General features: G+C 43.5%; 1 protein-coding gene, 1 long non-coding RNA gene and 1 pseudogene across 2 annotated transcripts; 1 reads left to right on the top strand and 2 right to left on the bottom strand.

Moving 5' to 3' along the window:
• Positions 1-37,112: 37,112 nt before the first annotated feature.
• On the bottom strand, positions 37,113-93,391 carry LOC149434909 (diacylglycerol O-acyltransferase 2-like). Its single transcript, XM_089663219.1, has 8 exons — positions 93,270-93,391; positions 70,996-71,091; positions 68,416-68,523; positions 68,054-68,124; positions 60,653-60,857; positions 55,672-55,846; positions 49,079-49,281; positions 37,113-37,412 (listed from the first exon to the last, which is right to left on the bottom strand). Exons 2-8 carry the CDS (start codon positions 71,066-71,068, stop codon positions 37,258-37,260), a joined length of 990 nt encoding a protein of 329 aa, XP_089519345.1. The 5' UTR covers positions 71,069-71,091; positions 93,270-93,391; the 3' UTR covers positions 37,113-37,257.
• Positions 93,392-105,537: 12,146 nt separating this feature from the next.
• Positions 105,538-106,124, top strand: LOC149434908 (uncharacterized). Its single transcript, XR_016308597.1, has 2 exons — positions 105,538-105,737; positions 105,851-106,124. It is a non-coding gene; the product is annotated as an uncharacterized LOC149434908 (long non-coding RNA).
• Positions 106,125-122,696: 16,572 nt separating this feature from the next.
• LOC149434907 (U2 spliceosomal RNA) lies at positions 122,697-122,812 on the bottom strand (annotated as a pseudogene).
• Between the last annotated feature and the right edge of the window lie 21,367 nt (positions 122,813-144,179).

Raw genomic sequence — 144,179 nt, 5'->3', positions numbered from 1 at the left:
TGCCGCCCTAGGCAAATGCCTTGTTTGCCCTGTGGTAAATACACCCCTGGTGTAGGTGCCAGGAAACTGCTGCAGTAAACTGAAGCCTGGCAGCACGGGAGTCCTTCAAATAGTACTATGGAGCCTTGTTCAGCAGCAGCCAGGCAGACAGGTGCCGGGTCAGGATCAAGTTCAAGGTCTGTAACATGCTGGCAGCGAGGTACAAAGTCAGGATGCAGAGACGTGGTCAGGAATCCAAGCCGACGTCGGTAACACAAGCGGGCAGCAGACATTACAGGCAGGGGTGATCCAAGAGAGGTGTCAGACGAAGCCAGGTCAGGAACAAAGCAGACTTTCAAGAACCAGGAACACAGGAACTAGAACTGAAGTCAATCCAGCACTGAAGCCAGGCAAACGCTCAGTTTAAATAGGCTGCAAGGCACCACAATCTGTGGATGCATGCGCACGCCTATGTGTGCACTCACATACAGTATGTGCCAATGCTCATCCATGTGCACATTCTAGTCCTTGCTTGTCTTGTTAGGATTCTATGCACACATCCGCATAAGAATGAGTACCTGCTGCGCAGAAATAAGCATCTGCTGTACGAGATTCGTGACAGGTGGCAATGAGGCCAGAATGTCCAGGACGCAGGCAGTGCCTCCTCAGTGTTTGTTCAGTTGTGTAGCCGACAGTGTTCTAGCAACAAGTGACACTGTGTAGCTGAAAACATCTTAGTAACCAATGACACTGTATAGCTGACAACATCCTAGCAACCAGTGATGCAGTGTAGCTGACAACATCCTAGCATCTAATGACACTGTATAGTTGACAACGTCCTAGCAACCAGTGATGCAGTGTAGCTGACAACATCCTAGCATCTAATGACACTGTATAGCTGACAACGTTCTAGCAACCAGTGATACAGTGTACAGTTGCAAGAAAAAGTATGTGAACCCCTTGGGATTACGTGGAGTTTTGCATGAATTGGGCATAAAATGTGCTCTGAACGTCATCTAAGTCACAACAATAGAAGAACACAGTCTGCTGAACATAATACTACACAAACATTAGATGTTGCCATGGTTTAATTGCACATAACATGTAAACATTCACAGTGCAGGGAGGAAAAAGTATGTGAGGCCCGAGCTTAATGACTTCTCCCAGAGCTAATTGGAGCCAGGAGTGAGCCAACCTTGACTCCAATCAGTGTGATGATATTGGATGTGTTGCTGACAGCTGTCCTGCCCTTAAAAAACACACACCTGTTTTGGGTTTACTGGTTTCAAGAAGCACTGTCTGATGTGAACCATGCCTCGCAAAAAAGAGCTCTCAGAAGACCTACCATCAAGAATTGTTGACTTGCATGAAGCTGGAAAGGGTTACAAAAGTATCTCCAAAAGCCTTGATGTTCATGTGTCCACGGTAAGACAGACTGTCTACAAATGGAGAAAGTTTAGCACTGTTGCTACTCTCCCTAGGCGTGGTCGTCCTGTAAAAATGACTGCAAGAGCACAGCGCAGAATGCTGCATGAGGTAAAGAAGAATCCCAGAGTGTCAGCTAAAGACCTACAGAAATCTCTGGCACATGCTAACATTTTCGTTGACACATCTACAATAAGGAAAACATTAAACAAGAATGGAGTACATGGGAGGACACCACAGAGGAAGCCATTGCCGTCCAAAAAGAATGTTGCAGCACGTTTGAAGTTTGCAAAAGAGCACCTGGATGTTCCACAGCACTACTGGCAAAATATACTGTGGACAGATGAAACCAAGATTGAGTTGTTTGGGAAGAACACACAACACTATGTGTGGAGAAAAAAGGCACAGCACACCAACATCAAAACCTCATCCCCACTGTAAAACATGGCGGAGGGAGCAACATGGTTTGGGGCTGCTTTGCTGCCTCAGGCCCTGGACGGATTGTTGTCATTGATGGGAAAATGAATTCCAGAGTTTATCAAGACATTTTGCAGGAAAACGTACGAACATCTGTCCGCCAACTGAAGCTCCGCAGAGGATGGGTGATGCAACAGGACAATGACCCAAAGCATACAAGTAATTCAACAAAACAATGGCTGCAACAGCACAGAATACGCCTTCTGGAGTGGCCCAGTCAGAGTCCTGACCTCAACCCGATTGAAATGCTGTGGTATGACCTTAAGAGAGCGATTCACACCAGACATCCCAAGAATATTGCTACACTGAAACAGTTTTGTGAAGAGGAGTGGTCCAAAATGACTCCAGATCGTTGTGCAGGTCTGATCTGCAACTACAGGAAACGTTTGGTTGAGGTTATTGCTGCCAAAGGAGGGTCAACCAGTTATTAAGTCCAAAGGTTCACATACTTTTTCCTCCCTGCACTGTGAATGTTTACATGTTATGTGCAATTAGATGTGGCAACATCTAATGTTTGTGTAGTATTATGTTCAGCAGACTGTGTTCTTCTATTGTTGTGACTTAGATGACGTTCAGAGCACATTTTATGCCCAATTCATGCAAAACTCCACGTAATCCCAAGGGGTTCACATACTTTTTCTTGCAACTGTAGCTGACAACACCCTAGCAACTAATGTCACTGTATAGCTGACAATGTCCAAGCAAGCTCTGACACTGTGTATCCAACAGCATCCTAGCAACCAGTGACGCAGTCTAGCTGACTACATCCTAGCAATGAGTGGTGCCATGTGTGCCATGTGGCCAACAACGTTCTAGCAAGCAGTGACACTGTGTATCCAACAGCATCCTATCCACCAGTGACGCTGTTTAGCTGACAACATCCTAGCAACCAGTGGTGCCATGTGGCCAACAACATTCTAGCAACCAGTGACACTGTGTATCCAACAGCGTCCTAGCAACTAGTAATGCTGTGCAAGTAACAGTATCCTAGCAGCCAGTGATGCTGTGTAACTAACAATGTTCTAGCAACTAGTGATGCTGTGTTGCTGACAACAACAACATGTTATTGATAACAATAGCCAGGATATTTGGCAGTATTTTTCCAAAAGACTTACATTTGCCCACTCAAAACTTGCCCAGACGGTCCTATTCTTGTGGCACTTCCCTGAGCTTCCGGATTGGGAGAGCTCAGTGTTGCGTCAGGTGACATCCTTCAGACTGCATGTCCAATGATTTCTCCTGACCATCTTATAATATGCATGCATGACTACTCTACCAGTATCAGGTGACTTCCTTCTTTGGGAACTACATATCCCATGATTCCTTTCACCCAGCTCACAATGTGCATGCTTGCCCATACTAATAGGGCTTAAGTTGGTCCCTTCTCCCATACCTTCGCAGTCCCAGGTTTGAGTGCAACAATGTGAGCTTTTGGTCTGATACTTGAGCGATGCATGTATCATCATGGTCACATGCAGTGCCAGCCTAAAATTATTATATCCCATTATACCTAGTGCTTGCATTCTTGTATGTATGTGCTTTTGTGCCACTGACAGCCAACTGTGCTGTGGACAGCTCTCTTTGAGAAGCAAGTGGCTGCTATAATAGGAGGTGGCCTCATGTGTTAGCACTGGCTTCTTCAGCACGCACTTCTACTACAGCCTTTCACAGCCAGGTTTCTATGGAACCTTAGGGTTCCTACAGCGGTTGCTAGGGGTTCTTAGAGAAATTACCGATTTTTGCCTTTCAGATAAGTTCCTACTGACACCACTGATCTTTTTAGCTATCTGTATGGGAAGCATTTTCCCCACTGACCACCAATGTAAGGAGCATCCTTTCCTTTGACTATCAATGCAAGGAGCATTCTTCCCACTGACCACCAATGTGAGGAATATTCTTTTCACTGGCCACCAATATGAGGAACGTTCTCTCCACTGGCCATCAATGTAAGAAGCTTTCTTCCCACTGACCACCAACGTAAGGGGCATTCTTCCTACTGACCACCAATGTAAAGAGTGTTCTTCTCACTGACCACCAATATAAGGAGCATCCTTCCCTTTGACCATCAATGTGAGGAATGTTCTTTCCACTGGCCACCAATATGAGGAACGTTCTCTCCACTGGACACCAATGTAAGGAGCTTTCTTCCCACTGATCACCAACGTAAGGGGCATTCTTCCTACTGATCACCAATGTAAGGGGCATTCTTCCTACTGACCACCAATGTAAAGAGTATTCTTCCCACTGACCATCAATGCAAGGGGCATTCTTCCCACTGACCACCAATGTGAGGAATATTCTTTCTAGTGGCCACCCATATTAAAGGGACCCTTCTCTCACTGACTACCAATCTAGTGGATCCTGTCTCCATATGTATTTAAGGGAGGATTTAATTGATTGTTGATGAAAGAAGACACAACTCAACTATCTTACTGTTCAGGCCAAAGCTATGAATTACGATACAGTAATTATTAGCTGGGGTTCCGCAAGACCTTAAAGTTATTTGCAGGGTTGCTCCATGTTAAAAATGTTGAGTAAGGCTGGTCTACTGCAAGAATGTATTGATTAGGTTGGCTATGCTGGCTCTACAAGGGAGACCATTTTATTTGACATGATGGAATACTCATTGCAAAACGTATGTATAAGGGAAGGCAATGCAAGTTATATTGATTTGTTTTAGCTGTAGCTACACTTTATTATTCTGAAGAATCCATGTTTTTGTTCTCCTATTACTTGTTCTTTGAGCTATTGGGACAACATGTTGATTATGTCCATTCTTTAACTCATTCCTGCCTAGACCCAGGGGTAGTGACCTTGTCTTAACATCGTACTATGGGCACAAGGCACTGTACTACTTCCCCTTGCATTTGGTGGTACCTGCAGTTGAGAGGAGAGATGAGAGACCTTTAAGGCCCCTTTTACGTGGTATGGACTCTTGGTCCTCTTGGTCAGCAGGGGATCTGTTCACCGGACCATCTGTCCATTTACAACTGACTGCTATCCAGCCCAGTCTGGTCAGATGTGGGGGAACGGATCCCCATTCATCTGTTTTTAGCAGATCGAATCAGATTGGATTGGATGTATGTGGGTTGTAAACTGTCAGCCTGAAAAATGGACAGGTGGATTGGAATGTTTGTGTGAATGGGGCCCTATTCACAGTAGGGCTGTCAAAAATGCCTGCACCCTAAAAAGGTAAGATGTGAGTAGCCCCAAAAATGCATAAAGTCCTTCCCCCACTCCACCCTTCCCCCCTATGGGAAAGCTAAATGAACAAGGACCCATTGCCTAAATATTGATCTGGTTCGGCCAACCCAAAAAGAAAACCAGTAACCCCATTCCTCATGGCAACTTATTCAGGAAGCTCTCTGGTCTCCTTATATACCCTCACCTAGGGTGCCCCTCTCCTAGCAGGGGCGAGGCTGGCCTCTACTTCTGAGTCTACCCTGACTCCTTGCTATGGGGACATCTAGTGGCTAAAAAGTGATTCACAGCAGGCCAATGCTTGCCCTCTCCTATCTGCTTATCACGGCAGCCACTCCCACTGAAAGACTAATTTCAACTTTCAGAAAATTAATATGATAGAGGTACCAATGTATAAAAATAAAGCACTTGCAGTCAACACAGAAAACAAAGAGGTGACACTTGGGTGCAGTTTCTGTACATATTGAAAAACATCAGATACTAAGAATTACACCCGGCATACAGGACAGGAGAAGTGGGACTATGCAGAGTCCATACATACAGAATAAGAAAAAATACTGAGAATTACACCTGGCATACAGGGAAGGGAAGCGGTACTGTGCAAAAGTAAAGGCTCTCTGGAACATAATGGGAGTTTAATGGTAAGAACTGTTAATATCCAGCAGAGAAAAGTGTGATGAGGACAGAGAGAAAATATGGCGGGAGTACCAGGAAGAGGGACATATGAGGATGAGAGACCTTGGTGATGGTGTCGCTGATCATTTGCATATATATATATATTAATATACTGTATATATAATATATACATGTACATTATAGTGTACAGAGGGAAGAAGGGAAGAAGAGATGAAAAGAGTGGAGGGTGAGTGGGTGGCAGGGGTGAGTGACTCACATACAGTAGATTGGGGAAGACGTGCGGGGGTGCAAACTATAGGGCTCTGAACACAAGAATGTGACAAGTAGATTGAGAGAGAAATAAATAGCTACAAGGAGAAAAAAAAACAGAAAGAGGCAGAGACTCAGAGGAAGAACAAAATACATTAATCTGCATTACGTACTGTAGCTGGCATTGGTGGCAGCCATACATGGAAGAACAATGGACCCTATAATTACCATTGTCTTGGAGAAAATCATACATTACAAGGGCTCAAACATTCCAGAATCTGTCAATGGCTAGCCATATGTACAATCAATCATGTAAAGCTGACCATACACAATACAATCTGAATGTACAATATTTTTAAAGCTGTCCATACACTATATATTCAGATTATGCAATCTTTGTACAATTTAATAATGTAACAATTTGTAATATGAAGACACACCTAAACATTTTATTCAATTAATATCAAATCAGGCCCCTGCCCTACATAAGCCGGCCATAGATGGCTCGAAATTCAGCCGCTTCAGCAGGGGCCGACCAAATTTAGATCCATTTATGGATGTTGCCATTCATGAGAAGCCAATCTAACAATTAGAAAATTTCAGTTTGATCAGCACGATCTGATAGTTGAGGAGTACCATTGTCAGAATACAAAGGCACAGCAGGGAGGATTCCTTCAGCCACCTCAGGTGTGTGAATGGAAAAATCTGATGATTTTGTTTTTGATCAGCTGGCTGGCTATGGCAACCTATAGTTGAGGTAGAGCCAAAGGAGATGGTACAATCAGATTGCAGTCAGATTGCAGCAATCAGAGTGTATGGCCAGCATCAACTGTGTAGCTCTGTCTTTTTTATGCTAATTGAATAGATTGTTTAGGCTTGTCCTCATGTAACATAATGAATTTGTACAGAGATTGTACAATCAGATTGTATGGTCAGCTTAAAGTGGAGTTGAAGTATACCTGCCAGTTCCATAAAACCTGTAGCCTAGCTCTGAGATGGCTGTTTATATACTATAGGGCCAAACATTTGTGGACCCCCAACCATCACATCTCTATGAGCTTTGGCTATCTAGGTCCTAAACCGTGGCCATTAATATGACATTGCTCCTTCCTTTGTGGCTATCACAGCCTTCAGTACTGGGAAGGCTTTCACAGGATTTCAGGGAGTAGAAATTTGTGTCCATTCTATCAGGCTGGAAGTGCTCAAATCTTTGGCCATGTAATGTTCCTTCACACATCTTCACTTTGCCCTCTAGTCTCCTGAGAGAGCTCCTGAGACAATTGGCCTACTTGTCTAGTAGCTCCTAGGAGATTGTACACGTGGCCCACTAGTCTAGGAGCCCCTAGGAAATCCTACACTTGGCTTGCTGGTCTAGGAGCTCCTACACATTGCCTACTAGTCTTGGAGCTCCTAGGAGATCCTACACTTGTCCCACTAGTCTAGGTGCGCTTATGAGACCCTACACTTATTCTGCTAATCTAAAAGCTCCTAGGAGATCCTACTCTTAGCCTGTTAGTTTGGGAGCTTCTAGGAGAACCTAACTTACACTTGGTCCACTAGTCTAAGATGGCCTACACTTGTCATGCTGATCTAGGAGTTCCTTTGAGATCCTACATTTGTTCTGCTGGTCTAGGAGCACCTAAGAGATCTGACACTAGTTTAGGAGCTCATAGGATATCCTGCACATGGCCTGCAAGTCTAAGAGCTCCTACGAGTTCCTACACATGACCTGCTAGTCTGGGAACTCCTAGGAAATCCTGCATATGGCCCTCTGGTCGGGGAGCTCCTAGGAGAACCTACACTTGGTCCACTAGTCTAGGAGATCCTACATTTGTCCTGCTGATCCAGGTGTCTAAGAGCACCTAGGAAATCCACTTGTTCCATTAACCTAGGACATCCTGCACATGGCCTGCAGTCTAGGAGCTCATAGGTGATTCTGCACAAGACCCACTAGTCTGAAGACTCCTTGGAGATCCTACACTTGCCTGCTAGTCTTAAATTTTCTAGGTGATCCTACACGTGGCCTGCTAGTTTAGAAGCACCTAGCAGATCCTGCACTTGGCCTGCTAATCTAGGAGCTTTTAGGAAATCCTACACTTGGCCCACTAGCATGTGAGCTCCTAGGAGATGCTTTTGGGCTTGCTTTTTTCTTTTCAAAACAAAAATAATTAAATTAGTTAATATTTGCAAACCTCTGCTGTATTTGATTTAATGGATCCAGGACCAAATCTTCTATATAAAGTTAGCATTTTTTAAAAATTGCTTTCTTTTCCTGTTGCTTGTGTTTATTGGGAGTGAAAACATGTGTTCACCTGCTTTATTATAATTGCTCCATCCAGTCCTTGGAGTCACATGAATGGCTGTGGAAGTGTTGCATGAAGTGGAATGCTACTAGATGCAAAAAACATGTCCAATGACCGCTCTTCAGCAGTTGACTTTACATGCTGCTGTTATCTCTCATTCACAAAACAATTGCAGCCACTTGAGCAGAATGGAATTTGTCACATCCTTTTCCACACTGTCAGACTTCCAAACACTGTTTCAGCCCTCATGCCAACTGATGCTTGGAAAAGAGGATAAAAGGCTCTGGAACCCTCCAGATTCTTCATATGTTTATTTTATATTACTGTTGTCATCCAATAAATGTAGGGAATATGAATACTGGGCTGGCAGCCTCTGAACACTGTAGAGCTTCCACAATCGTCTTGTGCTGTGGTAGGGATGAGCAAATTTGAAACTACAGTGCCACGCTGTAATAATCAAGTCTACATACTAATACTTTTCAAAAATAGATTCATACCTCTCAACTGTCCTGGATTACATGGGACCAGGGGCAGACGGACAACTCATGGGGCCCCCGGGCAATAGGGGATCATGGGGCCCCTGTGTCCCAACTCAAACTCAAAAAAGCCTAAGAAAAAGGTACCAGGGGCATCTCATGGGGCCCCCTACTGACCCGAGTTTCCAAATGGTCAGTCTGCCCCTGCATGGGACCTTCCCGGAATTTCAACAAAATCCTGTGTAGATCCAGGTTGTAGTCCTGGAGCATCTCATATGACCTATTCCTGTCACAAAGGTATGCGTAAGAGCCAAGGAAAGCTTTCCTTAGGCTCCTCCTCGGCTCTGACGAGTATCATGCACAACAAGAGGAGGAGCCAGGGAGGAGGGACGTCCCCCTGCAGTGAGCCATGCTGTATCTGATGTCTGAAAATTGCACTAGGGGAACACAAAGGCCTAGGAGGTGGGGGTAGGGTGCAGATTATTAAGATTTGTGTTGATGGTCAGGGGCGGACTAACAACTCATGGGGCCCCCAGGCAATTGGGGAAAATGGGGCCCCTGTGTCCTTGCCCAAACTCAAAAAACCCTATGAAAAAGGTACCAGGGGCATCTCATGGGGCCCCCTACTGACCCCGGGCCCTCGGGCAGTGCCCGAGTTTCCAAATGGTCAGTCCACCCCTGCTGATGGTGTATTTATGCTGGGAGAGTAACTGGGGAAGGTGATAATTTGTGCCCTGGGGCAATTTAAGAGGCAAGAGCACTTGTGCTAGAAGGAAGGAGGGTTGGGGAGAAGATATGTGCTAGAAGGGGTAAAAGGATTTCTGTTGGGGTGGAATTTGTGCTAGAAGGGGGGATGTGCAGGCGGATTTGTGTTAGATGATGGAGAGGATTTGTGCTGGGAGGAGGGAATGGGGAGGGGGGATTTTTTGGAGGATCTGTGCTAGAAGAAGTAAAGGTATTGTGCTGGTAAGAATGATTGGGAGTTAAGGAGGGTGGAGAAGATTTGAGCTGGAAAGGGAAAAGGATTTGTGCTGGAAGGTGGGATTCAAGGAAAAATAGAATGTGTTCTAGAAGAAGGGAGAGGATTTTGTACTAAGAGGGAAGATTATGGAAGAAGGGACTTGTAGATGATGGAGGACTGGGAGGGGGATTGAACTAGAAGCTGCTAGAGAGGTTGTGCTGGGAGGAGGAATTTAGGGGTGGGAATTTGTGCTGGCAGGGGTAAAAGGTTGGAGGAGATTTGTTCTGGGAGGGAGAATTGGAGGGAAGGATGATTTGTGCTAGTGGAATCAAAGGAAAAGAGGATTCATACAAGAAGGGGGATTTGCAAAGGCAGAATTTGTGCTGGAAGGGGAAATGGAGGGAATTTGTGCTGAAGGAGTTATGCGGGGGGATTTGTACTTGGGGCAAATGTTTGCTTGAAGGGGGATAGGATTTTGTTGGTGAGGGGGGGGGGACATTAGTGTTGGATTACTTTGGAGAGGAGGGAGTAGTGAGTTCATTTGAATGGGCTGCCTAACATAAATTGTCCAAATTGTCCAAATCCACCTCTTTAAGTGAGCCAGGGCATGGTATGCTGAATTGTGGCCAAGGACGGTACTGAGGGATCAAACTTGTCAACTAAACTGGACTTTGGGGTGCATTGCAGTAATGTGCAGGTAACTGCAGCACATTAGCATCAAAGGTATGTATATAGACTGAATTAGTTATTTTGAAAAAACAGCATAAAGGAAAAATAGTGGTGAAAAAAAGCAATCATGTTTTGTGTAGTCATCCATTATGGACCACGTAACTTGGGACAAGGCAGGGGTGTGCCCTTTACCAATATACAGGTGAAACTCAAAAAATTAAAATATTGTGCAAAAGTTCATTTATTTCAGTGCAGCAACTTAAAAGGTGAAACTAATATATGAGATAGACTCATTACATGCAAAGCAAGATAGTTCAATCCATGATTTGTCATAATTGTGATGATTATGGCTTACAGCTCATGAAAACCCCAAATCCACAATCTCAGAAAATGAGAATATTGTGAAAAGGTGGAATATTCTCGGCTCAAAGTGTCCCACTCTAATCAGATAATTAAGCCATAACACCTGCAAAGGGTTCCTGAGCCTTTAAATGGTCTCTCAGTCTGGTTCAGTAGGAATCACAATCATGGGAAAGACTGCTGACCTGACAGTTGTGCAGAAAACCATCATTGACACCCTCCATAAGGAGGGAAAGCCTCAAAAGGTAATTGCAAAAGAAGTTGGATGTTCCCAAAGTGCTGTATCAAAGCACATTAATAGAAAGTTATGTAGAAGGGAAAAGTGTGGAAGAAAAAGGTGCACAAGCAGCAGGGATGACCGCAGCCTGGAGAGGATTGTCAGGAAAAGGCCATTCAAAAGTGTTGGGGACTTTCACAAGGAGTGGACTGAGGCTGGAGTCAGTGCATCAAGAGCCACAACACACAGACGGATCCTGGACATGGGCTTCAAATGTCGTATTCCTCTTGTCAAGCCGCTCCTGAACAACAAACAACGTCAGAAGCGTCTTACCTGGGCTAAAGAAAAACAGACCTGGTCTGTTGCTCAGTGGTCCAAAGTCCTCTTTTCTGATGAGAGCAACTTTTGCATCTCATTTGGAAACCAAGGACCCAGAGTATGGAGAAAGAATGGAGAGGCACACACTGCAAGATGCTTGAAGTCCAGTGTGATTTGGGGAGCCACAGTCTGTATTGATTTGGGGAGCCATGTCATCTGCTGGTGTTGGTCCACTGTGCTTCATTAAGTCCAGGGTCAACGCAGCCGTCTACCAGGAGATTTTGGAGCACTTCATGCTTCCTTCCACAGATGAGCTTTATGGGGATGCTGACTTCATTTTCCAGCAGGACCTGGCACCTGCCCACACTGCCAAAAGCACCTAAACCTGGTTCAATGACCATGGGATTACTGTGCTTGATTGGCCAGCAAACTCGCCTGACCTGAATCCCATAGAGAATCTATGGGGCATTGCCAAGAGAAAGATGAGAGACATGAGACCGAACAATGCAGAAGAGCTGAAGGCCGCTATTGAAGCATCCTGGTCTTCCATAACACCTCTGCAGTGCCACAGGCTGATAGCTTTCATGCCACGCCGCATTGAGGCAGTAATTGCTGCAAAAGGGGCCCAAACCAAGTACTGAGTACATATGCATGCTTCTGCTTTTCAGAGGTCCGATATTGTTCTATGTACAATCCTTGTTTTATTGATTGCATGTAATATTTTCATTTTCTGAGATTGTGGATTTTGGGTTTTCATGAGCTGTAAGCCATAATCATCACAATTATGACAAGTCACGGCTTGAACTATCTTGCTTTGCATGTAATGAGTCTATCTCATATATTAGTTTCACCTTTTAAGTTGCATTACTGAAATAAATGAACTTTTGCACAATATTCTAATTTTTCGAGTTTCACCTGTACTTTGTTCTAGAAGGTGTCCATCTTTGAGAAGTATGGGTATGTCTTTAACGGCCATCAGTGACTCAGTGTTTGTGCCTAGCTCTCACCGTGCCCTTTCTTGTCTCCTTGTTAGAATATGACACGTCTGTCGGCTGATTCACTTTCCGCTTTTCAATAATGGATTTGGAAAGTCAGTCTTATTAAAGAGTAATGTCACTCTCTTCACCTGGATGTACCCAGTGAACGCTGCATACATTGACCATAGTAGAAGAACCTGCCTGGGACTTATGTTTCAAGTGTACAGGTTACCACTTACAGCGATAAGCGAAGCTACAGTCCACAGCAATTCAAAGTTCATAAGATCTGCACATTTTTTAACAATGGATAGATTTCTTTTTGTATTTTAATGCCCAGCATCTGAATCACATCCCAACTTTTATTCTCCGGTTTGGCCTGCAGAAATGTATTTGACAGTGAAAAAACAACTGCTGTCTCTGAGCGATTTAGGCATCACTACAAGAGGTAACTTTATATCCATCCCTGAAATTCAACAGATGACAAGCCTCTTGATTTCTAGAGGGAGATACAATTAAGAAACGTCCTAATTCTCTGCAGCGCACACAGAGCTATGCTCTTCTTCTCCTACCACCGGAGGGCTATGTCTCACACTCTATCACCCAATGGGAGAAAAACTGGGAACCACCTTTACCAAGGACCAAATAGTCTACATCAGTGTTTCTCAACCTTTTTTGCAGTCAGGGCACCCTTGAAAAGTATTTTTAGTCCCAAGGCACCCCAGTCTAAGCCCTTGGTTCACATCTGTGGGGCTGCATTCTGTGTGTAGGACCACTGCATTCATTTCACAGGGATGCCTACCTGCAGAAATGCAGGGCAAAAAGTCCATAACCCTTTTCTAGGAATTTTGCTGCACCACAAATACCGTGCATTTGGCAATGTATGGGGTACTGAAAAATTAATGGCACCGCTGTGCATCTGCTAAAGAGCAGAGCATTTGTCTGCATGTCAGGAACAAACAAGATTTTGTGCATGCTTTTCCACCTCTCCTCACACTCCTGCATGTGTGTCCCCTACTACACCGACAGAAGATCGCCAACCAGCAGATACCAGGAACTGCTAGAGCACATCCCAGAAAGCTGTGCAGGCACCCAACTGGCTGGCCCTTAACAACCGATGACGTCCTCAGTTGGCAGGACGCGGTCAAGAGGCCCGCAGAGCTTTTTATGTGTCTGTGGCAGTGAGCTGTAAGTTTGAGACAGCAGACCAACACTGCTGTAATCAAGAAAGACTTAACTGGTGGCAAGAATAATGTTTTCCTAGATGCTTACTGTAGTTGTGGAATTTTTAGGTCATTTTGCCCCAGCACTCCTGTGGACTCTTGACGGCACCCCAGTTGAGAAACGCTGGTCTACATTGTATATTTTGTCCATAAAACCTCTGTAGCTAAAAAAAAAAAAAACGGGATATAAAATTTTCATTAGGTGGTGCTATGTCTCATCTAAATTGTTCAACCTTTTTCTTCACCCAGTTGCTGCAGATGTAACAGTTAGCAAGTGACCATGTTACACATTTGTTGGGCCTGGCCAGTCTTTGGCCTTTTTCAGGACAAGGTCAGGTAAGTTGTCAAAGTACTCCCAGACTATGACCTGGGCCAGGATCCATTCCAAGACAAGTGTAGGTAAGTCCAGTCAATTTCCTCAACTGAAAGTGGCGCTGAACCACAACGGAATTAGAAAGGGAGGAAGTCAAGAGGAACATGTTCCTCTATGGTTTCCTGGGCCACTGGGGGAGCAGTCTGGTTAGATGCTGCCTCCCCATGTGACTCTGGTGTCCATCTTGGGTCAGGCAGAGTCTATTCAAGAAATTGGCTCTTAGACTTGGTGCGCATTTTGCGAGTGGTAGTATAGAGATAGGTCACCTGTTTGTCAGGGACAGTGATTAACGGAAAGGAGAGGTTCCAGATGATTCTGGACAGGACAGGGATACGCCATCCTTCCTGGAATCCTCCCATTTGGGTACAGACTGGTCAGGCCACATTCCACCGTCTAAGAAAAATGCGGTTGGCACACCTGAGAGTTGCTCTGTTCTACATTGCAGTTACAACCTGTGAATGTTCCCGATTGGGTGCCTTCTTGCTGGGCTGTTTATAAAGTTTGGACTTTAAGTTTAATACAAATTCTGTTTTCTGCAACTGGACTCTGTGTATTTTCTGTGGCCTCACCACTCTGCACCTCCCCACATACTCACCATATACCTACTTAATGCAGCTAAGGCCCATTAGCTAATGTGGGGAAACAGACCCAACCACCAACTATCACCCTGGCTGACTAAAGTGATTAAGGTATGCCGCACGGAAGATCTGACCCTATCCTTACAGAATAGAGGAGAACAGTTCATGAAGGCCTGGTCTTGTTGGTTTATGTTCCCCACTTCAGAGGACTATGAGTCCCTTGCAACTGATAGCTGAGGAGCAATGAAAGAGGTGGAAGCATGCTCCTTCTCCCTCCCTCATCCCAAACGTGGCATCCCTGCAAGGAAGGATCATAAGGGGTGCTTTCGGTTGATGGACTCATTCCTCTCCTTGGTAGTAAGATGGGAAATCTTCCCCTCCCTCTCTTACTACCAAGGGAATTACTGGATTTGTCCATTTTTAACCATAGAATGTTTCGAGTCACATTAGTGGACATGTCAAATACTCTTGCTTTCTCACTTGACCAGTTTGAGTGTATCCTTGGTGAACCTGTGTGGTTGGCATGCATTATTATTATTATTTTTATTATTATTATCTGTATTCTCATAAACCCTGTTATGTGATTGAAATGTTGAAAATAAAGAATTAAAAAATACAATTTCTTTTTGTTAATGGGTGGAGAATTGAAGGGTGGGGATGCAACTGGAGTCCTTCACTGTTGTAGCTGCATATCTCACCCAGAAATCCAGAGCTGTGTGTATAATCTGGCTTGCAGCATGGTATGGTTTTTACATTATGCAGTAGCCATCCGCACAGTGTACATATTTTTTAGGGCTATTGTACTTAGCTAATATAGATTTTTTTATCCTGAAGTTCAGTTTTAAATAAAGCAAATTACAACAAACACATGTAAATGCATATAAAATTAAATATACAATGCTGTTTATAGACCTCAATAGCTCAAGTTAAAAGTTACATAAACAGGTTGGATGATTCATCACAATGACTCATCCATTAAAGTAGAACTAAACTGTATGCGAACACTACTAACTGAAAATACGATTTCCCTTATAATATTCTAAGCAAATACCCATTCATCTGAGTCTAATGCTTATAACAGTTTAAATGGTATAATCATTTTAAAATAAAAAGTAACTAAAATTGAATTGATACAGGACCATTGTAGTCATGTGTGATATTTAATGTAAAAAAAAGAAAACCATGACATTTTTAATGTAAACATGATAAATAAAAAATATTTTGAAAAATATAATATATTCACTTTATCCTGAGTGTTATGTACATAGACTGCATTTTGTACATAAAATGTATTGTACACTATTATTATGTTTTATTACCTCTGATGTAAATGAAGATTACAAATGGACTTAGTTCATGGAGAGTGCTTTTTTTAGGTCAAAGGTATCTTATCATCATGATATAGTCAGGGTAGTTAAATCACAGATTTGTGCCAGCTGGTTAATACTTAAAAAAATGGATTGTAGACTGTTTATGCCTAGGTGAGTAGGTCGTCTGTACTGCAGGATCTCTATGTCTGCTGTCACACTAAATCCGACTTTGAAATCATGCAACTTTACATGAATTTGCACGGTTTCAAAGTCGGATGTCAGTGCAACTTCAAGTGCGACTTGGAAGACATCTGTGTGACTTCGTGCAGTGATGTCTATGCAAGCCGTACCTCAACTTGTAAAAAGTAGTGCATGAAGTACTTTCAAAATTGGTGTCCAATGGAGTCGGAATCGCACTGATATGATGCTTCCATTGCGGACGAAAAGCTATCAAATCGCATGACAAGTCGCACCGGTGTTACAGTTTTTTAACTAAAGTTTGACTGGAGAGGACCACGTTTAGCAGTGTTCCAAAATAAAGGAATCAATTAAAATCAGAGTGGTTAAAATGGAAGAGGTTCTTTATTTTAGAATGACCAGGTCAAAGTCCAGAAAATTGGAGATGTTTTCTTTGGTGCCCAGTGATGCACCATCCTAAAGTTCCATTAACATAGTCACATGTCCATTGAATCGGCATTGTTCTACTGGACTCACCTCCCTAAAGTTCCATTAACATAGTCACATGTCCATTGAATCGGCATTGTCCTACTGGACTCACCTCCCTAAAGTTCCATTAACATAGTCGCATGTCCATTGAATCAGCATTGTCCTACTGGACTCACCTCCCTAAAGTTCCATTAACATAGTCACATGTCCATTGAATCGGCATTGTCCTACTGGACTCACCTCCCTAAAGTTCCATTAACATAGTCACATGTCCATTGAATCGGCATTGCTCTACCACACTCACCTCCTCTGCTGCCACATGTCTGGTCCCTCGTCCATCTTCTCTTCTACATCATCGGGAGCCAGCTGTTACTTTTGGATTCTTGAAGCCAGCGCCCGATGACATGACACCAGGTCCACCTTCCAGCCACAGTGGGTCCCTGCTCCTAAAGCCTCATGGGGTATAAAATAGAGATATCCTTGTAGGTTGAAGGAGCAGAAACATTCTCACCTAGGAGAGCATCAAAAAAAGTTATTTTTTTCATCTGGTGGAGGTTGGGGAGAGGCAATTGGACAAAATTTGTTTTTCTGAGTTAAGTTCTGTTTTAATTTCATGTAACCTTCCTGTGTAGATACTAGAAATGGCTACTTCTTTTGGGTCATTGAAGAAAGACATCCAAAAATATACACGGACTGAAGCAATTTTGTATACTGGGATAGGCAAGAACACATTCCTGCCCTTGGCTCAGGTGAGATCTCCAATGACGTAAAGTGCTTGGTTGAGGTTATTATAAATAGACCATTTTCACTAGTTACTAATTATAACGCATCACAAGCTGTTTCCATCAATGACCTTGCTTATCCCATTTATTACATAGCGATATTACTATGTAAAATGTTTTCAGTGTTTCTAGTTGATTTTTATTATCTTTTTAGTTGATTTATTATCAGATCACATGGAAATCCCAACTCTTGGCACAGCTGTTTTATTAATTTTAAAAAATTTTATTTCTGATATTATTCCTTTTATTTTATAATTATTTCAGGAGCTTTCTAAGCTGCTGAGAACTGCTGATTATGTACAATGGGGTGCCACACTTCATTGGAACAATGTCTAAAATAAGATTGGTAATGTGAGAAATAAAGATTTAAAAAATGACAGTGATAAAAAATAGCTTTGCCTGGAGTTGGGTTTTAACCCCTTCCCGCCCACCCCTGAATCCCTTTAACTAAGCTATTTTTCCCAGGGGGCAGCAAGGTATGCCTAATCACGTGACCACTGTGATTGGCTGTTACATTGGTCACATGATTGGGAGTCGGCCCCACTGGTTACTGATCATTAGTACAGACTGTCTTTGACAGCTCGGTCTCTGGAATAGTGCGCTCAACCCAGATTCCTCTGCCAGTCATAAACGCATATATGTAGGGCATGTGGATTTTAAAGCCCACTCGCTTTGCCACCAGGCATATGCGTTACCTGGGCAGCAAGAAATTAGGGTCCCATATACACTGATGCTCCTAAATGTGAGTTTAGGAGCTTTTACAGTAGCATTTTTTTTGCCAAAGCCCCTGAACTCAACTCCCTATAGGCCATAGATGGATCGAAAATCGGCCGATTTTCGGATCGTTTGTGGGCTATTTTTTCGGCCGTTTTTCGGTATTTTGGCCGTTTTTTTTAAATCGGGAAAGTTGGAAAAAAATCGGCCGATTTTGCCGATCGGCCGATTTTTGTGGCAATGATGGGCTAATCGGCCGATTTTTTGCCGATAAAAAATCTGCGCATGAGCAGTGACCTGCAAGAGGAAGACAAAAAGAAGAAGAGGAAGAAGAAGAGGATGAAGATGATGATGAAGAAGAAGAAGAAGAGGATGATGAAGAAGAAGTAGAAGAAGAAGAAGAAGAGGATGATGATGACAAAGAAGAAGAAGAGGATGATGATGATGAAGAAAAAAGAAGAAGAAGAGGAGGAGGATGATGAAGAAGAAGAAGTAGAAGAAGAAGAAGAGGATGATGATGATGAAGAAGTAGAAGCAGAAGAAGAGGATGATGATGAAGAAGTAGAAGAAGAAGAGGATGATGATGACGAAGAGGATGATGATGAAGAAAAAGAAGAAGAAGAAGAGGATGATGATGAAGAAGAAGTAGAAGAAGAAGAAGCAGAGGATGATGAAGAAGTAGAAGAAGAAGAAGAGGATGATGAAGAAGTAGAAGAAGAAGAGGATGATGATGAAGAAGAAGAAGAAGAAGAGGATGATGATGAAGAAGGAGAAGAAGAAGGATGAAAAATAAAAGGAATTCCAGTCCGGCAAAAAGTGTCTCTGCAGAGAGCTCTGCTATTTCTTTGACAGTTCCTTGACATTTATAGCGGTTGCAACATTGTATCTATTTGTTTCCGAATAAAAACATCTGTATCCGAAATGGAAACAAATAGATACAATGTTGCAACCTCTGTAAATGTCAAGGAACTGTCAGAGAACTGTCAGAAATAGCGGAGCTCTCTGCAAGGACATTTTTGCCGGCTGTAGACGGGATGAAAATCGGCCGATTTTTTTTACCATTGATGGTAACGTCGGCCGCTTGAACAACCGATTTTTCGTTTTTTAAAAGAAAAATCTGCCGATTTTCAACCCATCTATGGCCTGCATTAGTGTCCATGTACACATAGGCTTTCACCAGAGTTTAGGAGCAGCAGAGTTTGGGGGCAGGAGATGAACGTTTTGACCAAAAAAATGCCAAACGTGGCAAAACTGCATGTAGTAGCAGCTAAACGTTAGCCGCGTTAAGCGCTTGGGGGTTTATCCATGTCAATGGAAAATACTCTGGCCAATCAAATGAATAAACATCTAAGTGCTAACAGCGGCTAAACGCGGTACCACACTTGCACGTGTTTTTGCCACATTTGGAGAGTTTAATGACTAGGTGAGTTCATGTGTACATAGGGCCTAAGGAGTGCTTTATTTAGGAATCCTGAGGATGGCCTAAAGTGTATCTAAAGCATTTTTTTTGCTAATTTTGGATGAAGTAGTCAGGATTTAAACCTTAGAATGTTATTGCTCCCCCCATTCACTCTGCAGTTTTGCATGCACATTTGTATGCATTTGTATTTCATTTGAAGTTCATTTGGGGTGCATTTTTTGGCTTTACTGATTTTTTTTTTTTTTCATTTAATAAGTTGCATTTGCATGCCCTTGTGGTGCGTTGCATGCATTCTGTTACAGTTAAGTGAAAAAAAGTAAAGCATACTCTACCTTTTTTAATGCACATAAAAACATTGCAATGGTGTAAACTAGGCTCACTGAAATATATTTATTTATTTATTACAGAGTTATCACCAGAAAAGGAATGTAAGGGAAAATCTTCCAACTAGGACACTTGTTCCGGGGACAACTGCCCAAAGGGGATATCCCTTACCTTCTCAGTCTGTGATATTTGTACCTCAAGGAAATCATACATGACATATCACACAGTATCTCCCAGAAGTAAGTCCACCCCTCACATTTTTGGTAATATTTGATTCTATCTTTTCATATGACAACACTGAAGAAATGACACTTTGATACAATGTGACGTAGTGAGTGTACAGCTTGTATAACATGTAAATTTGCTGTCCCCTCAAAATAACTCATCACACCGCCATTAATGTCTAAACCGCTGGCAACAAAAGTGAGTCCACCCCTAAGTGACAATGTCCAAATTGGGCCCAAAGTGTCAATATTTTGTGTCCACCATTATTTTCCAGCACTGCCTTAACCCTCTTGGGCATGGAGGACACCAGAGCTTCACAGGTTGCCACTGGAGTCCTCTTCCACTCCTCCATGACGACATCACGGAGCTGGTGGATGTTAGAGACCTTGCGTTCCTCCACCTTCCGTTTGAGGATGCCCCACAGATGCTCAATAGGGTTTAGGTCTGGAGACATGCTTGGCCAGTCCATCACCTTTACCCTCAGCTTCTTTAACAAGGCAGTGGTCGTCATGGAGGTGTGTTTGGGGTTGTTATCATGTTGGAATACTGCCCTGCGGCCCAGTCTCTGAGGGAGAGGTGTTGAGAACCTGGAAGGAATGCAGGCAGGGTGTGTTACCTCCAAAAGGTTGGCCATTACATGACAAGGAGTATAGCCAGGCCTCCACTGGAGGTGTGTCAGTGTTCTGCCCTACTTATAAGTCTTTTTTCTGTGCTTTATTGAACTGCATCCAATTATTATTATTCAGTAGTATGTTGACTCCTCGTGGTGATTTTGGGTCACTACAACTTGTTTCCTATGTGATTTAGCTTCCCCCTCCTGTTTATTGCTAGTTAGTTCAGTCCTAGCTAGACTCCTTTTCCTCCTTTGCCATTTTTCCATGTTCCCTTAGTCAGTGTTAGTTCTTGGCAGATAACGGTCTTAGGAAAGTAATTGTCTTCTTGCACTTCTGGGGTCACTTCCTCTGTACTGCAGTTATCTGAAGTAATATTGCAAATATTGTTAATATTGTAAGTAATATTGCATTAGATTAAACTGTCTTATTGAAGATTTAAGCTGCCTATGGATGGTGCTAAGTCAGCAGGTGATCAAGCTATCTAGACAACCTGGGTCTACTGAGATACACTATATTGGCAAAAGTATTTGGCCAGCCCTGCAAACCATTGGATTCAGGTGTTCCAATCATCTCCATGGACACAGGTGTATACAATCAAGCACCTAGGCATGCAGACTGCTTCTACAAACATTTGTGAAAGAATGGGTCGCTCTCAGGAGCTCAGTGACTCCAAGCGTGGTCCCGTGATAGGTGGCCACCTGTGCAATAAGTCCATCCATGACATTTCCTGGCTACTAAATATTCCACAGTGAACTGTTAGTGGTATGATAACAAAGTGGAAGCAACTGGGAACAACAGCAACTCAGCCACCAAGTGGTAGGCCACGTCACATGACAGAGCGGGGTCAGCGCATGCTGAAGCGCACAGTGAGCAGTAGTGGCCAACTGTCTGCAGAGTCAATAGCTAAAGACCTCCAAACTTAGTGTGACCTTTAGATTAGCACAACAACAGTGCGTAGAGAGCTTCATGGAATGGGTTTCCATGGCTGAGCAGCTGCATCCAAGCCTTACATCACCAAGTGCAATGCAAAGCATTGGATGCAGTGGTGTAAAGCACGCTGCCACTGGACTCTAGAGCAGTGGAGATGTGTTCTCTGCAGTGACCAATCACGCTTCTCTGTTTGGCAATCCGAAGGACATCTCTGGGTTTGGCAGTTGCCAAACCGGTACTTTCCTGACTACATTGTGCCAAGTGTAAAGTATGGTGGAGGGGGGATTATGGTGTGGGGTTGTTTTTCAGAGGTTGGGCTTGGCCCCCTAGTTCCAGTGAATGGAACTCTTAAGGCATCAGCATACCATGACATTTTGGACAATTTCATGCTCCCAACTTTGTGGGAAATGTTTGGGGATGGCCCCTTCCTGTTCCAACATGACTGTGCAGCAGTGCACAAAGCAAGGTCCATAAAGACATGGATGAACGTGTTTGGGGTGGAGGAACTTGACTGGCCTGCACAGAGTCCTGACCTCAACCCCATAAAACACCTTTGGGATGAATTAGAGCAGAAACTGTGAGCCAGGCCTCCTCCGACATCAGTGCCTGACCTGACAAATGTGCTTCTGGAAGAATGGTCAAACCTTCCCATAGACACCCTCCTAAACCTTGTGGACGGCCTTCCCAGAAGAGTTGAAGCTGTTATAGCTGCAAAGGGCGGGGCCAACTCAATATTGAACCCTATGGACTAAGACTGGGATGCCATTAATGTTCATGTGCGTGTAAAGGCCGGCCGACCAATACTTTTGGCAATATAGTGTAAGTCAATCCATAAACTGGAATTTGAAAGACAGCAATTGGTAATTGGGGAGGACACGTAGAGTTATGCAGGCCATAGACGGGTCGAAAACTGGCCGTTTTTTAAAAAAAATGAAAAATTGGTTGTTCAATAGGCCGACGTTACCACCAATGGTAAAAAAAATCGGCCGATTTTCGTCCCATCTATGGCCAGCATTTAATTACTTCTGTCCCTGCAGAGAGCTCCGCTATTATATTTGACATGAAAAAGTATTGCGGTTGCAACAATTCATCCATTTGTATCCATTTCGGATACAGATGTTTTTATTCGGATATAAATAGATACATTGTTGCAACCACAATACTTTTTTCATGTCAAATATAATAGTGGACTGGAATTCTTCTTCTTTTTCTTCTTCTTTTCCTTCTTCTTGCAGGTCACGGCTCATACGCAGATTTTTTATCGGTAAAAAGATCGGCCGATTTGCCCATCATTGCTGGGAAAATCGGCCATTTGGCAAAATCCGCCGATTTTTTTCCAACTTCACCGGTAAAAACAAATGTGCCAAAATCCCGAAAAATGGCCAACCAATTAACCCACTAACAGTACGAAAATTGGCCGATTTTTTTTTCGGACAAAAAACCGTCCGATTTTCGACCCATCTATTATTATTATTATTATTATTATACAGTATTTATAAAGCGCCAATAGTTCGCTCAGCGCTGTACATTACAAAGGGGGACAGAACATGTGACAGAACAATACCAATACAATACAAAACATGAGGGGATCGAGGGCCCTGCTCTTTCGAGCTTACAATCTATGGCCTGCATTAGCTGTAAAAGCTGTGCAGGATGCACATTCTTTGAAACTGGAAGTACCTGAATCATAGACAACTGTGCTGTGTGAGTTGTGGTGGAGCCCTGAATCAAAACCCTATACCAGTGGTCGGCAAGCCGTGGCTCGCAAGCCACATGCGGCTCTTTACACGCTTTAATGCGGCTCTTGTGTGCCGGGCGCCCGCTCCCCTCCCTCCTCTCGGGCGGCAGGGACTCAGCAGCGTGATCCAAAAAAAAAACAGCCAGGGCAGTGCGCTCAAATGCAATGATTGGCCAGTCTCGCTGCCACTCACATCCTGATAGCCAGTGATTGGCTGTCAGGATGTGAGTAGGCGGGGCAGCGTGACGAATGTGAGAGGAGCTAGGCTCCTCTCACAGTCCGCCCTGAAGACCGGAACGGCGCGGGAACACGGCGAGAGGAACGCGCGGAGCAAAGGTAAGTGAATTGACACAGGGGGGACTTGGCTTACTACTTGCTACTTACTTACTACTACTATATGAGGGATGAATTAATATGGGGGATGAATTACTATAGGGGGGATGAATTACTATATGGGGGATGAATTACTATAGGGGGGATGAATTACTATGGGGGATGAATTACTATGGGGGATGAATTACTATATGGGGGATGAATTACTATAGGGGGGATGAATTACTATGGGGGATGAATTACTATAGGGGGAATGAATTACTGTGGGGGATGAATTACTATAGGGGGGATGAATTACTATGGGGGATGAATTACTATATGGGGGATGAATTACTATATGGGGGATGAATTACTATGGGGGATGAATTACTATATGGGGGATGAATTACTATATGGGGGATGAATAACTATGGGGGATGAATTACTATATGGGGGATGAATTACTATATGGGGGATTAATTACTATATGGGGGATGAATTACTATGGGGGATGAATTACTATGGGGGATGAATTACTATATGGGGGATGAATTACTATGGGGGATGAATTACTATATGGGGGATGAATTACTATATGGGGGATGAATTACTATAAAAACTTATTGAAACTAAAAACAGTGTACCATCCTATGTATTTTCAGTTTTAAAAATGTGGCTCTCAAAATAAATTTCAATCGTGGTTTTGGCGAGATTTGGCTCAGTTGAAAAAAAAGGTTGCCCACCACTCCCTATACTGTCAGGTGGGGTCATAATTAGACTCTCTTGGGCTATGATATGTGATGGTGGGACAATTGCTTACGTTCAGCTTGGTAAATGTGATCTACCTACCACCATCCATTTAAGCAGGTACTGAGCAAAGGCACTTTTGGGGGCTCCTCTTCAGATCAGAACATTTCCATTTATTTATGAACCCAACTAGAGTGAGAACATGAAGATATTTTGATATCAGTCTCTTGTAATCCCCTATAATCAGATTTGGGGTAAGAGATTTAGTACTTTCAGCCAATCAGACCCTGCTTACTTGCACATGTACTAACAGGGAACATGTTTACAGACGTAAGAGGGAGATGACCTCTCCAGTAACCTGCTGCTCCTTCAGTCTCCAATCACAGATCAGAGGTGGGGAGGTGATCTAGCTGCGCTCAGGGGCGGACTGACAACTCATGGGGCCCCCGGGCAATAGGGGATCACGGGGCCCCTGTGCCCTTGCCCAAACTCAAAAAAGCCTATGAAAAAGATACCAGGGGCATCTCATGGGCCCCCTACTGACCCCCCGGGCAATAAGGAGATCATGGGGCCCCTGTGTCCTTGCCCAAACTCAAAAAAACCTATGAAAAAGGTACCAGGGGCATCTCATGGGGCCCCCTACTGGTCCCGGGCCCTCGGGCACTGCCCGAGTTTCCAAATGGTCAGTCCGCCCCTGGCTGCGCTGGTTAACTGCTGTAAAGTAAAGGCAGGGCATTGGCATGGCTGTGGTGAATGGCAGGGCTGTGTAGATCTCAGGGGTGTCTATATAAAATGTTTAATCCATTGACTGGTAAAACAGTCTGATAAATACTGTACATGTGCATTTAGCTTTTTGCCTGGAGCTCAGCTTTAAAGGGCTGCAAATACCAACAAGCCATTAAATCAAAGCAAATATTTCAAGTTGTTAGTGCCTTCATGTCATTAAGGTCATACTTTAGTGGAAAAAAAAATGAAAGGTAATATATAATGTTTTGCATATATTTTATTTCTTTTGTTCAGGACTAAAAAAAAAGCAATATGAAAAATAATTTTCATAAGAACATTGCATATTCACCACTTGCAATCAGCAAGGGAAGGTCTAGGTTACCTCCTTACCTTTTTTCTTGGCTAACTTTACTGCTATGTTGTGAATAGCCTGTGTCGTGAATAGATCTTAACAGTAAGGGATCAAATTACACAGACAACTGAATGAGTAAATTGTAGGGACACGTCCCTCCCCTGTGCAGCTGCAACTCTGTATGGATTTTCAGGTTGACCAACCAAGACAGCTGAAAGCGAGCTGAACTTTCTCTTTCGGAATTTCAGAGTGCTAAATAATTGTTACCACACAGAAATGATATAAAAATAATGAAAAATATAGATCACCTTATAAACTTGTAAACATTATTAAAAAATCAAATCAATTGAAGAAAAGCCTTCTAGTTTTTCTTAAATCAGCATGGTCAAGGGATGTCTGCTTGTTTGAAGCCATCTCATCCTGTGTTATTGGCTTAAAGCAGGGGTGGGCAACTGTGGCCCTCCAGCTGTTGAGAAGTCCTATGAGGCATTGCAAAACTGACAGTTACAAGCATGACTCCCAAAGGCAGAGGCATGATGGGACTTGTAGTTCACCAACAGCTGTAGGGCCACAGTTGCCCACCCCTGGCTTAAAGGATCTGTCCACCCAACATTAATTTTTTAGTTGCAGGTGAAACCTATTGGGCTTGGGTTGCTCAAAACTGAGCATTCACTTGTTGCTAACTATCTGTTCTTGGAGCTTCCTTTTGTGCGCAGCACACCGCTGCATTATTTGAAAGAAAAAAGAATAGTGTGCACCTAAACCAACTCACATTTACCCCACCATTTTAACCCCATAAAGTAAAACTCAGGCATAAACCACTTAGGACTGTTATTGCTGGTTAAAACTGTCTTGCTGCTGGCCAATTTTACCATGCTGTATCCTCTGCACTGTTTAATTATTGTAGTAAAACTTTGCTCTTTGTCTCTAGTAAATTTAGGCCTAACCTTGCTCATTGAAAATTGTCCTAGGGCTGGCCAATTTTACCATGCTGTATCCTCTGCAGTGTTTAATTATTGTAGTAAAACTTTGCTCTTTGTCTCTAGTAAATTTAGGCCTAACCTAGCTCGTAAAAAATTGTCCTGCAGCTGGCCAATTTTACTCTACTGTATCATTGGTCTCTTAATTCTTGTAGTAAAAAACCTGCCTGTAGTCAATTTCTCCAATACATTTTAAGCCTTTTTATCATAGGTTAAAACTGCTTTGCTGCTGGCCAATTTTACACTGCTCTATCCTCTGCAGCATTTAATAATTTTAGTAAAACCCCAGCCTGTTTTCTTTGTCTTTAGTAAATTTGGGCCTAGCCTTGCTCATTAAAAATGCCCTACTGCTGGCAAATTTTACACTGATGTGTTATTTATGATCCTTTAATATTAGCTTGAAAGGAATTGAGACACTAATAAGACATTGATATTGACTGAATGTAGGTGTATAGTGTTTTATGGTCAGCTTTTTTTAGGTTGAAAGTCTTTTTCAGGCGAAAAGATATTTTAAGTGATGGTAGAGTGCCCCTTTAGGAACGTGTGGCCCTTTAAGAAAGTTTTTTTAGTGTCATGGAGATGTGAGGATGTTTTATGCTAGTCACAGGGAACATACACCGTTTGCTATAAGATAGTTTACTGCCTGCCGGAGTATATGCGAGCAATTTTTTATGTAAATGTGGGTTTTATGTAAATGATGATCGTTTGGTATGCAAATGATGATTATAAAAGAGCATGGGGGGTGACACGTGTCCTTCCGCCCCTGGAGGACGCTGAATGACGAAACGCGTAGAACGGGGCTTGGATGTGACGGCACCACGCATGGATTTGAAGCTTGCGGTTGTTCTGAGATTGCACTGTATATATACTTTGTCAGTGGCGACACTTGCTAATGTGAGTTTAATGTGATTGTTTTTAACAATAAAATGTTTTAATGGTTTTATGCTATGAGAGCTTTCCTCTTTTCCTCCTCCTTCATGAAAACATATGAGTGAAAGAGTGAGCATCTAGCTGAAGAGCTAAATCCATGTCCCATGGATGTCTATGGCAAGCAGAGCACTAGGCAGCTTCGTAGCGTCGTTCATCCATCCTTCCATTTATTTAAATGTGAGCAGTGCAGTGCATCACCAGGGAAGGATTTTTAATATATATATGTGTAACTTTCTACTTATTTCTACTTATTTATTTTCATTTGCACACTTCTTATGGTTCATATGGTTTTATGATTGTCACTAGTTTCAATGGTTTTATTTATACATATATATTTATATATATTTTTATAGATCTTTTGTGTTTACTTATACTATGTCAATTGCCCCTGTGACTCCTCCCCCTGCATGGGGGAGTGTCCAGGACGGCCCATGTGACCTTTGGTTCAACTACTAGTGAGCATATAAAAGAGGGAGCAGACATTTGGTCAGTTGGCTCTGAGGAAGAGGCAAGTCCTCGAAACGCGTCAGCCTACTGGATGTCTACACTCCCCATTACGGACTGTTACTCAGCGCGGTGTTGACCCAGCTGTTCTTTTATGATGTGCCTTGATTATATTGTCGTTTGTGAGTACAACACCTACTTTATTTTTTATTAAACATTTTTTATGGTAATGCACTAGGCCTGTGCGCCCTTTCTTTGTTCTTTCCTCATTCAGCATCTAGCCGAAGGGCTGCCTTAGAGAAGGACTGAGTTTGCTGCAGATTAGAGTTCATGCGTTCATAGCTGGTTTATAGCATTACCAGCCTGGAGCTCTGATGAGTTTACTTCATCTGGTGGTGGAAGAACACTCATTGGTGATGCATGCTAGTGTAGCACCCTCCTAGTTAGGTGTATAGTTAGCTGTGTTTCTCTGCTTACCAGAGAGGCTGTCAGGTAAATCCAGAGTGGTATTCTACGTAACAGAGGGCTGTGATGGATTAGTCAGGTCTGCTCATGCTGCTCTGGTACTGTTGAAGTCTGTCTGAGTTCTGCCTGCCTTCAGGAAGCTATGAGAGCCTTCCAGAACATGGGAAGCAGATAGACAAATGAACAGCATGAATATGGATACAGCCCTGGCCAATTGCAGGGGAAGGCAGTCCCATTGCATGCTGGGAGTGGTATTTATATTCTGAGAGCACATGGGTTCTTTCCCAGGATTGGATGACACCAGCGAGGCTGGAGGCAGGCTGCCTCGCCTGGCAACTACTGCCATGTGGCCTCAGGTGGGTCAACCTGAGGGCCTGAAGCTAGAGAGAGAGAGAGAGACCCTTGCAGGAAGATGACTGAGGGGAATTGTCTGCCAAGGCTCTATCTGTTATCACTGAAGGGTTTCGCTTGGAAGATTGGAAGGAGGCATTCACTCTAATCTTGGGCCTTGTGAGTACTGACATTGAGGTACTTGGGGACACTGTGTGCTTGCTGCCTCCCCTGGTGCTTGATAGTCAGTGTGGGTCTGGAAAAAGGGAACACTGGCTAGTGTTCTGAAGAGCTAGTCCGAGTGTTGCTACCACAAAGGGACCTTTTTCAGCTACATTACCTTTGGGTTGTTGCAGTCTTTCGTAACTAGCTTGTGCCTGAGGAACTCAGCTCTGTAACTACTACTACTGCATAAGGGACTTTGATCACTCCTAAAACTACTTGCTGCTATATGTTACAAGGAAGTCTGCTATCTACTGTCAGTCAAAACTTCTACAGTGCTCTACTAAGAGATCAGCTAGATGTCCTCAATGTGAATAGTTCTGATTTGGAGTATCCTACTACAGTCCCCATCCCTATCCCCAGTTCTACAATAAACTCCTAAAATAAAGCATCCCCTAGACTGGTCATTGAAGACAAAAAGTTGAAGAGTGTATTTGGCTGTGAAAATACACTGTGCCTGGCAGTGGGGCAAAGAAAGGGGAAACTAGGACAACAAACAAGCGGCTCCTACGGGGGTAGCGCTACACTAAGAAGACACACGATTCAACATTTACTAATAGACATTTTCCTATGTAAAGACGTTTTTCTGCTCACCACGGCAAGGTCTTAATTGTTTCAATTAGGTGAAGTTTGGTGTCTAACTTCTATTGCTTCACCTTATTCTTAGTAAATCAGCCCCACGGAGTTGCTTGATTGATATCTATGGTGGACTTTCATATATATTATAGTCACAGAATACCATGTCTTTATATATTACCATCACGTAATACAATTATCATAGTTCACTATGTTTGTTATATGAACTGAATATTTATTTTATTTATTACACCATTGCATCTTTTTTTGGCACATATTGTGAAACATTGTTTACAGGAGGGGTGTTGAAGTTGTTTTTTAATTTTTTTGATTATTGATTGCACTATAAATTTGGACTGACTATTAGAATTGATTGGGTGGGGTGCTGGGTAGCACTGTGCAAAGAAACAGAGAGTGCACGGACCTAGTGCATTACCTTCTAAAAATTAGATTTATTGAATAAAAAGTAGTATACCCACAAAAGAATAAAATCAAAGGCACTTCACGAAAAAGACAACATGGTCCAATCTCCCTAGATGGTGGCTGTTGGGGGACTGTAGGCCTCCAAATGGCTGACACGTTTTGAGGCAAAACCTCTTCCTCAGAGATGGGCTACAGTCCACCAACAGCCACCATCTAGGGAGATTGGACCATGCTGTCTTTTTTGTGATGTGCCTTTGATTTTATTCTTTTGTGAGTATACTACTTTTTATTCAATAAATCTAATTTTTAGAAGGTAATGCACTAGGTCCGTGCACCCTCTGTTTGTTTCTTTGCACACAGCTCCTTTGGATTTCCCTGGGCTGCTGAGGGCAGTAAGACTTGCATTCCCAAAAAGTACTCCATGTGGGGTTACTTACATTGTGGAGCTCATTGTCCAGCGCAAGAGTTACAGCATTCATTTGCTCATGCTTTTTTATTTGCTGGGTAGCACTGTTTGATAGATTTATGTGCACACTTGACAGAAATTGGCCTGCGGTGGGACAGTTTTAACCAGTGATAATAGGCCTAACTGGTGTATGCCTAACTTTTATTTTATCAATGCGGATAGGATGGGGAGTCGAATGTGAGTGGTATACTGTGAGATGGTTTAGGTGCACACTTGGGGAACAAGGACAGCCACAGCTGAATCTCTATCCAGTTTCTTTCTGCCAGTCAAAGTGAATCTATTACTGTTTTATGAAAAAGCATGTATCACTGCTATAGGTACTTGAAAAAATTGAAATGACTCCAAATGGGGGGTGCTGCATGTAAGCCATGCTAATTGTAAAAGAAAAAATAAACAAGTTCCACAGCCATATGTGCACTAACTGCTGTTGCTGAGACTGTCCATGAAAACCATACTGTTTTGTAACATCATGAATAGCTGTTCACAGAAATGTAAAAAAGAAAAGATAAAAATTCCAATTGCATTGATCATGTTTTGGTAAAGTTCAGTTGCAAGAATTTCTTTGCTTGCTTTGGAGAAGGAACAATCGACTGAAAATCTATTTGTGCTTTGTTTTTTTTGCCAAGAACCCAGTGTTGGTAGTTTCTGCATGTAACATGTGTTTGTGTTAAAACTGAACGTAACTTTTGGACATTTGCTATGTAACAATAAATTATCTATAGTGATGGATGTCCCATATGCATATGCTGCCTTGTTAGGTGCAACTCTTAAATTCCTGTACAATACAGTAAGTACTGAACGTCCAGTACTGAAACTTACACTTCTGGCTCTAGAATTGGAGTCTCCAAAATGCATCCCGTGGGCCAGATGTGACCCTTTGCTTGTCTTTATCTGGCCTTTGGGAAAATAATCCTTCCACTGACACAATGCACTATTCCTCCCACTGACACCAACAATGGGTACTGTTTCTTCCAATGATACCAACAATGGGTCACTTTTCCACCCACTAACACCAGCAATGGAACACTAATCTTTCCACTGATACAATGCAGTATTCCTCCCACTGACACCAACAATGGGACACTATTCAACCCACTGACACCAACAATGAGGCACTATTCCTCCCACTGACACCAACAATGGGTACTGTTTCTACCACTGATACCAATAATGGGTCACTCTTCCACCCACTGACACCAACAATGGGACACTAATTCTTCCACTGATACAATGCACTATTCCTCCCACTAACACCAACAATGGGACACTATTTCTTCCACTGACACTAACAATGGGGCACTATTCCTCCCACTGACACTAACAATGGGGCACTATTCCTCCCACTGACACTAACAATGGGGCACTATTCCTCCCACTGACACTAACAATGGGGCACTATTCCTCCCACTAACACCAACAATAGGGCACTGTTCCTCCCACTGACACTAACAATGGGACACTATTCCTCCCATTAACACCAACAATGGGGCACTATTCCTCCCACTAACACTAACAAGGGGGCACTATTCCTCCCACTGACACCAATGATGGGGCACTATTCCTTCCCACTGATACCAATGATGGGGCACTATTCCTCCCACTGACACCAATGATGAGACACTATTCCTCCCACTGACACCAATGATGGGGCACTATTCCTCCCACTGACACCAATGATGGGGCACTATTCCTCCCACTGATACCAATGATGGGATGCTATTCCTCCCACTGACACCAATGATGAGACACTATTCCTCCCACTGACACCAATGATGAGACACTATTCCTCCCACTGATACCAACGATGGGGCACTATTCCTCCCACTGACACCAATGATGGGGCACTATTCCTCCCACTGACACCAATGATGGGGCACTATTCCTCCCACTAACACCAACAATGGGACACTATTCCACCTACTGACACAAGAATGGAGAACTAATTTTTCCTGTGACATCAACGATGTAATTTTTTTTACTCCCACTCACCATCAAGCCCATTGTTTACTTCTACCGACGCCATGGCATTTTCTACTCCAAGTGGCCACATCCCGGCCCCGCTAAAGTTTGAAGAACAGTAAATTGGCCCTTTATTTCGAAGGTTTGGAGACCCCTGCTCTAGAACATAGATGATGGCAGATTGCTTGCAGTCCACCTCGTCCATTTACAGAAAACAAGGCGCTCTTTGAATGGGATCTTAATGTTTATCCACCCCTCCTCTCCGCTTGTCCATTCACAGAATGAATATTGGGGAGAGCTAGCAAACTATTATCTTCACAGTTCTAGAGAACTAAATGTAAGTTTCATTGCTGGAAGTTTGGCGCATACAGTAGTGTACCGGAAACTAAGAACTTTACCTAACCCAGCAGCATCTGCACATGGGACACCCATCAATTTAAGTAATTTATGTTTACATAGCATGCCCAAAAATATTGTGTTCAGCCTTAACAAATGTTCCTCCACATTCCCAGAACCCTCACTCTAAAAAGTATATAAAGGATTTTTATAAACTTTTTGATAGGGTGTTTGGGGGGGTTACACTGTGTTTTGTTCTTTTATTTATGTCTGCGACCCCACTGGGGAGACTCAGCCCGGTGACCACTATCAGTGAGACAGAAAATTAGGGAAAATCCAAAATTGTTGTCACCAGAGCAAGAGGTAAGAGTAAATCCTGTAATGGGGACTCCTGTCCCTGTGATGACTCTCGGAGATGGGAGTTCTACTTATTCATTGTGGTATCACCAGGACAGAAAGTGAGGAGAAATCTTCCCAGAAGGACACAGATGGTAAATGATAATCTGATTGAGGTCTAAGCCTTCCATGCTCGATATAAAACTAAATAACTTGGTCTCATGTTTACCTAACCCAACCCTCCCTATAAAAGTTATCTTGTAATTCTAACATTTAACACCCCCCAACATCTAGGCTTAAAGCATAACTCCAGGTTTACTTTCACTTTAAATAGCTCAAATGGTGCAATAGTACATACAGCATACAGTACTGTGTTTCGGCAGGGGTAAAGGGACTTTCCTGCCTGTTCCCAAAACAAAATCAAGTGGGGCTGAGCCCTGATCAGCCAGTCACAAGAAGCTTTGTATTTTATGATGAAATACAAGACTTCTTCTGATTGGTTGAGGTGAAGATTGTGATGTCATCTGCCCACCTCTCCACAACAGCCAACCAAAGGAAGTCTTGTGTTCATTAACCCCTTCCAGTCCGGACACTTTCACCCACTTCCTGTCCGGGCCAATTTTTAGCTTTCAGCGCTATCACACTTTGAATGACAATTGCGCAGTCATGCAACACTGTACCCATATGAATTTTTTAGCATTTTTTTGAGACAGATAAAGCTTTATTTTGGTGGTATTTATTCACCACTGGGATTTTTATTTTTTTTTGCTATGTAAATTAAAAAGTCCAAAAATTTTGAAAAAAAGTGTTTTTCTTATAAAATTTTGCAAATAAATAGTATTTCATCATAAATCTTGGCCAAAATCTATTCCGTTATCTTTTTAGTAAAAAAAAAAGAACCCAAATTAGTTTATAACCAAAAATTATAATTTTTAAACTTTTTTTTTAATTATTTGTTTTTTGTTTGTTTTTTAACATACTGGCACCTTAGCAGTACAGTGTCACCATGGTGACACTGTACTACTTGTGGGAGGTGATGAAGATTTTTTTTTTTTTTTACACTGATTGCTTTTACACCCATAAAGGCTGTAAAAGCAATCATTTCTCCTTCTCTCTGGCTGCATTCTTGCTGCCATTGAGAACTACTGTGTGAGCTGTGATTGGTCACAGCTTGTCACATGGTACAAGGTTGTTGTGAATAGCCTTGTACCATGTGACCTCTGTGATCATTCACAGATTTCTTATGTAGTAAGCAATGATGTCACAAGTGACATCTTGCTTACTACTCTGCATGTGATCACTGATTGGCCAATCAGTGATCACATGATCGGGACCTCGCACAGAGGTCCCGTCCGACGATCGGTGTTCCATTGTGTCCGGGCACCAGATCTCGGAGCTGTGCGCTCCCAGCACGCACAAGCAGGGTGCAGGGAGGCCATTTATAAACGGTCACCCGCCCTGCACTGCCACCGTCTGGCAGTTTATATACATGGGAGGTGGGTAATAAAAATACAAAGCTTCTTGTAAATGGTTCAACCACGCTCAGTTTGGACCAGGGGCGGACTGACCATTTGGAGACTCGGGCACTGCCCGAGGGCCCGGGGTCAGTAGGGGGCCCCATGAGATGCCCCTGGTACCTTTTTCATAGGCTTTTTTGAGTTTGGGCAAGGACACAGGGGCCCCATGATCTCCTATTGCCCGGGGCCCCATGAGTTGTCAGTCTGCCCCTGGTTTGGACTCAATCTTGTCCCAGTAGCAGCTGAGAAGCCCCCCGCTGTATAATGTGCAGAGCTGATTCTACATACAATTTATAGAGTGCTTACAGCGGGTGCATCCGTTAGTAAAAGAAATTGTTATGGCCAGCTTGGCACATACTTCTTAAATGGAACATAAACCTAGAGTTAGGCCTTGACCCTTCATATGATCCTAATTTTAACCCTTAACCTAACTACAAAAACTATTTAAAACCTTTTTGAAGTCTATTTTTAACACAAGTTTGCCTTAAAGTGATACTAAACCTAAAAACCTTGTTACCTTTTATTCCTTGCAAAATGGTAAAAAAAAGTTTTCAGTTCCTCTGTCCTCCCCCTTCCCTCTGTGAAGGGGAAGAGAGCGCAGAACAGATCCAGCACTGTACATGGCTGCATCTCTTCTCTCCTCTCTTCCTCTTCACACAGGACTTGAGCAGCAGCAGCCATTGACTCCTGCTGCTGTCAATCCAATGCAGCGAGGAGAAAGTGGGGGGCAGAGCTAAGCCCCGCTGTGTGAGTCTGTGGAGCACGGCTCCATAGACACACAGCTCGGGAGTAAGTGGATAGCTGCTTGCTATGGGGACACACGAAGAAGAGGATGAACCAAGATCACGGGGACCTGAGAACAGGAGGATTAGAGCCGCTCTGTGCAATATCATTGCACAGAGCAGGTAAGCATAACATGTTTGTTATTTTCATTTTAAAAACATTCTAGACTTCAGTAATACTTTAACCCAGGGGCGGACTGACCATTTGGAAACTCGGGCACTGCCCAAGGGCCCAGGGCCAGTAGGGGGCCCCATGAGATGCCCCTGGTACCTTTTTCATAGCCTTTTTTGAGTTTGGGCAAGGACACAGGGGCCCCATGATCCCCTATTGCCCGGGGGCCCCATGAGTTGTCAGTCCGCCCCTGCTTTAACCCCAAAGAAAGGATGCTGCTCTAACCACCCGTGGAATCAGATATATACGAAAAGGCCTCAGACGCCGCTCCGGCCATGCCCGCTGATGCGTTTCGCCCTGCTCACTGAGGCTTGATCACAGAGTAATCTCTCCTGACTTCTCTGTAATCAAGCCCCCAGTGGGCTGGGCAAAATGCATCAGAGGGCATGGCCGGAGCGGCGTCTGAGGCCTTTTCATATACCAAATTCCACTTCTCCTTTCTTACATTGTATGTATGCTGTTGGAATCATTTGCGGACACAGCTCCCCCTTCTGATGCCGGTGAGGTGATTCCTTTCTGTTTGCCAGCTTGGAGCAGAGCCAGCATGTTTCATATGCTAACTTTAACCCTTAAAATGAACCTGTGTTTTGCCCAGGCAGGAGAGAGCAAAGCAACAGGTTCACTTTAACGTCTCAACCCAGAGCCCTTGATACCAACCTCCTACTTACTCCTCCAATTGGCAACCAGAAGTTATGAGAAGAAGTCCTGTGTAGGCCTAAACTCATGATTTGCTGCACAGAGATGACAACTCTCACCCTTCCATGGGAAGCGCCCTTGTCTAGTTAGGTTGTTAGGCTAAATTTAGTTTTTGGCCTCATTGTAGTCAGTGGAGCAGTGATCTATTGTTTCCGTTTGGTAAGGGTTTCCAAAGCTTGGCATTTGATTTCTCCCACTTGCTTCTTGGAAAAGCTTCTAAACAGGGGCGGACTGACAACTCATGGGGCCCCCGGGCAATAGGGGATCATGGGGCCCCTGTGTCCTTGCCCAAACTCAAAAAAGCCTATGAAAAAGGTACCAGGGGCATCTCATGGGGCGCCCTACTGACTGTGGGCCCTCGGGCAGTGCCCGAGTTTCCAAATGGTCAGTCCACCCCTGCTTCCAAAATATAGGGCAGGAAGAGTCAGATATTCAGTGATGAATATTTATCATGTCTCAGCCAATACCTAGAAGGGGGCATCCAGAAGATTTCCAGGGAAATTATAAAGCTTTGGGGAGGTCTTTCTCTAGGGGAGATTCCAGTTTTCCTGGGGCTGCTGCCCCTGGGAGGCAGCTACAGTATACTGATTAATGAATTGCAGTTTGGGCCTCAGCAGGTGCTGAGCTGAGGACCAAGAGAAGAACACTAATGGACTTTTACTGGAGGACACTGTTCTGAAGTCCTGGTCTGGAGAAAGATCTTTTATCTCCCTCACTGAGGAACTACCTGTGGAAGCTGGGTGGCAGTCAGCTTCTGGTACATTGTGAGTGAGACCTACTGTGAGACTTTCATGTTTATTTGCAGCTATAAGGATATGTGCTAGAAGTTTGTTCTCTTACTGATCATTTTGGATTTTGCTGATCTCCCTGAACCCCTCTCCTATTTCAAGGTATTCAGCAATAAATTCTAAAAAAGACATTCCCTAGACTGAGCCTGTATTGTCAGTGTGCATGGAACTGTGCTGGTGGATGGCAACCTTGGTAGTAGCAAGGGAGAACCTGGGGTAATCTACAGTGACCCCTCCAGGGGGGAACGCCACACATATCACAGTGATGAGTGGCCAGTCATCAACCATGCACATTATCCCTTGGAAGTTAGGGGAGCGAATCACATGATCTCTTATACCTGAAAATACCAGGTATGTGACTTACTGGGCAAGAAGACAGGTCAATTGATTAAATCCAACAGTATCCATCCATAACTGAAATACTAGTTTTGGGTTTAGTTAGCCTTTAAGAAACCTATGCTAGGAATTGTGGAGTTTTAGGTGCCAAAATGTCCATGGCACACTGCCTAGTATAGTATATTCATAGATGGAGAGCCAGAAGCTGCCCAAAACTTGGTTAGATGATCTGTAGAACATCACTAGCTGAGAGTCCACAAGACACCTTGAACTCGTCAAAGAGCTGTTTGAGTCCTTCTATGTAAAGTTTGTGATAATGTGAAACTTCTTCCTCTGATGGGACAGGACAATGCGGCACACGGATCGGTCTTCCCACTGCAACAAAGAGGAGACAAGAACTTAAAGGGAAACAAGTCTGACTTGATAAGCAATGCATAAATAGTAATGAGTAAGTTCAAAACTTCCAGACATTTATTACCTCTCACAGAGATTATATTACCCCTACTCCCAATCCCCCAACAATGCCTTTATCTGCTTTTTTTCCTCAAGGACAGTGTCATCTTTGTTCAGGCATATCCAGAGTCATCATGTACTTCCTAGACTGAGATGTTGGCTCAGAGATGAAATATCAATATCATTTCTAGGGTCTGTGCATTTCTTGGCTATATTCACAAATGTCGGACACAGATTAGCTCCTGCTGCAGTTACAATGTCAAGTCTGATCACTGGGGGAGAGGAGACTAAAGAAATGCTTCCTTCTGCCTGCATTACACTGTACAAGGTGGCTGATGACTTCAACTTGTCCTAGGCAAAAGTCGTTGAACTAGAGCTCAAAGACAGCTTTTTAATGGTAAACTAGAAAAAGTGTTCCCATTTCTGAACACGATCAATATCGTATTCATCTATGGTGAATGGGCCTAGGGGCTTATATGCATCTAGATCTTGCGGTGCTGTAATTACCAGGGGCGGACTGACAACTCATGGGGCCCCCGGGCAATAGGGGATCATGGGGCCCCTGTGTCCTTGCCCAAACTCAAAAAAGCCTATGAAAAAGGTACCAGGGGCATCTCATGGGCCCCCTACTGACCCCGGGCCCTCGGGCAGTGCCCGAGTTTCCAAATGGTCAGTCCGCCCCTGGTAATTACACATCATTGATAGTCTGATATACCCCAAATTTGGGACAGCTTTTTGTGGGGAACACATGCATATAGTTCAGTTGACGCCCGGACGTCCTAATTACGGCATTGCTTTTAAATTCTTGTTTGTACGTCTATATGTATGTTGTGGTTGCTGAGCAGGGCGTGTTACTTCAATTTTGTTCTATTGAAAAATGTTTTTTGCTAGAATAAATAAAAACTTTTAAATTGTACAGTCTGATACAAGCCTTGTTTGCTGTCGAATTAACCACTTGTCACATGAGATGGACTTTACCCACTCATGCGACTATCTTGTTTTTGCCATTGCAGAACAGGCATGGCTGAGGATATATTAGATAAGTCATTTGGGGGTGAGGTGGGCAGGAAAGGCTCGATGTGAATGAGGGTGAGATGGCTATGAAGGGATGGATGTCAGTGGAGATGGTGGTTAGGTACTAGTGAGGGATGAATTTCCATGTGGAGAAGGTGGTTAGGTGGCCAGGGAGGGATGGATGTCTTTGGAGGGGATGGTTAGGTGGCCGGGTAGGGATGAATGTCAGCAGGTGAGAGGCAGGCAGGGAGGGAAAACTTTTGGCAGAATGAGTGAGGGGGCTGGGGATTGATGGCAGAGAAGGAGGGGTGAGGCAGTCGTGGAGTGATGTATGTCAGCAAAGGGGTTGGGAGGGGGGGATAAAGTGACCAAGGAAGAGATGGATGTCTCAGCAGAGGGAATGGTGAGGTAGCCAGGGAGGGGTGGATATCAGCAGAAAGAAAGTGAGAAAGGTTGAGATGGTCAGGATTTGGAAGATGAAGAGGGGATAACTGCTGTGCTGCAGAAGGGAAAGGTGTCAGGTAGAGAGTTGTCAGAAAAGTACATTTTATTTCTCTGGTATCAAAAGGAAGTAGGTCTTAAACATATTTTAATAAGTTAATTTGAAAAATTATGCTGTTGCTATATATTGGTAATCTGATTACCACCCCACCACCTAATCCCCACTGACATCATCCCACTCCAACCACCTATCCACCCCCTGCACTGACATCCATCCCTCCGTGCCCAAATCACCCCCCACCAACATTATCCCTCCTTGGCCATCTAACCACCCCCCCCAACGACATCCTCCCTCCCCACCCAACTCACCTCCACTGACATCTTCCCTTCTTGGCCACCTAACCACCACCTCCAGTGACATCTGACCCTCGCCGCCCAACTCACCTCCCCCACCAACATTATCCCTCCTTGGCCATCTAACCACCCCCTCCACTGACATCCTTCCCTCCCCACACAACACACTCCCCATTGGCAGCATCCTTCCCTGGTCAACTAACCACTCCCTCCACTAAAATTCATCCCTTCCAACCCAACTGGCCCCCCCCACCAACATCATCCCTCCCTGGCCACCTAACCACCCCCTCCACTGACATCCTCCCTCCCCACCCAACCCACCCCCCACTGACATCCTCCCTTCTTGGCCACCTAACCACCCCCTCCATTGACATCGATCCCTCCTCACCGAACTCACCCCACACCAATATCATCCCTCCTTGGCTACTTAACCATGCCCTCCATTAACATTTGTCCCTCTCTGCCCCACTAACCCCCCACCGACATAATCCCTCCCTGGCCACCTAACCACCCCCTCCACTAACATAAATCCCTCCCGATCCAACTCGCCCCCCCCCCACTGACATCATCCCTCCCTGGCCACCTAACTACCCCCTCCACTAACATTCATCCCTCCCCACCCAACTCCTCCCCCCCCCCCCCCACTGACATCATTCCTTTTTGGAATGGCCACCTAACCACCCCCTTCCACTGACATCTATCCCTCCAAATCAACTCGCTCCCCACTGGCAGCATCCCTCCCTGGCCACCTAACAATCCCCTCCATTGACATTTATCCCTGCCTGCCCAACTCACCCCCCACCGACATAATTCCTTCTTTGCCACCTAACCACCCACTCCACTGACATCCTCCCCACCCAACTTACCACCCACTGACATCATCTTTCCCTTGCCACCTAATAACCCCCTACAACTTACATCAATCTCTCTTCACCCAACTCACTCCCCATGGACATCATCCCTCCCTGGCCACCTATTCACCCCCTCCACTGACATCCATCCCCCCCCCCAAAACACTCTCCACTGGCAGCATCCCACTTTGGCCACCTAACCATCCACTCCATTGACATCCTCCCCACCCAACTTGCCACCCACTGACATAATCTCTCCCTGGCCACCTAACCACCCCCACCACAGACACCAATCCCTCCCCACCTAACTCACTCCCCACTTACATCATCCCTCTCTGACAACCTATCCACCCCCTCCAGTGACATCTATCCCTCCCCCCTCACACTCTCCGTTGGCAGCATCCCTCCCTAGCTACCTAACCACCTCCTCCACTGACATCCTTTTCTCCTCACCTCAACAAGGGAGAAGTACTGTGATCTCTGATATATCCAACCAAATTAAGTCTGTCCCTGACATATACACCATATCCATCACCTATATATTTATCCCTGATATTTCCATCACCAATATTTAAATCCCCCAAATATCCATCCCAACTATATTGACTCCTCAAATAACCATCCTATTTATATCCATCCTAGATATATCCATTCCTACTGTACCAATCCTTAAATTATCAATCCATATTATATTTGTCCTTATTCCATCCATCCCAGATATATCTATCCCATATATATATATATATATATATATATATATATATATATATATATATATATATATATACACACACACACACACACACACATATACATACATATATTCAAATATAATATATATATATATATATATATATATATATATATATCTCCTTTATTTTATACATCCCTGATATACCCCTACTATTATATCTATTATATCTATCCCTGATATCTCCATTCCTGATAAAGTCACCCACCTTTTATCCCCACCTCACCCCTGCCCCCCCCCCCTCCACAAATATATGCATCTCTTTTATATGCATTCTAATATATTCATCTCACAATAAATTTAGTCTCATTCATGTCACGCTCTGCTGCCTATTACTATCTATAGTATGCTGTCCTGTCTTATTTTCTGCCTACCTTTCTGTTCTCTCCTAATATCCTCTGTCATTCTATTCTCCATCTGTTCTCCCCCGCACCTCCCGCTGACTGGCACTCCTCCTCACCGTCTACCAGCCTCCTCGCCCTCCATCTTTCTTCTCTACCCCTCTCTCCTCTCTCTGATCCATCCATATCTTCTCTCTCCTCTACATCTCTGATCCATCCCTCTTTTCTCTCTCCTCTATGTCTCTGGGGCATTCATATTTTCTTTGTGTCCTCTATGTCTCTGATCCACATTCATTTATCTCTCTCCTCTATGTCTGATCCATCTCTCTCTTCTTTCTCCTCTATGTCTGATCCATCTCTCTCTTCTTTCTCCTCTATGTCTGATCCATCTCTCTCTTCTTTCTCCTCTATGTCTGATCCATCTCTCTCTTCTTTCTCCTCTATGTCTGATCCATCTCTCTCTTCTTTCTCCTCTATGTCTGATCCATCTCTCTCTTCTTTCTCCTCTATGTCTGATCCATCTCTCTCTTCTTTCTGCTCTATGTCTGATCCATCTCTCTCTTCTTTCTCCTCTATGTCTGATCCATCTCTCTCTTCTTTCTCCTCTATTTCTGATCCCTCTCTCTCTTCTCTGTCTTCTATGTCTCTGATCCACAGATCCCTTCTCTCTCTCCTCTATGTCTGATCCATCTCTCTCTTCTCTCTACCATATGTGCCTGATCCATCCATCCCTTCTCTCTCCTCTACTGTACATATCTGATCCATCCCTCTCGTTTCTCTCCTCTATGTCTGATCCATCCCTCTCTTTGTCTTCTAGGTCTATGATCCATCCCTCTCTTCTCTCTCCTCTTCATCTCTGATCCATCCCTCTCTTCTCTGTGTTTTATGTCTCTGATCTTTCTCTGACTTCTCAGTTCTCTACATTTCTGATCCATCCCTTTCTTCTCTCTCCTCTATGTCTGATGCGTCCTCCTCTTCTCTCTCCTCCAGGGGCGGACTGACAACTCATGGGGCTCCCAGGCAATAGGGGATCATGGGGCCCCTGTGTCCTTGCCCAAACTCAAAAAAGCCTATGAAAAAGGTACCAGGGGCATCTCATGGGGCCCCCTACTGACCCCGGGCCCTCGGGCAGTGCCCGAGTTTCCAAATGGTCAGTCCGCCCCTGCTCTCCTCTGTCTTTCATCCATCCTTCTTCTCTCTCTCCTCTGTGTCTACGATCCATCCCACTTGACTATGCCTCTGATTCGCTGATCTCTTTTCTCTCTCCTCTATGTTTGATCCATCTCCCTTGTCTTTCTCCTCTATGTCCCTGATCCATCTCTGTCTTCTTTCTCCTCTATGTCTCTCATCCTTCTGTCTCTTCTCTACTCTATTTCTCTGTCCATTCATATTTTCTTTCTCCTTTATGTCTCTCATTCACCCCTATCTTCCCTCTCTCTCCCTCTCTTTCTCTCTCTCTCACACTGATCCATTCATTTATGCTGTCTCCTTTATGTCTTTGATCCATTCATCTCTTCTCTCTCCTCTATGTCTCTGATCCATTCATATCTTCCCTCTCCTCTATGTCTCTGATCCATTCATATCTTCCCTCTCATCTATGTCTCTGATCCATTCATATCTTCCCTCTCCTCTATGTCTCTGATCCATTCATATCTTCCCTCTCCTCTATGTCTCTGATCCATTCATCTCTTCTCTCTCCTCTCTGTCTCTGATCCATTCATCTCTTCTCTCTTTTATGTCACCAATCCATCCCTTTCCATTTTTTTTCTATGTCTCTGATCTTTCCCTCTCTTCTATCTCCTCTATGTCTGATCCAACCCTCTCCTCTCTCTCCTCTATGATTCATCCATTGTTTCTCTCTCCTTTATATTTCTGCTATGTCCATTTCTACCCTCTCTCCTCTGTGTCTCTAATTTACCCCTCATTTCTCTCTCTTCTTTGTCTCTGATCCATCCCTCTCTTCTCTCTCCTCTATGTCCCTTTCTACATATAGATCGCTAGGTCCCAATCTCTCTCCTTGTCCCTGTCTCCCTCCTCGGTCACATAGTGCTCTATATATAGCTCTCTCTGCCTCGGTCCCCCTCTTTTTTTCTGTCTCTCTCTCTTTCTCTGTTCCTGTCTCACTCCTCGGTCACATACTGCTCTCTATATAGCTCTCTCTGTCTCGGTCCCTGTCTCTCTCTGTCCCTGTCTCCTTCCTTGGTCACATAGTGCTCTCTATATAGCTCTCTCTGTCTCGGTTCCTCTCTCTCTCTGTCCCTTTCTCCTTCCTTGGTCACATAGTGCTCTATCTGTCTCAGTCCCTGTCTCTCTCTCTCTCTCTCTCTCTCTCTCTCTCTCCCTGTCTCCTTCCTTGGTCAAATTATGCACTATATACAGTATAGCTCTCTCTGCCTGGGTCCCTGTCTTCCTCTCTCTGTGTTCCTGTCTACCTCCTTGGTCACATATTGCTCTATATATAGCTCTCTCTTTCTCGGTCCCTGTGTCTTTCTCTCTTTGTCCCTGTCTCCCTCTTCGGTCACATAATGCCCTCTATATAGCTCTCTCTATCTTGATCCCTGTCTCTCTCTCTCTTTGCCCCTGTCTCCTTTCTCGGTCACATAGTGCTCTCCATATAGCTCTCTCTGTCTCGGTCCCTGTCCCTCTCTCTTCGTCCCTGTCTCCCTCCTCGGTCACATTGTACTCTATATATAGCTCTCTCTGTCTCGGTCCCTGTCGCTCTCTCTCTTTGTCCCTGTCTCCCTCCTCGGTCACATTGTGCTCTATATATAGCTCTCTCTGTCTCAGTCCCTGTCCCTCTCTCTCTTTGTCCCTGTCTCCCTCCTCGGTCACATTGCGCTCTATATATAGCTCTCTCTGTCTCGGTCCCTGTCTCTCTCTCTCTCTCTCTTTGTCCCTGTCTCCCTCCTCGGTCACATTGTGCTCTATATATAGCTCTGTATGTCTCTGCCCCTGTCCCTCTCTCTCTTTGTCCCTGTCTCCCTCCTCGGTCACATTGTGCTCTATATCTAGCTCTCTCTGTCTCTGTCCCTGTCTCTCTCTCTTTGTCCCTGTTTCCCTCCTCGGTCACATTGTGCTCTATATATAGCTCTCTCTGTCTCTGTCCCTGTCTCTCTCTCTTTGTCCCTGTTTCCCTCCTCGGTCATATGGTGCTCTATATATAGCTCTCTCTGTCTCGGTCCCTGTATCTCTCTCTTTGTCCCTGTCTCCCTCCTCGGTCACATTGTGCTCTATATATAGCTCTCTCTGTCTCTGTCCCTGTCTCTCTCTCTTTGTCCCTGTCTCCCTCCTCGGTCACATTGTGCTCTATATATAGCTCTCTCTGTCTCTGTCCCTGTCTCTCTCTCTTTGTCCCTGTCTCCCTCCTCGGTCATATGGTGCTCTGTATATAGCTCTCTCTGTCTCGGTTCCTCTCTCTCTCTTTGTCCCTGTCTCCCCCCTCGGTCACATTGTGCTCTATATATAGCTCTCCCTGTCTCTTGTACTATCTGTGTAACCTGATTACACACAGTCTGCAGATACTGTTACCATAACCTGGAATTTCACTTACTGAGCATCACCTGCAGACATAGAGCATGGCGTCACTGCCAGGGTACCCTACACCCTCTCCCCCAGACAAGCTGCAGAGCATCTCCTCCAGACATACCACAGGACTTCCCATAACTTCAGAACATCTCACTTTTGGACCTTGCAAAATACCTATACATCTTGCAAAAGCTCATATCTATATATGCCTTGCAGAATATCCAACCAATGATACTGCAGAATAAACACTCTGCAGAACATTTCTCCAATGCACAGCCTGCAGCAGATCTCATCTAACTCTTCTGGAGCACTTCACATACTGTATATTCCCTGCAGAATAACTCAGAAATAAACCTCATAGGAATATTTAATCTGTTCACCCAGCAGAACCTTTGATCTATATATTCTGCAGATACTGAAAGCCAGGAATTGTGCTGATCACAGAAAGTAAAACATACATTTTGGATGACTGAAGTTGTGAAATGGTACAATGTCCTAGATCTGTTATCTTCCCCAAAAATAACTTTTACTGCTGCTTGTCAAGCCTTTGTTTCAAGTGCTGACCTCTGGAAATAGGCGCTGTCACTTGCAGATTCAGTGCAATGACAGTGCCTCCAGATAGCCCACCTTTTGGTAAGGTATATTTAACCTTCCGTAGTCCCTCACTGACTCCCCTCCGCAGGTATCCACCATCCAGTTTTGGATGATGTCATAACCACCTCGGTGGATGATGCCACTGCTCTCCCTGTGACAGTGATTGGGCAATGTCTCACTTCCCCCTGTCCCAGTCAGCATTTGGGAATGGGGAGGTTGCATACTCCCCCCATACCCAGAAGCCCCATTCCATTAACGGACCAAGGTTGCAAGGAGACCAAAAGAGAGTGTGGAATGGTGAGTATACATTTGGAGGACATGGCTATCAAGCTTTAAGGTCACTTAAAGCAAACCTGTCATGCTTCTTTCAATTTAGTGAAAATGTACATTTCACAGTACAGCACAAATTGGTATTTCAGTTAATTATGGATTTTGGCAATTTAAACTGCCCACCAGCTTCTTAACTGTCTCAAAGTGGATCTTTTAGTAACTCTGCAAGCGTGCCAAATAAATTCCCAACAAGTCCCATTATACAACAATAGTATGAGTTTTCAGAAACCCTTTATCTTTTTAATATTGAAAGGCTGCTAGAGAGCCCTAGTCTTTGACTTTGCTTAGGCTGAGATAATGTTGTGAGTCTGCTGCATTTTATTACACAGAACCAACAACACCAAGTGTGTGGGACAGGGGTCACTACTACTGTGCTTACATCATCACAGGGAATGCCACTGTTGGGGATTCCAGCTGTCTGCCTGGAAGATCTCACCGACAGACCATATTTAAGTAATGGAAATATTATTTTTGGCCACTTATCCATCCTCATACTTTTATTCTACCCTCTCCAGCTTCCTTCTATAATTCTACCCTTTTCAGCTTCCTTCTATAATTCTGCCCCCTCCAGTCTCCTTCTCTGATTCTTCCATATCCAGCTTCTGTCTCTAGTTCTACCCTCTCCAGTTTCTTTCTCTAATTTTAACTTCTTGAGCGTCCTTCTCTAATTCTACCCTCTCCAGCATCCTTCTCTGATTCTACCCTCTCCAGCATCCTTCTCTGATTCTACCCTCTCCAGCGTCCTTCTCTAATTCTACCCTCTCCAGCATCCTTCTCTGATTCTACCCTCTCCAGCATCCTTCTCTGATTCTACCCTCTCCAGCATCCTTCTCTGATTCTACCCTCTCCAGCATCCTTCTCTGATTCTACCCTCTCCAGCATCCTTCTCTGATTCTACCCTCTCCAGCATCCTTCTCTGATTCTACCCTCTCCAGCGTCCTTCTCTGATTCTACCCTTTCCAGTGCCCTTCTCTAATTCTACCCTCTCCAGCATCCTTCTCTGATTCTACCCTCTCCAGCGGCCTTCTCTAATTCTACCCTCTCCAGCATCCTTCTCTGATTCTACCCTTTCCGGTGCCCTTCTCTGATTCTACCCTCTCCAGCGCCCTTCTCTGATTCTACCCTCTCCAGTGCATTCTCTGATTCTACCCTCTCCAGCACCCTTCTCTGATTCTACCCTCTCCAGCGTCCTTCTCTGATTCTACCCTCTCCAGCGCCCTTCTCTGATTCTACTCTCTCCAGCGCCCTTCTCTGATTCTACCCTCTCCAGCGCCCTTCTCAGATTCTACCCTCTCCAGCTTCCTTCTCTAATTCTGCCCTCTCCAGGCTTCTTCTCTGATGCTACCGTCTCCACCTTCCTTCTCTGATTCTACCCTCTCCAGCATCCTTCTCTGATTCTACTCCCTGCAGTCTCCTTCTCTGATTCTACTGTCTCCAGCGTCCTTCTCTGATTCTACCCTCTCCAGCGTCCTTCTCTGATTCTACCCTCTCCAGCGTCCTTCTCTGATTCTACCCTCTCCAGCATCCTTCTCTGATTCTACCCTCTCCAGCGTCCTTCTCTAATTCTACCCTCTCCAGCATCCTTCTCTGATTCTACCCTCTCCAGCATCCTTCTCTGATTCTACCCTCTCCAGCATCCTTCTCTGATTCTACCCTCTCCAGCATCCTTCTCTGATTCTACCCTCTCCAGCATCCTTCTCTGATTCTACCCTCTCCAGCATCCTTCTCTGATTCTACCCTCTCCAGCATCCTTCTCTGATTCTACCCTCTCCAGCGTCCTTCTCTGATTCTACCCTCTCCAGCGTCCTTCTCTGATTCTACCCTTTCCAGTGCCCTTCTCTAATTCTACCCTCTCCAGCATCCTTCTCTGATTCTACCCTCTCCAGCGGCCTTCTCTAATTCTACCCTCTCCAGCATCCTTCTCTGATTCTACCCTTTCCGGTGCCCTTCTCTGATTCTACCCTCTCCAGCGCCCTTCTCTGATTCTACCCTCTCCAGTGCATTCTCTGATTCTACCCTCTCCAGCACCCTTCTCTGATTCTACCCTCTCCAGCACCCTTCTCTGATTCTACCCTCTCCAGCGTCCTTCTCTGATTCTACCCTCTCCAGCGCCCTTCTCTGATTCTACTCTCTCCAGCACCCTTCTCTGATTCTACCCTCTCCAGCTTCCTTCTCTAATTCTGCCCTCTCCAGGCTTCTTCTCTGATGCTACCGTCTCCACCTTCCTTCTCTGATTCTACCCTCTCCAGCATCCTTCTCTGATTCTACTCCCTGCAGTCTCCTTCTCTGATTCTACTGTCTCCAGCGTCCTTCTCTGATTCTACCCTCTCCAGCGTCCTTCTCTGATTCTACCCTCTCCAGCATCCTTCTCTGATTCTACCCTCTCCAGCATCCTTCTCTGATTCTACCCTCTCCAGTGTCCTCTGATTCTACCCTCTCCAGTGTCCTTCTCTGATTCTACCCTCTCCAGTGTCCTTCTCTGATTAACCCTCTCCAGTGTCCTTCTCTGATTCTACCCTCTCCAGTGTCCTTCTCTGATTCTACCCTCTCCAGGGTCCTTCTCTGATTCTACCCTTTCCAGTGCCCTTCTCTGATTCTACCCTCTCCAGTGTCCTGCTCTGATTCTACCCTCTCCAGTGCCCTTCTCTGATTCTATCCTGTCCAGTGCATTCTCTGATTCTACCCTCTCCAGCGCCCTTCTCTGATTCTACCCTCAACAGGGTCCTTCTCTGAGTCTACCCTCACCAGCTTCCTTCTCTGATTCTACTCCCTGCAGTCTCCTTCTCTAACTCTACTGTCTCCAGCATCCTTCTCTGATTCTACCCTCTCCAGTGTCCTTCTCTGATTCTACCCTCTCCAGTGTCCTTCTCTGATTCTACCCTCTCCAGCTTCCTTTTCTGATTCTACCCTCTCCAGCTTCCTTTTCTGATTCTACCATCTCCAGTTGCCTGCTCTGATTCTGTTCCCTCCAGCCTAATTCTTTGCTTTTACTTTCTCCAGCTTCCTTCTCTAATTCTGCCCCCTATATCCTCCTTCTCTGGTTCTACCCTCTCTGGCATGATTCTCCAATTCTGTCCTCTCTAGCTTTCTTCTCAGATTCTTCCCTCCTTAGGTTCGTTCTCTAATTCTGCCCCCTCTAGCCTCCCTATCTGGTTCTGCCTTCTCCAGTCTCCTTCTATGACTTGCCTTTTCCATTCTCCTTTCCTGAGTCTACCCTCTCCAGCATCCTTCTCCGATTCTACCCTCTCCAGCCTCCTTCTCCATTTCTGTCCTCTCCAGCCTCCTTCTCCATTTCTGCCCTATCCATCCTCCTTCACTGTTTCTGCCCTCCCCAGGTTCCTTCTTGCTTGTGGATCATGACCCAGAAAATTCAAAAACCATACTCACCTACACTAGTAAGGGGACGAGGGAAGGGGTTTAGGCCCCAGCTTCCCTCCCCAAACACTGCAGTGCCTTTTATAAGGCAGGGGGCAAATCCCACATATTTCTGGAAGAGGAGTTGCAGCTTCCAGCCCCAGGAGCCCTCAGTAAAGCGAATCTGTTCGTAGAGGTCATTCTCTCCGAAGCAATATACCGGCACAAGGTCTGCCCTGCAGGAAATTAGAGATGCAGTTATACAGAGTAATCTCATTAAAGTGTATTTATTGCCAAAATGTTTTTTCTTTAGCTTTGGATAGAGTAGGAATGGTTGGAATCCCTATCAAGTTTTTTTTATTTTTTTGCTATTGTTGTCTTATTGGGGAGATTTCCATTTACTTCCTGTTCTAGAGACACAACAGCAAATGAGAGAAAATCTTTCTGGAAGTAGCCAGGTACTTGGCTATGATGAGCAAGATATGACAGATTGCAGGGTCTCTTTACACTATCACTAAACTGATATGCTGATTCACCTCACTCTCTGCCTTCCACCAGCGGGGGGGGGGAGGGGCGGGGTGGCGGGTGGATCAGGGGCACGAAATCAGGGAACCCCAAAGACTTCTATGCTGTCCGCAGTGGAATGTGGGAAATTAAGTTCAGAAAAAGAGCCGTACTGTGGACGTCTATTGACCATTGAACTTAATTTCCCAGAGGAAGATTGTCAGGAGGAGGGGAAAGAGCTGCATTTTCTCAAACTGTAAAGGACACAGCTTCCTCTTGCCAAGAGGGAGCCCAGAAGGTGCACATCGCTTTCCAGTGTGCACCATCTCTGCTGCATAACAGAATTTGGAGTGCAGATGTGCCGACAGTCAGAATCATCTGGATGCAGAGTGGAGGGTGGACTAATCATTGCGTGTGACCAGATGGTGAGCTGCAGTATCACTGGAATGGTGGGCTGCATTATCTCTGGAACTGGTGAGCTGCTGCTGTGGGGATTTACTATCTGTTGCTAGAGAGACTGAGCCCTTTAGGAACTGACCATATAACCATCTAGTAGCCTTATTGTTGCCTGCAGGCTTGATGGGGACTATTCTCATGTGCACCAACAGTACAACTGGACCCCGACGCTAGCTGTCTGAAGAGTTAAGACTAAAAGACTGACCCTTTACAGCTGCTACACAGAGACCTCCACCTTTTGCTTATGCTAAGAGGTACCTCTTAGGGTACATTGCACCATATCCTAGCCATTTTTCCAATGGTGTTCTCTAGACTAGTTACAGTATTATTGTTCACATTGCAGTTAATGCTTATCTGCACTGTATATTGCTGACTTTGCTGATTCATTAGTTAATCCCATTCCAGTGGCACAGAACTCTATGTTGTTACCTTGGCATAGGCATTATACTGTCTAGCGGACTGTGTCTGAACCTACCTTCTATATGTTCATTTATGCCTAAACTACCATTTACTACTGCAGGCATCTATACTCGTATTCTTTAAAGTGTTTGCAGTAACTTTCATTCAACCAGGTGTGTCAAAGAGGCTGAGGTTGTTCTTGGAGTAAAGATGCAGAACAGAGAACCCAAATTACCAAGCAGATCCTTCAGAGGTAGCACTACAAGGAAATCTCCTCTTAGGTACTGTTCACATTTTGTAGGAATGCGCAAATTCCTGTGTGTGTTACAGCAACACTGCGTGCTACTTGCAAAGGATTCTGAATGACAGTACAGGAACAGGTTCGTCCACTGCGCAGGGCAAGGATGTGGAACTGCGCCCCCTCCCCCACTGCTAATGCATGACATTGAATGGGTGTGCCACTGTGTACCAATTCTCTGTCCTCTTGCTCCAGCGGCCTATGCTTACTTTCTGGCAGCCTGAAGGAAGTTGGACATGCATGGTGTGAAGCATCAAGTTGTGACCCACTGGTTGCCAACCGGGAGTGTGTGGTGAGGGGGCGCCCAGGGCAGCTTCCCCTCCTGCCCACCCCTTGTCCTGGTCCTGCTGAATGACACCCAAATGCACCTTGCCAACAAAAGGTGCGCTGTAGTATGGCACGCTGTCAAAAAAGGTAGAGGTCCAATTTCTCGGCTACTTAGGTGCATGCCAGTCAATTCATTTTGAATGGGCTACCTAATGCAGCACATATGTGGTTTAACGCGCCATACTTCAGTGGTTGAGTTTGAAGCTATCCTTATCCTATCAGCTGTTACCAGAACAGGTGATAGTTAAATTACCACTTTGAGCTTTCTACTAAGCAGTCAATGGCAGGTAAAAATACGTAACCTATCAGTAAATGTTTGTGGTGCTTTTCCTTCTAATGGAGGTTTAGAACAACCTCAGAATTGGTGTGGCAGGTCAACATTTACCACCCACAGTTGGATTCTTGGTGCATAGTTTGGTGAAAAAACAGTTGGGCGCCAGTCACTTTAGTCTTTTTTTCAGTTTGTTGTTGAACTCAGTTCTAGGAGAGATGGTTGGGGTGCAGGTTACCCAAAAAGAACAAAATGGCTTAGGTGTTCTATTAGTAGCTGACCCTCTAATAGCAGCCTCTTGGCAGTAGTTGGCCCTTTCATAGCATCCAAATCAGATCTTTGTATGCCCCTGTAGTCTTCTTTATAACAGAACTGAACCCATCGATTTAATGGAGGTTTAGAACAACCTCGGAATTGGTGTGGCAGGTCAACATTTACCACCCAAAGTTGGATTCTTGGTGTCTAGTTGGGTGAAAAACGGTTGGGTGCCAGTCACTTTAGTCTTTTTTTCAATCTGTTGCTGAACTCAATTCTAGGAGAGAGGGTTGGGGTACAGGTTACCCAAAAAGAACAAAATGGCTTAGGTGTTCTATTAGTAGCTGACCCTCTAATAGCAGCCTCTTGGCAGTAGTTGGCCCTTTCATAGCAGCCAAATCAGATCTTTGTATGTCCCTGTAGTTTTCTTTAAAACAGAACTGAACCCATAGATTTATTGGTTTCAAAAGCCAGTTACGTTCACAGCAATCCAGGAATGCTAACTGTCACATTTGCTTGTGCTCTCAACCAAACCGTCCAACCATCAAATGGATGGTGTCATAATTGATCATATGTACAGCACCATGGCAGTTGCAGATCAACCAGAGATGGCTGAGATGGCAGCTTCCTTGGTTGAAAAGGATAGGAGGGTTTAGTTCCGCTTTAAGTTGCACTGGATCTTTCACTTTCCTCTAATCAATTGAGTTTGTGACTCCATGATAGCAGCCATAGGAACCTTGGTTTATGGCAGTGAATGCTTCTTGCAAGTTCCCCATAGCAGTTGTACCTCTTCAGCACTGAAGATTCCTTCACAGATGCCCCATTATTTCTACCATTGTCCTGCCCTGGATATATCCTTCAGTAGGGCAGCTGAAATTAACTGAGCATTTAGCAGAAGCCCAAAGTTGGGGCAAGGTCCAGGGGAGAAAAAAAAAATACTCTGGAAGGTTTGCACCTCATATAGTCATTAGCTTTTCCCAGCTCTACCACTGAACCAAATCCTTGAGTGATTGGCTAGGGTGGGTAGATATTCGTAACACAGTTAGGTCTTGTTTACATGTGCAGTAGTAGTCCACTGAAAAACAATCTGCAGTGGATAACTTTTCAGAGTGGCTTAGAGGAAATGTGGTTGATGTACTAAAGACAAATAGACTGTGCACTTTGCAAGTACAATTGCTCCAGAGCTTAGTAAATTAACAGGAGCTCTGCTGACTTAAATCATCCAATCATGTGCAAGCAGCAATGCTGTTGTTTTTATTTTCCTTGCATGTGATCTGGAGCTCTGTGTCAGGGCAGGAGCTGTGGAACGGACAGGCAGGCCTAATGGCAGGGTCATGCACCAACTGACGACAACCACTACCCACAGACCGGAGTCCCTCAGGGTGCGGAGTCTAAGTCCCAGGCTGCCCTTCACCAGGGCCCCTGATGGTGGGGATGGACTTGACGCAGCCAGGGACCAGGTCGCGGCCCCCGAGACACCCTAGCTGCGGTAATGGCCACCGCCAATGGCATATAGCTGGTAGGAACCAGATAAGACAATAGCATAGTCGGACAGGCCGGGTCGATAACAACGGGACAGACAGTACAGAACAGTAGACAAGAATAACAGGTCACAAGCTGGGTTCAGCAACAGGAGGTCAGATAAATGGATAATGCAGAGAATAGTCTAGTCAAAAGCCGAGTCAGTTTCCAGGAGAGCCACAAGAGTAGAAACAGAGCTTGTTTCAACACGAACATACAAGACATGAATGCAAAGAGTACGTGCGGACAACAGGCTTATATGTGATCAACCACACCCCTCTGGGGGATGGACCGCAGAGGCCTGAAGGCATAAAAGACTCCACCATGCTCTGCAGAAAGCCAAGATGGATGCCAGCACATGGAGCAGCATAACCTCTGGGAAAAGGTAGGACCTTGACACTCTGGAGCACTTGCACCTGCAAAATTCACAGTCTATTTGCCTTTAGTAAATCAACCACAGAATGTCACCTTCTGTGCCTACCTGACTATAGTCAGATGCAGGGGCGGACTGACAACTCATGGGGCCCCCGGGCAATAGGGGATCATGGGGCCCCTGTGTCCTTGCCCAAACTCAAAAAAGCCTATGAAAAAGGTACCAGGGGGATCTAGGGCCCCCTACTGACCAAGGGCCCTCGGGCAGTGCCCAAGTTTCCAAATGCTCAATCCGCCCCTGGTCAGATGATGACTACAGCACGGTCGGCTTGTTCTCTGAGGGCATCTATTAACATCCGTCCCCTGCATGCCCCCAGGGCAGAAGCACTCTGTGATCAGCTGTGTCCTTTGGACACAGCTGATCACAGAGAGAGGTAGAAGGCCAATCACAGTGTTCCTTTACAATGTGATCAGCTTTGTCCAATCACAGCTGATTACAGTGAAAATAGACTTGCTGGTTATCGGCAATCTTCTCCGTGCACACTAAGAAAGCGTGAGGAAAAGAGAGCAGGTAACTGACGATTCTCACTAGGACATCTACACTGATCATCAGTGCAGCCCCATAACTGCTCATCAGTACTGCCTATAAGTGCCCATCAGTGCAGCCAATCAGTACCTCCCCATCAGTTCTGCCTATCAGTGCCACCTATCAGTGCCGCCCATCAATGCCTATAAGTGCCACATATCAGTGCAGCCCCATCAGTGCTGCCTCATCAGTGCCCATCAGTGCAGACTCATCGGCGCACATCAGTATAGGAGAAAAATTACTTATTTGCAAAATGTTATAACAGAAACTAAAAAAAAATATTTTTTCAAAATTTTCAGTCTTTTTTTATTTGCTCAGCAAAAAATAAAAAACCCCAGTGGCAATTAACCCCTTCATGCCGAACGGTAAAACAAATCTTAAAGCAAAAGTAAAAGCAAAAGTAAAATTTTACAACGTTGACCTGTGTTAGTAAAACCGTACACATCATCACAACTACTTTGTACATCCGGGTGGATTATTCCTTGTTTTTATATTTTTCAGGACAAATTGGGCTTTCATTTGCTGGTAAATGGTAATGGGTATCTCCTGATTTTTTTTTTGTTATCAAAGGAAAACTGGCCTAATATATTAAAAAAAAATCTTTTTTTTTATTTATCTGTGTGTTTCTTGTTACTGCCATAAAAAAAATCCTGACTTTTGACCCTGACCTTTACCCTGGCACTGAACTAGATCATACCTTGATCTAGGTATTTTTTTTTTTAATATTTATTTATCTTTTCTTTTTTACAAAACAGTTGTTTTTTTTTACTCTTTGCCAGGAGAGAGAGATACAATGTATCTCTCTTCTCCATTCAGAGAGAAGAAAAACCAAGGGGGGGGGGGGGGCTTCACAATGACTAATCACTGTGATAGCCAATCAGAGGCTATCACGGTGATCATGTGACCCGGAATCGGGAGTCCCGGGTCCTGATTATTAGAACAGGACCCGGGCTCTCAGTGCCACCCTGGTCTTTGTGCTGGGAGTGTTCTGTGCTCCCAGCACAAAGACAGGTACGCAAATATGTAGCCCCACATAAAAAAGCCCATATTTGTGTGACGTTGGAGCAAAGGGGATAAATATCACCAAAAGAAAGCTCTATGTCTCAAAAAAATTATAATAATTTCATATGGCTACGGTGTTGCATGACCGTGCAATTGTCATTCAAAGTGCAACGGTCCTGAAAGCTGAAAATTGGCCTGGGCAGGAAGGGAGTGAAAACACCCAGTAGGCAAGTGGTTAACCATTGAAAGACCACCACATTGTAGTGAAACTGCATGCTTTCTGTACTGGCAATACAGTTTATTTCATTTGAATAGGTGGCATGTTATCACACCACAGTGAAAGAATGGCAATGTGTACTATCAAACGGAGCATCATGGGGCCCCCGGGCAATAGGGGATCATGGGGCCCCTGTGTCCTTGCCCAAACTCAAAAAAGCCTATGAAAAAGGTACCAGGGGTATCTCATGGGGCCCCCTACTGACCCCGGGCCCTCGGGCAGTACCCGAGTTTCCAAATGGTCAGTCTACCCCTGGTGGGTATAACAGGTCAGCAGATCATTACCGCCCCCCTGTCAGGACAGGTCCATGTGCCCTTGTGTTTGCCCCAGAAGAACATCATTTGGCGATGTAACCTACCCATTCTCCAAGGCCAGTCGGACAAAACCCTTCCTGCCCCCCAGTGTGACGACATGTTCTCCTGGACGGCTCTGCAGGGACTCCGCTGCTCCTCCCACCACAATAAATAGTGCATTCCCAATGCCGCACTTGGTGAGGATGTATGTCAAGCTGTCCTTATTCACAGGAGCACATCCTAAGAGAGAAGGTAGAGGCACAGGTAATAGGACATCAGAAAAAAGACGTTACTAGATTAAAGCCGCATGCAGGCCAAAGACAGTTCGTTTATCGGCCGATTTTTCATCCGAAAGAATAATCGGACGATTTTCGCACTGTTAGTGGTGCAATGATATCGGCAGATTTTCATGGTTCCTCCTCATTTCGTTTATCGGTCATGCTGGAAAGTTCGTGAAAAACAGACTATTTTCAAAATCATTGATAGCAACATCGGTTTACAGAACGAACGATGTTTCATTTTTCGGATGAAAAATCGGCCGATAAATGAACCGTCTATGGCCTGCATAACTCCAGACAATAGGTTATGTAGATATGGCATTCATTTGAAAAGCATTGGGCATCCTCCAAAATACCCCAAAAAACAAAAAAAGAGGGGCAACTTAAAGCAGGACTTAAAGTGGTTTTAAACCCTTACATATATTCAGTGAAGTGACCGGCCACAGGTGATACACAGAGAATAAACAGAGCCTCCTACATAAGTTGTACCTGTTTATCTGCAGATCTCTTCTCTACAGCCATTCAAAGTGCAGAATGCACACAGTTTGTTTGAGCTTTCAGAAAGCACGGTGTGGGGAGCTGAAGTTACACTTAGTGAGGATAGCACTCACAGATTCACAAAGCATGGTGCGGAGAGCTGCAGTTACACACTGTACAAGAGTTCGGAGAGCTGATTGGCAGGAAGGAACACATACCCCTTCATACACCACACAGGAACAGAGCTCAGGTTGTCAATCACAAGCTGTGTGCTGGAGCTCCATCCCCTGTCACCTTTATAGATCCTGGTGTCAGGAAAACTTGTCAGAAGTGATAGCAGAGGAACGAGGCAGTAGAGAGAAATGACACTAAGGGCTCATGTACACAATTCCTCCCACTGATACCAATGGTGGGGCACTATTCCTCCCACTGATACCAATGATGGGGCACTATTCCTCCCACTGATACCAATGATGGGGCACTATTCCTCCCACTGACACCAATGATGGGGCACTATTCCTCCCACTGACACCAATGATGGGGCACTATTCCTCCCACTGACACCAATGATGGGGCACTATTCCTCCCACTGATACCAATGACGGGGCACTATTCCTCCCGCTGATATCAATGATGGGACACTATTCCTCCCGCTGATATCAATGATGGGACACTATTCCTCCCGCTGATATCAATGATGGGACACTATTCCTCCCGCTGATACCAATGATGGGGCACTATTCCTCCCACTGATACCAATGATGGGGCACTATTCCTCCCACTGACACCAATGATGGGGCACTATTCCTCCCACTGATACCAATGATGGGCCACTATTCCTCCCACTGATACCAATGATGGGGCACTATTCCTCCCACTGATACCAATGATGGGCCACTATTCCTCCCACTGATACCAATGATGGGGCACTATTCCTCCCAGTGATACCAATGATGGGGCACTATTCCTCCCACTGATACCAATGATGGGGCACTATTCCTCCCACTGATACCAATGATGGGGCACTATTCCTCCCACTGATACCAATGATGGGGCACTATTCCTCCCACTGATACCAATGATGGAGCACTATTCCTCCCAGTGATATCAATGATGGGGCACTATTCCTCCCGTTGATACCAATGATGGGGCATTGTTTACTCTCATTCACGCCAGGGCATTTTCTACTCTCACTAGCCACAGTCTGGCCCCCTCAAAGTCTTAACAGTAAACTGGCCCTTTGGTCAGAAACTTTGGAGATCTCTGGTCTAGATCAATTAAAACAAATGCAAAAATTCTCATTTCTCCTCAGTATTTGATGCGCATACATTCAAATATGCATGTATACACACGCACGCCACATCCTCTTCATTAAAAAAAAAAGCTAGAAAATTTTTTATGCTTGTGAACTTTCAAGTGTGATTTAAGTGCTTTTAGTCCATCTAATTTATTAATTTATTTTCATTCAATTTACAATTTCATTTCTAACTATGCTATTTTTGCGTTAGCAGCAGCGTACTTATTTTTTGTAAGATTTTTCTTTTCTTTAAATTGCTCCTTTTTATTATAAGTTTTTTATAGGTCAGGGTTTCCGTGTTTGACTGCGCTTTAAATCAGTTTCTTTTTTTTTTTCTTTTTATGGGTTTTTTTCAATTTAGTTAGAGCAGGAAAGGATTAAAGGTTCTTTCTTTGTTTTTTGCCGTCTTTTTCCCTGTTATCAGCACACAACACAGACAAAAGGAAACTTTATTAGTAAAGTGTTAAATCCTAAGAATGTCTGATAGGAAGGCCAATCTCCTTAGTAGGGCACATTTATTACAAACTCTAATGAGTAAATGAGAAAATGAAGACTAAAATGAACAGTACATTATTCCAGGCTCACTATCATGAAATATGTATCCTCATCTCTATAAAAAAAAATCCAATTTTTTGAAGAGGGCCTAATGGTTTTATCACATGACTCAGGTCAATTGGCTGCATGCTCTTAACCTTCCTAGCCTTATTCCCGAGTGTAGCTCGGGGTAAAATGACAGTACCAAAAGCGGTAACCCCGAGATACACTCAGGCTTACCATGTGGCGCTGCATAGGGATTCCCTGCAGAGCTTACCTTGTCCTGCGCTCCCGCAATGTCCCCCCTGCAGCGTCCCCGGCCATCTCCTCCGGCCGATGCCGGCATCCGGCTTCTGTGTTCCGGTCCCTGTGACGTCGGGACGTACAGGCGCCGCCGGCGGCGGGAAATTTGAAAATTTTAAAAAATTTCATTTTTTTCCAAACAAATTTTACATAGTAAAACATTGCTGTTTCACAGGGGTGGGCAAACTTTTTGACTTGAGGGCCGCAATGGGTTCATATATTGGACCCGGGGGCCGGACCAAGAGTAGATGAATGATGTGTATGTGTCATCCATAGTAAGTATAATAATATTCCCCCATAGTAAGCACAGTAATTCATCCCCCATAGTAATTCATCCCCCATAGTAATTCATCCCCCATAGTAATTCATCCCCCATATAGTAATTCATCCCCCATATAGTAATTCATCCCCCATATAGTAATTCATCCCCCATAGTAATTCATCCCCCATAGTAATTCATACCCCATAGTAATTCATACCCCATAGTAATTCATCCCCCATATAGTAATTCATCCCCCATAGTAATTCATCCCCCATAGTAATTCATCCCCCATAGTAATTCATACCCCATAGTAATTCATACCCCATAGTAATTCATCCCCCATATAGTAATTCATCCCCCATAGTAATTCATCCCCCATAGTAATTCATCCCCCATAGTAATTCATCCGCCATAGTAATTCATCCCCCATATAGTAATTCATCCCCCATATAGTAATTCATCCCCCATATAGTAATTCATCCCCCATAGTAATTCATCCCCCATATAGTAATTCATCCCCCACAGTAATTCATCCCCCATAGTAATTAATCCCCCATATAGTAATTAATCCCCCATATAGTAATTCGTCCCCCATATAGTAATTCATCCCCCCTATAGTAATTCATTCCCCATATTAATTCATCCCCCATATTAATTCATCCCTCATATAGTATTTCATCCCCCATAATATTTCATCCCCCATAGTACTATTCCCCCCCAAGTAGTAAGCCAAGTCCCCCCTGTGTCAATTCACTTACCTTTGCTCCGCGCGTTCCTCACGCCGTGTTCCCGCGCTGTTCCGGTCTTCAGGGCGGACTGTGAGAGGAGCCTAGCTCCCCTCACGTTCATCACGCTGCCCCGCCTACACACATCCTGACAGCCATCCTGACAGTATCACGCTCCATGGGCCGGATTAAAAGTTCCGCCGGGCCGCATACAGCCCGCGGGCCGTAGTTTGCCCATTGCTGCTGTTTCAACCCATTTCACATACATTTTGTCCCGAGTGCTTTGTCCGGCGCCCTGCCTGCATTTTTACTGTTCTTTCTGCCTGGAAACTGAGAAACGTCCATGGCGTCCAAAAAGCGTCCCTTTAGGTCAAAAGTGATTTTAGACCGGCTAGAGAACAGCGATAGTAAATCAGAACCACTTGCAGAATTGAGTGATAATGATTCGTGGGGGAAATTCCTCATCAGACACTGAAAACGATTCTGCGACTGAGCTCAGTGATGTGCGAACTTGGCGCTATATTTCAAATTTCAGTGTTTTAGGTTTGATTATATTATTGAATTAAATGTATTATTATATTATTATTTTTTATGATTATTTATTAACCCCTTTGCGCCGGCCGCACACAAATGTGCGGCCTCCCGGCGTCTGGGCCTAGACGCCGAGCGGCCGCACATTTGCGTCCATGTAACTAAATACATATGTGCTGAGAGCGCGCGCCCTGCGCGCTCCCAGCACACATGTGTGGTACTCACGGAAAGGTCCCGGTCCGCTCTTTCGAACGGGACCTTTCCCGATCATGTGACCGCCGTGACGCGTCATCACGGCGGTCACATGATTCCTAAGCCACGCCCCAACCGCCCCGCCTCCCGGCGTCTGAATCTCTTAAAGGGCCGGGAGGCATCGGCGGGAAGGGGTTAAATTATAATTTATGATTTCGTGTTTCAAATTTTATCATATCCGGGATGTTTAATAGACTCTTGTTCGGACAGATTTCAGTGAGTTATTCCTAAAAATTACAGCCTACAATAAAAAAACTACATATTTCCATGCAAAAAAATGTACCGCTTTCAGCACCAAAAATCTGAAATAATCAGACCGCCGAGGAGGTTAATATTATAAATAGCAATAAATACAAAGGTATTATTTAATGGAATGGAAAGTCTTACCTGCGGACATGACGTATTCACGATAAATGGGAAGTCTGAATACGCCCGCGAGGACTGCCAGCCAAGGACGGACGCCCGGATATAGCACGGAAAAGCTGGTGGCTTCGGTAGCAAAGTTACAAAATGAGGCAGCAGAGAAAATGCCGTGGGGGTGACAACCAAGAACATAATTCCTGTCGGGGCTGAGTGGAGAAGCTTGCACCAGCTGTCAAGATTCAGAAGACACAAATAAACAATAGTAATGTAAAAAAAGATGGTGGTCAACTTTTTTGAACGGGGGGGGCTCTATTGTGGCCCTCAACATCACCAAAGGGCTGCATATAAAACTTAGTGAATATTCAGTGTCAGAGACAGCAGGCATACAAAAAGATTTAGACAAAAATTCAGGGCATGATACAGGAGACGGTCAGAGACTGCAGACATGATACAAAAGATATGTAGAGATTGGGGGCGCGATGGTCAGAAACTGTAGATATAATACAAGAGATGGTCAGAGACTGTAGATATAATACAAGAGATGGTCAGAGACTGTAGATATAATAAAAGAGATGGTCAGACACAGGGGCGGACTGACAACTCATGGGGCCCCCGGGCAATAGGGGATCATGGGGCCCCCATGTCCTTGCCCAAACTCAAAAAAGCCTATGAAAAAGGTACCGGGGCATCTCATGGGGCCCCCTACTGACCCCAGGGGATCACGGGGCCTCTGTGTCCTTGCCCAAACTCAAAAAAGCCTATGAAAAAGGTACCAGGGGCATCTCATGGGGCCCCCTACTGACCCCGGGCCCTCGGGCAGTGCCCGAGTTTCCAAATGGTCAGTCCGCCCCTGGTCAGACACTGTAGATATAATACAGGAGATGGTGAGAGACTGTAGATATAATACAAGAGATGGTCAGAGACTGTAGATATAATACAAGAGATGGTCAATTTTTTCCAATTTTGTTGTAATCAGCTCTTCTCATATTGTGTCCATAATAAGACTTCAGTCTAGACTTTAGTCATTTGGACTTCTAGTGAAAGATTGGGCTTCATTTGTTGAAGGATCTATTTGTTTGTGGTCGTCAACACCAAAGTTCAGAGGCATCTATACTTTTTTCCAATCTTGTTTCTTTATTGTTAAGCCTTCGCATTCATACAGAGTAGAAAACGCCATAGCCTTGACAATTCTGATCTTTGATTTTGTAGGCACTTCAGTACCTTTGAAGATCTCTTCTAGATCTTTCAAGATCTTTTATAGATCTTTCATCCTTGCTCTTCTACGTTCCTGTGTCACATTTCCTGATTGCTGGATCTTTTGGGGTTTATTTACTAAAGCTGGAGAGTCCAAAATCAGACTCCCTTCTGCATAGAAACCAATCAGCTTCCAGGTTTCATTGCCAAAGCTTCATTGAACAAGCTGAGGTTAGAAGCTGATTGGTTTCTATGCAGAAGGGAGTCTGATTTTGGACTTTCCAGCTTTAGTAAATAAACCCCTTTGTGTCAACAATTGTTCCAAGGAGGCATGAACTGTCTACTACAGCTATGTCTTCAACTTTAACTCTAAAGTTTTCATAACCTTAGTTAGTTTTGTTGTCATAACTATAGTTTTTGTATATTTATCTGAACCAAGGTTTGTCACGTAGAACTTGGTTTCAGCTTATTGATATAGAATTTAGTTTTACCTTATTCACCTAGAACTTGGCGCCACCGTATTCGTATAGAACTTTCTTCCACCGTATTCGTATAGAACTTTCTTCCACCGTATTCGTATAGAACTTTCTTCCACCGTATTCATATAGAACTTTCTTCCACCGTATTCATATAGAACTTTCTTCCACCGTATTCATATAGAACTTTCTTCCACTGTATTCATATAGAACTTTCTTCCACCGTATTCGTATAGAACTTTCTTCCACCGTATTCATATAGAACTTTCTTCCACCTTATTCACACAGTATAGAACCTGGTTCCACCTTATTCACATAGAACTTGGCTCCACCTTATTCACATAGAACTTGGCTCCACCTTATTCATTTAAAACTGGATTTTACTCTATTCATACAGAACTTGATTCCACTTTCTGAACCAGGTGGAAAGCAGGCCCAAAACCAAAGCAAACCTTGATACAATCATGTGGGCTGTTCTGAAATATATACAGTGGGTATAGAAAAGACTCACCACATTTAAAATTCAAATTTTGTTGAATTGCAGTCTGAAATAAAGACAGGCACAGTTTTTGTTTAATTCAACTTATAACATCCAAATTTAAGATACAACACCAACGTGTCAGAAAAAAAAAATAAAAAAATAAAAAACAGAATCACTGGAAAAAGGATCACCCCCTCCTAAAAATGACTTGTAAACTCAATCAGGTGTAACTAATCACCTTCTCAATGGCACACAAACCCATTTGGCTTTCAACTGATCAGCTGTGCTCATTTTGATTAGCTCAGGATGAAAAAAAGAGCATTTTAATCCCTGATAGTGCAAATGAAGCAAACAGTCAACTATGGGTGGCAAGGCACTGTCAAAAGATCTCCGGGATAAAGTTGTGGATATTCATAAGTCAGAAGATGGATACAAAAAAATGTCAAAAGCTTTATCAATGCCTGGAATCACAGTGAAGTCTATTATTAAGAAGTGGAAGGTATTTGGTACAACACAGACCCTCTATGGATCAGGACGTCGCTCCAAACTGGATGAAAGAGCCAGGAGGAAACTGGTCAGTGAGGCTACCAAGAGGCTTGCAGAATTTATGATAAAGAGTGGTCATTGTGTGTGTAACATCCTGCTATAAATGTCTAATGCAGGATGTTGAAGCCAACACAAGATGACAGTGTCCTGCAGAATAGTAGCAGCCACATGTTGAAGAACAGCCATATGGAACTTGCATGCTGAATTGCAGGACTTTACTAAGGAGCAGTGCATTTGGAAACTACATTTTCCAGAGGAGCTGGCGTGTGGGCAGGGCCATATATATATATATATATATATATATATATCTCAAAGCCTGGGAGACTGGAGAGAAAGTGAGAGGGGAGAAATCTAGAGAGAAGAGTGTGTTGATCACCTGAAAACCAGAACAGGCAGCAGGAGGAGAGAGAAGAGAGGCAAGGAGAAATCTGCTGATCACTGACCTTGCACCTTGATACAGAGAGCTGATCTGTCAGGAGGTGACTGGACGTAATGCTGCAGGTGAGACCAAAGAGTTTGAGTGGGCCGCATCTGGAGTGAGAGAAAGACGGCAAGGATCCGCCAGATGCCATTCCTTGGGTGAGAGAGTGCCAAGCCTTGCCTAGGGAAAAGAACACTGATACTTTCTCCATAGTTGCTCTTTTCTCTACACAGTTGCAGACATTGCATACAGTCACTATAAGTTGCGGCCTAGTTCCTCCAGCCAGTATTGCTTAACCATACTTGACAAAGCCTTGACACCAGCACTGATAGCAGGAAAGCCATCCCGCAGGCTGAACCACAGCCGTGTCACTATCATGATCAATTTACCCATTTAAAGAGACCTTTTCCTATTGTGCCTATAGCTTGCAGTCCAGAGAGGAGCTTTCCTGTATCAACAATCACTTCTACCAGCTCAACATCCTTTTTCTTCAAATCTACTAGTGACCAGTGCACTTAAACGGACATTACACTAGTCCACTGCCACTTTCAGGGGGAGTGCTGTTCCTCCTTTGCTTTATTGCATTGTTCTTCAGAGAATCACTACTCACACTTCTTCCCATTGTGCACCAATTGGGCCCTATCACGCGCGCAGAAGACTCGTCACTGCACTTAAGGTGTTACTACACCATAGACCTTGCATTCACTATATCTGGTCTCCCAGGACCCTGCATTCACTATATCTGGTCTCCCAGGACCCTGCATTCACTATATCTGGTCTCCCATAGTACACAGAACATGGAAGTGCAATTATTTAGTAAATATAAACTGTAATATAAACTATAAATACCTTTTCTGATCAGCAGTTAGAGCAATCTTGTGACTTCAGCTAACCACTGGTTAAAGCTTGTATGAGGAGTTTTCTTTCTGCTCTAGGAGGATGCAGAACCCCTGACCCTCTGTCTAGACAGTGCTGTTTGGCCCTGTGCTGATCACATGCACTCTCCCAAGAAAAAAAAACCTCTCTAGCAATACACACTAAACTGAGCATGTGCAGAAGGGCTACGGGTTCAGTCTGTCTGAGGGCCCAAAGTGAGCTAGCCCTGCCTGTTTTGATAGTTCTCGTTGCTCACTGGGGACTATAAAGCCATCTCAGGTTGAAGGTCTTGGATTAGGTGAAAAGCAGGTCTGCTAACACTATCTGTGGCTCTGTGATAAGTGTTGTCTTTTCTTTGTTTAAAGTTGACACAAGCAACAAGTGACTCTGCATATGTTGATTTTGTTTAGCCTGTGTAACCAAATTACATTTGAATCTGCTATAAACCTCTTACCAGTTTACTCCAAGTTTTACTTCCTGGGGGTAACTTATTCTGGTTAAGGGTGTACTGTGGTGTCAGCAGGGTTTGGGCTTCCAGAGAGAAGTCCAGAGAAACAGGGAGCCTGAAAATAATCCAGCAACTCCTAAAGGGGGTAGTGCTATACAATATCACAAATTCTCCACAAATGTGGCTTGTATGGGAGGGTTGCAAGAAAAAGCCGCTCCTCAAGAAAGGCCACATGCAGTCACCACTGAGCTTTGCCAAAACACACCTTGAAGATTCTGAGGCCACATGGAAAAAGGTGTTCTGGTCAGATGAGATCAAATTGAATTATTTGGCTTCAACCCTAAATGATATGTCTGGCAAGAATCCAATACAACTCACCATCCAAATCCCACCATTCCTACAGTAAAGCATGGAGGTGGGAATATCACCTTATGTCGGTTTTCTCAGCAGCAGGAACTGGAGCACTTGTCAGGATAGAAGGAAAAATGGACAGGGCAAAATACCATCAGATTCTTGAGGAAGATCTGCTGCCCACTGCCAGAAAATTGTCAATGGGAAGAAGGCTTTCCTGCCAACATGACAATGACCCAAAGCACACAGCAAAAATGAGTACACAGTGGTTGGAGAAGAAAAAGGTGAATGTGTTTGCATGGCCCAGTCAAAGCTCAGAATTAAACTCCATTGAAAATCTGTGGAATTACTTGAAGACTGCAGTCCACAAACGGTCACCATCAAATGTAACTGAACCTAAGCAGTTCTGCACAGAAGAGTGAGAAAATACTGCAATGTCTAGATGTGCAAAGTTAATAGAGACATATCCCAACATACTAAAGGCTGGAATTAACGCGATAAAATATGGTTCAACAAAATACTGACACAAGGGGGTGATCCTTTTTTCAAATCAGTGAATTATTTTTATTTTTTTCTGACATGTCGGTGTTATATCTTTCACTTGGTTGTTATAAGTTGCACTAAGTAAATACAGCTGGATAAAACAAAAACTGTGTCTGTCTTCGGTTCAGGCTGCAAAGCAACAAAATGTGATTATTTTAAAGGGGGGGGGGGGTGATTCTTTTCTGTACCCACTGTATATTACTAGACCAAAAGATACAATCACTTTTTAACCACTTGCCACCCGGCCTATAGTAAAAAAAAATCAATTTTTTTTTTCGTACTGTCACCAGTCAGTGTCCCTGATCACCGCCACACCAGTTATATGATGACGCTGTACTGCACTGGTGACAGTATGTAAAAAAACAATTATGAAAATAATTTTTTTAATTTCTTCATTTTCCAAAAAATTATGACAAAAAAAGTACAACTTCAAAAAACTCGCCATGCCTGTTATGCAATACGTTAGACTGTCTACTTTGCAAAAAGGGGTCATTTGGAGGATATCTGTACTGTTCTGACATTTGGGGGATATCTGTACCGTTCTGACATTTGGGGGATATCTGTTCTGTTCTGACAGTTGGGGGATATCTGTCCTGTTCTGACATTTGGGGGATATCTGTACTGTCCTGACATTTGGGGGATATCTGTCCTGTTCTGACATTTGGGGGATATCTGTCCTGTTCTGACATTTGGGGGGATATCTGTACTGTCCTGACACTTGGGGGATATCTGTATTGTCCTGACATTTGGGGGATATCTGTACTGTTCTGACATTTGGGGGATATCTGTACTGTCCTGACATTTGGGGGATATCTGTACTGTTCTGACATTTGGGGGATATCTGTACTGTTCTGACATTTGGGGGATATCTGTCCTGTTCTGACATTTGGGGGATATCTGTCCTTTTCTGACATTTGGGGGATATCTGTCCTGTTCTGACATTTGGGGGATATCTGTCCTGTTCTGACATTTGGGGGATATCTGTACTGTTCTGACATTTGGAGTATATCTGTACTGTCCTGACATTTGGGGGATATCTGTACTGTTCTGACATTTGGGGGATATCTGTACTGTTCTGACATTTGGGGGATATCTGTACTGTTCTGACATTTGGCTGATATCTGTACTGTCCTGACATTTGGGGGATATCTGTCCTGTTCTGACATTTGAGGGATATCTGTACTGTTCCGACATTTGGGGGATATCTGTCCTGTTCTGACATTTGGGGGATATCTGTCCTGTCCTGACATTTGGGGGATATCTGTACTGTTCTGACATTTGGGGGATATCTGTACTGTTCTGACATTTGGGGGATATCTGTCCTGTCCTGACATTTGGGGGATATCTGTACTGTCCTGACATTTGGGGGATATCTGTACTGTTCTGACATTTGGGGATATCTGTACTGTTCTGACATTTTTGGGCCTCAAGAAATTAGATTGGCTGTCATTACTTCAGGATTGATCAATTTTCAGATATATTCCATAGTTTGTGAACTCTATAACTTTCTTATTGACTCAATAATAAATACTGATTTGGGTTATTTTCACCAAAGAAATGCAGCAGAATACATCTCGGCCTAAATTTATGAAGGACAATTATTTACTTGCAAACTTTTATAACAGAAACAAAGAAAAACATGTAGGTTTTTTAAAAAAAAATTCAAATTAATTTGTTAATTTAGCAAAAAATAAAAACCCCAGCGGTGATTAAATACCACCAAAAGAAAGCTCTAGTTGTGTGAACAAAATGATAAAGTTTTAGTTTGGGTACAGTGTTGCATGACCGCGCAATTGTCATTCAAAGTGTGAGAGGGCTGCAATCTGTAAATTGGCCTGGGCAGGAAGGGGGTAAAAGTGCCCGGTATTGAAGTGGTTAAAATATGTATGGTCAGCTTAAGAAAAGCCACAGGCCAGATTTACCTGCACTGGTTTATGGCAGAGACCCTTCTACAAAGCCCTGAAGTCAAAAATGGCAATGTCTAATAATCAAAAATGAAACCCCAAAATTCAAAGATCACCTAAAAAGCACATAGGGAATTTTAGCAAAAGTTAGTTGTATGAACATACAAATGTCATGAAATAAATACCTTTATTGGGAAATAGTCTCTAAAATGCTTCCAGACTGTCCAATTCCTTATCCAGTGCACTCTGCGACCACCTGCCAGGAGACAATCAGGACCCAGTTAGTGCTGCTTCCTAAATAATAAGAGAATATCACTGAGTATGTATCAAAGCCAGGGGCGGACTGACCATTTGGAAACTCGGGCACTGCCCGAGGGCCTTGGGTCAGTAGGGGGCCCCATGAGATGCCCCTGGTACCTTTTTCATAGGCTTCTTTGAGTTTGGGCAAGGACACAGGGGCCCCATGATCCCCTATTGCCCGGGGGCCCCATGAGTTGTCAGTCCGCCCCTGATCAAAGCATCAAATAAATATACAAAAGACTATTACCTTGAGATGGAGTGTCCCAATCAATTAACAGCCAGGTGAAATAGACCACTGAAATCAGCCAAAATGAGGTGAAGAGAAGATAGATGAACAGCAAGGCGAAAAATGTTCCTGGGTGGAGAAGGAAGAGCAAAAAAAGAACTGAAGTTTTCTTTTATTTCAAAACTGACCATACACCAGTAGGATTCTGCTTGAAAGTTTCCATCTTCGCACCTTTTTGGCCTCATGCACACTGAAGCTCAAAAACGTCTGTTTTACAGGCTTTTTGTCACTTTTTTTCTTCCGCCTCTAAACCCCCCTCCATGATAACCTTTGTGTCGGAGGCTTTTAGAGGTAGGGACCTTTAAAGGCAGAATAAAAGCATCATTTGCGTGTTCTCAGGCGAGTGTTTAAACAGAGAACATTAGCGTGAGTGCTTAAGCGCATTCTTGTGTTAATGCATTCTAATGGCCTGAATAAATTCAAGTTCTATCCAACAGAATGCATTAATGCCAAATGCCTGAACACACATAAACATTTGTGAAAAATGCTGCTTTTAGTGTGTTTTTTAAGCTGATTTTTTTCCTTTACGGAGAAAAGGTGTCCAAAGGAGCACAGTGTGCATGAAGCCTTGTTCGATTTTCTAAAGGTTTTATTTTCATTTTTGATCGCGGTGATGGGAAAATTTGAATGAGCAGGAGGGAAATTTTTCAAATTTTTTAAATTCTAAGTGTGAATGTGGTTTTCTTTTGAGAAGAATCATTCATATTGAAATGAAACCTGTTTAATATGTCTGGGAATTCATTCAAGAAGGCCTAGATCATGGGTGTCAAACTGGCGGCCCTCCAGCTGTTGCCAACGTACAAGTCCCATGAGCCATTGAAAGATTGACAGTTACAAGCATGACTCCCAAAGGCAGAGGTATGATGGGACTTGTAGTTTCTCAATAGCTGGAGGGCCACCAGTTAGACACCCCTGGCCTAGATGAAATGTCAAGAGCTTTTGAACATACTTAATTGGCTCAATGATGTCAAGATAAACTGTTCAGATGAACAATTTTTCAAAATTTCCATTTTGAACAAAAATCTAACTTTATTTAGTTAGTTGTGTGGCCTTTGGACCTTGTATTTGAAATAAAAATGTAGTTTATATGTTGGACTTCTTCTTAGTTAACAACACCACATCCTCGTCAGAGCTATATACGTTTATTGGGTATATTGTGTCTTCTTCCTCCAGCCCATACTTTCCCTCACCCACAGCATCTTCTTCGTTAAAGTTTCCTCTTATAGGTTAGTGACAGAGAGGGGTTGATTTACTAAAGCTTGGAAGTACAAAATCAGACTCACTTCTGCATAGAAACCAATCAGATTCTAACCCCAGCTTGTTCAAATAAGTTTTGCCAATAAAACTTGGAAGCTGATTGGTTTCTGTGCAGAAGTGAGTCTGATTTTGCACTCTCCATCTTCAGTAAATAACCCCCAGAATGTCATACAGAAGGCTACACAGGGTTGGCCAGTAACAAGCAATGTCTATACATGGTGCAGTCACTCCCGTTAGTCACATTCTTTGTCCCCATGGTGCTGCTGCTTTGCAAAGGGACACAGCTCTGCAAGGCATACTAGTACATGAATGCTACCATTTCACAGTCAATGTCATTTGAGTTGATTCTCTCACCATCCCATGGCCTAGGAACTCTGTCCTCAACCCATCTTCCCAAACATCTAGCCCACTGACATGAGGACTGTTCTAGAAACATCAGTACCCATAATTAATTTCCTCTATATATCAGTAACACTTTTCAAAGCTTCTTGTAGGTCCTTATGAGTCATTATGACTCTCATTACATTTCACAGCTTACCTGCGTGCAGGATTAAAGGAGGAGGGGAAATTGCATAAAATGTAAGTCCTTCTTTATTTTAAGAGCAGTGCTAGAGATTAGTCCAACTTGGTTAATTCTATCTGTTAGAGGTGTTACCAGGCTTTTGGGAGACTTGACCCTACTTTACCTTCTAATTTAGGGAATGTTTTCTGCAATCAAACAAAAGAGTTCCTGTTGTGCTTGCTGATGTGTGAAGGTCATTCTTTGGAGGCGTTCAGTGGAGTAACACTTTTTTCTGTGTTGTGTGAGGCAACTAAGTCTGCCATTTGACCAATTGATAGAGTCTCCTGTCCTCATGGAATATGGACCAGGAACAATGTTCTTCCTCCAGGGGTTTTCAGTGCCCTGGAAGGTTTTTAAAGATTCTAATGTAGAAGGACTGCCAGAAGCCAGTAAAGTTACATTGAAGACAATTTTCCTCTCAGGTCTCACCCAAGGAGGAATCAAAGTGGATTGGTCTTTTGCAGGTGGATGTATTAGGCTGGATTTAACTGTAAGACACAGAGTTGAAAGCCAGTCTTTGTCTGCATAGGGATTGGGTTGAGTCTCAGGCACTTACACTCAGAGAGCCTTCAGAGGGCTCCAGGACATAGGGTTACTGGATAAGTTAGTGGCCATTGAAGCTCCCACTGAATGTAAGAATGGTCTAACTTCTGAACATGTGTGTGTCCTCAATTTCACCTCATATATGGCCCTATAGACATGACATGACAAAGTCCACTTACCCATTAGGAGAAAGGTCAACACCCACTGAAAGACACTGATGGCCAGAATATATTTCCTTACAGAGTCCTCCATTTCAAACCTTGTATGTATGTTACCTACCCAAACAAGAAACAAACTTTAACATGCCATCATAAAACGGAAGCAGAACATATTATATATGGCGGTATGTCTTATCCAGTTATACAGCTAAAAACATTGTACAGAACAAAAGTTAGATTGCAGCAAATGTATGTAACACACTCCAGGTTAGTTAGGTAGTTTTGTTTAGTTAGATAGAGACTGAGTAGCAGCCTGGGGATGAGTTAGCCTGGGAATGAGGTAGTGAAGTTACCTCAAGACAGGCTGGAAGGTTTATCAGGTCAGGGCTTCTGGAGCCCTCTCACCTCTTCATAAACCTGAGAGCTTTCTGGAGGATGGGAGGAGGCCCAGATCTGCATGTTTGAGGGACCTTGGCCAATCCCCTGGCAAAAAGCTCTGTATGGTGACCAGGGCAGCCCTCAAATGTGGCAGAGCCTGAAATGAGGTGTGCAGTGCTGGGTGGAATATAAATTGAGGAAGGCTGGAGTGTGGAGCCTGGGAGGGGGCCCCAGGGAGGGGATCCAACCTACAGGCAGATCGCTGGAGAAAAGGATCTTCACTGCCTTAGCGTCTCCAGGAGAGGACAGTCTGTGTAGCAGGGAAGGAGCCAGCCCAGTGCAAGGCCTGAAGGCAGTCACCAACCCACCTAGCTAACAGAATAGGACAATTCGACTACTCTTACACCCCCTGGGCCAGATAAGGGGAGAGAGCAGTCAGGTGTAATACCAAACTAGCTTTTCATCTGGCACTGTTCTAAACTAACAGCTTGCCCAGGGATACCCTCAGGCATGTGGGTGAAGAGGAGAAATCATCCGGGGTCTGAGGGGGTACACCTAAGAGCCTTTGGTGCCCTTCAAGTAAAGACTGTTGCTAATACAAATCTTTGTACATAGTTGATAAGGAGTTGTCCTCAAGTTCTACAATTCCAAGGCATCCAGTATACTCCTGGACCCTGTCCAAGTTTAACACCTCAAAAAAAATCACAAAACCAAACTCAAGGACTGTTTACTGACTCCAGTGTACAAAGTGTGGAAAATGCGTGTTGACTAGCATAGCATAGAGGGACCCATTCAAAACCAGCAGCCCCTAAGGGGGGTAGTGCTACATGTACAAAATATTACAAATAAGAATTGAGATAGTAGTGCCAATTCCTATGCTTAGCTAATGTATATGTCATGGCAGAGCAGCACTTTACACCAACCAAACAAAAGTGTCAGAGTCTAGAGGGAAGAAGCATGTGTCTTATTGGAGGGGTGGGAGACATACACTGCTCAAAAAAATTAAAGGAACACTTTGAAAACATATCAGATCTCAATGGGGAAACATCTCATGCTGGATCTCTATACTGATATGGATGGGTAATGTGTTAGGAACATAAGGATGCCCCATTGTTTGATGGAAATGAAAATTATCAACCTACAGAGGACTGAATTCAAAGACACCCCAAAAATCAAAGTGAAAAAATTATGCAGCAGGCGAGTCCATTTTGCTGAAATTTCATTGCAGCAACTCAAAATGGTCCTCAGTAGTTTGTATGGCCCCCACGTGCTTGTATGCATGCCTGACAATGTCGGCGCATGCTCCAAATGAGACCACAGATGGTGTCCTGGGGTATTTCCCCCCAGATCTGGACAAGGGTATCACTGAGCTCCTGGACGGACAGTCTGAGGTGCAACCTGGCAGCATCAGATGGACCGAAACATGAAATACCAGAGGTTTTCTAATGGTTTTAGGTCAGGCGAGCATGGGGGCCATTCAATGGTATCAATTTCTTCATCCTCCAGAAACTGCCTGCATACTTTTGCCACATGAGGCCGGGCATTGTCGTGCACTGGGAGGAACCCAGGACCCACTGCACCAGGAGGAACCCAGGACCCACTGCACCAGCGTAGGGTCTGACAATGGGTCCAATAGGTGGGATTCAAACCAACAACCCTAGTACTGCCAGGCAAAAGTGCTAAACATTTATCCACTGTGCTGCCCATGTTAACTGTGTGCTGCTTTTCCTAAGGGGTGTGCCGGTTTTTATTCCTTGCTTTTCAGAGAACCAAAAACTGTCACATTGCCACTGTCAGGACAGAGCTCTGTGTTGTTTACAATCACAGAGCTCTCTCCTGTCATCCGCTCCACCAATTGGTGGGTCCCAGCCATAAGTCTTTGGCCAGGACCTGCTGATCGGGTTGTCTGTAGTGAATCACAGCACAGCCAGGGCAGCAGGTGCACACGCATCCCCTAGCCGAAAGAGTCAGATCACGTATCACATATGTGCACCAGCCGCCCTGCAGTAGTATATCTGCATAGGGTGGTCCACAACTGGTTAAGTAGTAGATGGGCATAGATTATTTTTGGAGAATAAGGATATCGTTTAGTGTCACCTCAAGAAAAAAAAAATCTAAATAAAGGGAAAGGAATGCAGGGGTCGCTTCTAAGGACTGTTACGCTGCAGTATATTACATTTTTGTTTTTGGGTTTATATACACTTTCAGATCAGGGTTGCTTGTGAATGAGAGGTTAGCATGAAGCAGAAGGCGATTTCATACAGATAGATTAGCAGGGGCATGTGCCATCTGGCTCCAGGCATTGATTTCCCTTTTATCTAATCATTTCTGGACTCTGGCACTTGCTATTGATACATATATTGGGGTTAAGGTTTCAAAGGACATCACTCCTATTCTTGAGCATCTATTTACTTTATCTGTATGAGACAACAAGCAATCTCCATTGTACTCCTACACGTGTAGCAAAAGACTGATTCGGTATACATGATAATTAAAAAATATATATCTAGCCAAAAGGTTTATCGACAGAGCGTAGAAGGTTTGGAACCTTTTTTAGCTTTGCTTTGTTTATATCCATACAGGGGAGATTCTTCCTCTCTATGTGACCATTGAAAATGATGTCAAAATGTCACTGGATCAAGAATAGCGGGTGTGTAGCTGGACTTGTAAGGATGAGAACGTGTGCACACTCATACATGCATACCGGGCAGCGGTGCACCCATGGATGCATGGACGTACCCCCTGATCCTAGTACCCAGTAGCCTATTTAAACATGAGGCTTGCCTATTATGTTTGCTGGGTGGGCCTCAGCTTTACCCTTGTTACCTGTGTTCCTGAATGCCTGTTTGACCCTGTTACTGACCCATCTCTCTCTGACTCTTCTCTGGATTGTGACTTGTGTTCCTGAAAGCCTGCTTGACCCTGTTACTGACCCACCTCTCTCTGACTCTTCTCTGGATTGTGACTTGATTTCCTGAAAGCCTGCTTGACCATGTTATTGACCCACCTCTCTCTGACTCTTCTCCGGATTGTGACTTGTGTTCCTGAAAGCCTGCTTGACCCTGTTACTGACCCACCTCTCTCTGACTCTTCTCTGGATTGTGACTTGTGTTCCTGAAAGCCTGCTTGACCCTGTTACTGACCCACCTCTCTCTGACTCTTCTCTGGATTGTGACCTGTGTTCCTGAAAGCCTGCTTGACCCTGTTACTGACCCATCTCTCTCTGACTCTTCTCTGGATTGTGACCTGTGTTCCTGAAAGCCTGCTTGACCCTGTTACTGACCCACCTCTCTCTGACTCTTCTCTGGATTGTGACTTGTGTTCCTGAAAGCCTGTTTGACCATGTTACTGACCCACCTCTCTCTGACTCTTCTCTGGATTGTGTCCTGTGTTCCTGAAAGCCTGTTTGACCATGTTACTGACCCACCTCTCTCTGACTCTTCTCTGGATTGTGACTTGTGTTCCTGAAAGCCTGCTTGACCCTGTTACTGACCCACCTCTCTCTGACTCTTCTCTGGATTGTGACTTGTGTTCCTGAAAGCCTGTTTGACCATGTTACTGACCCACCTCTCTCTGACTCTTCTCTGGATTGTGTCCTGTGTTCCTGAAAGCCTGTTTGACCCTGTTACTGACCCACCTCTCTCTGACTCTTCTCTGGATTGTGTCCTGTGTTCCTGAAAGCCTGCTTGACGCTGTTACTGACCCACCTCTCTCTGACTCTTCTCTGGATTGTGACCTGTGTTCCTGAAATCCTGCTTGACCCTGTTACTGACCCACCTCTCTCTGACTCTTCTCTGGATAGTGACTTGTCTTCCTGAAAGCCTGCTTGACCCTGTTACTGACCCGTCCCTTTCTGACTCTTCTCTGGATTTGCCTTGCCTGCTTATGTGTACTACAGATCCGTGTTACCAACCCTGGCCTTGACTAAGATTCTGTCTGCTGATATTGTACCTCACTGCCAGCATCTTGCCAACCCTTGCCTGTCTATGACCTGGACTCTGTACCTATCTATCTGGCTGTTACTGAATTCGGCTCGTGACCCAACTCCTCGCTTCTGCTCATCAAACCTCAGCAACTGGACCAACTTTCTGGCACCTGCCACCTTCTGCTGCCCTAGCAGTCCCTGTCTTTACCACTAGGAGTGCTTGGATGCAGGGGCGGACTGACAACTCATGGGGCCCCCCGGGCAATAGGGGATCATGGGGCCCCTGTGTCCTTGCGCAAACTCAAAAAAGCCTATGAAAAAGGTACCAGGGGCATCTCATGTAGCCTCCTACTGACCCATAGCCCTCGGGCGGTGCCTGAGTTTCCAAATGGTCAGTCCGCCCCTGCTTGGATGGGAATTGTGGAAGAGACCACCCTCATCATCTCAAGCTCCACTAACAGGTACGTGACAGATGGTGACACTTGATCCAGTGACAACGGTCTAAGCAGGGATTCCTCATTTCCTGTTGCGCTCCTGAGACAGGAAGTGAAGGGAAATGTCCTGCTCTGTTTCAAATGCAGCTGTATGCATTGACATACCTCCATATACCCAGTCTGTCTTGATAGTATGATCACCTGCTGACTTTGCACCATCTACAAGCAGCTTAACTCTTTAACCGCTTGCCCTCTGTCCTATAGCAGAAGTACTGCTACAGAGCTGCACAAAATCACGTATATATATGTGATTCGCATTTCCAGGTAGGAGCGTGCGCGCGTGCTGCCCTATCCGCGCTACTATCGAAGGCTAGAGATGTCAATCACTGGCGATTCCCACCCTTTGATTGCCTCAGATGTTAACTCCTTCCTGCCCAGTGCCATTAGTACACTGTCAGTGCTTTTTATTAGCACTGATCACTGTATTAGTGTCATTGGGATGTCAGTGGCATTTAGTCATCCTCCCCCCATGTCAGAATGCCTGCCACATTCCTGTTATAAGTCGCTGATCGCCGCCATTACTAGTATAAAAAATAAAATAATAAAATTTTCGAGTATATATTCCGCCATATGTAAACGCTATAACTTTCACGTAAACCAATTAATTTACACGTATTGGGATTTTTTTTTTTAGCAAAGACAAGTCGCAGAATACATTTTGGCCTAAAATTGATGAAGAAATTAGATTTTTAAAAAATTTTTTACTGGACATGTTTTATAGCAAAAAGTCAAAAATATTGTTATTTTTTTGTCAGTCTTTTTCTGTTCGTTGTGCAAAAAATAAAAAACGCACAGGCGATCAAATACCACCGAAAGAAAGCTCCATTTATGGGGAAAAAGGACATAAATTTCATTTGGGAGCAGCATTGCACGACCGCGCAATTGTCAGTTAAAGTAACGCGGCGCCGTAACACAAAAAAATGGCCTGATCAAGAAGGGGGCAAATCTGGAGGGCAAGTGGTTAATAAGCCTTGAAGCAGAGGATGTTTTTCCAGTCTTTTGAAGTATAATAAGGCAATGGGGTTGATTTACTAAAACTGAAGAGTGCAAAATCTGGTGCAGTTCTGCAAAGAAACCAATCAGCTTCCAGGTATTTTTTGTCAAGGCTTAATTGAACAACCTGAAGTTAGAATCTGATTGGCTACTATGCACAGCTGCACCAGATTTTGCATGCTCCAGTTTTAGTAAATCGACCCCAATGACTTTCTTAACCACCTCCCACCAGCCATATAGTAATATGACGGACGCAAGGTGGTTCTCTCGTTCTGGAAGGACATCATATGACGTCCTCCTATTCTCACCGCGCATGCACGGCTCAGGGAGCGCGCAGCGTCCCTCGGACACAGCGGATCACGGTTGATCACATGTAAACAGGGAAATGTCGGTTATCGGCATTTCTCTCCTCTTGCTGACAGCTCGAGAGGAGAGCCGGTAATCGGCATTCTGTGGAGGGGACATGTACACTGATCATCAGGGCACTGATGATCAGTGTGCCCTGATGATCAGTGTAGCCCCAGAAGCGCCAGCTGTCAGTGTCAATCAGTGCCTTGTGTCAGTGCTCATCAGTGCCAGTGCCCATCAGTGCCACATCAATGCCACATATCAGTGCCTACCAGTGCACATCAATGCCACATCAGTGCCCATCTGAGCTGCCTTTCAGTGTCACCCATCAGTGGCAGTCAGTGCCACCTATCAATGTCTGTCAGTGCCACCTATCAGTGCCAGTCAGTGCCAATCAGTGCCGCCTATCAGTGCGCATCAGTGCTGCCTATCAGTGCCTGTCAGTGCCACCTATCAGTGTCAGTCAGTATCACCTATCAGTGCCAGGCCTTGCCAGTCAGTGCCGCCTATCATTGCCATATATCAATGCCATGCAAAAAACTAAGAAAAAAAGTTTTTTCTTTTCAAAATTTTCAGTAGTTTTTGGTTTGTTTAACCTTCCTCGTGTTAGTTTCCTGTTACCATCTCTTATGTTAACGGGTCGGTTTTGACCCGTGTCTTAAATCACCTGTAAAATACACTAAAAACAATTATCTATCATCCAATTTGCTTCTCATATCTTGGTTACCTTGTTAGGCTTCCTTATCCATGAAAATATTGGTTTTAATATTTTTGGTGTGGGCCCCTGGGCCTTTTTTTTGTCAGTATACCCCTCGATTTCAATTAAAAAACAATGTAAAATGAACCTCAAGAGAATCATATAAATAAATAAAAATAAACATCCCGGAGGTGATTAAATACCACCAAAAGAAAGCTCTATCTGTCACAAAAAAATGATAAAAATTTAATATGTGTACAGTGTTGCATGACCGCGCAATTGTCATTCAAAGTGTGACAGCGCTGAAAGCTGGAAATTGGCCTGGACAGGAAGGGGGTGACAGTGTCCTGTAGGCGAGGGGTTAAAGCGGTTGTAAAGGCTCAATGTGTTTTACCTTCATGCATTCTATGCATATAGGTAAAAATTCTTCTCTGTGCAGCATCCCCCCCCCAGCCCCCCTAATCACAGCCAGTGAGCCAATGAGAAGAGAGAGGGGGTGGGGCTGAGCCTCCGCTCTGTGTGTGAATGGATACACGAAGCAGCGACTTGGGAGTGCGCATGCTTGGGTACCCCCATAGTAAGCTGCTTGCTGTGGGGGCACCCAACAGAAGGAATGGGCCAGGAGCGCCGGTGAGGGACCTGAGAAGAGGAGGATCCGGGCTGCTATATTCAAAACCACTGCACACAGCAGGTAAGTATATACATGTTTGTTATTATTTCTTTTTTTTAATTTAAGCCTTTAAAATCACTTTAAGCCCTGCAACGAACTATCACTGACTAGGGAAACATGGAAAAAACAGGGAGGGTCCAGATAGGACTGAACTAACTTGCACTAAACAGGAGGGAAGATCAGAGTGAGCTATCAAATCACATAGGTAACCACCACTAGATGTCAATGTACAATAGCAACCTGATACAGTTCAATACAGCAACAGAATACATACATGCAAATGCAACAGAACGTAGTCCAAATTATGATAAACAGCAAAGTCTGACAAGGGCTCTAAACATTCCCAACGCCATTCAAACTAGAAAACAGGCTTTGCTTAAACATATACTTTAGTAATGACAAGAAACTTTTTAATGAAACAAAGTAAGAGGTTTGCTTTATTCCACTCCTTCCCTGAAACACATTTTTTCCTTCTACCGCGCTGCTTTTATCAGGTGCCAGGATAGAAGAAAATACTTAGTGCTCACCGCATATGGCTCGACCAATCACCAAGCATCACAGCTGCCACATGGAAAAAGTCTGTAAGCTACAAGTAAGGGCTCCATGTACACTGCAGCTGATAAACTCACGTTTAGGAGCTGTTCAGCGTTTTTTTTTCAGCAGCCCCTGAACTCTCCCTAATGTTTTCCTATGTGTCCATGTACACAGAGTCGTTTACAGTCATTTGAGTTTACAGTCGTTTTTTTGAACGCAGAAAACTTGCGTTCAGCAGTCGATTTTATCAGCATTTCAATCGCAAAACGCGTGTAAATGCAGAAAATCGCATTTATAAGCGTTTGCGTTTGAATTTTTTTTTTAATTCCCGATGCTGTCCTGAGCCTTTTTTCATCATGAAAAATGCATGCAAAGCATTTTCAAGGTACTCAGATGGACAAAACACTGAACACAGGATGTTCCTACCAAGCTTGTCACACATTGTAATGACCAATTCACACCTCAGACCTCTCCCACCCTTGGAAACAAAAGAAATGTTAATGACCATTCACACCTGAAATTCCCCATGCAGACCCCCTGCCAGGTGGCCTTAATGACTCCCTCCACCAGACACCTTTCCCACCCTTGGAAACAAAAGATATGTGACTGACTATTCACACCTCAAATTCCTCATGAAGACCCCCTGCCAGGTGACCTTAATGACTCCCTCCACCAGACACCTTTCCCACCCTTGGAAACAAAAGATATGTTAATGAGCAACTCACACCTAAGCTAATCTCAACACATACTGCTGTCTCTGCTTCTACTCTCTGTATTTCTCTGAAACAGTCTGAAATAGTTAATAATTTACCATTTGGGAGGTTCTCCTGTGTTTATCTTTAAAAAACGCTTCTAAACGCAAACGCACATAAATGCGCATAAACAAGTTATGCAAACGCAGCTAAACAGACGTTTTTTTAACCTACGTTTTCCAGCAGTCAGTTTCCATCATTCAGAAGTGTCCCGTGTACATGGGGCCTAAGTCCTCCTAAGGTTGAACTACACAGGTTATTTTAAAGCTGAACTCCAGCCACAAACATTTTTTTATTTAAATATATTTGTTCGTAGCCACAAAAGATATAAATCCACTTTGTATGAACTAAATGCCTTTGCAAATGCATATATTGCCTTGTAAAGTAGCAGTGACATCATCACTTACACAGACCTGTGCAGGGAGCAGAGATGTGGGAGGGACCAAACAAGCCCCACCCACTACAGGCTGCCTGCAGAACACTACAGGAGGGGGTGGAGACAAGACCAGTGCACAAGGGGAGAGAGCAGCAGTGACTGGTCTGTATTACAGGAAGGTCTCACACTGGATTACTGCACAGATCTGGAAGGAATACACAAAGCACACCGAGATTCCAGGGAGAATACAAATGACTAATGTATTTAGATAATATTGGCTTATCCCAGAGTTGGCTTTAATGTCTTACCAAGAGATTTAACCACATCCTGGAAGGCTGGAGCTACACAGGACATTGTTAGAAGCTCATGTAGCGCCCCCCCTTGACTCCCCTGAAGCCAAGATAGTACCTCCACAGGATTGGGAGCAAGCTACAAAAAGGAGATTAGAACAGAAATTGGGTGCCAGTCACTTTAGGTCTTTTTCAGAGCTTTAATGTTGAGCTTGAAAGGAAATGGAAGGAGAGGGTTTGGGGTTCCAGATGCCATGCAATTCACTTACAGACTCCTTGGATCCAGAACAAAGTCCGGCTTCACAGTGTCAGTACCTTTAGCCGACCTGGCAACACTGCAAGCACGTTTTCAGAGTCTAGTGCACAGGGGCGAACTGACAACTCATGGGGCCCCCAGGCAATAGGGGATCATGGGGCCCCTGTGTCCTTGCCCAAACTCAAAAAAGCCTATGAAAAAGTTACCAGGAGCATCTCATAGGGCCCCCTACAGACCCCAGGCCCTCGGGCAGTGCCCGAGTTTACAAATGGTCAGTCCGCCCCTGCTAGTGCATCCTAAAAAAACGAATCACCAGGCCCTTCTGAGAGACTGGCCTTCATCATGGCTCTCCTCACTTTGGCTCGGCTTCCACCACCTCGGACAGGACAGCCTCAGGACCACTTCAAAGCAGGTAGGCCCCGACAGCCTTCTTGGCCTGACACAAAGCTCTCTATAGCAGCACCTCCTCAGACCTTGGCCTGAGGCAAGAGAGCCAGCACATGGCCTGCCTCAATATATATACCCTCTCCCAGAATGCACCAGTGGCCACAGAACCTCCTACTGGGCTGTCTGGAAGAAACATTCATATCTCCATTTGTGCATCCAGTGACACCTACTGGCGACAGTGACAAATGAACAACCCAACTGAGATTAGGGGAAAACTAAATAAAGAAACTCCAATCAGTCTGAGCCAACTACAGCCGAGCCAAAAACTAAATTTGCATAATAGCCCTAGTTTAGGACCAGAGCCTACACTCAATATTCACTGGTAAATAATCGCTGAGAGAAATGGTTGTTAAACAAATGCAGCAAATATCTCCTAATGGAATGTTCTACACATGTATCATGTAGCATGTTATAGCGATCAATGACACATGCATGGAGCATTGGATCATTCAAGAGCAATAACTACTACATAGCTGCAAATTGTCCCAGCAATAAAGGGAATGTCCTTCTTTTGGAACCAGATCCTTCTTCTTGGTCAACCATTATTGCATTTCTTATGTTGAGGAGCCAATATAAAAGAAAGGCAGTGGTGGAAAAGCTGTCCTTGGGAAGCTTTCCCACCATCCCCGTTCCTGAGACATTCCCCGCTCCTCAGCTTCACACTTGGTCATATTACGTCAATGACCTTGGTCATGGGTGGACTGACAACTCATGGGGCCCCCGGGCAATAGGGAATCATGGGACCCTGTGTCCTTGCCCAAACTCAAAAAAGCCTATGAAAAAGGTACCAGGGGCATCTCATGGGGCCCCCTACTGACCCCCGGGCCTCAGGCAGTCCCCGAGTTTCCAAATGGTCAGTCCGCCCCTGACCTTGGTCTATTATGGCAACGTGGCAGTATCTGGTCAGTAGCTTAACAAGCATGCCCCATCCGCAACTTATTCAGCCAGTGAGGATGAGATCATGTGACAGCTTCCCACAGGTTCTGCTGACCTGCCCACATGGAAGAAAAATATATTTTAAATATATTTTTAAAATATTCTTCCCAAATATAATGAACTATATTTGAAATACTACAATTTTGGTCACATTCAATGTATTTCAAAATACATTTTTATATATATATATATATATATATATATATATATATATATATACTGTATGTTGAAATGTGTTTTTTATATATTACAAAGTATCTGAAAAATATTTTTTTTTAAATATATTCTTCAGATTTTTTTTAACATATAAAAAGTCATTTTAACATATATTTTTACATATATTTGTAAATGCATTCCAAAAACGTTGATTAAATGTATTTTTAAAGGCATACAGTATGTTTGAAAATTAATTTTTAAAAAGATTTTTTATATATTTTGTAATATATAAAAAACGCATTTCAACATGCAGTATATATATATATATTTTTATATATTGAAATATAACCCAAGTCATGCCTAATTGGGAGGTATGCTACTGCATGTTGCTTGTGTAATTTTCTCTGTTGGGAGCCATTTGTTCCTTTTAGTGATCATTTGCTACTTCTATTGATCAATCACTAACGATTTTAGTAGCACAATTGAATTAATAAAAAATTCCTATCCTGTTCCGGTGAGTGACAGCAAGTGGTTAGATCTCTTACTAGCAAGAAATTAACATTGACTGCATTAGCTCTTCAGCAGCTGATTGCCGATGGTTTAGCTGAAGCTCCAAAATAACGGGGCCTACAAGAACATCTAGGTTGACGGCCTTTTTTTGAAAATGCTACTTGCCTGGCTGTAATATACGTCATAGCCCAGGCCTGGAAATAGATGAAAACTGTTCGAACTGCTAATCTATATGCAATGTTGTACTTGTTCTGGGTCAGCAACATATAATTGATATGTAGGCACCTAGCATTCTCTCGGCGAGGGGCTGAAATGCAGCCTACATACTTCTTCTATCACAGGTTTAGTTGAGGTGGGCAAAGGTGAATAGTAAGGCTCCATGTACACAGGACACTTCTGAATGATGGAGACTGACTGCTGGAAAACGTAGGTTAAAAAACGTCTGTTTAGCCGCGTTTGCATACCGCTTTTATGTGCGTTTAGAAGCGTTTTTTAAAGACAACTTCAGGAGACCTTCCCAAATGCCCAGAATGCGCTGAAAAACAGTAAAAAATTAACTATTTCAGACATTTTGAGAGAAATAGAGAGAGCGGAAGCAGAGAGAGCAGTGTTTGTTGAGATTAGCTGTCTTTTTTTGTGGTGTTTGGATGTGTTCCGGCTCATTTCTGTGCAGAAATTATTGCAGCAGTGTCTAACATATTTTCTTTCATACAAAAACCTCAAAGTCTGGTGTACCGGGTCCATTTGAGTACCGGGAAAACGCTTTGCATGCATTTTTCATGCATCTGGACCGCATCTTGAAAAGAGTTAAAAAATGTTCCAAACGCAAACACTTATAAACGTGGTTAGCTGTGTTTACAAAGCGTTTGGCGTTTTAAACGCTGATAAAATCTACTCCTGAACGCACGTTTGTTGCGTTCAAAAAAACAACTGTAAACGCAACTGACTGTAAACGACATAGGTGTCCTTTGATCATGCAGTGGTAAATAACCGCTGCTCAGTTCTCCGGCATTCTCAGAGGATCAGTTCTCATCTGAATGCCTGTTTATGAAGCGGTGTAGATCACTTCTCCGAATGAAGGGAGAACGATCTACAAACGCTTTGAATGCTGGAAAGCGGCTGCTTTTCTATAATCTCGTGAGATTACAGTAATAGATCAATCAAACACAGTTTACTAAACAGAGGTAAATTATCGCTGCTTCGTTTGCGGTTCCTCCGATTCTCCAGCTCTGGGTTGGAGAATCTGGAGGAAGAACACAGATCACCAGAGAAGGGCTGACATTGATCCTTCATATACTGGCCATCTGTGTACTGAGATGATCAGTGGAAAACATGTTCTCCGCTGATCATCTCAGTTTCCTAAACCATTAATGATCGGAGATCAGCAACGATCCCTAGGATCTCTGTTTCATAAAAGGACACCATAATGTACATGGACACATAGGAAAACATTAGGGTGAGTCAGGGGCGGACTGACCATTTGGAAACTTGGGCACTGCCTGGGGTCAGTAGGGGGCCCCATGAGATGCCCCTGGTACCTTTTTCATAGGCTTTTTTGAGTTTGGGCAAGGACACAGGGGCCCCATGATCCCCTATTGCCCGAGGGGCCCCATGAGTTGTCAGTCCGCCCCCTGGGGTGAGTTCAGGAGCTGCTGAAAAAAAATGCAAAAAAGCTCCTAAAAGTGAGTTTATCACCTTAACCTCCCTAGTGGTATTCCCGAGTGTAGCTCGGGGTAAAGTTTCAGTACCAAAAGCGGTAACCCCGAGCTACACTCAGGCTTACCATGCGGCACTGCATAGGGAGTCCCTGCAGAGCTTACCTTGTCCTTCGCTCCCGCGATGTGTACCCTGCAGCGTTCCCGGCCATCTCCTCCGGCCAATGCCGGCACCCGGCTTCTATGTTCCGGTCCCTGTGACGTACGGGCGCCGCTGGCGGCGGGAAATTTGAAAATTTAAAAAAATGTCATTTTTTTCCAAACAAATTTTACATAGTAAAACATTCCTGTATCAAACCATTTCACATACATTTTGTCCCGAGTGCTTTGTCCGGCGCCCTGCCTGCATTTGTACTGTTCTTTCTGCCTGGAAACTGAGAAACGTCCATGGCGTCCAAAAAGTGTCCCTTTAGGTCAAAAGCGGGTTTAGATCAGCTAGAGAACAGCGATAGTAAATCAGAACCACTTGCAGAATTGAGTGATAATGATTCGTGGGGGAAATTCCTCATCAGACACTGAAAACGATTCTGCGACTTTGCTCAGCGATGTGCGAACTTGGCGCTCTGTTTCAAATTTCAGTGTTTTTGGTTTGATTATATTATTGAATTAAATGTATTATTATTATATTATTATTTTTTATGATTATTTATTAAATTATAATTTATGATTTCGTGTTTCAAATTTTATCATACCCGGAATGTTTACTAGACTCTTGTTCAGACAGATTTCAGTGAGTTATTCCTAAAAATTACAGCCTACAATAAAAAAACTACATATTTCTATGCAAAATAATGGTACCGCTTTCAGCACAAAAAATCTGAAATAATCAGACCGCTAGGGAGGTTAAGTGTACATGGAGCCTAAGGGTGTGATGGTGCAACAGTCTGAACATGTCACCCACTCATGAAGAGGGGTCACCTGCTCACAAGGCTGGACAGCTGTCGTCACCCTCAGGACTCTGTATGGAGATAAAGCTAATTTAAGTTAATTTAGGGGAAAAAATCTATACATATTGTAGATATATCATTATATCTATATAATATAAATGTAGATTAGGCTTTTAAAGTACATGACGTCTTCAGTGCTAAATTTCAAGTGCAGCAACATATATCAGTCGATAAGAAATCATTTTGCCCCGGTTGGACTTTAGTAGAACAATTTCTTATTGCTGTAATGGTTTAGATGCCAAATGTTCCATATGTTGGCCCTTTGTCCAGCCAATGCTGTCTCGGGTGATGTTCTGGGATCACAGCATCAATCTGTAATCCTGGGACTAAAATATAAATATTTAAGCGAGCGCTTCTCAATCTAGTATATAAACAGCTTGCATAAAGAAACCCATAAAATCCTTGAACATATATATATAATCAAAAAAATGCAGCGCTCGAATAATGATAAAGTGAAGAAGTGATAAACGCGCAAAATTATGCGCTAGTAAGTGATACAAAAAGTGATGTCTTGATGAAGACCAGGGGCGGACTGACCATTTGTAAACTCGGGCACTGCCTGAGGGCCCGGGGTCAGTAGAGGGCCCCATGAGATGCCCCTGGTACCTTTTTCATAGGCTTTTTTGAGTTTGGGCAAGGACACAGGGGCCCCATGATCCCCTATTGCCCGGGGGGCCCCATGTGTTGTCAGTCCACCCCTGATGAAGACAGTAAATAATTATAAAGTGACACCGGTATCATGTAAACACATTACATCGCATAAATTTGATAAATAAATATATAAAAGTCCATTGAAGTTTTCAGAAAGGCGCGTCAGTATTCCCAAGTAGGAAGATATCAATCATTCCCATTCAACTTCCATCACATAATAAGGTGCTCGTGACTTCCGTGATAGGCAAAAAAGGGGTGTGCTTGCACTCACCAGACGTAAAATAATTTTACGCATGTAGTATATGGGGCACTGGTGGTCATCTGGAACCAGGTAGGGATATGGCACTCCGATGGCGCTTGGTATACCCAGGGAATGTACTCCGGACCTCTCAGTGGACCCTCCCTGGTAGTAAGAACTGCTCACAGGTTTCACTTACACCCAGAATCAGGTAAGTTCAGCATCAATGGGAGATCCTCCTTAAGTAGCTCAAATAAGCCACCAGGACAAAAGGCTGATATAGTGTAATACATTTTATTCAGCCAGTGTTGATAATCACATATCAGGCAGCTTATTGTAACATCCAGTATAATATCAGCAAATAGCACCAGCTATTAGGCAAGCAGCTATATATGACATCCAGTATGATAGCAGCATCAGCTACAGGTAAGTATGTGCAGGTAAAATCATGCATGAATTCCAAGATGGCCGCTGGCCAGACACGTGGCTCCAGCAGCAAAGGGTGACATCGGCTCAGCAGGCTGGTACTCTGACGCGTTTCGTGCAATGGCATGTTGTCAATGGCACGAAACGCGTCAAGGTACCAACGTTGCATTTTTTGATTATGTAATCCTGGGACTGTTTGGAGAAAACCACCATGCTGGAGGGCTTTGGAGCACTGCCTGAGCTGAGGCTGCCTGGGAGCCATCTACAGGTCACTTTCTAGGGGGATGGAAAGGCCAGGAACTTGACATCCCTGTTGGCAGTGGTGTCGCTAGCAGTGAGCACCTGGGGCATGTGTCCAGGGTGCCAAGGCTTCTACTGTCGGCCATGTTTCTTGTCTCTCTGCTGCTATCGGCATTGTGTGTGCAGGGAGCCACAGAAAAACAAAAGTAAAAGACCATGCACCAGCATAGCTGTTCCATTCAGTTGAGCTGTGGATGAGGGGTGCCGAGGTGATCTGTGAACAAGGAGTGCAGAGGTGAGCTGTGGATGATGGGTGCAAATGCAAATGATGAACAAGGGGAGCTGTGAATGAGGGGTGCAAATGCAAATGATGAACAAGGGGAGCTGTGAATGAGGGGTGATTATGGGAGCTGTCTAGAGTGTGGGGTCAAGCTGTAGAGGAGGGGTGCAGAAGTGAGTGGAGGATGAGTGGTGCAAACACAAGTGTTGGATGTGTGGTGCAGAAACGAGCATGTAGAGGTGAGCTGTGCCAAGTGGGGGCTCGCATTGTGGAGGGAGGGTGCAGAGGCAAACAGAGGATGACTTGTGCAGAGGCAAGCAGTAGATGAGGGGTTCGGAAGTGAGTTGTGGGAGAAGAGTGCCCGGGCCGGCAGTGGAGGAGTGGTGCAGTAGGCTGTGAAAAAATGCTGGGGGTTGTTACTGCACCCACTGAGACTAATTCTGGGGGTTATTATTGTGGAAACTAACAATGCTGGGAGTTATTATTGGGTTCACTGACACAAATGCTGGGGGATACAACTGCACCCACTAACAGCAATGCTGGGGGTTGTTTTTGCATCCACTGGCACCAATGCTGGGAGTTATTATTGGGTTCACTGACACCAGTGCTGGGGGTTATAATTGCATCTACTGACACCAGCACTGGGGTTTTTTATTGGGTTCACTGACACCAATTCTGGGAATTGTTATTTTATCTACTGACACCAATGCTTGGAGTTATTATTGGGTTCACTGTCACCAATTCTGGGGGTTATTATTGCATCTACTGACACCAGTGCCAGAGGTTTTATTGGATCCACTGATACCAATACTGGGGGTTATTATTGCATCCACTGGCACCAATGCTTGGAGTTATTATTGGGTTCACTGACACCAATGCTGGGGGTTATTATTGCATCTACTGACAGCAATGCTGGGGGTTGTTTCACATCCACTGGCCCCAATGCTGGGAGTTATTATTGAGTTTACTGACATCAATGCTGGGAGTTATTATTGCATCTACTGACACCAGTGCTAGGGGTTTTTATTGGGTTCACTGACACGAATTATGGGAATTGTTATTGTATCCACTGACACCAATGCTGGGGGTTATTATTGCATCCACTGGCACTAGTGCTGAGGGTTATTATTGGGTTCACTGACATTAATGCTGGGGGTTGTTATTGCATCCACTAACAAAAATGCTGTGGATTTTATTGGGTTCACTGACACCAATGCTGGGGGTTATTATTGCATTCACTGACAGAAATGCTGGGGGGTTTTATTGGATTCCCTGACACCAATGTTCAGGGTTGTTATTACATCCACTTTCACCAATGCTGGGGGTTATTATTGCATCCACTGACACCAATACTAAGGGATATTATTTAGTTCACTGACACTAAAGCTGGGGGTTATGATTGTATCCACTGATGCCATTGCTGGGGTTATTATTGGGTTCACTGACACCAATGCTGCCGGTTATTACCACATCCATTGACACCAATGCTGGATTAGAGTTTAAACCTCCGGAAGGCTATTATCGCTGTGTACCATTTGGTAAATTTACCTTTATTTCCACAGCAAGTTAGTGACAACTTCCCAAACTGAGGGAAGGTTGAGACAATTATCCCCAGAACAGTTGGAATTATCCCAGTCTGAAGATTTTCCCTCAACTCCTGATTGGTGGACAACTACATCGTTTTGGATTTCCTCTTGTTTTCTTGGTCACCAGTGCAAATAGTTCCATAGCTCCACAACGTTCACACTCCCTCCTGCCTTGACACATTGCATGGTGATTGGGTCAAGGTGTTGGTGATACCTGTGTGGATATAAATGCTGGGGTGTCATCCTGACAATAGAACTGAAGAAGTGGCTTGGATAAGCGCAGAAACATTTTCATTATTAAGTCCAGCTGAATGTGATCAGCTACCAGATATAGCAGTATGAACTGCCGATTGCAAAATTCCTTTTGGACTTGACGCCAGCAGGCCATACATGTGTATTTCATGTGCACAGTGCATGATATTGATGTAGATAGGCTCTGTATCACTAAACCGAGAGAGTGACATCATCTGCTGATAACAAGAGGACACCCAGGCATAGGTATCCTCAACCAATGAAGGTCAGACTACAGCATTCCATACCTGCAGGCCAGATCGTTTCATTTGGTTCAGGTTTTACGAAGCTTTCTACCAAAGCCTTCACCCCTGGCATTTTTTGTTTAATAATATTACCACTTGTAACTACAATTCATGAAGTCCCATAGCAAAATATTGATATTACCCCCCATCACTGGATCTAAAATAAGGTATGTAATGAGAACAAAAAGGTTGTTACATACTTACATAGTTAGTCTGGCTGAAAAAAAGGCAAAAGTCTATCCAGTTCAACCATTAAAATTAAAAAAAAAAGTTATAATCCTACACCCACAGTTGATCCAGAGGAAGGCAAAAAAAAAAACCAGCAAAGCACGATCCAATTTGCTCCTGCAGGGAAAAAAAATTCCTTCCTGATCCCCTGAGAGGCAATCGGATATTCCCTGGATCAACTTTACCTAAAAATGTTATATCCAGTTATATTCTGTGTATCTAAGAAACAATCCAGGACTTTTATAACGCAATCCACTGAGCTGGCCAGAACCAACTCTTGAGGGAGTCTATTCCACATTTTCACAGCTCTCACTGTGAAAAAACCTTTCCGTGTTTGGAGATTACATTTCGTTTCCTCCAGACTTAAAGAGCACACCCGTGTCCTCTGTGATGACCTCAGGGGGAATAACTACATCGAGTTCACTATATGAACCAATGATGTATCTATACATGGAGATCATATCCCCCCTTATGTATTATACATGGAGATCATATCCCCCCTTATGTATTATACATGGAGATCATATCCCCCCTTATGTATTATACATGGAGATCATATCCCCCCTTATGTATTATACATGGTGATCATATCCCCCTTATGTATTATACATGGAGATCATATCCCCCCTTTATGTATTATACATGGAGATCATATCCCCCCTTTTATTATACATGGTGATCATATCCCCCTTATGTATTATACATGGAGATCATATCCCCCCCTTATGTATTATACATGGAGATCATATCCCCCCTTTTATTATACATGGTGATCATATCCCCCCTTATGTATTCTACATGGAGATCATATCCCCCTTATGTATTATACATGGAGATCATATCCCCCTTATGTATTATACATGGAGATCATATTCCCCCTTATGTATTATACATGGAGATCATATCCCCCCTTATGTATTATACATGGAGATCATATCCCCCTTATGTATTATACATGGAGATCATATCCCCCCTTATGTATTATACATGGAGATCATATCCCCCCTTATGTATTATACATGGAGATCATATCCCCCCTTATGTATTATACATGGTGATCATATCCCCCCTTATGTATTATACATGGAGATCATATCCCCCCTTATGTATTATACATGGAGATCATATCCCCCTTATGTATTATACATGGAGATCATATCCCCCTTATGTATTATACATGGAGATCATATCCCCCCTTATGTATTATACATGGAGATCATATCCCTCCCTTATGTATTATACATGGAGATCATTTCCCCCCTTATGTATTTTACATGGAGATCATATCCCCCTTATGTATTATACATGGTGATCATATCCCCCCTTATGTATTATATATGGTGATCATATCCCCCCTTATGTATTATACATGGAGATCATATCCCCCCTTATGTAGTATACATGGAGATCATATCCCCCTTATGTATTATACATGGAGATCATATCCCCCCTTATGTATTATACATGGAGATCATATCCCCCCCTTATGTATTATACATGGAGATCATATCCCCCTTATGTATTATACATGGTGATCATATCCCCCCTTATGTATTATACATGGAGATCATATCCCCCCTTAATCTCCTCTTCTCAAGAAAGAATAAATTCAGTTCCTCTAATCTTTCCTCATAGCTGAGCTCCTCCATGCCTCGTATCAGTTTGGTTGCCCTTCTCTGTACTTTCCCCAGTTCCCCAATGTTCTTTTTGTGAATTGGTGCCCAAAACTGAACTGCATATTCCAGATGAGGTCTTACTAATGATTTGTACCGGGGTAGAATGATATCTCTCTCTGGAGTCTATACCTCTTTTAATACATAGTTACATAGTTAGTCTGGCAGAAGAAAGACAAAGGTCCATCCAGTTCAACCATAGAAAAAAAAAGTTATAATCCTACACCCACAGTTGAGGATTTTGCTCGCTTTAGAAACCATTGTATTTAAAAAGAAAAAATTGCATGTTATTGAGGAGGACAGGAAGGAACAAGGGAAGGCAAAATATAAGGTCACACTAGACCAGCCATTCTCACCCAGGGTTCTGTGGAACCCTAGAGTTTCTCCAGAGGTTGCTCGGGATTCCTTGAACAATGGCTAATCAACCTCCTTTTTGATGGTGCTTGCATAGTTCCAGGGCCAACCACTTGTAGAGCGAACAACATGACACCAATGACCTTTTTAGCTATTTATAAGGGGGGCATTTTGCCACCAATGTAAGCATCAATTTTCCTACAGCCCCACAATGAACTAGTTTTAGCAGGGGTTCCCCGAGACTTGAAAATAATCTCAAGTGTTCCTCTGGGTTAAAAAGGTTGAGAAAGGCTGCACAAGACAAACTATTTGACCATATCAAATACTCTTATGCTGGCCAGGTTAAACAAATGAGCCTTAATTCAATTAAAAGTGATTGCATCATACACAAAACAAATGCAGAAAATGTATTCTTTTTTTTAGAGAAGCCCAGCCAATTAGTCAGTCTTTGAAAACAACTGAATTTATGCCCATTAATTCATTATCAATATTATTTTCTTTAATTTACAATCTTTTTTTTTAGTTATTAAATTTGTGGGTTTTTTCAACAATAAACAATTTATATTTTTAATGACTAAATATAACACTTTATAATTTTTTTAGAAGTTTCTAAGTTTTTTTATTATATATATATATATATATATATATATATATATATATATTTATTACAATTTTTTTGTTATTAAAGTTGTGAAGGTTTTCTTTTTTTTAATAAACATATAACTTTGAATTTGTATGAATAAATATAACAATCTTAGTTTTTTTTAATGTTTCTTTTTCTATTTGTTATTTTTTTTTATTACAATCTTTATTTTTTAGGTATTAAAGTTGTGAAGGTTTTTTTTTTTGGGGGGGGGAGGATTAATAAACAAATAAATTTGTATTTTTGATGATTAAATATAACAAGTTTAGTTTTTTTGTATGACTAAATATAACAATCTTAGTTTTTTTTAATGTTTCTTTTTCTATTTGTTATTTTTTTTAATTACAATCTTTATTTTTTAGGTATGAAAGTTGTGAAGGTTTTTTTTTTAGGGGGGGGGATTAATAAACAAATAATTTTGTATTTTTGATGATTAAATATAACAAGTTTCGTTTTTTTTTTTTAATATGTTTATTTTTTTAATAAGATTTTAAGTTATGTTATTTTCTTTTATAACAATCTTTATTTTGTGAAGGTTTTTTTTAATAGAAGAGTGCTCCCAATAACACATAGCAGATCACACAATGATTTAAGGTTTATGTAAATGATCTATTTCCTAATTGATGTGTGTTTAGGGTTGCCACCTCATTCCTTAAACCCCAACACATATTAATGACACAGGTTCTGAGGCTAATGTAATGCATATCAGGCACCAAGTGAGTTTAATTACCACCTTAATCAGCCTCAGAATCTGTGTAATTAATATGTGTTCGGATTTCAAGGGATGAGGTGGCAACCCTATGTGTGTTTAGTCAATGTCAGATGTAGATGCACCATCACGGGATGGTGTGTACGACCAAAGATTTAATGTCAGAGAGCTTTTTTGGGACACATTTTAAAAATATAGTAGTGTGGCTGGAAAATCAGTAACAACTAATAAATATTAGTACATAGCTATAGCATAACCCTGGAACATATCATCCATCTGTACAATACGCATACGCACAGCCTCTTACCTTACGGCAGCTCCTCGTCCCCCTTTATCTTGGAGTGTATGGTGGTGTGCTCAGTGTGTCCCACCTAGGTGCTCATATTGTGTTTCCGCAGATCTGTGTCAGCCCGTGTTTTGTGTTCCTGTGTACACACATCTCCATATCTCCCTATCTGATGCTCTGAACTTTGCTCATGTTACCACGTGGAGGACTGTGACCCTGGTACACATGGAGATTTAACTCTCCTGTCACCAGAATGTCTTTTAAGAGCCAGCAAAGCACAGTGATAAAATATAACCCAGCAGTATATTAAAGTACACTATATTGCCAAAAGTATTGGGCCAGCCCTCCAAATCATTGAATTCAGGTGTTGCAATTGCCTCCATGGCCATAGGTGTATACAATCAAGCACCCGGGCATGCAGACTGCTTCCAGAAACATTTGTGACAGAATGGGTCGCTCTCAGGAGCTCAGTGAATTCAAGCGTGGTCCCGTGATAGGTTGCCAGTCCATCCGTGACATTTCCTGCCTACTAAATATTCCACGCTCAACTGTTAGTGGTATTATAACAAAGTGGAAGCAACTGGGAACAACAGCAACTCAGCCACCAAGTGGTAGGCCACGTCACATGACAGAGCGAGCTCAGCGCACATTGCGCAGAATTCACCAACTGTCTTTAGAGTCAATGGCTAAAGACCTCCAAACTTCATGTGGCCTTCAGTTTATCAGAACAACAGTGCGTAGAGAGCTTCATGGAATGGGTTTGCATGGTCGAGCAGCTGCATTCAAGCCTTACATCAAGCGTCGGATGCAGTGGTGTAAAGCACGCCATCACTGGACTCTAGAGCAGTGGAAACGTGTTATCTGGAGTGACGAATCACGCTTCTCTGTCTAGCAATCTGATAGACATGTCTGGGTTTGGTGGTTGCCAGGAAAACGGTACTTGCCTGACTGCATTGTGCCAAGTGTAAAGTTTGGTGGGGGGGGGGGGATTATGGTCGGGGTTGTATTTCAAGGGCTTGGCCCCTTAGTTCCAGTGAAGGGAACTCTTAAGGCGTCAGCATACCGAGACATTCTGGATAATTTCATGCTCCCAACTTTGTGGGAACAGTTTGGGGTCCAAAAAGACATGGATGAGCGAGTTTGGGGTGGAGGAACTTGACTGACCTGACCTCAACCGCATAGAACACCTTTGGGGTGAAATAGAGTGGAGACTGAGAGCCAGGTCTCCTCCCCCGACATCAGTGCCTGACCTCACAAATGTGCTTCTGGAAGAATGGTCAAACCTTCCCATAGACACCCTCCTAAACCTTGTGGAGGGCCTTCTCAGAAGAGTTGATGCTGTTATAGCTGGAAAGGGCGGGGCCAACTCAATATTGAACCCTACGGGCTAAGACTGGGAGGCCATTAAAGTCCATGTGTGTCTAAATACTTTTGGCAATTAATAATGCATATCCAATGCCCAAATCTTTTGTGCAGAGTGTGGAAGGGTTAGAATCCTTATCAGGTTTTTATTTCTGCCTGTATAAGATTTCTATATTTCTCTCACTGACCATAGAAAGGGATAGGAAATCCAGACTAGAAATCCCTCCCACAGCTTTGTTCTTTGACATTTGAAAATTACAGTCACATGACAAAAAATAAAGATCCTGATACTTGTGTTATAGCTTTGTGAATTGGGCCTTAGAGTGAAACTATGCTCACCTTCTATCCAGTGCTGTTCTGGAACTCCCTGCTAGTTGCTGACATCTTCGGCCAGTCTGCTTCCGAGTACTGATGTCCAGATGTTTCCATATGCCGGGCCGAGATGATGTCACTCCAATGCATGTGCAGAAGTTCAGTCATCTCAGTTCTGACAAATTTGTACATTTGTTAAAGGATGAGTTCACCTTTTGTAACATGTTACATACAAACTCAGGGTAAAATATGTAACATGTTATAAACGTACAAGCCCCCACTCCTTCCCGATCCCCATTGTGACAGCTAGCAGGGAATCTCCGCCCACCCGGCCACGTCATTCATTCATAGTATTCTGGGAAGGAATGAACTACAAGTCCCGACAGCCTTTGCGGCTGTCAGCTTGTAATTCACAATTAACTACCATGGCTCTGTGGAGTGCCGTGATAGTTCATTGATCCTTACTGTCAGACACTCCAGAAACAAAAAAAATGAATTAACATTTTTTTTACCTGCAAAAAATGTGCATTTATTATTTTTTGTAAAAGTTGAACTTATGCTTTAATAAATTGTACATGTAGCACCATACCGTATGTACACCTACTGTCGTTTCTTGTGTACTCCTGTTTGTCTTTGGAGCCTGTTTGCAGCACAATCTTGTAACAAAATCTCCTGGCAATTTTGCCTATATGGTGGCTATGCTTCCTTACAGCACTTGCCTGGTGCTCCATTGTAGCCATCCTGAGTGTCATTCTCCAAGCTGGGACAGTGAAGGTTGGGGAGCAGGGACCAACTGGAGCTATTAGTGTGGGCAAGCACGTACTTTATGGGCTTGGTAAAATGAATCATGGGACATGCAGTCCAGAGGAAAGGAAGTCACCTGATACTGTTAAAGTGGGCATGCATGCACATTATGGGATGGCACAAGAATTCCTGGAACACGTCTCAAAACAGGAGGTCACCTGACCCCCAACACCCCAAGCTCTCCAATCCAGAAGCTCAGGGAAGTGCCACAAGAATAGGACCATCTGTGCAAGTTTTGTGGCTCTGAGGAAGAGGCTGAGTCCTCGAAACATGTCAGCCAGTTGGTCATCCAGGGTTCCATCATTGTGGACTCAGATGCTATATGGATTGAACACCTTTGTTCACTGTGACGTGCCTGTGTTTTATATGTCCATTGTGAGTATGATACCTACTTTTTTATTCTTTCAATAAATATTTTAAATGATAATGTGCTAAGCCGGTGCGCCCTCTTTTTGTTTTTTCATGTGCATTCAAAGCAGGAGGTCACCTGACCCCCAACACCCCAAGCTCCCCAATCGAGAAGCTCAGGGAAGTGCCACAATAATAGGATCATCTGTGCATGTTTTGTGGCTCTGAGGAAAAGGCTGAGTCCTCAAAACGCGTTAGAGAGTTGGTCATCCAGGGTTCCATCATTGTGGACTCAGATGCTATATGGATTGAACACCTTTGTTCATTGTGATGTGCCTGTGTTTTATATGTCCATTGTGAGTATGATACCTACTTTTTTATTCTTTCAATAAATATTTTAAACGATAATGCACTAGGCCGGTGCGCCCTCTTTTTGTTTTTTCATGTGCATTCAAAACAGGAGGTCACCTGACCCCCAATACCCCAAGCTCCCCAATCCAGAAGCTCAGGGAAGTGCCACAAGAATAGGACCGTCTGTGCAAGTTTTGAGTGGGCAACTGTAAGTATTTCGGAAAAAAATAATAGCCTGGCAATTATCAGTAACATGGAGATAAAGAGGAAAATGCTCTACACAGCTTTATTTAGAACAATCTTGTTTCATAAACAACACACAACATTTTACATTGTCATATCTTTATTAACAAAGGGTTTCAGCAATCAATGTTATTACCAAAAAAGGTACAGATATTACATTTAGAATGGCTAGTTGGACCTCATTTATTGGCAATAAACTCCCCCAAATAATTCCTGTGGCTACTGCTGGTTAGAAGGTGTTTTTGGCCCATTTCAGCTGGTAAAAAGTTTTAGGATGTCATGTTCGAATGGCCTGATTCTAATCACACCACAGCATTTCAGTGGGACTGAGGTCAAGACTTAGACTTCACCATTTTTTCAATGCTGAATTTTTCTGTCTGACAACTAATAAGAAGACAGGCACCATAAGCAGCAGAGAAAAGAGCAGCATAGAAGACCTCCTTTATTATTCAGTACGTTGTGCATATAGTGCCTTGAAAAAGTATTCATACCCCTTGAAATTTTCCAAATTTTGTCATTTTACATTCAAAAATGTAAATGTATTTTATTGGAATTTTATGCGATGGACCAACACAAAGTGGCACATAATTGTGAACTGGAAGGAAAATGACAAATGGATTTAAAAAATGTTTTTCTACAAAATAACCCTGCTTTAAACTTTTCCACAACTTTATCCCTGGCCTGTCTGGTGTGTTCCTTGGCTTTCATGATGCTGTTTGTTCACTAATGTTCTCTAACAAACCTCTGAAGGCTTCATAGAACATCTGTATTTATACTTTGATTAAATTACACACAGTTGGACTCTGTTTACTTATGAAAAAAGGGCGCAGCGCTAAAATAAAATAAACCTGATACGTATACATATATAGCGAAAAGAAATATTACAAGGATATGTGATTATTATGTGCCAAGAATTGTGCAAAAAAGCATTAAAAAGTCCTTAAGTAATAGATGAATAATAAAATGGTGATTCAAAAACGTGCGTCTTCCAGTGATCAAATTAATTGAATCATGCACTCACCAGATGCATAATTCAAATATGCATATAGATGATATCCCGATATCCAAGCGGAGTTATCTCAAAATCGGATATGGCATCATAGGATCATCGTCTGGGCACATCTGTCCGTCCAAGTTCTCCTTATGGATCGTGTGTTTCCACACTAAAACACCTCTCAGCTGTCTCCCCAGGTGGCTCTGCGTGTAGTGGACTCAGCAGGGTCCCAAGAAAGAAAGCCAGGATGGTGTGATATCGTTTTAAATGGAAAATTTATTGATCCAAAACAAAGACAAGGACTGAATAAACAAAACTGACCATAAAGGTGTACAAAGATGGCCGCCGCTCCATGCGGTGGCGTGATGTCAGGGGTATGCTGCTCTTTACTGACGCGTTTCGTGCCAAATGCACATATTCATAGGGAGTGTGTTAGCTGACACACTCCCTATGAATACGTGCATTTGGCACGAAACGCGTCAGGGTAAGAGCAGCATACCCCAGACATCACGCCACCGCATGGAGCGGCGGCCATCTTTGTACACCTTTATGGTCAGTTTTGTTTATTCAGTCCTTGTCTTTGTTTTGGATCAATAAATTTTCCATTTAAAACGATATCACACCATCCTGGCTTTCTTTCTTGGGACCCTGCTGAGTCCACTACCCGCAGTGCCACCTGAGGAGACAGCTGAGAGGTGTTTTAGTGTGGAAACACACGATCCATAAGGAGAACTTGGACGGACAGATGTGCCCAGACGATGATCCTATGATGCCATATCCGATTTTGAGATAACTCCGCTTGGATATCGGGATATCATCTATATGCATATTTGAATTATGCATCTGGTGAGTGCATGATTCAATTAATTTGATCACCGGAAGACGCACGTGTTTGAATCACCATTTTATTATTCATCTATTACTTAAGGACTTTTTAATGCTTTTTTGCACAATTCTTGGCACATAATAATCACATATCCTTGTAATATTTCTTTTCGCTATATATGTATATGTATCAGGTTTATTTTATTTTAGCGCTGCGCCCTTTTTTCATATGTTCTTTGTAGAGTCCTTTGGTACCTATTGGCGCATAGCAGCTCCATATCTAGCGCTCACTTTCATTTTCCTTTGACTTTGTTTACTAATTAGGTAACTTCTGAAGGCAATCGGTTCCACTAGATTTTAGTTAGGGGAATCAGAGTAAAGGGGGCTGAATACAAATTCACGCCCCACTTTTGAGATATTTATTTGTAAAAAATGTTGAAAACCATTTCTCATTTTCCTTCCACTTCATAATTATGTTCCACTTTGTGTTGGTCTATCACATAAAATCCCAATAAAATACATTGAGATGTTTGGTTTCTAATATGACAAAATGTGAAAAATTTCAAGGGGCATGAATACTTTTTCAAGGCACTGTACCCTAGGGTGTATTTGATGCATTCTAAAGTGACCTCACAGTCAATATTATTTTGGGATGCCTTAGGTGCTACTTAGCACACCCTAAAGCCCAACTGAACCTTCAGTTTACATCAGATGAATACATTCCACTTGCACAAAAAAGGTGTTTGATGGTGTTTTTTTTCTAAAGCCACAGCCTGCATAGAAAACCCTGTCTACTGACAGCAGCTCCAGAGTGGGTGTTTACTTTCTGTTGGGAAACAGTGGTCTCAATTCAGACTTCAGACACAGCCCCTTCCACAGTAAATATATAGTTCTGCAATAAGCACAGCTCATGCTATCCAAAAGTTGAAGATCTCTGGCTCTTACTTATCAGAAGCATGTCAGACCTCTGCAAGGAGACCACTGTTTCCACATGGAGAGCATGCATCCCACTCTGTGGCAGGTTGGCAGGGGACATAAAAACTGTAAGGCTTTGCACACCTATTTTTGATGCATGTGGGAAGTTCTATTGGTCTTCAAGGAAAAGCCAAACCGATCGTCTACTGTGGTCAAGGTATCTTCTTGGTGCCTAAACTTACACATAACACCAATGCCCACTGTACATTTCCCAAAAAGGTCACCTGCAAATACCAACAATACTTGATATTGCCAGTATGTGGACACCCCCATATGAGACCACTAAGGCTTTGTGATTGGCCGTTCAGGCCCTAAGCATTCTGGGAGGGATGCGAGACTGGCATGTGTTGCCCCATATCAGGAAGTGCCAGGATTTTATATGAGGTTCCATGAGTAAAGGGCAGAGGCACCAATAGTAAGATTATAGGGAGATAATGGGATAATAGGTTTTTTTTAAAAGGGTCAGTGCAGAAATGCTAAATATCTTTGCATCAATATTCTCAACTCCTCCCACCTACCATGTCCTTTACAAGGGGTTCCCACTCTCTCTGTTGGATATTTCACTGCCTTTACATCATGAAAAATAAAGCAGAAGAAGTGAGAGATCCGGAGGAAGAATCTCCCTGCCACTTAGGAGTTCAGCCCAACACAGGTCTATTTACAAATTAAATTTTAGATTTGGATGGACCAGGGGCGGACTGACAAATCATGGGGCCCCCGGGCAATTGGAAGTCATGGGGCCCCTGTGTCCTCACCAACACTCAAACCACAGCCAAAAAAGCCTATGAAAGGTATCAGGGGCATCTCATGGGGCCCCCTACTGACCCTGGGCCCTCGGGCAGTGCCCGAGTGCTCGAATGGTCAGTCCGCCCCTGGGGTGGACTGATCCTTTTGATTAGACCCTTAAAGTACAACTAAAGCTGTTTTTTTTAGTTTTGGATGGAGTAGAGAGGGATTAGAACCCCTGTCAGTTTTTTTTTATGACTGTACTCTATTTATCCTGTGTACAGTTATCACCGAAAGTGTAAGTAAAAGATAATCCCAAGGTTTAGGACAGGGGTGTCAAACTGGCGGACCTCCAGCTGTTGCGAAACTACAAGTCCCATCATGCCTCTGCCTTTGAGAGTCATGCTTGCAACTGTCAATCTTGCAATGCCTCATGGGACTTGTAGATTGGCAACAGCTGGAGGGCCGCCAGTTTGGCACTTGTTGTTTAGGATGTCCCCAGAACAGTAATAGAGGGGAAATCTTCCAAAGGGGACACTATGTTTGGAGACTCCAGTAACGCTTTGGAGGGATTTCCTCTCACTTCCTGTTTTGGCTATGAGACAGGAACCGAAGACAAATCACCCCAATGGGACGCAGATGGCAAAGAAAATATAGCTGGCATGGGTTATAACCCTCCTTTACTCTATCAAAAATGAAAAAATAAAAGCTTTGACTCTTGTTCTACTTTAGTTGTGATCATGTGGCCCCATTTTCAGATAAATCAAAGAACCTCCATACATGGACAGGATTATTACCAGGAAAAGGGGAAACAGGACTATGCACAGGGGTACAGACAGGAAAGAGCAGCGAGAAGCAGAGGGTGACGTCATGGGCAGATCTGTGGAGTTCATATGAAGAGATGGCGTCGTACCTAAAAACAGATAGAAACAAAACTATTTAATGGAACGTTAAACAGGACAGGAGAATAAAGGAGATACCAAATATTTATAGCATTTTCAGCCCACCAAGTGTAAATCAGTTTGTTTTTTATTCCTCCTCAATATGAAATAACTTAATAAAGGAGTTCTTTGACCCCTCACCAGTTCCATATCTTAGACTTTAGGCTCCCCAGATCCTCTTTCTCTGACCCTCAGTTAAAAAGTGGTGAAAGCAATGATGGATCCTAATGCAAATGACTGACAAAAGTGCAGAGAATCGTAAGGAGAAGGTCCTTACCCTACTGTCATTTATTATGCCATTTCTCCAGTAAGGAAGAAGTATAAGGTCTTCACCCTACTGTCATTTATTATACCATTTCCAAATCATGGAAGAATTCTAACATCTTCACCCTACTGTCATTTATTATACCATTTCTCCAGTAAGGAAGAAGTACAAGGTCTTCACCCTACTGTCATTTATTATATCATTTCCCCAGTAAGGAAGAAGTATAAGGTCTTCACCCTACTGTCATTTATTATACCATTTACTTGGTAAAGAAGAGTTATAAGGTCTTCACCCTATTGTCATTTATTATACCATTTCTCCAGTAAGGAAGAAGTGTAAGGTCTTCACCCTACTGTCATTTATTATACCATTTCCAAATCATGGAAGAATTCTAACATCTTCACCCTACTGTCATTTATTATACCATTTCTCCAGTAAGGAAGAAGTACAAGGTCTTCACCCTACTGTCATTTATTATATCATTTCCCCAGTAAGGAAGATGTATAAGGTCTTCACCCTACTGTCATTTATTATACCATTTCCCCAGTAAGGAAGATGTATAAGGTCTTCACCCTACTGTCATTTATTATACCATTTCCCCAGTAAGGAAGATGTATAAGGTCTTCACCCTACTGTCATTTATTATACCATTTCTCCAGTAAGGAAGAAGTACAAGGTCTTCACCCTACTGTCATTTATTATACCATTTCAAAATTATGGAAGAATTCTAAAGTCTTCACCCTACTGTCAATTATTATACCATTGCTCCAGTAAGGAAGAAGTGCAAGATCTTCACCCTACTGTCATTTATTATACCATTTACTCGGTAAAGAAGAGTTATAAGGTCTTCACCCTACTGTCATTTATTATACCATTTCCCCAGTAAGGAAGAAGTACAAGGTCTTTACCCTACTGTCATTTATTATACCATTTCCAAATCATGGAAGAATTCTAACATCTTCACCCTACTGTCATTTATTATACCATTTCTCCAGTAAGGAAGAAGTACAAGGTCTTCACCCTACTGTCATTTATTATATCATTTCCCCAGTAAGGAAGAAGTATAAGGTCTTCACCCTACTGTTATTTATTATACCATTTACTCGGTAAAGAAGAGTTATAAGGTCTTCACCCTACTGTCATTTATTATATCATTTCCCCAGTAAGGAAGAAGTATAAGGTCTTCACCCTACTGTCATTTATTATACCATTTCTCAAGTAAGGAAGATGTATAAGGTCTTCACCCTACTGTTATTTATTATACCATTTCAAAATTATGGAAGAATTCTAAAGTCTTCACCCTACTGTCATTTATTATACCATTGCTCCAGTAAGGAAGAAGTATAAGGTCTTCACCCTACTGTCATTTATTATACCATTTCCCCAGTAAGGAAGAAGTACAAGGTCTTCACCCTACTGTCATTTATTATATAATTTCCCCAGTAAGGAAGAAGTACAAGGTCTTCACCCTACTGTCATTTATTATACCATTTCTCAAGTAAGGAAGATGTATAAGGTCTTCACCCTACTGTCATTTATTATACCATTTCAAAATTATGGAAGAATTCTAAAGTCTTCACCCTACTGTCATTTATTATACCATTGCTCCAGTAAGGAAGAAGTGTAAGGTCTTCACCCTACTGTCATTTATTATACCAATTCAAAATTATGGAAGAATTCTAAAGTCTTCACCCTACTGTCAATTATTATACCATTGCTCCAGTAAGGAAGAAGTGTAAGGTCTTCACCCTACTGTCATTTATTATACCATTTACTCGGTAAAGAAGAGTTATAAGGTCTTCACCCTACTGTCATTTATTATACCATTTCTCAAGTAAGGAGGATGTATAAGGTCTTCACCCTACTGTTATTTATTATACCATTTCTCAAGTAAGGAAGATGTATAAGGTCTTCACCCTACTGTTATTTATTATATCATTTCCCCAGTAAGGAAGAAGTGTAAGGTCTTCACCCTACTGTCATTTATTATACCATTTCCCCAGTAAGGAAGAAGTACAAGGTCTTCACCCTACTGTCATTTATTATACCATTTCCCCAGTAAGGAAGAAGTACAAGGTTTTCACCCTACTGTCATTTATTATACCATTTCTCAAGTAAGGAAGATGTATAAGGTCTTCACCCTACTGTCATTTATTATACCATTTCTCAAGTAAGGAAGATGTATAAGGTCTTCACCCTACTGTTATTTATTATATCATTTCCCCAGTAAGGAAGAAGTGTAAGGTCTTCACCCTACTGTCATTTATTATACTAAGCAAAATGGTAGTGTGACAAGAACACCCCTACCTGGAAAAAGAAGGTTACTAAGTGATCCACGCGGAGTAATATGAATTCAAAAATATTCCAAACAATACTTTATTTGATCACATAGATCATAAGGAGGTTAAACATGAGCACAGTGTACATATGAAAAAAGTAATAAAATCATGTTAAAAAGCACTAGGCGTCTTCAGTTTCGGGTCATCTTAGCAAATAGAGTACCATAAGGCAGAGTTATATAGTGGTGATATAGTTATCCTGGGTTTCCATAGGTTTTCGTCTTGTATTCAAATGAACCATGTATTCAGCAAATGTGTTCCCAATATATGTCAGGTATCTCCTGGTATGAAAAAGCTGGAACACAGAAGTACATAGTATATATATAGAAGTATGAAAACCAAAAAACCAAAAACCATCCAAAATTCACAAAGCCTCCCTCTGCAATAATCAATGGATACTACTATTACCTTCTCAATAGTGAGATTAACAGGCCAACTTCTCAAATGTAGGGACTTCCTGGATAGCCACCCCAAGTGAAACAGGGTCCATAGTACCAAATGATTCTGAGGATATATATAGAAAAATAGTGATACATATAAAGATCATGGGCATCAGGCCACCCTGAAAACAAGACACACATAGAGTGGGTATATTACCATAAATGAAGATCAAGAAGACTTCTGTCGACTTGAAATAGGATCAGGTCCTTGATGCTTTTCCAAGATACATGTGGGGGTGGGGAGCCAGGTAGTCACAATACATGGATTCCAAACACATCAACTGTGTATATAGCGTATAACAGGCCATGCAGGCCTGAGTTTTTATACCCAATAAAGGGTTTCCAAAAATTACTCAAAATGAGAAGATTATTGCTCCATATACTATGTGTATAGCATGTAACAGGCTATACAGGCCTGAGTATTTATACCCAATAGAGGGTTTCCAAAAATTACTCAAAATGAGAGGGTTATTGCGGTTTCATGAGGATATGGCTATGTCACAGCACAACACCTGGGTAGGATAGCGTATATATATATATATATATGTAGATCGTCCTCAAAAGAGGATTTACAAAAAATTCCCCGAATATACAGGGTAAATTAGGCCCATATAGCATGCCCTTTTAATACCATAAATGCTCTATAGATCTCAACAGCCGTAAGCTGAAATAACTTGCCACCGGTGGAAGATAAATTTCCATGAAAGATTGTCGTTTGCGAACCGCTGCAATAGTAGCCTTATGGTAATTTTCAGAGGGTCAAGGGCCCTTGACCCTCTGAAAATTACCATAAGGCTACTATTGCAGCGGTTCGCAAACGACAATCTTTCATGGAAATTTATCTTCCACCGGTGGCAAGTTATTTCAGCTTACGGCTGTTGAGATCTATAGAGCATTTATGGTATTAAAAGGGCATGCTATATGGGCCTAATTTACCCTGTATATTCGGAGAATTTTTTGTAAATCCTCTTTTGAGGACGATCTACATATATATATATATATATACGCTATCCTATCCAGGTGTTGTGCTGTGACATAGCCATATCCTCATGAAACCGCAATAACCCTCTCATTTTGAGTAATTTTTGGAAACCCTCTATTGGGTATAAATACTCAGGCCTGTATAGCCTGTTACATGCTATACACATAGTATATGGAGCAATAATCTTCTCATTTTGAGTAATTTTTGGAAACCCTTTATTGGGTATAAAAACTCAGGCCTGCATGGCCTGTTATACGCTATATACACAGTTGATGTGTTTGGAATCCATGTATTGTGACTACCTGGCTCCCCACCCCCACATGTATCTTGGAAAAGCATCAAGGACCTGATCCTATTTCAAGTCGACAGAAGTCTTCTTGATCTTCATTTATGGTAATATACCCACTCTATGTGTGTCTTGTTTTCAGGGTGGCCTGATGCCCATGATCTTTATATGTATCACTATTTTTCTATATATATCCTCAGAATCATTTGGTACTATGGACCCTGTTTCACTTGGGGTGGCTATCCAGGAAGTCCCTACATTTGAGAAGTTGGCCTGTTAATCTCACTATTGAGAAGGTAATAGTAGTATCCATTGATTATTGCAGAGGGAGGCTTTGTGAATTTTGGATGGTTTTTGGTTTTTTGGTTTTCATACTTCTATATATATACTATGTACTTCTGTGTTCCAGCTTTTTCATACCAGGAGATACCTGACATATATTGGGAACACATTTGCTGAATACATGGTTCATTTGAATACAAGACGAAAACCTATGGAAACCCAGGATAACTATATCACCACTATATAACTCTGCCTTATGGTACTCTATTTGCTAAGATGACCCGAAACTGAAGACGCCTAGTGCTTTTTAACATGATTTTATTACTTTTTTCATATGTACACCGTGCTCATGTTTAACCTCCTTATGATCTATGTGATCAAATAAAGTATTGTTTGGAATATTTTTGAATTCATATTACTCCGCGTGGATCACTTAGTAACCTTCTTTTTCCAGGTAGGGGTGTTCTTGTCACACTACCATTTTGCTTAGTATGTACTTTTTGGGTTTATGGATCCACACTTATACAAGTGAGTCGGAGATAAGTCAATGACACCAGCTATACGTGTCATTCTGGGTGGCCAGTTTGTGTTTTATTGTTGTGTCATTTATTATACCATTTCCCCAGTAAGGAAGAAGTACAAGGTCTTCACCCTACTGTTATTTATTATACCATTTCCAAATTATGGAAGAATTCTAACATCTTCACCCTGCTGTCATTTATTATACCATCAGCTCAGTAAAGAAGAGTTACAAGGTCTTCACCCTACTGTCATTTATTATACCCTTTCCAAATTATGGAATAATTCTAAAGTCTTCACCCTGCTGTCAATTATTATACCATCTAAATCGGTAAAGAAGAGTTGTAAGGTCTTCACCCTACTGTCATTTATTATACCATTTCTGCAATAAAGTTCTAGCCCCCGCCACCTCCAAAAAAAAGAAAAGTCAGCAGCTACAAATACTAGTAGGGCACTTACCTGTCCATGCATCCAGTGGTGTCTTCACCCCAAGCCCATTCTTCAATTGGCTGCCGGGTGCTGGCATCATCTTACCTAAGGGAAACCGGCAGTGAAGCCTTGCAGCTTCACTGCTGGTGATCTACTGCGCATGTGCGAAGCACTCTGCGCTTTATGAATGGGCTGCAGTCGTCTGGGACCTTGGAAGTGTCCCAGAGGGCTGTGGGGAGTGCCAATCTCACGGCTCAGTTTGCCGTGGCGAAGTGAGCCAGAAGTGGGAGCGGGGACCTGTCAAAACCAGGTACGTTTCCCCCTCCCCCCCCCCAAAAAAAAGGTGCTACTTTTCGCTGGAACTCCACCTTAAGGAAGAATTATAAGGTCCTCACGCTACTGTCATTTATTATACCATTTCCAAATTAAGGAAAAATTATAAGGTCCCCACCCTTCTGCCATATATTTTACCTTTTCCCCAGTAAGGAAGAATTATAATGTCTTCTCCCTACTGTCATTTATCATCCCATTTCCCCTGTAAGGAAGTAATATATTTGATGTAATTACAGTATATCAGCACAGAGTAAACTGATAAGGGGTATTTAGGTCCAAAGGACACCTTCAGCAGTTTACTTCACAGGGACTTGAAGAATTCATTTTTTAAAAAAAATTTAAATTATGTGAAAAATAGAAATATAAATATAAATGTAGCAGTGCTGCAAACAGCCAGGGGAAGATTTGTACATTAAAATTAAACTCCAGGCAAACAGCTAAATACACATAAAAAATACAGGCATGGGCTCTGTTTTACCTGCCAAAGGATGATTCTGTCTATCCAGTTCTGACATTTACACAGATCTGCCATATCACACAGCCCTAATCTGGCAGGGCAACACCTGAAGTTTCTCTGCTACATTTCAGTAACACATTTCACCCCCCCCAAAACGTAACTGGACAGTAAAACAGAGAAACAGTACTCTTTGTATTGTAGCACTGTAACTGATTGTCACCTTGAGCTGCTTCTCCCTTTCGTAGTCTGAGCTCTGCTGTACATGGACTGCAAGTGGTTTGAACCAAGCCAAATTTATGTACTTACATTGCTTGAATTAAAGAAAATGCAAGCCATGGTGGGAGGTAAAAATAGTGCCAAGCATGGGGTGCAGGGGAAAATAGTGGACAGAGAGGTGTGAGGGGTAACAATGGTGCCCAGAGAGGGGATGGGCAGGACTGGTGGTAGCCTATTTTGTGCCCTAGGCAAGACCAGCTACTTGCACCCCCCCCCAAAAAAAAAATAAAACTTCACCTATAGTTCTACTTCACTCCTCCTAGCACACATCCTTTTTCCCCTCAAATTTTCCACCCTAGCACAAATCCTCTTCCCAAATCCCCACCCCCCCAGCATAAATCCCCCCAATCCCACCTCCTAGCATAACCCTCTCCAAATTTTCCTTCCCGGCACAAATCCTTCTTCCCCACCCAAATACCCTCTCCTAGCGCAAATCCCCAACACATCCGCTCCCAGTCCCACATCGTAGCCCAATTCCCCCCCCATCCCCCTTCTAACACAAGTCCCCCCTAACACAAGTCCCCCCCAATCCCCTCTCCTAGCACAAATTTCATCCCAATCCCCTCTCCTAGCACAAATCCCCCCCACCCAAATCCCCCCTCCTAGCACACCCACCCAATCCCTCCTCTTAGCACAAATTCCCCCCCCTAATCCTCCCTTCTAGCACAACCCCCCCAATCCCCTCTTCTAGCACAAATTCCCCCGATCCTCCCTCCTAGCACAAATCCCCCCAATACTCTCTCCTAACACAAATCCCCCCTCCCAATCCCTCCCCTAGAACAATTCCCCCCAATCCCCCCTCCCAGCACCACTCCTATTCCTTTAATCCTCTCACCTAAGACAAATTCCCCCAAATCCCTCCTCTAGCTAAACCCCCTCCAAATTACCCTTCCCAGCATAAAATCCACCTTACCTAAATCCCCCCAAAGCCCATTCCAGCACCCCCCTAGCCATGGTGTAGAGTAGAGAAACCAGTGGCTGCGGCTGCGCCCCTAGGCGGCAGTGTGCCCTAGACGGCTGCCTAGTTTGCCTATTAGTAGCACCGGCCCTGGGTATGGGGAAGCTATCTGTGTCACAGCTGGGGAGATGCACCCTCTCTATTTGTCCTGGTGACCACTTTCACTGGAACTACAGGTGACAGAAAATCTTATACTGTTACTGTGATAACTATACACTCGACCTCATCCTGTGCAGCAGCAGTGGTTATACACATGGGAGGAGAATGGAGTGTGAAGTTGCTCTTTTTCTTTCTCTCAACAGATGATCTAACAGGGGAGGATCATGGGACATGTAGTCTTATGGAGAAGCACTGCACTGTTAGTGAATCAGGGTTGTGGACTCCAACTTTCCCTGCAAACAGAGGTGGAGAGGACTGAAAGTATTCTGAGCAAATGTGCAAAAGTCCAGGCAGACAGTATGGAGAAACCAAAGTGTGGGGACCTGCTGCTGTGCGTGCCTACACTGGAGAGAACCTGGTTAGGGCCACAGTGTCTAGGACTGAGCTATGAAAGTTTTTGCTGCTGGAGACTGGAGCAGTAGAGACCTGTTGCTGTATGTGTTTGTGTCTACCCCAGACAGAGCTATCGAATACAAGAGAGCTGGAGCTAAGCTTAGAGGTCCTGATCATGAGGAATGAGTTATCAGAACCCAAGTTCCCAGAGACCGCAGCACTGCCAAGGGCTCAGGACAAGATTCACGTGCACCTGGATTGGTGAGCATAATCAGCTGTACTTATTCCATCACTTTCTTTAGTTTAATGCCGGTAGAGATTTTCCACTTAGCAGCCCTACAGCCCTCTACTTCATACAGTTTTAAAGAGACAGTAATATGTGCATCACCGTACAGATGGGCCCCACAATTAGCCAGCTTAAATTTGTTAATAGGGCACCAGGTACTTTACAGTCATCCTCAGGGGTGCATGCGGGAATGTGTAAACCCACCTACTCTTAGGGGTGTGTATACAGAGAGAATTTGGGAACACATTTTGACTAGCTATTGCCGAGAGTCACAGTGAGATTTTTCTTTATGCCATTTCTCCAGCACATTTTAAGCTAGCCAGCAAAAAAATCAGCAAAAAACAGCGAAAATGGAGTTATTAGTTGCCTGCATTTTGTGGAAGCCACATTAATACGTCAGAGGTGGTTTGATGTGCATAGTTAAAACAAAGCAGTTAGGGTTTTTTTTTGCTAAGTGTGCTTAAGAACCTATTTGTACTCTTTTTGAAAGTCAACTTTTGGGTGAAACTCATTACAGAGAGGTTCTAGGTGGGGTTCTTATGGTTTTCCTATCAGGATCACAAAATCTATCAAGATGCTGGAGTATAGAGTCTCCAGTCATGTTTTTTGTTGACTTTCATGGAGGACATCAACCAGAGGCTTAATTGCGGTATCCATTCTATTATGCATAGGGAGACCAGGGGCAGACTGACCATTTGGAAACTAGGGCACTACCCGAGGGCCCGGGGTCAGTAGGGGGCCCCGTGAGATGCCCCTGATACCTTTTTCATAGGCTTTTTTGAGTTTGGGCAAGGACACAGGGGCCCCATGATCCCCTATTGCCCCATGAGTTGTCAGTCAGGGAGACTTTTTAGTTTTGAAATTTTTACATGAGAGATGGTTTGCCACATCCTTAATCTTACTTTTCACTTCAGAGCAGAAAAAACAGGCCAACAATACCGCACGTGCAAGTCCCATTTTCCTTCATTTACAGAAGCCTACAGGAAAAGGCCTCCTAATCCTAGACACAGATCCTGCACGCTAAGACTGCTAATGCCACATGCAAAGAGGATGAAACTACTCTACACACAGATTGCAAATGCTCTGCCGAGAAAGATAAGCTTACATACACCTCATCTAAATATAGAATACAATGAACACACATAGAGGAAAAGGGTGCTTAACCTCCCTGGCGGTCTGATTATTTCAGATTTTTGGTGCTGAAAGCGGTACCATTATTTTGCATGGAAATATGTAGTTTTTTTATTGTAGGCTGTAATTTTTAGGAATAACTCACTGAAATCTGTCCGAACAAGAGTCTAGTAAACATCCCGGGGATGATAAAACTTGAAACACGAAATCATAAATGATAATTTAATAAATAATCATAAAAAATAATAATATAATAATAATACATTTAATTCAATAATATAATCAAACCAAAAACACTGAAATTTGAAATAGAGCGCCAAGTTCGCACATCGCTGAGCAAAGTCGCAAAATCGTTTTCAGTGTCTGATGAGGAATTTCCCCCACGAATCATTATCACTCAATTCTGCACTCAATTCTGTTGTTCTGTAGCTGATCTAAACCCGCTTTTGACCTAAAGGGACGCTTTTTGGATGCCATGGACATTTCTCAGTTTCCAGGCAGAAAGAACAGACAAAATGCAGGCAGGGCGCCGGACAAAGCACTCGGGACAAAATGTATGTGAAATGGGTTGAATTTTACTACGTAAAATTTGTTTGGAAAAAAATGACATTTTTTAAAATTTTCAAATTTCCCGCCGCCGGCGGCGCCCGTACGTCCCGACGTCACAGGGACCGGAACACAGAAGCCGGATGCCGGCATCGGCCGGAGGAGATGGCCGGGGACGCTGCAGGGGACACATCGCGGGAGCGAAGGACAAGGTAAGCTCTGCAGGGACTCCCTATGCAGCGCCACATGGTAAGCCCGAGTATAGCTCGGGGTTACCGCTTTTGGTACTGAAACTTTACCCCGAGCTACACTCAGGAATATCGCCAGGGGGGTTAAAGAAATACTTCATGTTGGCTATAAAATTAACGGATGGACTTATTGCACAGGTGGCAACCTATCACGGGACCACACTTGGAGTCACTGAGCTCCTGAGAGCGACCCATTCTTTCACCAATGTTTGTAGAAGCGTCTGCATGCCTAGGGGCTTGATTATATACACCTGTGGTCATGGAGGGGATTGGAACACCTGAATCACATGATTTGGAGGGCTGGCCCAATAATTATGGCAATATAGTGTATGTAAAACTAATCATTAAAATCTCATACCTGTATTGACATGTTAATGTTGTTCCTAAAGTCATTATCAATATTTTTAAATCTACAGATTTATAAAATCTGAACTCCAGGATAAGCAAATATTTTCTAAATACATTTGTCACGTGTATTCTTCCTTGAATCTTGGTGTGCTTTGTGTATTTCTTCCGGGCCGGTGCAGTAATGAAACTTTGCCTTCCTGTAATAAAGACCGGTCACTGCTGCTCTCTCTCCTTGCGCAGGGTGACTGGTCTTGTCTCTGCCCATCCTGTAGTTTTCTGCAGGCAGCCTGTAGTAGGTGGAGCCTTCTGCTCCCCCTCCCACAGCTCTGTTCTCTGCACTGGCTATGTACTGCGTGATGATGTCACTGCTGCTTTCATATGGGTTTGCAAAAACATTTGGTGGCTGTTGAGAAACATATATTTTTATATGCCTAGGATGATCCTGCCCTAGTAGGCCTTGTTCAGGTACTTCCTGTTAGAGGGTGACAGCATTCTGTCCCTGTCTCCTTAGACTGCATACATCACACAGGCATGGTCCTTAGTTATTTTTTTATTTCAGGTACTTATATAGCACCATCAATTTACACAGCACTTTACATATATATTGTACATTCACATCAGTCCCTAACCCTCAAGGGGTGTACAATCTAAGGTCCCTAACTCACATTCATACATACACATACTACGGACAATTTAGACAGGATCCAATTAATATACCAGCATGTTTTTGGAGTGTGGGAGGAAACTGGGGTACCGGGAGGAAACCCACGCAGGCACAGGGAGAGCATGCAAACTCCAGGCAGATGGTTCCATGGTTGGGATTCAAACCAACAACCCTAGTACTGCCAGGCGGAAGTGCAAACCATTTAGCCACTGTGCTGCCCACAGTTAGTTGTCACCATCCAGTGGGCAAAAAAAGACTGAAGGAGATCAGAAGAACTGGCATGCAACAAACGATGAGAAGAACTGGAAATAGGTTTTTGTTTTTATTTTTTTAAATGGCAGCTGTTTATGAAAAACAAATTCATAAAAAAAACTATTTTTTTGCAATTAGGTTTTACATCCTATTTAAACTGCAGTCAGCTGTGACTTTCTACACCCTTTTTAAACCAGACAGGAGGAAAGATATAGTCCACTGCAGCCAATCAGAAGCCTGCAAATTCCAGCCTGTGATGGAAATGTGTTCATTGGTGTAGCCCAGCCTTTCTCAACCAGGGTGCCCAGGCACTCTGGGGGTGCCTTGAGGTTTCTTCAGGGGTGCCTTGGCAAAATGTCTACAAATTGCCCAAAACTAGTATACAAGCCAGCGGGTGGAACAAGCCTGCCTTTTGGTTACACAAAGCCCCAGGTTTTCATTGTGCGCCATTACAATTTTCTAGCCGCCGGAGTCCTGACAACCAATGACATGATCACTTCATAAGGAGGATGTCAGCTACCTGCACAGCATCCTAGTTTGACCCTCTCCTGCCCCTCTCCATCAGTACTGGGGTTACATTAGCTCAATGATGGAGAAAAACTGAGGGAGAGGAGAAACATTGGAATACTAGTCAGTGCCAGTGTGCAAAAGTGTTTTTGCTTTGGAAGAATAAATCACCTCTTTCGTTGAGTGTCCTATGTGTATGGATGTTGCTGCATTATATAAAACTATTAGAATAGTTTTTCACATTTTAGAATTGGAAGCCCTTTTAAAATTATGGACATTCTTGAGGCACCCCATTTTAGAATGGGGTGCCTCAAGGGTGCCTTGAGGACTGTTCATAATTTTAAAGGGTGCCTTGACTGATAAAAGGTTGAGAAAAACTGGTGTAGCCAATGCACTACTATTACCCTGTCGGGCACATTTAAGTGAAGTCCCAATGTTAAAGGGAGACCAGGGGCGGACTAACCATTTGGAAACTCGGGTCAGTAGGGGGGCCCCATGAGATGCCCCTGGTACCTTTTTCATAGGCTTTTTTGAGTTTGGGCAAGGACACAGGGGCCCCATGATCCCCTATTGCCCGGGGGCCCCATGAGTTGTCAGTCCGCCCCTGAGGGAGACATAATGATTTGGTAATGTAACTTTTGCATGTTTTATAGGCATGCTGAACCATATATAAAGTCTTTTAGATTGCCCTCTTGTGGATATCCATGATTCATTACAACCACCCAGCCTTCCCTCCTAAGCACGAGGTTGAAAGGTGTTTGCAGGTCTTACTTCTGCTTGTTTTCACATGCGTTTTAACTAAACCTTACTCATTAAAATTTTGCAACTCTGATGATAACATAGTCAATTTTTTTTTTCTTGCAAGCACAACGGTGTACACTTGCAATTTAAAAGGTACTAAGTGCACGTTTTATGGCATTTTATTTTAAGAGCACATTTTATGGCAGATTCACCAAAAAGTTTCAGGTGATAAACTGGGTATTTAAAGCAGAATTAAATTCTAAAAGTAAAAAATTGCTAAGAGGTAAGGATTGTTGGCATAAGGGACATGTAAAAAACTGCTAGGGGATAGAGGTTTTTTAGTAAAAGAGACAGGCAAAGATGTTTGCTCTTTTCCCCATCATTGTTTTTATTTTCTTTTATTAATTTTTTTTTTTATCTATTTAATTTTGTTATTTTTTTTATTTTATTTTTAATTTACACATGCACCATTCAATGTACACTTGGCCCAGGTGCCAGGATGTGCAGGAGTCACATGAGCCAGAATGCACTGGAGGATTTATCATCAGTGGTCACCAAATTTCTGGTAGTGGGACCTGGAAGAATTGGCAGTGGAGATGGCAATAGTGGGGTACACAGCAATGTCAAGTTTATGGACTTGTCATCGCTAGAGAGCAACACAGAAGGAGGCAGGTGTGCTTCCTATTCTGTAGGTTTTACTGTGCATACTTACAGATTATGGCAAAAGCTCATCCCCACTGTGACAGACTGCCTGGCACCCAGCCTGGGTGCATCGGCCAAACAGTGGCTCCTGCCCTCCACACCCTTCCAACAGGCTAAGAGATAATATCAGCCCTTTACCCCAGGCATCGTACAAGGACAATATGTTGAAGAAAAAAAAAAGGAATCACTTTATTGAACAGAAATATATGTTTTTATGCACTTCAGAAATAGGGGCAGTCACCACATGAACAATAAAAACAAATATTACACATTGGAGTAAACATCACACAATGATTAGGTAACTAGATAAAGTTGACACAAGACTAATCCCATCATGTAGGAACCTCCAGGAGGATTAGACAACAGACAGAAACAATAGGTGACTCAATTAACTCAATTGACAATGGGAGAGAGACACAACAATAAACACCTTTACAAACAGATCACAGCAGGAGACCCCAGCATCAGGTTGTTTTGAGCTGATTATAATATTAACATCTGCTCTGAGTCCAGGAGGGGGTTGAAGCAGTCAATGCTGGTTTAAGCTGTCTATACCCAACAAAACCCTAATACTGTATCCATGTCCTCCAGTTCTCAGAATCTGTGTGTTGACATGGACTTGAATCCAAAGTAAAACTCCTCCAAAGGTCCCCCCAGGCACACACCTCCCAAAGAATAGAGACCCTTCAAATGCCAGGGCCCATAGTGTTAGGGATCCGGGTATGACCAGAAATGTGTGGACTGACACAGGGAAACACAGGCTCCAGGTATAGTATCAACAATACAATTTATTAAAGACTAAACAATACATAAACGCAGTGCAAGACTAAACATAAACACAGTGCAACCAAACCTCCAACAGATAACAATAAGAACAATACTAAACGTAGTCGGGCAGGCCGGGTCGGTAGCAAACGGGCAGGTAAGGTACAAGGAGCAGGCGGAAGCGTAGTCAGGAATAGCCAAGGTCAGGACAAGCAGAGTTCATGCAGAGTCAGGATTAAAGCAGAATCAGGATCAGGCAGGAAGCAGACAGGATGCAGGTACAGAGGCTCATGGGAAACATACACCAAGGCCCTGATCACAGGCCTGGCCATTCCTTAAATACACCTGCTGTAATCAGCCTCAGGTGATGGCTCATTGCAGGAGTGAGCCTCTGGTTGCTGAGAGCACCCGCTGGCCAGCCCTGGTACTGCAGCCCACAAGGCAGGTGAGTCCCACCACCACTGGCAAGTCCATTCCTGACACATAGTCTGTATCCAAGAAGCTAGCCTGCAATCTCCTCCAAAAGACCCTGTCCCTGTTGGGTCTGTCACACCCATCCACAAAGTTTACTTCCATGTTAGATGAAAATTTACAACAACTCAGCTTTTCCTGTTAAAGACAGCTGAAAGAAGCCAAGGAAGAGCCAAGAGATATAGACCATCAATGTCAAGGAAGGTGAGGTCAAGCAGCCAGTAACCACTTGACAGACACTGGACTCACAGTCATTTCTCAGATGGAGGACCACACAACAGGTGGACCATCAACCTGCAAATGAACAGTTAACCAGGCAAGAGAATATTAGTCTGGTTCTTGGTCATAAGCAAGTGTGTAATCTGTAATCTACAGATTCCAAAATATTAATGGGGCTCAACCCAGTACCTCACCTCCTTCTTAATTTTCCATGAAGCAATGGCATTTTCCATTGGTAGTCACTGGCCTACTGAACAGCAGTGAAGCTTCCTCTTTAACACGGTTAACCGTTGACTTGTACTGCTCCAACATTTACAGCAAACTGGTGTTTAGTCAGCAAGTCTGCAACAGGCTGGAAAATATCACTTCCCCACTGTACCACCTTATTTGTAAGCATCTTCAGTTCTGATCGGTCTCTACAGTCATGGCCGAAATTGTTGGCACCCTTGATATTTCTCCAGGAAATCATGTATTTCTCACGAAACGTATTGCATTAACACATGTTTTGCTATACACATGTTTATTCCCTTTGTGTGTATTGGGACAAAACAAAAAAAGGGAGGAAAGAAAGCAAATTCGACATAATGTCACACAAACCTCCAAAAATGGGCTGGACAAAAGTATTGGCACCCTTTCACAACTGCGGATAAATAAGAATGTTACAAGCATGTGATGCTCCTGTAAACTCACCTGGGGCAAGTAACAGGTGTGGGCAATATAGAAATCACACCTGAAAGCAGATAAAAAGGAGAGACGTTCACTTAACCTTTGCATTGTGTGTCTGTCTGTGCCACACTAAGCATGGACAACAGAAAGAGGAGACGAGAACTGTCTGAGGACCTGAGAACCAAAATTGTGGCAAAATATCAACAATCTCAAGGTTACAAGTCCATCTCCAGAGAACTAGATTTGCCTTTGTCCACAGTGCGCAACATTATCAAGAAGTTTGCAACCCATGGCACTGTAGCTAATCTCCCTGGTCGTGGACGGATGAGGAAAATTGATGAAAGATTGCAACGCAGAATAGTCCGGATGGTGGATAAGCAGCCCCAAACATGTTCCAAAGACATTCAAGCTGTCCTGCAGGCTCAGGGAGCATCAGTGTCAGCGCGAACTATCCGTCGACATTTAAATGAAATGAAACGCTATGGCAGGAGACCCAGGAGGACCCCACTGCTGACACAGAGACATAAAAAAGCAAGACTACAGTTTGCCAAAATGTACTTGAGTAAGCCAAAAGCCTTCTGGGAAAACGTCTTGTGGACAGATGAGACCAAGATAGAGCTTTTCGGTAAAGCACATCATTCTACTGTTTACCGAAAACGGAATGAGGCCTACAAAGAACAAAACACAGTACCTACGGTAAAATATGGTGGAGGTTCAATGATGTTTTGGGGTTGTTTTGCTGCCTCTGGCACTGGGTGCCTTGACTGTGTGCAAGGCATCATGAAATCTGAGGATTACCAAAGGATTTTGGGTCGCACTGTAGGGCCCAGTGTCAGAAAGCTGGGTTTGCGTCCAAGATCCTGGGTCTTCCAGCAGGACAATGACCCCAAACATACGTCAAAAAGCACTCAGAAATGGATGGCAAAGAAGCGCTGGAGAGTTCTGAAGTGGCCAGCAATGAGCCCAGATCTAAATCCCATTGAACACCTGTGGAGAGATCTTAAAATTGCTGTTGGGAAAAGGTGTCCTTCCAATAAGAGAGACCTGGAGCTGTTTGCAAAGGAAGAGTGGTCCAAAATTCCGGGTGAGAGGTGTCAGAAGCTTATTGATGGTTATAGGAAGCGACTGATTTCAGTTATGTTTTCCAAAGGGTGTGCAACCAAATATTAAGTTAAGGGTGCCAATACTTTTGTCCAGCCCATTTTTGGGGTTTTGTGTGACATTATGTCATATTTGCTTTTCTGCCTCTGTTTTATATTTGTTCCAATACATACAAAGGGAATAAACATGTGTATAGCAAAACATGTGTTAATGCAATACCTTTTTTGTGTGAAATACTTGATTTTCAGGAAAAATATCAAGGGTGCCAACAATTTCGGCCATGACTGTATATATTTATAAGTTGATATAGTTAAACTCATTGTTACATAAAGCAGCTAACAAAAATTATGTAATTTGGTAATAGCGAGCATGGGCTGTGAAGTAGCGGAATGCCAGGAACAAAATGTAGGTAATCTTTAAATGCGTCAAGCTTATGTCAGCTAATACTTTTGAAGGGTAACGCGTAAACAAGGGACTGGAGACTGGGAGAGTGGCGGCTTGGCAGAGGGGTCACAACAACATAGGGCGATTGTGCCAGCCTAATGCGCTCAACCAGCTGTGATTGGCAACACGCCCAGGACACTGCATTGTCTGTGATGGGTGCATATGAAAAGAGAATGACATAAGGGCTCTACAGAAACCCATACCTGGACCAGCCTCCAGTTCATAAACAACATGGGTGACTGAATTGTGTAATGATGGAAGATGTCTGGAATTGTGCCCTTTAGCTTATATTCTGATTTGTTCAACCAGTGGTAAAAAGCTGTTTAGTGTTTTTTTAATAATAGGGAATGATCAGTGTATTTTTCCTTCATTTCCTGTTGTCCCACTGCCAGAACAGGAAGTGAGGGAAAATTTACCCAAAACAGACTCAAAAATAAATAAAAACATGATTATTCCTTCTCAATATCATCCTAAACTTTAAATACATTTTAGTACACTATGATATTGAAATCTCCTTGGTCTCTGGTCTCTCTGGAGCTACCACAATGATATCTACAAACCAGTGGTACATCTAATCCTCTCTGGGACCCAAAGCAAAATATTTCATTTTTTTTAACATCTCCTCATTATGATTAAAAACTTCCATGCATAAAAAGGCAATATATAATGAACGAAGTAGCTTGGACAAGCTATGAAACATCTTCAGCAGAACAAATCCAGTTGAATGTGACTAACTCAGCCATTCACAGCCAGGGTTCCATGAAACTCTAGACTCCCTCAAAAGGTTGCTAGGGGTTCCTTGAGATGTGGTTGACTGTCCTCCCATTTAATGGTGCCTGCATAGTTCTAGGACCAATGGCACTTGGCAGAGCCAGCAGTATGACACCAATTATCATTTTAACTGACTGTAAGGCAGGCATTCTGACCACCTTTGTACGGGTTGCATTTTTCATACTGATCACCAATGTAAGGGGCAATTTCCCACTGATCCATGATAAACTGGTTTTAGCAAGACCAAGACCTGAAAATAATTCTAGGGGATCCTCTGAGGTAAAAAGGTTGAGAAAAGCTGGACTAACTACCACTGGATATAATGGACCAAATAGACTATGACATTGTCTGTCATCTATCTATATCTATCTATCTATCTATCTATCTATCTATCTATCTATCTATCTATCTATCTATCTATCTATCTATCTATCTATCTAATGAGGGTAAGAGGCTAGGTTGAAGAAGGATGAAGAATCAGCATTTGAGTTTACAGGTAGGAGCAGGGTTGAGGATTTTGTTTGGGACGAGAGCTAAGTTGAAATTTAGCAGTTAGGCTGAGATATAGTAGTTTCGTTGAGATCTAAGGATAAGGGGTTGGTTTGAAGTTGGGGTGACAGATGGGGTTAGGGTTGGGAGTTATTGGTTAGGTAGAAGGTTAGGAGGTTTAGGGTTAGAAACTACTGTATAATAAGGGTTAGGTTGAAATTTAAGTCATCTCCGTTTTTTTTTATCTGGTTGAAGATAGATTGTGTGAAGCAGACACCGAATGGCTGTTGTAGGTGCTAGGCAGCATCTTGGGACAGTAGACCTAAAATTCTAGGTCTACTTTAAAATTGTGTATATGGATCGAAAGCTGCCAGCATCTCATCAGGCCATAATGATCATCAAAACTGGAAATTAGTACAAATTGATAAGGTCATTAAAAAAACAATCAAGATTCATTTTTCATTTGAAAAATATGATCAAACATGTGTTGGCACCTGACCATCACACCTTACGAACTTATTTGACATCCCATTCCAAAACCATGGGGATTAGTTATAGTAATATATTAGTAATTATAGCAACACCTTGTAGCTATAACAGCCTCAACCCATCTGGAATCTATTTCCACAAGATTTTGAAATGTGTCTGTCAGGGATCGGTGTCCCTGCCGCGATACGCCGGGCGGCGCATGCGCAGGACACCAATGCAGTCCAATCAGCGGGCAGCGGGACCTGGGCGATCGCGACGGCCGCGCATGCGCACTCGCGATCACGGACGCGCGCCTGGCACCAATGACAGCGCAGGCTATTTAAACGGGGATAGAGGTATGTCAAATTGCCGTTTGGTCGTTGTTCCTGTGTTCCTGTACCTGATCCTGTGTTACTCCGTTGCCGACCTCTGCATTGTACCTGACCTTGATTGTATCCTGCTTAACCCCTGGCTTGCCTGACCATCCTTCTGCCTGACCCTTTGTACCGCGCTGTCCGCTAGTTACTGAACCCGGCTTGTGACCTCGACCATTCTCTGCCTGCTCCTCTGGTACCTCGCTGCCCGCACATTGCTGACCTGGTCCGCCTGACTACGCCTTCAGTTACCCAGACGATCCATCCATCCATCCCGCACGGATCACTACTGGTAAGTCTGCCTGCCTCTTCCCATCAGACTCCATGCCCGCAGTCCCCTGCCGGTGCTCTCTACCACAGCCGGACGCACTCGGGCGTCGCGACCTGGTTCCAGTCTGCACCAAGTCCATCCCCACCATCAGGGGCCCTGGTGAATAGCAGGCTGGGACTTAAACCCCGCGCCCTGAGGAAATCCGTGCTGTGGGCTGCTAGAGACACTGCCAGGCGGTTCCTGACAGTGTCTGTGGGGATTTCTGCCAGTTTTACCAATAGAGCATTTGTGATGTCAGGCACTTACATATCTGGGCAAGACCTGGGCTGCAATCAGCATTCTAAATAAACCCAAAGGTGTCCAGTAGGGCTGAAGCCAGGGCTCTGTGCAGACCACCAGAGTTCCGCCACACAAAACTGGTCAAACCATGTCTTTATGGAGTTGTTTTTTTACACAGGGGCACCGTCATGCTGGAACAGAAAAGGCCCTTCCCTAAACTGTTGCAACAAGATTGGGAACATACAATTGTTTAAAATATCTTTGTATTCTGTAGCATTAACAATACTCTTCAATGGAAACAATAATATTTAATAATCTGGAGGGTTGTCCATATACATTTGGCCATATAAAGTAGCTAGAATGCTTATAGAAGTCTAAAAAAAAATCACATTAATGTAATATTTTAATTAAATCGAATATACAATCAAAACATACATATACTAGATAGCTATAAAAGAAATGTACGCGTTTCATGCTAAGCCAGGAAGTGCTGAGCTAGAAATGAGAAGTTGCTGAAATGTCTAAATATAACCGATTAGCACTAAACTTGAAAGGAGTGAAAAGCATCACGTGAAAAGGCTACAAAGTAAATAAATCACAATAACAGACACAGTCATAAATCTGAGTCTTATGAAGTCGACTTCCAATTAGCAGTAGGTGAAAGCCATCAAAGAGGTGTTCCAATTAGCAGTTGCACATGTGAGTTTTCAAAGCAACATGATGCAACTAAAGGAGTCCCAAGGTCAGCCAAATAGTCTGCAGGTGTATTAGTCAAAAGCACACTGCAAAGTGCATTTTTCATGGGTGGGGGGACCGTTGCTGAACAAACATTCCTTTTGAAAAAAATGGGTTATCTAGTACTATGGCCAACAGTTTGGTTTTTGCTCGTTTTTACAAATCAGCTTTATGATCTAGAACACAAATTTATTTATTTATTTATTTATTTTAAGTCCACAAACGTGCAACTATAACGAAAAAACCCGTAAGTGAATCACAAAAAAAGTGCAAATGCAAAACACCACACGAAAAAGTGCACTTAGGGGTGTGCTTTGTCCTACCCCGAAAGGGGCTGGACCACTACCCTGATCCCCCGAGGCACGAAGCTCCTGACGGGGACAAGGTTCCCATTTGGTCCTCCTGGCCAAAAGGCCTGGTGGACCACCGTTCCTTGTGTCCAGCCGAAGCCAGACACCCAGTACTTGGTCAGGGGGCTCTCCCGGAGAGAAAACCCCCTAGGGACAGGGGAGGAAGGAACCAAAAGGCCACACATCCTCCCCCTAGACTTCAGGGTAGGCCCGAGGACCCACACCCTCCATCCTGTGAAAACACACACATAAGTAAAGAAAAAAGTGACAAGATGTGGGAGGTGTTAAATTAAATAAATAAAAAAGTGGTTGTGCCAAATTGTGCACAGACCAGGCCCTGAGGCCTGTAGCAAAAATTGCCCTGATCCTAGCCATAAGGCCTGGTCCTAAGGGCGCTGTGCATAAAAAGTTGAAAATACAGTGACCATGTGCCATCTTCACACAGTGGGGTCCCACACCCAGGTGTTACTAGTGGCACCCCTGAGGCGACTACTCAGGGGGCACTGGTTTGCGGACTCTCTGCCTTCCCAACCCCTGGCCAGACAAGGTAGATCCGTTCAAATCAGGAGGTACTGGGTCCTTCCGGTCTCCTCGGGGGAATTACTCCCAGGTCCCAGCTACGTGTGGGCATGCCGGTTTCTGTTCCCCCGGTACTAGCCTTCCAGACCCCCATCATACCAGCAGGGGTACTATACAACAGCCATCCCCGCAAAGCTAGAATGGCCAGGAGCACCCCCACTGGACACTGATAAGAACAGATACTACACTTGATCTTAGCCAAAAGGCCAAGAAGCGATCTAGAACACAAATTTTTTTTTTTTTTTTTTTTTTTAAGTCCGCAAACGTGCAAACTACAACGAAAAACCCGTAAGTGATCACAAAAAAAGTGCAAGTGCGAACACCACACGAAAAAGTGCACTTAGGGGTGTGTTTGTCCTACCCCCGAAAGGGTTGGACCGTTCGCCTGATCCCCCGGGGCACGAAGCTCCTGACAGGGACAAGGTTCCCATTTGGTCCTCCTGGCCAAAAGGCCTGGTGGACCACCGTTCCTTATGCCCAGCCGAAGCCGGACATCCAGTACTAGGCGAGGGGGTTCTCCCGAAGAGAAAACCCCCTAGGGATCAGGGGAGGAAGGAACCGTATGGCCACACATCCTCCCCCTAGACTTCAGGTAAGGCCCGAGGACCCACACCCTCCATCCGTGAAAAAAACACACACATAAGAACAGAAAAAGTGACAAAACGTGGGAGTGGTAAATAAATAGAAAATAAAAAAGTGGTACCGTGCCTAGATCTAGAACACAAATATACTACCCAGGTACAATTATGGCCAAACGTGTGTAGATAACTGACCATTACACCTATATAAACCATAGGCATTTGTTTGGAGTTCTTCCAACTCATTGTGGCTATAACAGCTTCAACCCTTCTGAGAAGGATTTCTACAAGATTTTGGAGTGCATCTTTGGGAACTTCTCTCCCTTCCACCAAAACAGCACTTGTGAGTTCAATTACTCACTTATCTGGACAAGAAGTCAGAGTCTTTGGCTTCCATATTTTATAAGTTGCTGATCTAAAACAAATATGCAGATTAGAAAAGTCAGAGTCAAGTCAGGACTTATCTGCACACGTGTTCATGATTAGTGACCTTCAAGACCGCAAGGGAACTAAGCACTGGTGAAAAGTAAGGATATGCCACCATTAATGGCAGCATCTGTATTTTCCTATTACATTTCTGTTTTAGAGTAGATAAAAAAATAATTATTTTGTTACAACTGTGTATTTTTTTCTATAAACTTATAGCCATGTATCAGAAGCACAGTATTTTTAATTTTAAATTTATTTTAAATTTAAAAAAATTAAAATTGATTTTAAAATGTTTTTTTACCCACTCTCGTATGTATCACTTACATTAAAAATTGCCATTCAATTTGTTTCAATAATTCTGAGTTATAAATAATTATATCTTCCAAGCCAACCAAAAGGAAGTGTCTCACCCGTTGTATATGCTGGGAAGAGTAAAAATATTCCGAAAGATCCCTTGCCTTCCAGGCGGTGTCTGAGGAGGATGTGTGTGCAGTTATTCACTGACCTCCCTGGATTGTTGCTTGGGAAGGACATGTGCTTTGAGAAGAAAGGCCTGAGTTTGGGGCCTGAAAGCTTGAACTGCCTTGCCAAAGGGACTATCCAGGAAAAATGAAGCTGGAACTTGGAGAGGAAGACCAGGGAGGCATTGTGTCTACTGAAAGAATATCTGGAGAAGCTGGGTTCAAGCTTAGACATGGCATGGCTCATCCAGAGCTCATCCAGGAACTTTGTGTGCTGCAACTGCTTTACATTCAGAAGAATACAGAGTGCCGGTCTAGCTTAAAGTTACTCTTCTGCATTGATTGTAAATAGGAATCGGATTCTGCGTTTGGTCTTTGGGTTTCCTATGCAGGAATTCCTTTCTCCCATGGGTTCATACTAAAAATGACTAGAGACCAATTCTTCACACCCCACAAAACATTAGGGATCCAATCCTGTGATGAAATGTTAGCCCTCCAAACCACTTGTGGTTACCTGACTTCTTCCAAGGACAGAGGACATAATTGAGTGCTGGAGTGGGAGCAAACCAAGCAGGGACGGCTGGTATGCATGCATGTATTTTGGTATTATCAGCCGTGATGCCCCACAAATAATGTCCAACTAACCTTCTGTAGTGAAAAAAATGGCAAAGATAGGTCTCTATTAACTTATATCAATTTAGAAGTGGCCTTGGTGGCTGAACACAGCCTACAGAGGTCATGGCATTATTGTGTCTTAATTCTATATACGGTACCCCAAACCAGCATTAAAGGTCTTGTAGAAGTTAGACATTGTTTGAAATTAGTCATAGCTAATATCATAGAAGTTGTGTAGGGCTGAGGAAACTGCAGTGTGATTTATCAGTACTGCATATGGGGTTTTAGGGTAAAGTAAGCTCAGACCTGAAAGTTGATGTTGCATTTTAAAGGTAATCTGTCAGGATAGATATAGTACATGGGAGCTGACAATTACAGTTGTTATTTATCCTTGCATCTCAATTTAGTAAGTCAATGACCTGAAAGAACTGGGCAGATTTGCAGTTCAGATTGCAGTGGCTGCATAGTTTGCTCATCATCTGGGTTCCACTAAGCCATGAAGCAAGGATGTTTGTGACACCTAAAGTTCCCCACAGCATGTACAGAGTTCCCATATTCATTCCCTGACAGCTTCCTTCAATGGTACCCACCTTTCTCTGGATTCTTCAGCACAAAAACCTGTGTCCCTTTTCCCTTTCCTGTGGTTATGGGGAGAGGTGTGTGTATGATCACCAAGCATATGTACAGTCCATTGTCTCCAGGTATCGAATTCCTTATTGTCAAATTGCTGGTCCCTTCCCAATCTGTTTCCAGGCTCACTCTGGGGTCCTCAAGTTCAGTTATGTTGCTCTCCTTGTTGCCCTGTTTTGATGTGAAACCATAGGCACTGACATTATTCCAGAACCACCAGAAGGTAACGGCAGTAGGCTTTGGAGATCTATTGTCAAAGGTGCATTTAAGGATTAGCGGAGTTTGCTCTTGAGCAGGCAGAAACTCTGGTACCTGTGTGACATTCCATGGTGTCACAAAACCTGGAAAGAAATGCAGAAGAAGATTATTTTGGTTTACTTGTATAGTAAGTCAGTAGCTCTCAAGGTCCTATGATCTGTGGGCCACTTCAAGTCACTTTAAGCTACACCTATCAAGAACAACCAATACTGGTACCATTTCTATATCCATACTTATGGTTTTGTATCTTACTGGATGTTTTCGTAATGCTGTTTGGTAAATTGCTTATTTTATACTGTAATAACCAGCACCAAGCCTGAACCACCTGATAGCAAGACCTGATCTGCAATATGGAGAGAGTACTGACACACCTTTCCAAATACAAAGTACTTAAATAGACTGATAACATTAAGTCTGTGCCTGATCATTGGGCTTGTCTGTCTGTGTGTGTCCTGGTTTCTGGTTTGATTGAATCTTGTGCAATAATTTTTATTAGGTCCAGGGGTGGACTGACCATTCAGGCATTCCCTGAGGGCCCGGGGTCAGTAGGGGGCCCAGTGAGAGGCTCACTGGGCACAATTCACTAAGTGGTATCTTACTGCATCTGAGTTTCCCAATGCTGGCTCCTGGCTGTCTGCCTGCTCCGCTGGCTTGACAGTTCTTAAATATGTAAGGAGCGGGGCCACCCGGGGACACCCATATATGACCCTGCCCCTTGTAGTGTCATCAACCGGGGCATGCTGGGTCAATGATGTCACAAGGAGGTGGGGCCACACACGTGATGTCACTGGGTGGCCCCACCCCTTACATATTTAAGGGAGACGGGCGGAGCAAGCAGATGGCCGGGAGCCGGCATCGGGAGCGGAGCCTCCTTTTTTTTTTTTTTTTCGGGTAGCAGCGGCGGTGCGCATCGTGATTGACGTTGGATCTACTCCGGGGGACATTCTCTTATTTTTCTTCTTTTAATAAAGGACTTCTCAAAGATTGTCTTATGTCTTTTTTCACACTACACTTTTTTTTCTGAATGGGTAGCAGTACCACGTACCCCATACTCATTCACATAGGGTGGGGGCCGGGATCTGGGAGCCCGCTTGCTAAAGGGGGCTTCCAGATTTGATAAACCCCTTGCCCGCAGACTCCCACAACCACAGGCCAAAAACTCCCCCCATGTTGAGGGCATGTGACCTGGCATGGTTCAGGAAGGGGGGCACTCGCTCATCCCCCCCCTTTCCTGACCTGCCAGGCTGCAGGCTCGGATAAGGGTCTGGTATGGATCTTGGGGGGGGACCCCAACACCATTTTTTCTTAATTTGGCATGGGGGTTCCCCTCAAAACCCATACTAGACCCGAAGGGCTTGGTATGAATGGAGGGGGGACCCCACAACGTTTTATTATTTTTAAAATTATTTTTAATGACCTTTCTATGCAGCTGAGCTGCAATATGTTGGCGGAGTGTTGTGTGGGTGTGGCTTTGGCTTTAGTGTAGGTGGAGACACAGGGGGCCCCATTATCTCTTATTGCCCGGGGGCCCCATGAGTTGTCAGTCTGCCCCAATTAGGTCTCCAAGTTTAAAGCACAGAGCATTCATGACAGACCAAGGCAGGAGAGAAATCTACAAATGCTAAGGCAATTACAAATGTTTGAGACATTTAGAGCAATTATCATCAAGGGCACAGTAATGTATAGAGTAACTGCAATGATGACAAGCTGGAAGTATTCAGAACACTTTGAACTCAGCATCAGAAGGCCCAAGAGAAGGCTCACCTACTGTATCTCATGTTGTTAAAATAATTAATTGAAGAACTGAAAGAATGTCAAGAAAAGGAGGAAGTCAAGAAGAGAAGAAGAAAAACAAAAGGTTAGGGAAAAATGGAGGATAAAGGTGGGAAGGGGAGGGGTTGGCTGGGCAAGGGTGTTTGGCAGTAAATGTTGTTGGGTGCTCCTAGTGACCATTAAAGATCCAATAAGCGTTGGTCGAAGAACAGTGGGAGAAATGTCTTGGTCCAGGGATCTCAGATCCCATGGACACCTCATAGTAGAAAAGTCGGCGTGGCTTACACTCTGTATTCGCAGAGTCTTGGCTAGGCAAAGTGAAAAAGCAATAGGGATAGAAAAGAGTAATAGAAAAATACAGGGGGAAGGAAAGTGGGGGCAAGAAGGGTAGAGGTGGGGAGACCATACCTGCCCATAGTCTTGCCTTTAAGAGGGCAATATCAGGTTCGAGGGAAAAGCACAAGGAGAGGTCACAGCAATTGGAGGGTGTCATCAAATTGAGGGGGAAGAAAGTGGAGCACCCATGGTTGCCATAATTTGCTGTAGTATTCGAGCCTCCAATTTAGCATGGATCATAGCCTTAGTGACTGCTTTTAGTTTCCACAATGTGGAGAGCTAATCTTCCAGGCTTTCGAAATGGTTTGCTTGGCAGCTGTGGTCACCTGAAGAAATATGTGTCAAACCCGTGCTAAGCTGTAGGGTCGTATGTTCAGTAGGGCTGAGAGAGGAATCAGAGGCAGTCCAGTAGCCATTAAAATTGAGATGCTCTTGTACACGTCAGCCCAGAAGCATTGTACTATGGGACAGGTCCACCAAATATGGAGGTGGGGGAGCCCGGGGAAATTAAAATTTTAAGAAAATTAAACCCTTCAATTTAGCTCATCCCTGATTTCTACTCTTTGAAAATGACACAGATTCATATAAATCAAATAGTAAATAAATAGCCATGCCCTCATCACAAAGAACCCTCATTAGTCAGGTTCTTTAACACAAGAGGAACACAACACACCATTCACTATCCATTTGTGGTATGACAAAATACTAGTCTTCAAAAAGTAAAAACTTGCTGAAAAGAAGGGGTTCCTATACAGAGCATGGAGAATGGCCATACAGTGGTACCTTGACCTTACGAGTGAATTAATGTGAATTAATGAGTTTTCCGAGGTATGAGTCGTCACTCGGCCGATTTTTTGCTTTGTTACGCGAGCAAAAAATTAAGGTACGAGCTCGAGACACCGCTGCTAGATGGCGTAGTGAGCAGTGACGCCACAGCATACCCCAGCCTCCAACACGCTCTCTCGTTCTCTTCACGTGTTCACCTCGTAGAGTAAACACTGTGATTCGTTGTGCTCATGGTTTCTTGCTTTGTGCTTCGTGTTTTGTGCGAATTCCTTCTTTAACTTTCTTGTAACCATGTCTCCCAAGAAAGTAAGTGCTAGTGACAATGCTGAGCAGAGGAGGATGATGTCCATTGAATTAAAGCGTGAATTTATCGAGAAACACGAACAAGGTATGTGAGTAAAGGACTTGGCCAAGCATGAAACATAAAAAAATGGGGTGGCATTTTGAGGGTTGGAACAAATTAAGGGCATTTTAAGTATTTTCAATGGGGAAAATTTGATGTGCAAGCAAATTGAGATATGAGCTCAGCCACGGAACAAATTAAACTCCTAGATCAAGGTACCACTGTATTTGGCTAACCTCCTTTAAAAAAAATGACAGTTGCTTGGCTTCTGCATCAGTGACTGTGGGACCAACTAGAGACTACTAGAGTCAGTGTGCACTTGCAGCCAGAGGTGCTACTCTGGACTCTTGAAGGAAAGAGAGCACCGTACGTAACAGGCGCAGTAGTGGATCAGAACCAGTGCCAGGCAACTAGTATTTTACGAAGGATGGCATCCCCATATCTCTCTCATGGCAGATCCCCTTTAACACAGAAAATGGCACATATCAGATATACTGTATGCAATCCCCCTCCCCAATGAAAACCATCAAGTGGACTCATCTTGCTTGTCTCTGTCTATAGTTAATGTATCACTTTTGGGTGGAGTGACCCTGTAATTTAAGAAAACAATTCAACTTGCCAGCTTTCAACAAAAAAAAACAAAAACATATGATTCAGGTAGAGGCACCCCTGTAAGTGATACCCCAGATTCTAAAAAACAAAAAACTCCCCCCAGATAGTCTCACCTGTCAGAAGCAAGGTAATAGGGAACACTTGTAGCATGACCTCCATCTGTAGCCGCTGCAAGCAAACTGAGACACTTTCTGAAGTGGCAAAACAAAAATAAGGTCACCCTTAATCCCCCCCCCCCCCCCCCCACGCCACTTTGGTCGTATGTGAGCTTCCACCAGAAGCAGCACGCACAATGAACAAAAAAAAAACACTGGAGAAAAAAAAAAAGGTTAAAAATTAACCCCTTTGTACTGGCAGCAAGGTGGTCAGTTACCAGTTCATGGTCAGCCCCCCCAGATCTGGATCCAGGGTTCAAATCCCACCTAAGACATCATCTGGATGGCGCTTGTGTGCACCTTTTAACCACTTGCTTACCGGGCACTTTTATCCCCTTCCTACCCAGACCAATTTTCAACTTTCAGCGCACTCATAATTTGAATGACAATTGCGCGGTCATGCAACACTGTACCCAAACTACATTTTTGTGATTTATTTGAGACAAATAGAGCTTTCTTTTGTATTATTTGATCAGCACTGGGGTTTTTATTTTATGCTAAACAAATTAAAAAAGACCAAAAATGTTGAAAAAAAGGTTTTTCTTAGTTTCTGTTATAAAGTTTAAAAAAAACTTATAAAAGTATAAAATAAGCAATTTTTCTCCTTCACTGATGGGCACTGATAGGCTGCACTGATGGGCACTGATGAGGAGTCACCGATGGGCACTGATGAGGCTGCACTGATAGGTGGCACAGATGGGCAGCACTAATAGGTACTGTTAGGTGGCACTGATGGGCACTGTTAGGCAGCACTGATGGGCACTGTTAGGTGGCACTGATGGACACTGTTAGGTGGCGCTGATGGGTAGCACTGATGGCTGGCACTGATAGGTGGCACTGATTACCAGCACTGATGGGCACTATTGGCCACACTGATGGGGCTACACTGATCACCAGGTATTTGGGTGGATCCCGACATTAAAGTCAGGATCCCTGCAGTGCCAGAACAGATGTATGACAGGGGCTTTAGCCCACTGTCTGCTGAATATGAGTCACAAGAGTGCCGAACTAAGTGCACTCCTGTGACCCACAGGAGAAGCATGGCCAAAATAGCTTTGGCCATACTTCTCCTTGAAGCCTTAGGTAGTATTCTGAGAGTTCATATAAGATTTGTGTAAGCAGAAGCTGAGAAATATACTTCAATTATGCATTTATTTAATGGGGAAATTATCAATACTATAATCTTGAGGTATTTTTGGCTTGTAGGGAAACAAAGACGGGGTGTAGCAACCAGGGGCGGACTGACAACTCATGGGTCCCCCGGGCAATAGGGGATCATGGGGCCCCTGTGTCCTTGCCCAAACTCAAAAAAGCCTATGAAAAAGGTACCAGGGGCATCTCATGGGGCCCCCTACTGACCCCGGGCCCTCAGGCAGTGCCCGAGTTTCCAAATGGTCAGTCCGCCCCTGGTAGCAACCATAAGGTCCAAAGCATAGGGAAAGATTTACTAAAACTGGTGCACTCAGAATTTGGTGCAGCTCTGCATGGTAGACAATCAGCTTCCAACTTCGGCTTGTTCAATTAATCTTAGGCGATAAAACCTGGAAGCTGATTGGTTTCTGTTCAGAGTTGCACCAAATTTTGCACTCTTCAGATATAGTAAATAACCCCCATAGAATGCAGGATGAAAAAGGGGTTTGGAACGGAAAAGCACAGGAAACAAGAGAAGGCAAGGATATACAGAAGATAAAAATGAAGGACAGTAGGTGTACTTGGGGCTAATGCTGGCCATAGACGTGTCGAAAATTTTTCGGCCAAAAAAAAATCGGTTGATTTTTGCACCGTTAGTGGGTTAATTGGTCAGCCGTTTTTCCGGGTTTTTGCACAATTTTTTATTGGTCATGTTGGAAAATTCATGGCCGATTTTGACGATCGTCTGATTTTCCTGGCAATGATGGGCAAATCGGCCGATCGTTCTACCGATAAAAAATCTGCGCATGAGCCGTGACCTGCAAGAAGAAGAAGAATAAAAAGAAGAAGAAAAAAGAAGAAGAAGAAAAAGAAGAAGAAGAACCTGAATCCTTCCTAAGAAATGGAAGTCCAGTCCACTATTATATTTTATATGGAAAAGTCTTGCGGTTGCAACAAATCTATCCATTTGTATCCAAATAAAAACATTGTAATCCAAATAATGTATTTGTATTGCTGTCACATTGTATGGTGTGCTCCCCTGTCTCTGTTTCTGTATAATGCCGGCCATAGACGGGTTGAAAATCGGCCGTTTTTTTTAACGTTGGTGGTAACGTCGGCCAATCGAAGGACCGATTTTTCTTTTTTTTTTCTTTAAATCAGCCGATGTTCAACCCGTCTATGGCCTGCTTAAGGGTGTTCTCGAGCCTGCAATGAAGGAGGGTATCCAAGTTCATGAATTATGACTCATCAGAGCCTTGTTCTTGTATGAAAATGTGAAATCAACCAATAAAAGCATGTTTTGTGGTAAGTTTCAAGTTTGATTTCAGAGGAAAGGATGATATCCCTCCTCCCTCCAGCTCTTCTCCACTTTGTTGAGCCACAAAGCTTTTGGGGGGGAAGATGGGTTCTACCATCTCAAAAGGATACAAGCTTTGGCAGCATTGAAAAGGTCACACTAGAACATCTTAATCAACCCTTGTCTTGCGTGGATCCATCTGTTGAGCATCCCCCACTTTAGTTGAAGGCATCATTGAAGACTATGGGATTCTTCTGTGCAGACACAAACGGTGGGAAGAAGAGGCCTGGACAAAGTTAGACATCATGGTGGGACTCGACCAGACTAGGCAAGTATGTAGATGAGAAGGGGGTGGATAAGTTAGATGTGCTCATTAAGCGAAGATAAATAAAGTAAGGGAACCTTCAGAGAACTTTGTTCAAAGGTTTTGTTACCCCTTAAGGTCCTACTGTCCAACTTGTGGCCCTTTGATACTTGTTTTAAGGACCTCAGACCCCAGCAAAATGTGAAAATTTTACAAATCAATGTTCCTTTCAGTAATGGGGTAATTGATTTATAAAGGGACTGCAATGGCAGTGATCTCCAGTAGTCTATTTTAACCTGTGCTCAGACTATGGTAACCATACATCCCTGTTTCCTGGAAACAGTCTGGTTTTGAGGTTTCTGTCCCCAAAAAACATGCGTACCCAGTCCCCAACCACCCAGCACTGTAGTGTACACATTGTAATGCAAAAACGCCAACCCATCTGTTGCTCTGTGCAGGTACTAATCTAAAATGGAACCACTGGTGCAATTTACACTTTTTCTTCTTGATACCTTCGAAGCAACTCTCCTAATCAAATGTGCATGGCTTAATGCCTCTTATTTTGAAAGCTTCTGGCAAACTATTTAAGGATTTTAAACATGGGGGTGTGATTTTGTGGGTGTGGCTACAAATAGGGGCATGATTTGGGACAGTTAAAAGTGAACATGGTCAGTAGGGTGTCCCTGGATTTCATTTTGAAAGTCTGATAACCTTACCCAAGACTCTATCTCTTGCACTTTGTCTCCAGTCTCCAACTGTACTTTTAGAATATTCACAGTTTCTAACCATCTCCTATGGTGGCATTTCACAGTCTCTGACCATCTCCTGTAGCATTTCCACAGTCTCAGACCATCTCCTATGGTAGCATATTCACAGTCTCCAACCATCACCTATGGTGGCATGTGCACAGTCTCTGACCATCTCCTATAACATATCCCCAGTCTCTGACCATCTCCTATAGCATGTTCACAGTCTCTGACCATCTCTTATAGCATGTCTACAGTCTCTGACCATCCCCTGTAGCATGTCCAGAGTCTCTGAACATCTACTATAGCATGTCCTCAGTCTATGACCATCTCCTATGGTGGCATGTCCATAGTCTCTGACCATCCCCTATAACATGTCCAGTCTTTGGCCATCTTCTATAGCATGTCCACAGTCTCTAAGTATCTCCTGTAGCATGTCCTCAGTCTCTGACCTTCTCCTATAGTATGTCCACAGTCTATGACCATCTCCTATAGCATGTCCACAGTCTCTAAATATCTCCTGTAGCATGTCCTCAGTCTCTAACCTTCTCCTATAGTATGTCCACAGTCTATGACCATCTCCTATAGCATGTCCACAGTCTCTCACTATCTCCTATAGCATGTCCACAGACTCTGACCATCTCTTATAGCATGTCCACAGTCTCTGGCTATCCTCTGTAGCATGTCTGCAGTCTCTGACCATCTGCTATAGCATGTCCACAGTCTCTGATCATCTCCTATGGTGGCATGTCCACGGTCTCTGACCATCTCTTATAGCATGTCTACAGTCTCTAACCATCCCCTGTAGCATATCCGCAGTCTCTGAACATCTACTATAGCATGTCTCAGTCTATGACCATCTCCTATGGTGGCATGGTAACAGTCTCTGACCATCCCGTATAACATGTTCAGTCTTTGACCATCACCTATTGCATGTCAACAGTCTCTGACTATCTCCTGTATCATGTCCTCAGTCTCTAGTCTCTAACCTTCTCCTATAGCATGTCCTATTGCATGTCCATCTCCTTAGTCTCTGACCATCTCCTATAGAATGTCCAAAGTCTATGACCATCTCCTATAGAATATCCACAGTCTATGACCATCTCCTATAGAATATCCACAGTCTATGACCATCTCCTATAGAATGTCCAAAGTCTAAGACCATCTCCTATAGAATATCCACAAGCTATGACCATCTCCAAAGAATATCCACAGTTTATGACCATCTCCTATAGAATATCTACAGTCTATGACCATCTCCAAAGAATATCCACAGTCTATGACCATCTCCTATAGAATATCTACAGTCTATGACCATCTCCTATAGAATATCTACAGTCTATGACCATCTCCTATAGAATATCTACATTCTATGACCATCTCCTATAGAATTTCCAAAGTCTATGACCATCTCCTATAGAATGTCCAAAGTCTATGACCATCTCCTATAGAATATCCACAATCTATGACCATCTCCTTTAGAATGTCCACAGTCTATGACCATCTCCTATAAAATGTCCAACGTCTATGACCATCTCCTATAGAATGTCCAACGTCTATGACCATCCCCTATAGCATATCTACAGTCTATGACCATCTCCTATAGAATGTCCAAAGTCTATGACCATCTCCTATAGAATGTCCAATGTCTATGACCATCCCCTATATAATATCTACAGTCTATGACCATCTCCTATTGCATGTCAACATTTATGGAACACGATGTGCAGCTCTTTGGTGATGTCAGGGCCCACAGTTGAAGCCTCCTGTATCTCAGAAAGTGACCACTTCTCTAAGGGGAGATATCTAACTTTTTTGTTTGGCCTGTCATATCTTGAAAACCCTTATTGCTCTTCACATTGTACTGAATAAACCTGTATGCTTTTATTTTCCTGTACATCATTTACTACTACTTTGTTTTTCTTTTCATGCTATCATCATTTCCAGGGGTTTTCCGTGTCTCGTGACCAGACAGCGATCTTGCAGGATTTGACTGGTAAATGCCGGCGCTGTACGTATCAGGTCTCATTGAGAGAAAACAAGACCGCGTTTGGCAGCTGTACCAGGACATTTGTCAGGGTCAGCGGAGGAGCATTTGTATAATAATGTGTCAAATCCTCAATAATCCTTTCTATGCTGAAAGCTGGTCAGATGGATTGTGCCCCCGGGCATCACAAGCAGACAAATAACAATCTCCTGTCAATGCTAGTTAGCACAGTACGTTACTTTCTGGCGCGGTTGTTTTTGCACATCAGTTGCAGCAACAACTTATTTATCGCACCCAAAAGAGTAGCACAAAATTAATCTTAATTTTGACCAAATGCCGAGCCCCGATCTTCAGTTATTGCTTAGACCTAACCCTAACCTGAGCCTAGCCAGAACCCTTAACCCCAACGTTACCACCAAACTTTCCTCCTCACTCTTACAGCCATTTCACACTGCGGTGCTGCGTTTTAGCCCAAGGTTTTTGCGTAGTTAACCCATGGTTTTCCATAGACTTTTTATTAGACCGTGCGTTTTTGGTGCGTTTTCTGAAAGCAAAAGTCCCGCATGCTGCTTCTTTGGTGTATTTTCAGAAAACTCACCAAAAATGCTCAATTATTTTTATTATTATACAGTATTTATATAGCGCCAAAGGGTATGCTCAGCGCTGTACAGTAGCAAGTGGGACAGAACATGAGACAAGACAGGAACAATACAATACACGAGGGGTTCGAGGGCCCTGCTCTTTCGAGCTTACAATCTAGGAGGGAGGGGAAGGTGGCACAGGAGGAGATGGCTGTGGGGGATGGAGTGGTGGGAGGAGTGGAGGAGGTTAGTTGTTGGGTGAGGTCGGGTGTTAGGTGAGGTTGGGGTAGGCTTCCCTGAAGAGATGGGTTTTCAGGGTGCGCCTGAAGGTGAGGAGGGTAGGCGACAGTCTGATGGATTGGGGTAGGGAGTTCCAGAGGATGAGGGAAGTCCTGGAGAAGTCCTGCAATTGGGCGTGGGAGGAGGAGACCAGGGAGCTAGAGAGTAGGAGGTCCTGTGAGGAGCGGAGGGCACGGGTAGGGTAGTATTTGGGTATCAGGTCAGTTATGTAGTTTGGGGCGGCATTGTGAATGGCTTTGTAGGTCAGAGTTAGCAGTTTGAATTTGATGCGTTGGGCAATCGGGAGCCAATGAAGGGATTGGCAGAGGGGGGTGGCAGATGTGGAGCGGTTGGTGAGGTGGATGAGTCTAGACGCTGAGTTTAGAAATCTAATAGAAAGTCTATGGGAAACCACGGGTTAACTGCACGAAAACAGTGAGTACACCCACGCTGCGGGGTCAGTAGGGGGCCCCATAAAATGCCCCTGGTACCTTTTATAGGCTTTTTTGGGTGTGTTTTGACTGTGGGCAAGGACACATGGACCCCATGATCCCCAATTGCGTCGGGGCCCCATGAGTTGTCAATCCGCCCCTGTGCGGCAGTATGAATTTAGAGTATACCCCAGATTCCAGAAGCAAGAATCAGTAGATTCTTGTGGCTGGGATGACCAGTCCATGCGAATAGCAGTCTCCATCCACTTCTGTAGTTTTCTGCGGGCAGCTTGCAGATGGTGGAACCTGCTGGGCCCCTCTCACTGCTCCACTCTCTGCACAGGCTATCTACAGCAGAGTGATGATGTCACTGCTGCTTTTTATAAGGTAGTATCTGGGATTGCAAAAGGCCTTTGGTGCACACAGAGTGGATTTATATCCTTTGGACTTATTAGGAAATATATTTAAATACATGTTTTTATGTCTGGAATTCAGCTTTAAGGTATAGCGAGGAAATATAAATGGTAAAATGGAGTTGCTGCTGCTCAGAGGTGAGTGGGCAGGGAAAGAGTGGGAAGAGAACAGTGATAGTTACAGAGGAATAGAGCGTGACAACGTGGGTGAGGAGAGCTGGAATTAAACAAAAAGATATTTACAGCATATACCGACTGTGCTGGGGATCAGCTGAAAGAATATGTATATATATATATACTACTAAAAAAAAATCACAAGGACGCTTTTTAATCCAAGTCTAGCATCAAGTCACTTAAACTCCTGGGATATTGATCTGGTCAGGTAAGTAGCAGAGGGGGTTGTTAATCATTTTCAGTTGCTTTGGTGTTAATGAAATTAACAACAGGTGCACTAGATGAGAACAATGAGATGACCCCCAAAACAGGAATGGTTTTACAGGTGAAGGCCACTGACATTTGTTTCCCTACTCATCTTTTCTGTCTGTTTTTCTCTAGTTTTGCATTTGGCTAGGGTCAGTGTCATTACTGGTAGCATGAGGCCATACCTGGACCCTACAGAGGTTGCACAGGCAGTCTAACTCCTCCAGGATGGCACATCAATGCGTGCCATTGCCAGAAGGTTTGCTGTGTCTCCCAGTACAGTCTCAATAGCATGGAGGAGATTCCAGGAGACAGGCAGTTCCTCTAGGAGAGCTGGACAGGGCCGTAGAAGGTCCTTAACCCCTCAGCAGTATCTGCTCCTTTGTACAAGGAGGAACAGGATGAGCCCTGCCAGAGCCCTACAAAATTACCTCCAGCAGGCCACTGGTATGAATGTCTCTGACCAAACAATCAGAAACAGACTTCATCAGGGTGGCCTGAGGGCCCGACATCCTCTAGTGGGCCCTGTGCTCACTGCCCGGCACCATAGAGCTCAATCAGCATTTGCCATTGAACACCAGAATTGGCAGGTCCACCACTGGCGCCCTGTGCTTTTCACAGATGAGAGCAGGTTCACCCTGAGCACATGTGACAGACGTGAAAGGGTCTGGAGAAACCGTGGAGAACGTTATGCTGCCTGTAACTTCGTTCAGCATGACCGTGGTGGGGGGTCAGTGATGGTCTGAGGAGGCATATCCATGGAGGGATGCACAGACCTCTACAGGCTAGACAATGGTACCCTGACTGCCATTAGACCACACTGGTGCAGTGGGTCCTGGGTTCCTCCTGGTGCAGTGGGTCCTGGGTTCCTCCTGGTGCAGTGGGTCCTGGGTTCCTCCTGCTGGCCGACAATGCCTGGCCTCATGTGGTGAGAGTATGCAGGCAGTTCCTGGAGGATGAAGGAATTGATACTATTGAATGGCCCCCAATCTCGCCTGACCTAAATCCAATAGAACACCTCTGGGATATCATGGTTCTGTCCTTCCGACATCGCCAAGTTGCACCTCAGACTGTCCAGGAGCTCAGTGATACCCTGGTCCAGATCTGGGAGGAAATACCCCAAAATACCTCTGTAGTCACATTAGGAGCATGCCTCGACGTTGTCAGGCATGCATACAAGCACGTGGGGGCCATACAAACTACTGAGGACCATTCTGAGTTGCTGCAATGAAATTTCAGCGAAATGGACTAGCCTGCTGCATCATTTTTTCACTTTGATTTTCGGGGGGGGGGGGCTGTGAATTCAGTCCTCTGTAGGTCGATCATTTTAATTTCCATCAAACGATCCTAACACATTACCCAGTCCATAGCAGTACAGATATGCAGCATGAGATTTTTCCCCATCGAGATCTGATTTGCTTTCAAAAGTGTTCCTTTCATTTTTTTGAGCAGTGTGTGTATATATATATATTCTGATGGCAAGCTGTAACCTGCTAAGAGGGAATAGGACAATTCACACTGGATAAATAAAGAACTGAGAGCCAACTGGGGCCACTGGAAATAGAATTTACTCAAAGGGTCAATAAGTGCAAAATGATAAAGAATCCAGCGTTACATTATATGGAAGAGATATAAAAACAACATCAGCAACTAAGTATGAAAACCATTCTGTACAGAGAATGACTTACTTCACATTTATAAACCGCACCGCCTATTATTTCCTGCTTATGGGTGAATTATTGCTATGTTGGCTCGGTACGTCTATATTACAGCTATGTTGTCTATGTGCGACTATGTTATGGCTATGTTGCTATGTGAGTCTATATCATGGCTATGTTAGTTATATTATGGTTATGCTGACTATGTATGGCTTTATCATGGTTTTGTTGGCTATGTACTCTATGTCTATATTCTGGCTATGTTGGCCTTGTTGGCTATGTAAGTCTATATCATGGCTATGTTGGCCTTGTTGGCTATGTAGGTCTATATCAGGGCTATGTTGGCCTTGTTGGCTATGTAAGTCTATATCATGGCTATGTTGGCCTTGTTGGCTATGTAGGTCTATATCATGGCTATGTTGGCCTTGTTGGCTATGTAAGTCTATATCAGGGCTATGTTGGCCTTGTTGGCTATGTAAGTCTATATCAGGGCTATGTTGACCTTGTTGGCTATGTAAGTCTATGTCATGGCTATGTTGGCTATATATAGCTATTTTATAGTTGTGTTGGCTATGTAATATCCTTACTATTTTGGATATGTGTGGCTATATAATGTTGGCCTTGCTGGCTATGTAAGTCTATATCAGGGCTATGTTGGCCTTGTTGGCTATGTAAGTCTATATCATGGCTATGTTGGCCTTGCTGGCTATGTAAGTCTATATCAGGGCTATGTTGGCCTTGTTGGCTATGTAAGTCTATATCAGGGCTATGTTGACCTTGTTGGCTATGTAAGTCTATGTCATGGCTATGTTGGCTATATATAGCTATTTTATAGTTGTGTTGGCTATGTAATATCCTTACTATTTTGGATATGTGTGGCTATATAATGTTGGCCTTGCTGGCTATGTAAGTCTATATCAGGGCTATGTTGGCCTTGTTGGCTATGTAAGTCTATATCATGGCTATGTTGGCCTTGCTGGCTATGTAAGTCTATATCAGGGCTATGTTGGCCTTGTTGGCTATGTAAGTCTATATCATGGCTATGTTGCCCTTGTTGGCTATGTAAGTCTATATCAGGGCAATGTTGGCCTTGTTGGCTATGTAAGTCTATATCAGGGCTATGTTGGCCTTGTTGGCTATGTAAGTCTATATCATGGCTATGTTAACCTTGTTGGCTATGTAAGTCTATATCATGGCTATGTTGGCTATATATACAGTTGTGACCAAAATTATTCAACCCCCACTGAAATTGAGTGTTTTGGCCAGTTTGACATTGCTTTTGATCATTCAGTCATCTTGCTTACATTTACATTAAAGAGGCACTTGTAGGTCAGACAAATATAACATAACAGTTATAATGAAATAACCACAAATGTCTTTTCTGTGCTCACAGCATTATCAGTTTTATTCAACCCCCAAGTGACATTCAATCTTAGTACTTAGTACAGCATCCTTTTACAGTTATAACAGCTTTTAAACGTGAAGCATAGCTTGACACAAGTGTCTTGCAGCGATCTACGGGTATCTTCGCCCATTCTTCATGGGCAAAGGCCTCCAGTTCAGTCACATTCTTAGGCTTGCGCACTGCAACTGCTTTCTTTAAGTCCCACCAGAGGTTCTCAATCGGATTTAAGTCTGGTGACTGCGATGGCCACTCCAAAATGTTCCAGCCTTTCCTCTGCAACCATGCTCTAGTGGACTTGGAGGTATGCTTGGGATCATTGTCCTGTTGAAAGGTCCAACGTCTCCCAAGCCTCAGGTGTGTGACGGACTGCATCACGTTTCCATCCAATATCTCCTGGTACTGAAGAGAATTCATGGTACCTTGCACACGCTGAAGCTTCCCTGTACCTGCAGAAGCAAAACAGCCCCAAAGCATGATTGACCCTCCACCATGCTTCACAGTAGGCAAGGTGTTCTTTTCATCATAGGCCTTGTTCTTCCTCCTCCAAACATAGCGTTGATCCATGGGCCCAAACAGTTCTAATTTTGTTTCATCAGTCCACAGAACACTATCCCACAACTTTTGTGGTTTGTCCACATGGCTTTTGGCATACTGCAGTCGACTCTTCTTATTCTTTGGAGACAGCAAGGGGGTACGCCTGGGAGTTCTGGCACGGAGGCCTTCATTACGCAGTGTGCGTCTTATTGTCTGGGCTGAAACTTCTGTACCCACATCTGACAAATCTTTTCTCAGTTCCTCAGCAGTCACACGGGGACTTCTCTCCACTCTACGCTTCAGGTAGCGCACAGCAGTCGAAGTCAGCATCTTCTTTCTGCCACGACCAGGTAGCGTTTCAACAGTGCCCTTTGCCTTGAATTTGCGAATGATGCTTCCTAAGGTGTCTCTTGGTATGTTTAACATCTTTGCAATCTTCTTATAGCCATTGCCCTTCCTGTGAAGAGAAATCACCTCTTCTCTTGTCTTCCTGGACCATTCTCTTGCCTTCACCATGTTTGTAACCACACCAGTAAATGTCTAGAAGGAGCTGAGTATCACAGTCATTTTAAAGCTGCCTAATTGGTGCTTATTATGCTTGATTGCTGCTCGGTGACATCCACAGGTGTTTTCAATACCTGATGGAAAGCACCTGTATGAACCTCTGTTCTTCAGAGTGGTAGTCTTTAAGGGGTTGAATAATTGTGGCAATGAAGAAACCACATAAGAACCATTTACTACTGTATTACATAAACAATTGATGTCATTTTAGTTGCATTTGGGTAGTTACAACGTCCTTGTAGGATTTGATTCTGAATACAATTCCAAATGTACACTATAGTCCCTAAACCCCTTTACAGCATTGGGGGTTGAATAATTTTGGTCACAACTGTAGCTATTTTATAGTTGTGTTGGCTATGTAATATCCTTACTATTTTGGATATGTGTGGCTATATAATGTTGGCCTTGCTGGCTATGTAAGTCTATATCATGGCTATGTTGGCCTTGTTGGCTATGTAAGTCTATATCAGGGCTATGTTGGCCTTGTTGGCTATGTAAGTCTATATCAGGGCTATGTTGGCCTTTCTGGCTATGTAAGTCTATATCATGGCTATGTTGGCCTTGCTGGCTATGTAAGTCTATATCAGGGCTATGTTTACCTTTTTTGGCTATGTAAGTCTATATCATGGCTATGTTGGCCTTGCTGGCTATGTAAGTCTATATCAGGGCTATGTTTACCTTTTTGGCTATGTAAGTTTATATCAGGGCTACGTTGACCTTGTTGGCTATGTAAGTCTATATCATGCCTATGTTGGCCTTGTTGGCTATGTAAGTCTATATCATGGCTATGTTGGCCTTTTTGGCTATGTAAGTCTATATCAGGGCTATGTTAACCTTGTTGGCTATGTAAGTCTATATCATGGCTATGTTGGCCTTGTTGGCTATGTAAGTCTATATCATGGCTATGTTGGCCTTGTTGGCTATGTAAGTCTATATCAGGGCTATGTTAACCTTGTTAGCTATGTAAGTCTATATCATGGCTATGTTGGCTATATATAGCTATTTTATAGTTGTATTGGCTATGTAATATCCTTACTATTTTGGATATGTGTGGCTATATAATGGCTATGTACAGTGAGGAACAGAAGTATTTGAACACCCTGCGATTTTGCAAGTTCTCCCACTTAGAAATCATGGAGGGGTCTGACATTCACATTGTAGGGGCATTCCCACTCTGAGAGACAGAATTATAAAAAAAAATTCAGGAAATCACATTGTATGATTTGTAAAGAATGTATTTGTCTTGCACTGCTGAACAGAAGTATTTGAACACCTGAGAAAATCAGTGTTAATATTTGGTACAGAAGCCTTTGTTTGCAATTACAGAGGTCAAACGTTTCCTGTAGTCCTTGGCCAGGTTTGCACTGCAACAGGGATTTTGGCCCACTCCTCCACACAGATCTCCTCTAGATCTGTCAGGTTTCGGGGCTGTCGCTGAGCAACACAGAGTTTCAGCTCCCTTCAAAGATGTTCTATTGGATTTAGGTCTGGAGACTGGCTAGGCCACTCCAGAACCTCGATATGCTTCTTACGGAGCCACTCCTTGGTTATCCTGGCTGTGTGCTTCGGGTCGTTGTCATGTTGGAAGACCCAGCCATGACTCATCTTCAATGCCCTGACTAAAGGAAGGAGGTTGTTGCTCAAAATCTCACAATAAATGGCCCCATTCATCCTCTCCTTAATACAGTGCAGTCGTCCTGTCCCCTTTGCAGAAAAGCACCCCCAAAGCATGATGTTACCACCCCCATGCTTCACAGTAGGGATGGTGTTCTTGGGATGCAACTCATCCTTCTTTTTCCTCCAAACACGACGAGTGAAGTTTAGACCAAAAAGTTCTACTTTGGTCTCATCTGACCACATGACTTTCTCCCATGCCTCCTCTGGATCATCCAGATGGTCATTGGCAAACTTCAGACGGGCCTGGACATGTGATGACTTGAGCAGGGGAACCTTCTGTGCAATGCATGATTTGAAACCATGACGGCGTAGTGTTCTACCGACAGTGACCTTTGAAACTGTGGTCCCAGCTCTCTTAATGTCATTGACCAGCTCCTCCCTTGTAGTTCTGGGCTGATTCCTCACCTTTCTTATCATCAGTGATACCCCACGAGGTGAGATCTTGCATGGAGCACCAGTCCGAGAGAGACTGACAGTCATCTTTAGCCTCTTCCATTTTCTAACAATTGCTCCAACAGTTGATCTATTTTCAGCAAGTTGCTTGGCTGCTGAACCTGTGCGAATTGTAGCCTCCATTTCCTGTTATTAGCTGACAGGAGTGGCACCCGGTGTGGTCTTCTGCTGCTGTAGCCCATCTGCTTCAAGGTTGGACGTGTTGTGTGCTCAGAGATGGTATTCTGCGTACCTTGGTTGTAACGAGTGGTTATTTGAGTTACTGTTGACTTTCTATCATCTACAGCCAGTCTGCCCATTCTCCTCTGACCTCTGATATCAACAAGGCATTTTTGTCCACACAACTGCCGCTCATGGGATATTTTCTCTTTTTCGGACCATTCTCTGTAAACCTTAGAGATGGTTGTGCATGAAAATCCCAGTAGATCAGCAGTTTTTGAAATACTCAGACCAGCCCATCTGGCACCAACAACCATGCCACATTCAAAGTCACTTAAATCTCCTTTCTTCCCCATTCTGATGCTCAGTTTGAACTTCAGCAAGTCGTCTTCACCACGTCCAGATGTCTAAATTCATTGAGTTGCAGCAGTTTGTGTTACCAAGCAGTTGAACAGGTGTACCTAATAAAGAGGTTGGTGAGTATATATCATGGCTATGGACAGTTATACTATGAATCAGAGGTAAGTGAAGAGGGGACGGGGGGGTGAACTTGCACTTTAAGGGACAAAACAA

This window comes from Staurois parvus, unplaced genomic scaffold (genome assembly GCF_062004578.1).
Source record: "Staurois parvus isolate SC_StPar_1 unplaced genomic scaffold, SC_StPar_1.0 ptg001642l, whole genome shotgun sequence".
Taxonomy (NCBI): Eukaryota; Metazoa; Chordata; class Amphibia; order Anura; family Ranidae; genus Staurois; species Staurois parvus.
This window is presented reverse-complemented; position numbering and strand designations above follow the sequence as displayed.

Excerpts from the sequence above, each read along its gene's own strand:
- LOC149434909 (XM_089663219.1), bottom strand. The coding sequence starts at position 71,068 with ATGGAGGACTCTGTAAGGAAATATATTCTGGCCATCAGTGTCTTTCAG. Across the intron at positions 68,125-68,415 it reads TTGGGACACTCCATCTCAAG|GTGGTCGCAGAGTGCACTGG; the intron begins GTAATAGTCTTT and ends GTCTCCTGGCAG. Across the intron at positions 37,413-49,078 it reads TCGTCCCCTTACTAGTGTAG|TGGGAAGACCGATCCGTGTG; the intron begins GTGAGTATGGTT and ends TCTTTGTTGCAG.